Source organism: Lytechinus variegatus, chromosome 10 (assembly GCF_018143015.1).
Source record: "Lytechinus variegatus isolate NC3 chromosome 10, Lvar_3.0, whole genome shotgun sequence".
In the NCBI taxonomy this organism is placed as follows: Eukaryota; Metazoa; Echinodermata; class Echinoidea; order Temnopleuroida; family Toxopneustidae; genus Lytechinus; species Lytechinus variegatus.
In genome coordinates, this window is record NC_054749.1 from 31388320 (window position 1) to 31511892 (window position 123573).

General features: G+C 35.5%; 8 protein-coding genes across 10 annotated transcripts; 4 read left to right on the plus strand and 4 right to left on the minus strand.

Moving 5' to 3' along the window:
- Nucleotides 1–6585: 6585 nt before the first annotated feature.
- LOC121422798 lies at nt 6586–10847 on the minus strand. The gene is made up of 4 exons (XM_041618000.1): nt 10738–10847; nt 8594–8747; nt 8088–8463; nt 6586–7246 (listed from the first exon to the last, which is right to left on the minus strand). Exons 2-4 carry the CDS (start codon nt 8703–8705, stop codon nt 6739–6741), a joined length of 996 nt encoding a protein of 331 aa, XP_041473934.1. The 5' UTR covers nt 8706–8747; nt 10738–10847; the 3' UTR covers nt 6586–6738.
- Nucleotides 10848–12921: 2074 nt separating this feature from the next.
- On the minus strand, nt 12922–15944 carry LOC121423205 (uncharacterized protein DDB_G0290685-like). Its single transcript, XM_041618526.1, has 4 exons — nt 15936–15944; nt 14644–15063; nt 14089–14529; nt 12922–12978 (listed from the first exon to the last, which is right to left on the minus strand). The coding sequence occupies exons 1-4, from the start codon at nt 15942–15944 to the stop codon at nt 12922–12924; spliced, it is 927 nt and encodes a 308-aa protein (XP_041474460.1).
- A 752-nt stretch (nt 15945–16696) lies between these two features.
- On the minus strand, nt 16697–20126 carry LOC121423206. Its single transcript, XM_041618527.1, has 5 exons — nt 20015–20126; nt 19211–19336; nt 18240–18615; nt 17531–17653; nt 16697–17015 (listed from the first exon to the last, which is right to left on the minus strand). The coding sequence occupies exons 2-5, from the start codon at nt 19314–19316 to the stop codon at nt 16697–16699; spliced, it is 924 nt and encodes a 307-aa protein (XP_041474461.1). The 5' UTR covers nt 19317–19336; nt 20015–20126.
- Nucleotides 20127–22604: 2478 nt separating this feature from the next.
- Nucleotides 22605–28944, minus strand: LOC121423094. The gene is made up of 5 exons (XM_041618380.1): nt 28798–28944; nt 28534–28659; nt 27491–27866; nt 26303–26425; nt 22605–24392 (listed from the first exon to the last, which is right to left on the minus strand). The coding sequence occupies exons 2-5, from the start codon at nt 28637–28639 to the stop codon at nt 24074–24076; spliced, it is 924 nt and encodes a 307-aa protein (XP_041474314.1). The 5' UTR covers nt 28640–28659; nt 28798–28944; the 3' UTR covers nt 22605–24073.
- Nucleotides 28945–30613: 1669 nt separating this feature from the next.
- Nucleotides 30614–36145, plus strand: LOC121422918. Its single transcript, XM_041618160.1, has 5 exons — nt 30614–30632; nt 31958–32107; nt 32957–33332; nt 34415–34537; nt 35145–36145. The coding sequence occupies exons 2-5, from the start codon at nt 32002–32004 to the stop codon at nt 35461–35463; spliced, it is 924 nt and encodes a 307-aa protein (XP_041474094.1). The 5' UTR covers nt 30614–30632; nt 31958–32001; the 3' UTR covers nt 35464–36145.
- Nucleotides 36146–37084: 939 nt separating this feature from the next.
- Nucleotides 37085–41717, plus strand: LOC121422972. Its single transcript, XM_041618223.1, has 5 exons — nt 37085–37185; nt 37985–38134; nt 38970–39345; nt 39921–40043; nt 41285–41717. The coding sequence occupies exons 2-5, from the start codon at nt 38029–38031 to the stop codon at nt 41601–41603; spliced, it is 924 nt and encodes a 307-aa protein (XP_041474157.1). The 5' UTR covers nt 37085–37185; nt 37985–38028; the 3' UTR covers nt 41604–41717.
- A 5734-nt stretch (nt 41718–47451) lies between these two features.
- On the plus strand, nt 47452–54945 carry LOC121423035. The gene is made up of 5 exons (XM_041618313.1): nt 47452–47512; nt 51280–51459; nt 52270–52645; nt 53281–53403; nt 54419–54945. The coding sequence occupies exons 2-5, from the start codon at nt 51351–51353 to the stop codon at nt 54726–54728; spliced, it is 918 nt and encodes a 305-aa protein (XP_041474247.1). The 5' UTR covers nt 47452–47512; nt 51280–51350; the 3' UTR covers nt 54729–54945.
- An 8219-nt stretch (nt 54946–63164) lies between these two features.
- Nucleotides 63165–117797, plus strand: LOC121422898 (neurogenic locus notch homolog protein 2-like). 3 transcript variants are annotated; one of them, XM_041618136.1, is made up of 53 exons: nt 63165–63655; nt 69013–69126; nt 70117–70470; nt 74432–74545; nt 75076–75189; nt 76632–76745; nt 77168–77281; nt 77645–77758; nt 78357–78470; nt 78971–79081; nt 79347–79460; nt 80163–80276; nt 80584–80697; nt 81431–81544; nt 82194–82304; nt 82735–82848; nt 83812–83925; nt 84433–84546; nt 87125–87238; nt 87642–87755; nt 88052–88165; nt 88470–88583; nt 89278–89391; nt 89677–89790; nt 90107–90220; nt 90771–90884; nt 91123–91236; nt 91580–91693; nt 92361–92474; nt 93027–93140; nt 93754–93867; nt 94166–94279; nt 94725–94838; nt 95066–95179; nt 95645–95758; nt 96615–96728; nt 104009–104122; nt 104965–105078; nt 105492–105605; nt 105928–106041; nt 106549–106659; nt 107266–107622; nt 108191–108316; nt 109365–109481; nt 111911–112015; nt 112353–112460; nt 113021–113143; nt 113734–113850; nt 114883–114993; nt 115584–115697; nt 116018–116153; nt 116707–116883; nt 117696–117797. In XM_041618136.1, exons 1-53 carry the CDS (start codon nt 63583–63585, stop codon nt 117778–117780), a joined length of 6540 nt encoding a protein of 2179 aa, XP_041474070.1. In that variant the 5' UTR covers nt 63165–63582; the 3' UTR covers nt 117781–117797. The 3 variants fall into 3 exon arrangements, with proteins under 3 accessions (XP_041474070.1, XP_041474071.1, XP_041474072.1); XM_041618137.1 differs by lacking the exon at nt 109365–109481; XM_041618138.1 differs by lacking the exons at nt 81431–81544; nt 82194–82304; nt 82735–82848; nt 83812–83925; nt 84433–84546 and having other exon boundaries at nt 63167–63655.
- The last annotated feature ends 5776 nt before the right edge of the window (nt 117798–123573 follow it).

Here is a 123573-nt window from a genome sequence, read left to right on the forward strand (position 1 = left end):
GTTCATCACGCGTTGACGTCACAAGCTGTGGTCAGAGGTTGCGCGGTGAGGAAGCAACGTTAACTATTCCTATTTTCAGTGATCATGGGAAAATGAAGAGATGGATGAATTCGAAGGATCAAGATCCAGAATCTCCAGATGTCTTCCTCTACGCCCAGTTCCCGCCCTGCCCGTCAGTGACCACAGTCTCGTTCAATACGACTGGATTCTTGGATCAAAGATGGTATTTCCTTTTGGGAGTTGGACGTCAAAACGATGAGGATGTCTTCTCAGCCTCCCTGGACCTCCAGTTCACCAAACGTCAATTAGAAATACAGAATCCGATAGGTAATTGCACGGCTTACACTGACACTTACTGTGAACTTGATGCACCCACAGGAAACGATGTATATCTCGTATTACAGCATTCCATCAACTCAACTTATGCATATCGTTCTTGGACACGCGTGGTTTGTTACAGATATGATCCCTATCTTAGTGTGATGTATTTTCTCGTTCTCCCGTTTGGGATGTCAATATGTTCTCTCCTCCTTTACTGCATTCTTGTGAGTTTGGGATACTGTCCTCCGGGTGAGGAATCGAGCGATCGCGAACCAGACTTACCAGGTGTGATGTACTGTGATGCCGGTACATGGACATACTTAGACAGCCACCGTGAAGGTGATGAACACTCCAGCCAGCCGAATATCTTGCCTCCAGAATACGATCGCGCTCTGGACTTTCCTAATGATCCCACGGACCATTCGCTCGTGGAGAATTTCTCGCCCGAAATAAATCAAGATGATTCTTTTCTTGCCAACATTTTGAATGAGCATTACGACAGACCTACAGAAGATCCCATGGTAACCGACGTAGACAATCCGCCTGACTACGATTCGTTATCCCGATTCGATGGTCAGTCAGAACAAGGTCGGATCACAGTGGAGCCACCTCCTGGATATGACACAGTTCTTGAAGTCAACAGGATGGATGTTTCCAGCAGGGAAAGTGATAGTCCACCTGCCTATGACACTGTACCTGTAAGACATCCTCCTAATCAACTCCCAGACGTAGACTAGGAAGTGTACCAATGTGTAGTATTTTATTAATCCTTTCCAATAATAGTATTTTATGATTATGTACAGTAAGTTGTAATCTAACATACAGTGGGTCTCACAACATGGAAACCCATCTTTAGAGAAAGTTATGTCAATAATTGAATATTTTTCGTTCATGAAATTAACATGAATCGTAAGAATGGAATCTCTTCTTTGATTCTAGACCAAATTGCTAAGTGAACTGTTCACACATTTCCGAGTAAAGACAATATGTATTATGAGGTATAGCAGAAATGATTTGCGCAGGGACATACGTGTAAATCTAAATCTACTCTCTTTTATAGATTAGTTAAAGGTCAAATCCAACTCGAAAAACGTTGACTTGAATCAATAAAGAAAATCAGACAAGCATGCTGAAAATTTCATCAAAATCGGATGTAAAATAAGGAAGTTATGACATTTTGAAGTTTCACTTATGACATAGTTATATGCACAATTTAGTCACATGCAAATGAGAGAATCGGATGATGTCCCTTACTCACTATTTCTTTTGTGTGTTTTTTGTTTGAATAATACAATATTTCAATTTTTACAGGTTTACAAATAAGGACCATCTAAGTGACTGAACTATACCATGTTAAACAATGGTAATTTCACACATTCAGGGAGAAATAAAACTTTGTTTCACAGGATATTGAGGATAAAATTAGAATATTTCATACTTCATATAATAAGATATAAAAGAAGTAGTGAGTGAGTGATGTCATCATGACCAGTCCCCTCATTTGCATAGCGACAAGGATGTGCATATAACAGTTTTGTCAAATTAAGCGAAACTTTAAAATGTGGACTTATCCTTTAAGAAAGTGTGTAAAGAAACTTAACAAATGAAACAAAAAATATGCTAACTAGCTTCCTTAGGTCGTAGCGTCATAACCAAATCTGGACCCACTTTATTATGCAACTTGGTTTTGACATTAAATTTTCAAACTCTTTATTAGTATTAAAATGAATTTGAAAAAAATACTTAAATGACAATGTAATCAAAGACCATAAATCGTTTCGGTATGTTGGAAAATAATTGGGAACCTCGGTCTCCTTTTTGTGGGACACACTGTGTTATAGATTACGGGAGAAGTAGAAGAAATGTGAGGTGACCAAGAGAATATAAAGCTGCTTAATTAGGTCCATCGGAAAAAACTCTAGTACTTGACCCACAAAAACGACATAATTATACCCTAGAAATCCCGAGCCCGTATCTCAAGTAGGTCTACATGTTCAAAGGTGACAATTACATGACATGTCGGAGAAGCCGGGCGGAGAAGATCGATGTTCGGAATTATAAACCCCTCAAAAACAGTTTGGAAATCTGTGTTTGGCCATAAATTTCCCCCAACTCCCAAATTTACACAATGCACATTCTACATCATTCAAAAGATCATTTAATTCTCTTTAAAATGATACCACCATGCTTGTTATTATCATGCCATCACAAAAATATCAGGATTCAAAAGTGTTGGATGAGGTCTGAACTGAAAAGCTGCAAAACGAGCAGTTATAGTCATGAAGGGTCAATACAGAACATGATTCTTTTGTCTGTGTCAATATAGATGAAAATCCATTCAAATCAAGCCCCTGCTTCTGTAGTGATGGTTCTTGTGAAGACACTACAATTTTACAAATTCCCAAAGTTGTCTCAAAAGGGGGGAAGCTAGTTTTGATTTTTGCTGTCCCAAATTATGGAATAGTTTACCAATTCACCTTCGATCATGTACTTCTGTTGAATCTTTTAAAAGAAATTTGAAAACATATTTATGTTGTAGTGTGACTGTAATATTGGAGAGCAATTTGTACAAAGCGCATAGAGCAATTTTAATTGATTATGCGCTATATAAGGACCAATTTATTATTATTATTATTCTGTGAGATAACATGGTTTGAAATACCCATGCATGTTTGTTTGCTTGTTATGTGTTTGCTTGTGCAGAGGTGTGTTTGATTCCACGTTAATGTTGAACTTAACGTGCATGAGAATAAATAATAGAAACCGCTGAGTAACTCACTCATCACATGCACTGAAAAAAGAACAATGACTTTCAATATTGTGTCATTTTGTAACTTTTTAATTTTGACCTTGCCCCACATTTCAAGGTACTGCACCTTCATGTGAACCATAATCACATTATGTAGGGTATCGTGTTAAAGAGAATTAAATACTCTATTCATTGATATTAATTACACAATGATATTTACTAGAACTGATGAGGGATTATCGATCAAAGTCAGATTTCCAAACTTTTTTGAGGAGTTTATTTACTTTGCTTTATGTAGATGTATACCTCCATTCTATACATCCCCTTGACATAATGCGCCCTCTTTTGTAGGTGGCGTCACCGATAATGAAAAAAAAACACGCCCTGCTGGCATCTGCCACTAAATCTGGTAATTCATCATCCAAATTTCTAGCGAAGAAGATGGCATCTTTTTCTTGTTTCTCTACAACCTGACATAGTAATAGCAGTTTTCTGAACCGAGGGAACCCCCTGTATTCTACATTGTTGGTTTTCGGAGGATTGGGAACGAATTTTGAAGAGGAAATGCTGGTTTGGAAACAAAAATATAACGAGCCCCCGCCCCCTTCATAAAAATTCTCACTGTTCCAAAAGGAAAGGGATTGGGGTCAGAAAAATGGTTTTCGTTCCAATTCCACAGAGTAGCATACCAACATGTTTTAATGGGGGTGAAAAATCTTGATGCACCCCCAGTACCTCCACTTCCTAGTGCCATGACTATCTGTTAAGAAAAGTCGATTAACTCGTGGCTTCGTACTTTGTTCAGTATTTATTTTTGTACATTTTAAATATCGACGTTAAGAATTTGGTTATTATGTTCATTTTCCAAGAAAATATAAAAAAACAATTTTTTGTGTGTATATAAAAAAAAGTTTACACTTAGAAAAAATCCTGTAAAATTATACATTTATAATATCCTGAAGATTTTTCCACATTTTAACATCGGTACAGGTCCATTTAAGCAAATGACGATAAAACTGTCGAAAAATATTTCCGCTTGAGTGAGCACTACTTACTTTTGAAAAGTTAGTGAAAAATTATTTGCGCAGAACTTTGAAATAGTTATGTGAATAAAAGTAGACCTTAATCATGAATAACACGTGCAAATTAGCTAGTAAAATTGATTTGAAGATATCTTTTACCTATTTAACTTGTTTCTTTGCCCAAACCACTTCGAGGAGTGCATTGCGCCCCACCCCACTCCCCCACACACCAAGGCCATCGGGACGATATTTGCTTTACACTGAGCTGTGATTTACATGACATGGCTTAGGCTTGATTTTCATTTTGTCAATCATTGTCAAGCTTGGGAAAAGTGTGGAGAAACAAGTATTAAATAAAAAATTAAATGTAAACCCACTTAAAATGACAAAAACTTAGTGAAAAAATGCTAGAGATGTCTGATACAAACTTTGGTTCAGATTCAGTTATGTCCTCAGATCCAGCAGGCACAAAAAGGGTAAAAGTTGTGTATACTAAGTGTTAAAATTGCAATTTGGGTGGCAAAATTGTTAGAAAATGTTTGAATGTATCCGTTTTATTTCAATTGACTAAAAGTGCAAGGGAAATGTATGAGAAATGTTTCGCAGGGTAAGTTTGATTTCACCCTTTCCCCTTGACACAGCGTACAAACGATCATTTCTGCGCAAACAGATTTCTGCGAGCTTTACAAAAATGGACAGTGCTCGCTCAAGTGTAACATTCTGTCAAAACTTTTACTTTCATTGGATAGATGAGACCCAAACCCAGGATTGTATGTGAAAATATTACCCACATGTTGTATATTTTTAAATTCCCAGGGCTTTTTCAAAGTGTAAACTTTTTTTGATACGCACTGTATAGCATAATTTTAAATACATTGGCTTGTGCAATTTGGGAATGCATCGTAGATAAGTGGATGTACTTGCATTGTGTTTTTAACAAAAGCATATATCAGATATCCAAGGTTCATATTCTGTTTATATTTATTTGTTTGAAAGATTTATACTTTATTTTAGATCGACATTCGTCAATTCTGAAAGAAGCACTGTTAATGCACACATGCAAGTATATATTGCTTGAAATTATAACAACATACGACATAGGCCCTGTGATTTTTTTACACAAAAATAAACATGCAGAGTTGATATGTCATTACAGATATGAATAAGCGGATAATGATAAGAGTGATAAAAAAGTGTGATGAACACGCCGATTGTGATGCTAGTGATTAATGACGGCCACAAGTTATGATAATGATGATTTAAATGAAACCAATTAAAGGATTATACAATTATAAATATTGAACTTTACCCTGAAATTATTAAACCAATCGTGTGGTTTTGAACGGTATTTTCTTATTTACATTGCTGTGTGATGAACACGCCGATTGTGATGCTAGTGATTAATGACGGCCACAAGTTATGATAATGATGATTTAAATGAAACCAATTAATGGATTATACAATTATAAATATTGAACTTTACCCTGAAATTATTAAACCAATCGTGTGGTTTTGAACGGTATTTTCTTATTTACATTGCTGTGTGATGAACACGCCGATTGTGATGCTAGTGATTAATGACGGCCACAAGTTATGATAATGATGATTTAAATGAAACCAATTAATGGATTATACAATTATAAATATTGAACTTTACCCTGAAATTATTAAACCAATCGTGTGGTTTTGAACGGTATTTTCTTCTTCGCAATCCTTTCGTAAAAAAATATGAACTGGTGAATATTGAAACTATTGACTTATGCTATAGGAAACCTGATTCACATGCTTTGCCTTTAGATGCTTCCTTCATTATAAGCTATTAGGTGACATAATTATCTTATCATTTAATTTGGATTTATTTCTATTAATGATTTTAAAATGTGAGAAAACTTATTTATTTTGCCGTCATTAATGAAATAAATAAAATGAAAATAACTAAAATGAAAATGGTTTGAATATGACTATTTGTATAAAGTATATGGGACTCATGTATGCCTTCTTGTCTTTTGAAAGATAAAAGGTATTGAACATCGAATTCGTGGTTGATGAGAACGAAATTATGTATGTGGAAAGAGAGAGAGAGGGGGGGACTCATCGTTTCGCATCTAAAAAAATAAAACGAAAATAAAGCAAAACAAATACACAAGTCTTAAAATTCACAATGAATCATTGATTATTTGATATTACATTTATTCTTTTACAGAGGTTGTTTGTTATATAATATTTGACGTTGAGATTCTAGATTGGTGTGACGCTATGTACAAGAGGGCAGAAGCAAACGCCCCTATGACTTTTCTAGTAGTGACAACAAATAAATGAGCAAAAGGAAGAAGAGGGTAGAAAGAAGAAAGAAGATTATCAAAAGAGATGCATGTGTCGTGCAATTCTATATTAACCCACTAATTAAATCTAATATATAGGACCAATAAGTAAATGAAGACACAGATGAGGTTTTCTTCTGTTCCTCCTCCTCCTCTTCTTTTTCTTCTTTTCTTTGTTTTCTTCTTCTTCCTCTTCTTTTCTTTTTATACACTTTTATCTTTCGTAGGGCAACATCATCCCAACTCCTATCCGGTTGCCCTGCATACAACAATGTCCGCTTTGTACAAAGAGAAAAGAGGATTCCTTTCAATTACATATCTCTGTTTAATTAACTGCATTATCGTAAAGCTTCTTATTTGTCATTGTGATACTCGGTATGTCACTTTCCTCGTCATTTAGCATGTACTTATTAACCTTCCCTGATGACTGTGGAAAAGGTTTGGAATCCAATTGGTCCCTAACAAACACCACTAAGACAATCTTAATGACGAAACATAGACATCCTACTGCCAGCAAAACGGCGTTGAAGATCGACGTCTTCGTGTCCGGGTCCCAATTCTCAGACAGGACCCCGGACAGGGCCCAAATGACGGTGGGGTAGACGGTGAATGTATAACGAAGGTATCGGTCCCAGTAGAAGGTATCGACGACGAAATAGACGACGACCTCGGCGGTGAGGATTGAGAGAGAGATGAGACTAGCTGATAGGTTCTTGACGTCAGCAAGGTAGGTGAGGGCGATGGAAAGATTGATCAGTGTTGCGATAGTGGTCCACGTTGCGTATACAGCTAAACCATTCTGAAGAAGGATTCGATTGCACCACAGATCAACCCTGAAATATAAAAAATACAAAATAATTCATAGAATGACTTATAATTCACTTATGATATGGGAACGACTTAGACCTACAGTTTAAACACAATCTCCACTCTGTAGAACATTGTATCAATGAAATGTTAAGTCGCTTAACTAATCTAACAAAGTTAACGTACACATTTTAACGGGTATGTGACAAACACACAAATGACTACGCACACTTTACCAACACATTACACAGTCACACTGTGCCCCCCCCCCACACACACACCATGTAGAACTAATTTCGAGACTCCAATCTTCTGAAGTAACAAACTGGCTTCAGCCATATTTTTCATTATTACATCTTCCCATCTACTGCTGATGTGAGTTGGGCTAAAGCGATATAGTGGTGGATCCAAAGTGGCAAGCCGCACTCGTTCCATCTCCTAAAATGTTTCCTATGGTATCCCATCAGACGATTTGCATTTCTCTTTCTTGAGGATACTTTAGTTTTAAATACTTCTCTCTTCTTTTTTTTTGTGCGCCCCAGAAAATATCGTTCCACACACAAACTCATTGTTATTCCCTAGATATGCCACTATAGCAAGAGGGCGACACACTCAAAAACTTCCACGTTAATGGAGGTGCCGTGGCCGAGTGGTCTAAGGCGCCTGGCTAGACATGAAAAAGTCCGGGGTTCGATCCCCGGTCGCGGCAGCTATGCCCGTGTCGTGAGCAAGGCATTTGATCTACAATGCTCTTTTATCTTGCTTTCAAATAAATGGAAATGCTATGTGCATTATTGTAACTAGGTGTGAACTTGTTTAAAAAGAAAAAATATGTATAAATACACGCCATTATGATGATCATCTTACTTGTGATTAGTTTCCATGACATCACGATATTTCTCCACGTTGCGATGACTGATCCAGAGACAGATATAGGCGGAGAACGCCAACAGGCACGAATCGGCCAACGACCAGGCGAACTCCCTCCTACTGAACAAGAACAGCCAGACGATGTTGAAGGCGAGGTTCAGCGTGAAGAAGGCGAGGAAGTTTGCTGTGATGACGGGTGGGTTCATGTAGACCGGTCCATTCTTGTTCCTTCGACAGATGGTGGTAAGGATGTAGATGACATAGATCAGCATCCAGATGTAGATGATAGCCCAGACTAAGAAGGTCCATCCTGCTGGGGTAACCAAGACCGGGTACGCATCGGACACTTCTTCGGTGGTGTTAGGAAACCAACCTGAAATAAAGAAAACCGTTATTGGTACGAAACTTGATAACTTTATTGAAGAGATTAACAAACCTGTAACATATTTTAAGATAAGCATTGTCATAGATAATGATGATTTATTGTTGCCATGGTTACTTACCAGCTGGATCCCCAGGTACAGTAGCAAGAGCACTGAGGACTTGTGTTAAGACAAACATGACGAGCGTGAAGAGCGCCAAGAATAAGAAGAGGAAATCATGCTCGGACGCCATGGTTGATTATCAAGCCGATTTGTCAATCGTCTAGTCAAAATACTGAAATAAGAAATTGAATAAAAGACCATTATAACATGAGAATGTATTGGATTCTTTGCGTTTTATTTACTCATCAATTGATATTGAAGGCTATGAGCGTTAGAGTATTTGGATATGGTACAAGGGAATCTAAGGGTCGCGTAGCTTTTTCTCTTAAAAAAGGGGTATTCGTTTTATGATACAATACCCTCTTTTCAATATTCTAATTTACCTTCCCCTTTATAATCATATTCTTCTCATTTTATTTTGACGACTTAAATTTCTAAGGGGAGGTCACCCCAGCCATCCTACGGCACTGGCTCTGTTCGTATTTGAAATCGACATCTATTTACAATTATCATGACTGAAGGTGGAGGGTTTATACTATATACTTATTGCTTATACTATATATTTAGTCCTGCTTTTCCATAGATGGTTTATGGATATTTTATATGGACAAAAGACAAATGCTTTCGAAAAGAAAACGTCTTTACAGATAATTGTACCTTGTGTCTTTATGTGCTAATGCATTTCTTGAATCTGCCCGAACTTACGACGAAGATAGAAAACCCCCCACTAAATTTCAATTAATCTTGTATGATGAATTTACAACCATATTGAAGAATAAATGATTGACAGAGAAAAAAATTTTTCGCGTTTTTCCTGACTTTCTTTAATAGGTTCACACTGGAAAAGGGAGGACGAGGTAAAAAATTGTTTAAAAACATAGCATATTTCACACGAAGAATGGGGACAACGACAGATCATTCTATTTAATTGATTTAAGCAAATGGTCTGTTTCACACTAATTCAGGTAACATTTTAGTATCTATTTTAATGACTCATGTACACTTCACTTTCATTGTTTTATTGCTCTGGTTGATAATACAATCTTAAACTTCTTAAACTCAAACGATGAATAATGCATATCGTGTTAAATGAATTGTATCAATCAAACTAGTGGCCTAGTCTGGACCTGTAAAGATCACCGGTCAGTCCACGTGATAGTGTTTATTTAGTTTATGGACGATCGTCCTTAACGATAATTACATTCATGCGCAAGGACACGAGTGCAAACAAATTCAAAGCTGTTCAAGAATTGTATTTGATATAAGGGAGGTATCCTATCAATATAAAAAAATAAAAAATCTTCTAAAAACTCTTTTATTTAACTCTTCGCTCTTTATGTGCATTGAGTACTCTATAGAGAGGATTTGGCTCTTTACAAGCCACATTATTATATTACACATGTATATATAATTTATAAATCGAAATGTGGTAAAGACGTGCAAGTTCCATACCATCTTTGAATATTCATATATTCCAAATTAAATGTACACTTCTCACAAAAATGTTATGTCACTAACAATTCTCTGCTATAATAAACATTGAAAATATATCAAAAAAATCAACGTGTTTCACTATCAATCCATGTCATTTAGGCAAATGGGAAAGGAGTATAGAACACACTAATCAAAGTGACTTGCAGCTGCATAATAAATTCAATAGTAGACCTTAATTGCACATATTTATGCACGCTATGTGCGTTCACTCACTTTAAAAAGGTTTTACCCAATATTTTGTAAAATGGGAACATGCAACTTGGTTGGGTAAAAAGATATTTTGTAAATTTTACGCAATACTGCGATGAAATAGCCCAATATGGGGTTTAAAAAATACCCAGCAAACATGCATGTTCACTTTCTACCCAATATTGGGTAAAATTTTACTCCCTGTTTTAGAGTGCTGGTTCGTTGAACAATTTTACACCTATAAATTTAGCATTCCCCCTTATGTACAACCTCCGAGATTACTCACGAATGCCTGTTTTAGAAAGGAAATGAAAATCTGAAATATCACGAAACGATACACATGTCTTTCATATTTCATACACAAATAACGGAATAAATAATGATCATGCACTACACCATAAACATAAATAAAGACATGATTCTGTTTAAATTTCATAGGAGAAAAAATTATCAAAGCAATTAAAAATACGATCACTCACCTATATCCAATTATTTCTATCCCGTCTGCATCAGATGAATATCAATTCACAACTATTCCCAAAACCCTATTTTTCTAGATCTTCGTTTACCAACTAGCCCTCTCGAATCTGGATCCATAAATGATTAAGCCGATTGATTGGTTGATAAGCATGGAATGGGAGGTAAACTAACTTTAGATAGATAAGGGACCAATGATTCCAAATTCTCCCATCGTGATTATGATTGTTTAAGTAACCAGGCTTTTATTGATTTGTATTATACAGCAAAGTCTTGTTTCATAATTGCAATAATTTTGGATGTGAATTTGCAAATTTGTTTAGGCTACTAGCGGCGATTTGAATGATAAAGTTAGGAATATAAACTCAGTGATAAAACACATGAGAACCCTATTAGATAAGAAGAAAACATTACAACAATACAAATCGTTATCATATCGAATGTGTTGTATTCTATCTACTATAAAAGCACAATAAATTTGCAGTAAATCTTTAAAAATGAAATTGGCAATCAAGATCATTGGTACATTCACAATTTGTTCAAAATTGATAACCAACCTGTAACCATGGCAATCAATCATAATCGCTTTGAATTTTCTAAGTTTTCGCAAAGATTGATGTGATACAGGTCCTTGTATACATTGTAAAAACATTGTTTAAAATTTTACGCAGCTCTGTTTTTGGCCGTCACTATAACATCTGTTGTTTAAACATTTAAATAATTTTTTTTTTAAGTTATGGGAGCGAGGGGCTTAAACAGCATTGTTTAAAATTCCAATCAGTGTATTTATGCAATGCATAAAAAAAGATCAGGAGCACGTCTAAAACAGTTTGGAGACATTAATTTTTATTCAAACATAAACTGCGATTGACCTGAAAGTCCCATCTCTTCACTTCCGAAATTTTAATTAAAGATAATTTGAGTTTATCGCAACGCTTTGTAAGATAGGACCCCGGAATCCCAATTGACAAACCATATGATTTCATCTTATATGTAATACTTGTAATTTCATGAATTTAGAGTTAATTGTTTTTGTCTTTGTAGATAAATTGAGCAAATATTGTCATAAAAACACCCTTTCCCCTATTTGACAATAGGGGAATTATGCAAAACCCGCAATGCTTGGATCTTTTATGAAATAAAGTAGGCCAGTATCGTTTGCCAATATTTGTTTTGGCAAGTGATAAAAGAGCCCCATTGGTGTTTTATTGCTATCATCATAATTATGAAATATTGGGATGATACATAATAGCACTAGTACACTAATGATAAAGGTTATTCAATACCAATGGCTGTAAAAGTTTGTCCACCAAAACAAACAGAAGTATGGTGTTACTTGATGTATGCCAAAAGTAACGTCTCGAAATACATACCACTCAGGGACGTCGATCCATTTTTCAGATGGGGGGGGGGGCAAAATCTTTAACGTTCCAAAGGCGCTGGATCGTACAAGACACCCATACAAACATATACAGTATATATATATATATATATATATATATATATATATATATATATATATATATATATCGAAGCAGGAGTTCTTTTGAGGCTTGAAAGTGAAAAGGAACATTGGCATTCACCTATTTAATCATGAAAAGTATGGGTTTTTGCTACAGAAATGATGCGAGCGCGGAGCGCGAGCTGAAAATTTTATATTCCAATCAGAAAAGCGGGCATTTTGAGCACGATTTTAAATAAAGAACGAGTTGTGTATCTCATTGTCGCTTGCTGAACATTACAATCTTTTTTTTTTGCCATATCCGAAATTATTGGGGGGGGGGAATGATACGTTTGCCCCCCCAATATTTTCATTGGTGGGGTGATCGCCCCCCTGCCCCCCCAGGATCGACGCCTCTGATACCACTTAAATGTACATTACTCAACTTACTCCAACATCCAGCTGTATACAGATATAACGGATACCAACGGACCAAGTAAACATATGCATAATACATACTGAATATTTATTGAAATATTTTGAAATTTAAGCATTTATTTAATATCGGCTGACGTAATTTTTCTCAATTGAATAACAAGGGTAATACAGATAGATAATGGTTTTATGACCCAGATCTCTTTGTTTGATACCCCTCTTATTCTTTATTCTATTTCTTATTTTCTTTACCCCCCCCCTCACAACTGGGAAAACACAGGGGTTCACCCCCCCATCCATGTATCACCTCCTAGAGTTCAGTCCCACGTCCAGTCATGTCATTGTGAAAGCCTTTGCTAACAGAATCCTGTGACATTACGATAGTACCAATTATAGACAAGTGAAAATGAATATTCGCCTATTATGTTGGAAAAAGAATGCTTACACATATCACTCGCGTACAATGGGGCACTTGAGACGTCCCCTAAAAATAGAATGAACAAAACGAAGATGGGGAAGGAGAGGAGAAGAAATTAAAGGGAAAAGAGTAAAATGTGAAAAATTTTGGGGAGTGTTATGTCTCTCTTAAATTCAATTTCTCTAGTCCGATCTCCATGAATAGATTTGATGACGATAACGAGCAGGTTTGCGAATAGAATGTGACGAATGAATGCGTAAAAGTAAGAGAGGTGGATGACGAGTAGAAAATGCAAAAGTGATGACAATGACGTCAGCGAAGTGGGGAGCGAGGGGAATAAGGAGAGAGATAAAACGGGTGACAAAGTAGATACCAAGGATAATAAACAAATAGAATATGAGGTTAAAAGAGTGAATAATAAAGCGGATGAGAAGACGAATAAGATCAATATACTCGTCGTCGTCCTTTTTTGCTCTCTCCCTTATTATCTAAGTTTTCACCTCCCTGCCTTTCTGCTAATGATCATTTTCGCCATCCTTATTGTTTTCGTTCTTATTATCCTCATAATCATCGTCGTCACCCTTATTGTTTCCCGTCTTATTACCCTAAAAAACACATCTTCGTCACCTTTGTTGTTTCCCGTCTTATTAACCTAAAAAACACATCTTCGTCACCCTTGTTGTTTCCCGTCTTATTACCATCATAATCATCTTCGTCACCCTCATTGTTACCCGTCTTATTACCCTCATAACCATCTTCGTCACCCTTGTTGTTTTCCGTCTTATTACCCTCTTAAGAATCTTTGTCACCCTTATTGTTTCCCTTCTTATTACCCTGAAAAAAACACATCTTCGTCACCCTTGTTGTTTCCCGTCTTATTACCATCATAATCATCTTCGTCACCCTCATTGTTTCCCGTCTTATTAGCCTCATAATCATCTTCGTCACCCTTATTGTTACCCGTCTTATTACCCTCATAATCATCTTCGTCACCCTTGTTTACCGTCTTATTACCATCATAATAATCTTCGTCACCCTCATTGTTACCCGTCTTATTACCCTCATACCCATCTTCGTCACCCTTGTTGTTTTCCGTCTTGGTACCCTCTTAATAATCTTTGTCACCCTTATTGTTTCCCTTCTTATTACCCTAAAAAACACATCTTCGTCACCCTTGTTGTTTCCCGTCTTATTACCCTCATAATCATCTTCGTCACCCTCATTGTTTCCCGTCTTATAACCCTCAAGATCATCTTCGTCACCCTTATTGTTTCCCGTCTTATTACCATCATAATCATCTTCGTCACCCTCATTGTTTCCCGTCTTATAACCCTCATGATCATCTTCGTCACCCTTATTGTTACCCGTCTTATTACCCTCATAATCATCTTCGTCACCCTTGTTACCCGTCTTATTACCCTCATAATCATCTTCGTCACCCTCATTGTTACCTGTCTTATTACCCTCATAATCATCTTCGTCACCCTTGTTGTTTTCCGTCTTAGTACCCTCTTAATAATCTTTGTCACCCTTATTGTTTCCCGTCTTATTACCCTAAAAAAACACATCTTCGTCACCTTTGTTGTTTCCCGTCTTATTACCCTAAAAAAACACATCTTCGTCACCCTTGTTGTTTCCCGTCTTATTACCATCATAATCATCTTCGTCACCCTCATTGTTTCCCGTCTTATAACCCTCATGATCATCTTCGTCACCCTTATTGTTACCCTTCTTATTACCCTCATAATCATCTTCGTCACCCTCATTGTTACCCTTCTTATTACCCTCATAATCATCTTCGTCACCCTTATTGTTACCCGTCTTATTACCCTCATAATCATCTTCGTCACCCTTGTTGTTACCCTTCTTATTACCCTCATAATCATCTTCGTCACCCTCATTGTTACCCTTCTTATTACCCTCATAATCATCTTCGTCACCCTTATTGTTACCCTTCTTATTACCCTCATAATCATCTTCGTCACCCTCATTGTTACCCTCATAACCCCCTTCGTCATCCTTGTTGTTACCCGTCTTATCACCCTCTTAATAATCTTCGTCACCCTTATTGTCACCCGTCTTATAACCCTCATTATCATCTTCGTCACCCTCATTGCTGTCCTTATTACCCTCATATTCATCGTCGTCACCCTCGTTGTTGTCCTTATTGCCTCATAACCATCTTCGGCAACCTCGTTGTTTCCCTTCTGAATCCCCTCATAATCACCTTTGTTTTCCTTGTTGCCCTTGTTGTTATCCACGTCGTCATCAACTTGGCGCTCTCCTTACTATTATCGTTTTCCATTTTGTCACTCTTTTGTTAAATCTCACTACGTATCAACCTCATTATCCAAACCGTTACCCTCGAAAAAATAGCTATATGGCATAATTACTGCCAAGTGTGCAATTTGCAAACGTTTCGCTCGTACCATGTTGAACAGCTCATCTGTAGGTTTTCTGTTTGGTTTTAGAAATAGTAATTTATCTCATTACTAGATAAGATTATTTGATATTGATCTAGCATGGTCTTTGGCATTTATCTACACACCTAATCCAAACTTGATTTCAAAATATTGACTATCAATACGGCAATTTAACTGGACCACCACTGTTGTATTTATATATGTTATTGATAGATTTTATCTGACGAAATATATGCATTCTTTATTTCCTTATTTTGCTGATAGAAAACTGGTGGAAAACATGCATAGAAAAATGTATAAAAAGTAATAAAAATAATAATAAAATAATTAAAAAAAATAATATCCTACCACACTGATGCATTGAATATTTATTTGTTTATGGGTTGTGCTATTTCTTCTTGACAGATAAAACAAAACTGTTAGACCTACATGTAGGATCATCACCATCGTCGTCGTCGTCGTCATCATCATCACCATACTCACCACCATCATGTTGTCTGCAAGCACAGATTAAAATTTGACACTTAAAAAAATGTACCTTTCTACAGTTACGACTACGTTCCAAACTCTGTCTGTAATTTGATAGATGCAGCCACAGTACACAATGAATCTAGTCTCACTACACCAGACTCTGCATTGTACACTGTGTGAATTGTGAAAAAAATCAGAAGTTTGTACTTACAAACTATTCATCGTCGTTGTCATTATCATCATCGCCATCATCATGATTAACTACAAAATCATCGTCATCAACAGCAGGAAAGACATTAACATCGTTGCCATCATCATCACCATTACTCTAATCCTCATCATTTCCCGCCTCCTTCTCCTCCTCCTCATCATCGTTGTCGCATCATATTCATTATCGTCATCATTATCATCACCACCACCACAATCAACAAAAACAATACAAAAGACAACGAAAAATATACAGTACGTGAATAAAAATAATTTCCAATTTTTTTGGGGTAAACTTAGTGTTCTCTAAATTGACCAAATGAATTACGAAATTATAATATTCCGGAAAAAAATATTGTGTAATACCGTTGATAAATTATTATCACACAACGCCTTCCTTATTCATTAAATTTATTCAAAAAGACACAGACGTGAGAAGGCAAAATATCATAAACTATATCATTACTCAGAGTAATATTTAATCATTTTTACTATGCCAATGTTCAGAGCAATTAAGCTCTGTTAGTATCTAAAATAATATCTTCAGATCACGAAACATGTTATAACTAAGTGAGTTGCGTGTAAGCGGCCTTATCAGGCTTTCTCTGTTTAGCGATGACGTATACGGGGTCGCGAACGATGACCAAGATGGTTTTGATGACGAAGAAGACGAAGACGAGGGCAAAGAGTGTCGATCCAATGACCGCTTGAGGACTGTTGGGATCACGAATGTTAGCGACAAGGATTCCGCCCAAATTCCACATAACTGTCGGGTAGACGATAAGAATATATCGGAAGTATCGATCGTAAACGAAACAGTCCAGGAAGAAATAAGTGATAAGTTGGGTAGCGAGGACCGCAAAACAAATGTAGGTTGTAGTGTCTCTGTAATAAACACACCAAAAATATATTGATAAAACGAGCGTTTAGCAATGTCAAGAATGACTCGAAAAATATTATGTGGTAGCCTTGTCCCATGGCCCTGGGAAGGGGGAGTGCTGGGGTGCTGAAATTTCCTTGGGGTGCTGCGTGTGTTATTCTCTACAGGGAGGTCCCCCTGGTATTCTGGAACATGTGTACAAATTAAAAAAAAAAATGTAACCAAAATGACCTTATTTTTGTACCTTTTTTTCATATTTATTGGGAACCAATTTCACCTCAATGTTGAAGTAACCCTCTTCCTTTTTTGCCTTTCAAATTGTTCTCGGGGCTAATTTGACTTCCATTTTGAAGTGACAACTTTTTTTTCTTTTCAAGTTTACATCGGCACCCCCACAAATAAAATCGTTCCCAGTGCCATGCCTTATCCCTACATGAATATCATTTAATTATTTTATGTAACCATGGTTACTCCTTTAATATTGCTAAATGTGGGAATACTCCATGTACATTCTACTTACTCGTCTATTCCAAACGTATATATTAGAATAATGGCGAACTGGACTCTTGTTGCTTCTGTTATATAAGTAGCATATATAGCAAGTCCATTCTGTATCAAAATACGGTTGGCCCACAAATCGAATCTAGAATCAATCATAGAAAAAAAGATAATGAGACCATGCTCCACAGTCATTGAAAATCTTTGCAATATCATGCCAGTCTTAATTTTTTTGCCTTATTTCAGACCCTAGAACTTCAAATGTCAGTCTTTTTCAAGCTTTACATTTCCCAGAACTGATGAGGGTCTGATAAATTCTGCCAGGTTTCAGGCCCAGTGCTGACTGGCATCCATGATTTTTAACGGATGATAATTATGATAATGATGATTCTGAAAATGATTATGATAACGCACATAGCGTAGGAGAGTAATAATAATAATAATAATAACAATGATATTGATAATACTGATGATAATAACAATATTATCATCATCATCATCACCACCACCACCAATATCATCATCATCATCATCATCACCATCACCACCACCACCAATATCATCATCATCATCATCTTCATCGTCATCATCATCATCATCATTATTATCATCAATATTATTATTATTAAGTTTGATTATCATTGTTGTTGTCAGTGTTACAAAAATAAACAAATCAAAATGACAATAAAGATTATGTTGCAACAGCAGGAGTAAAAACAAAGAAATCTTACATTCCATATTCCTTGAAGACAAATAGATATTGATAAACTCTGGTCGTTGCTATGGATATTGCTACGTAGAGCGTCGTTGCCATTCCAGACAAGGTCGCTAAGCCCAGAAAAAAGGCCCTTCGATCGATGGCAAATAACCATGTCACACTGAGTGTAAGATTCAGCCATACTGCAATGAGAAACTCAGGAGTGGTTGTAGGAGGGTTAAGATATACAGGACCCTTATCGTTCGTCCTGAAGAGAGTTGTGATGACGTAGATCACCCAAGCACCAAACCAGGAGTAGATCAAACCCCAAATTGCGAAGGTGTAACCGGCCGGAGTTATGGGTGTCGGGACGTTGTTAGAGAGGTTGAAAATTGAGTTTCGAAAGAAACCTGTGATTATAAATTTATATGACAAGAACAATAATTTCACTATAAATTTTAACATATGCCACATCGCAAGATATAAATGGCTTTATATGTTTCTGATTCAACGTATAAATTATAAAACTAAAAAAGTATATATAAACATAGAAAAAAATATAAAATGGGAACAGCCACTTTCGATTGCCATGATTGAGGCATGAATAATTCAGAACATAATTGTCGTAATTGTCTTACGACAACATACTAATGTTGATATTTGTATGAATACAATACTAAACTTCAATATCAAATTTTTTTGCTATGATTGTATCGACCTTTTAAAAGTCGTCAAGGAAAAATCTTTACCAACATTACACCGAAGAAACATGCCATGGTTAAGTTTAAGTTTGAAATTAAAGAGGAAGAAAAAAAAAAGAACATTAACTAGAGAGGTTTGGTCGTGGAAGTATCATATACCTAGTACCCACAATCATTTTAGTGAGATCAAGTGACATAACAGTGAGGACGTCTTGGCCACCAAATGAATGAATAAATAAATAGATAATAAATAGATAAATGAATACACTGGCGCAGCACACGATTCTTTGCTTGAATTTATTACCTAATGAATACTCGGAATCTGGACCAACACCAGCTTGAAAGGTGAAGAAGATACTTAAGATGAATGCAGTAGTTACTAGGAGGGTCAACGGAGGCACGACATCCATCTTACTCGATATGTTAATACCTGGAGGATGAGAAATCGAAGGAGAAGGGGATGGAGAGGAGGAGGGAAGGTGGTGGAGAAAGGTTTGGATAAAGAAGAGAAAATATGAAGAGAAAGGTAGAAAAACAGAGGTATGATAAGACTAAACAGTTAAGTTAAAACGATTTAATCGAATAATTGAGGAGGAAGAGGGATGGGTAGTAAAATTAGAAAAAGGAGATGGAAAAGAAGACAGTGAAGGAAATGTGAAAAAAAGATGTTGAAGGTATGAGAGGGAGGATAACAAAGGAGAATTGAGAAAAAATTTTCGAGAGTGAGAAATGTAAAAAGAATATAAGATTGGTTGGAAAAGAAGTTGGGAAACAAAATAGAGAGAAGATGGGACGTGATGAGGAGAAGAGGAGTAGGAAGAGGAGAATAATGTTGGGATTTTATCAGGAGAAGGGTGAAAAAGAGGAAAGGGAACATCGATCATCCAATAAAACACACACGATATAAATGATATATCCGTACGTGTGTCAATACTATCTAAATTAGTGAGCTAATAATATAGTCTGCATTGTAAGGTAACTCATTTCAATTTGGCTTTATCAGGTGACAACGGTAAAATGGTTACTGGTTTAATGATCTGTGATGACGCAGTTCAATAAATATAACCTGTATGAAGATGAATTTGAGTTTAAAAAAATGAATACTCACGCTAAATATGCACTAGAACTATCCCACAACGTTGTCAGGTATAGGCACACAAACGCTACAAAAGATCGGAGGAAAACTAATTTGTTTCGCAGCGCTCTAATACTGTAAAAGGTAATATCGTCTGAGTTTGAAGATTAACTTTGAGTTAATTCTTTTATCTAATTAAGCTGGGTGTTTAAGATAAAAACACTGTTGAATACAAAGACAGAATTAAGATTAATTACTTTAAAACAATCCATGGTTTTAATGCAGTGACTCGGAGTAACCCGTCTAATTCCAAGTACTTTTATTTCGATTGGGTCATATATAAATCAAAGATGAGGTGTGACTATCGTACTACTTTTGCTATTATTTTGTCGTTGTTTTTGTTTTGTTTCTTCCACTCTTTTATTCATTTCCCCTTCCATAGGGGTCAAGATGAATTTATCAAATATTGCATATAAAAATTGTGGATTGAAAAAAATAGTGAATTAATGATTCTTGACTTAATATTACCTTAAACTAATATATAAGCATTCCAAACATTCAGACATTTATCGTTTTGCTTCAAGGACCATACATTACTGATGATCATGATAAAAAACAATTTAGTTCACTTGTATTGCACATGAAAAGGTGTGCAAATGCATTACCATTGCATCAAAAACAGTTTTCTTGTATTTTAATTGGAATTCCCTCAAGTTGAGAGTAAAATGTTTTACAGGTCAAATGCACCCAACGACATGTAATTTAAATATAAAGAGAAAAAACACACAATTATAATAATGATATTGCTCAACGTTTCTCTTTTTTAGATTTGCAAGTTAAAGAGCTTGTAAATCGAATCATGTGATGTTTCAATTATGGCGCTCACAAAAGCTAAACATTGACATATTTTATATTTCATATTTATAAGGGTTAGAATCCCACCCGCCGCTAATGTCACTTTCTACCCAGATGTAGACGTATATGTGATTAAATTGACATATTTGAGGCCGTCGTCAACATCAAGCAGGTCGCGCATGACGACGGTCTCCTGCGTTCTGAAATTTAGTTGAATAATATTTTTCATATAATTTTTTATATTCAGAAAGAGATTGTAAATGATACGTGTGTCTAAAATGTATATATATGTAAAATCTATGTAATAATTGATTATGTTGTATTATGTTGAACATGTGGAACGCAGAAATAAATTTCAAGCAAACAAAACAAAACAAACAAGCAAACATATCGATAAACGGTTGCCTGCCATGATACTCCCAGGGAGTGGAGATGGCGCATTTTATGTGTGGATCAGTGATGGATCCTTTGACCGGGAAAATAATAATTGCAGTGTAAAACGTTTCAACCAGAATATGAAGTGCCATGTAAGTGTAACTATTATCATAAATAATATAACACGTGTGTTACGTCATCGCCTCCCTAATTTTACATACCGACCATGATTTGCATATCACTGTTTTGTGAAATAACCCGAAATTTTAAGATGGCATTGCTATATCCGGCAATTTGATTAAATTTGCAGTAAAAAAAAAAATTGATTTGAATAAAAAGAGAAAAATCAAACAAGCATACCATAACAGTTTCATCAAAATTTGATTAAAAAAAAGAAGAAAATTTATGACATTTTAAAGTTTCGCTTAATTTCACAAAAATTATATTCATATTATGGTCGTTAGACAAATTAGGAGACTGATGACATCACCCACTCTCTATTAATTTTGCATTTGAATATATCAAACATTATCTCCTTATTGTCATGCGAAAGAAAAACTATTCCTCCCTAAACATATTGAATTATCATTGTTTTAACAATTTATTGTTCAGTCAAGTTGATCCTAATTGTCAAATGTATGAAACTGAACTATTTTATGATTCAAATATATTTAAAAAGAAAGAAAGAAATAGTGTGTGAGGGACATCATCGACTCTCTCATTCGAATATCACTCACTTGTGCATTTAACTGTTTTGTGGAAAATAAGCAAAACCTTTGTTATTTTACATCTGAGGCCTGTTGCATAAAACTTTTTACCTGAGAAAACTCGGGGAAAAACTGAAAACTAAGGTTAGTCTGATTTCTGCCATTCACTTTAACACAGAGCACAAACTCTAGTTTTCTCAGGTAAAAAGTTTTATGCAACGGGCCCCTGACTTTCAACTTTTCAGCATCATAGATTATGATTTTGTTACTGAATCTTTTTTCTTGGGTGGACTTGACCCTAAGTTCGTTTGATGTCGAAATAAACTTTTGTTGGGGTGGATATTGCCTTTAGAGAAAAAAAATCAAATGAACTAATGCTGAGATGGCATTTTTTGAATGATGATTATCATGGTTGTTGAGAGTAAACACATGCTGCATATTCAGAATGATGGTATTTAGGTGTTAAATTATGCATGAGTCGAGATAGATATAACGGGGAAAATACTGTCATTATTCATTATTTATGTATTATATTATTAAAATTACCATCATTGTTTTCACCAGTTTAGCATACATAGATATATTTTTCTAATTACTATCATTGTTATTGTATCACATTGTAACTTGATTTGCTATATCTAAATAGGGACATTGCTTGAAGAAAAGACAAAAAGAACGTGCAAGTATTCCTGAATGGGAATTTAATTTTCATACTTTTTATTCTTCACGAAGAATCAATTCCACTCCAATGTCACGTAATCAATACAAGCGATTTTTCTTTTTATTACAGCAACTTGTTACTTTTAACCATGTAGTACTGACATCTGCTGAATAATTTGATCATTTTAAGGACAGTAACTTGTTATTTAAAAAGAGAGAGAATGGTTATGTTTAAATAAACTTAAGTTAATGATTATTTAAGTTTTGATTTGATATCACATGAATTGTATATTGTTGATTTTCTTCTCCAATTTATTTTTATCTCAAGGGATTTTATAGCCTATAACCATTTGCATGCGGATGGTAGTTTTTATTAAGCCACACTCTCCTATTCATCTTGCCTATTTGTCCTCTTGTTACAAAATTGACCTTTTTTAAGTCAACTTCCCAACTTGATCTCGTCGTTTTCTCGTATCACTCTAGGAAATCATGCCCTACATGTAAATCTAATATGATAATTGAAATCCAAGTTGCTCGAATGTAATGTCAACTCAGATGATGCCACTCATGCGTAAATCTTATTTTAACTCTGAAAGAAAAAAAACCCGGTATAATCAAATTTGTCATTGTTTTTTAAAAACACTAATTTCTATTTTAAGAAGGGTGAGTACCGGTGATAACAGATATGAAATAAAGAAGTCCAGATTTATTTTCTTGAAACTTAGTTTTTTTCAAAATTCTCAAAAATAAAATAAGAAATTATCATTTCCTGGAGCAAAATACATCAGTAATTTATATTGCCGTAAATGAAATAACAAAACAGGTTGCCTCACAGATCTCTTCATAAAATGAATGAACATGCCAAGAAAAATATATCTATATTAAAAAGAAAGAAACAAATGTCAAAAGAATTCTTAGAAACATAATCATTAGTAACAATTTGTTTGATATGCCAAAGTACTAGTAAGAGACCATTGCTAAATGAAATACACTCTAAAAATATTGGGTAAAATGCTCCATGAGGGTAATTATGTGTCCAACCAACATTGGGCATTTCTTTGGGGAATTTTTATTTATCCAGTGTGATGAAAATTTTGCCCATTCTAAAGTAACTGCTGCTTATTTCTTAACCTTAATGGACAATATGCTTGCCCGAATTGGGTAAAATACTGCCCAAAATTGGTTGGACACATATAATTACCCTCGTATTGGTTAAAATTGTACCCAATATTTTTTACAGTGTAAGTAATGAACACTATCTGAAAGGTATCTAAAATAATATTTACAAACCATAAAAATGCTATATATTCAAATGGAAAGTGATTATAAAAACCTAGACATTATCATTGGTTCAAGATAATCTGATATCTAAATCAAAATAACTTCATTGGCAGATATCATTAACCAAAATATGTTGTTATTATTATCCTATATGATGGAGTATTAACAATACAATTATTATCCTTTACAATTTTTTTTTCTTTTTCACTAAACACTAAACCAGTTGCGTGTAAGCGGCCTTATCAGCCTTTCTCTGTTTTGCAATGACGTATACGGGGTCGCGAACGATGACCAAGATGGTTTTGATGACGAAGAAGACGAAGACGAGGGCAAAGAGTGTCGATCCGATAACCGCTGGAGGACTGGTGGGATCACGAACGTTAGCGACAAGGATTCCTCCCAATGACCACATCGCCGCTGGGTAGACGATAAGAATATATCGAAAGTATCGATCATAAACGAAACAGTCCAGGAAGAAATAAGTGATGAGTTGGGAAGCGAGGACAGCAAAGCAAATGTAGGTCGTAGTATCCCTGTAATGGCACAAAAGAATGGAAAATTAATATCCATGTATTTCATGAACTATTGATAATTCGAAGAACATACACTGGCGTACAGATTTTGCTGACCAAGATTTTAAAAAAAGAGAAAAGGAAGTAAAGAGAGGAGGATGAAATATTATATTATTTTATGAATATCATTTCAAAATCTTTTACATAATTGGATTTTGTAATAAAAATATCAAAATTTTGTGCGCTCGCTTCGTTCACTCGCAACTTGTATTTAAAATAAATTTTACGCGATACGCCATATCTAGCCCCTTCAAATTTTTGGCTCATTACGCCACTGAGAACAAATATTATGTAAAATTCTCGTCGCTACATGAAGATCGTTCAATTGTTCCGTTGTACAATATTCGTTCGCAATATCTATGTAGAATTCACTTGTAGAGGGCAGTATTCCCCTAAACATGCAATATTCATGCTTTAGGATTTCAAAGGACAAGTCCACCCCAACAAAAACTTGATTTGAATAAAAAGAGAAAAATTCAACAAGCATAACACTGAAAATTTCATCAAAATCGGATGTAAAATAAGAAAGTTATGGCATTTTAAAGTTTCGCTTCATTTAACAAAACAGTTATATGCACATCTAGGTCAGTATGCAAATGAGGAACTGATGACATCACTCACTCACTATTTCTTTTGTATTTTATTATATGAAATATGAAACATTTTTATTTTCTCGTCATTGTCATGTGAAATGAAGTTTCATTCCTCCCTGAACACGTGGAATTCCATTTTTTTTTACATTTTGTGCTTCAGGCACGGAGGTCCTAATCGTCAAATTTGTAAAAATTAATTCAAATAATAAAAAACAAAAGAAATAGCGACATCATCGACTCTCTCATTTGGATGTAACTGGCTCGTTCATATAACTATTTGAAAAAAAATAAGCGAAACTTTAAAATGTCATAACTTTCTTATTTCACATCCGATTTTGATGAAATTTTCAGCATTGTGCTTGTCTGATTTTTCTCTATTGATTCAAATCAACATTTTTCTGAGGTGGACTTGACCTCAAATGATAGTGTGTAGAGTAATAATAATTTATTGAAGCAAAGAAAGAATAGAGTAATATTGAGCAGCAATCCTACTGAAATCTAAAGGAAAATTGAGGTTTCGGGATAAATCTGAATCGAGCTAGTATAACTATAGATATCGGTACTTTTTCTAACACAGGTAAGTGACAAAGTAAAGTCTAATATTTGATTGAAACATATCTTATTTTTTTTAATGTCAGGGACCGTTTATTAAAAAGTAAATGTAAAACATTACCGTGATCATGTGTTTACTCATATAAATGGAATTTATGTACACTTCGAAAAAGGATTAGCAGGAATAATTATTCTCTTGCCCGACTGAGAAAATTTGTCAAAATCAACCAAATTTTGTTGTTAAAATCTACCAGGAATTGGGTTGATTTTGACCAATTTAATCAGTCGGACAAATGTTAAGATAGAAAATGGTCATTTTGACCAACCTTTTTAAAGGGTCAATAATTCAATAAAGTAAACACTATTTTAATTATACTGTCATTATAGTACATTTTTATTATCATAAAGTGCATTATTCATTTGTTAAACTGAAATCAAAGAAGGCCATGGGGTTTTTTTACAGGATAAAGTATCTTTAAAAAAATGCATGTGTATATACACACTTATAATGTCGGGCAACATAATGTCCACTGTGTTGGGTAATGTATGTTGGTAAAAATGTATTCTGGGCAATTATTATCAAATTGAGCAAATTTATTACCCAATCATTAGTTTTTATTACCCGATTTGGACAGATCCTAACCAATAGTTGTGTGGACAGTATGTTACCTAGTGATGGTTAAAAATTGGGCCTTTTTTGCCCAACCTTTTTAAGAGTGTACTCACTCGTCTAGTCCAAGCCTGTAGAGCAGAACAATAGATAGCTGTACTTTAGTTGCGACCGTAGTCCAAGTAGCGTATAAGGCAAGTCCATTCTGTATAAGAACACGGTTGGCCCACAGATCGAATCTAAAATCAATCAAATTTAGAGGGGAAAAGATGACAGGAATTGCAATAATTACAATGTAAAGCGCTTAGAGACACAAAGTATTAAGCGCTATATTAATGTAACTATATATTTATCATTTTCTTTATCATCATCATCATTAATATCATTATTATTATTATCATATCATTGTAGGAGGAGAGGAGATTGTGTTAGTTAAATCGGCTAATAGCTTATAATAAAACAGAATTGGTCCGTTAATGGAGCATTGAGTCACACCAGAAGTAGCGTACTAATCCTATCCGATTTTACTCTTCCTCAGTGTTACCAATCTGATATGAAATAAAACAGACCCAAAGTGCTGTTTGCCTCAAATTCCACATTTTACTTGTTGATTATAACAATGTCAAATTTTTGCGGGAACAGTCCCAAAAAATTGCATCAACTCTTGGACTGGTCTAAAGCTTTTGCCAAATTGAAAAAAAAAATGGGGAAAACTTTTGTTTTACATGGACCTTGTGAGAAAAACCATGTTGTAACTTTGTAAATATGAGCTCAATCATATTCTACGTTCAGGCACAGAAAAAATTGAAATGGGACAAAAGTTTTCAATGCTCTGAAGATCACCACTCTTGTCAGTTCTGTGGGGTGGAGTCACGGAACTATGGCCTCCAAAACCTGGGTACAGAACTAAGCTTCAGGCTTTGATTGAAACATTTTGTTAGGATCGGAGTGATAGCCGTGCCAGCACTTTTTTAACATGGGGGAGATTCCATCAGAGCCAATGTGCTTATTAACTTTCAATGTCATAACCCACACTCTACATGCTCTAGTCTATCTCTAAATAGTTGAGAAGGGTCATTTCCAACTGGGACAAACAAGACTATTAATCACAATACCCCGCTTCTTACTACTAGTGTGGTGTGGAAATGTTCTATATAAACTGATGATCAAAAGCCTAAGTAGTTATTAAAACAGATTAACCCCTGACAGAAACAATTACTTCGAGCAAACAAACGAACAAACCCCAAAATAACCAATAAAAACATAATGATATTTTAGACGAAACATAATCAAACGAAACTTACACTCCATATTCTTTGAAGACAAAAAGATAATCATAAACCCTGCTAATATGTATGGAGATCGCTATGTAGAGCGTTGTTGTTATGCCAGCCAGGGCCGCCAAACTCAAGATAAAGGTGGTCCTGTCGAATGCGAATAACCAGGTAACATTTAGGGTAAGATTCAGCCATACTGCAATGAGAAACTCAGGACTGGTTGTAGGAGGGTTAAGATATACAGGACCCTTATCGTTCGTCCTGAAGAGAGTTGTGATGACGTAGATCACCCAAGCACCAAACCAGGAGTAGATCAATCCCCAGATTGCGAAGGTGTAACCGGCTGGGGTGACGGGCGTCGGGTACAAGTTGGACAGGTTCCCGATCGAGTTTCGAAAAATTCCTATTTGTAATAAAATTATAATGACAAGGGAAAATTCTTTCATCAACATGATAAAGAATGTAGAATCTTTAAGAAAATATGGTGTTTTATTAAAGGAACAAAATGGGTCACATTTTATCTTTATTTAAGGCTTAATAATCATTATTAGATAGGCCACCCGGGTCGTGTGGTCTAGTGGATAGAGCATTGGACTCATGATAATAAGGTTTTGAATTCGATTCCTCGCTCTGCATTGCCTCCTCTTTGATGAGTTTTTTCGTCTACAATGTCACCCACTATGCCTGATAAACTTTGACAATCATCTTTAATAGAATAAATAATATTGAATTTGATGGCAACATGTTAAACCGATGACTAAGAGATGGTTTCTAGTAAAAAAAAATCAAATTTTGATAGAAATCTTTTTAAGGAAAATGTGGAAAAATAATATTGAAAACAGGGATCTGGTCGTGGAACTAACATGTCTCAGAACGTGTTTTACTTGTAACAAACAGCTCGTTCATTGCATATTCATGAAGATCGAAATGTTTTACCGAAGAAATGCAAACTCGAAAATATCATAACTTTGTTATTCCTTGTCCGATTTGTTAATGTTAAGTCTCTTCCCAGTCCCTCCTAAAACTACCCTTGCATAGCCTCTGACCTATTTTATTGTATAGCTCCTTACCTAATGATAAGTCGGAATTTGGGCCAATACCGGCTTGAAAGTTGAAGAAGAGAGTTAAGAGGAATCCAATAAGTACTAGAACGGTCAACTGTGGTACGACATCCATCTTACTCGATATATTAATACCTGGAGGAAAAGGAAGAGAAATTAAAAATGGTGGCTGATTCATGCATGATAACGCTGATGATGATGTTCAAGAAAAAAATCTTATTTGAAGACGATTTTATTGTATATATTTCAAAAAATCTACATCAATATACTCACGATATAAGATGCACCAGAACTATTCTACAACTTTATCAGGTGGGCAAAGGTATTTACTGCAGACGCTGCAAAGACGGTAGAAAAACTAACTTGTTTAAAATTGTGCTTCGATCTCCTTCTGTACAAGGTAGTGCCTTAACTCCAAGTTAATTCCTTTATCTGATTAAGCCTGGTGCTTAGCTGCGATTAAACATGGAGTTGTATCTACAAAATTAAAGAATTAAGTCTGATTGCCTGGCAATCACTTATGTGTATCAATGACTCAGAATAAACCATCGAAATCCACATAGTATAAGAGAAGTAAAGAAGTAGGGAAAGCAATAAGTATACAAGGAGAGCAGTAATATTTTATATAGTTGTTTAATATTTGCTTAATTGTTGGTTGATGCTGTTTTTTGTTAGAATAACTTTCAAACTTTCCACAAGACAATGAATAAGTCTTTGAGATACTACATCTTATAAAAGAAAGGAAAGAGAGATTTTTAACAAAAATATTTAAAGCGCAGGCGATATTCACCTTTATAATGACCTTGAGGCACAACTATTAACGTTCCAAAGACACTTTGATTCGGATTCAGGGACCACTGTAGTCTGCATAATATTATGGTCGGTCGCTAACCTTCTCGGGACACGAATATGCTTCGCTAATGAAAATATAAAAAAACACTTTATTAAAATATGTGTTTAATGAAATGTTCTAAAAGAAGGCCCTTAACTAGAAAAATACATTCCAATGAAAAAGTGCTCATAATTCTTTTTATTCATTCATATTCTGATTTATCTTATTTCTGAACTGACATTTGTTCTCTATGCAAGGTGAACTTTCCAAAATAGTGTTCAAAACAATGATACTTAGTGATGAGTGGTTCTGAAGTGCTATAATTTACATGCAAAAAGCCTTAGACTGACCCCAAAAAAGTATCGAATTTAATATTTCTGTCCCAAAATGTGACTTTTCGTTTTCCTTTTTAACAACCAGTATATAACATCCATGCGTATTTGTTAAATTGTTTTTTTTTAATAGTACTACAATCATACTTAGTTTGATGTATAATAATAAAAATTAATCCTAAATCAGAAGAGAAAGTTCTTATACTTCTGAAGTTTACTTCGAAGTTTATTTTCGTATATATCAAGTAGGCATACGTAATGAATAAAAGTTCAAAGGAAATTATAATAGACGGGGGCTTTAATACAAAATTTAACTTCGAACCAAAGATGGATTGTAATTTTTTATTTCACTCGTTCATTCAATTTCACAAGTTCATATTATTTAATTCAAGGACTAGGTGCAACGCTAGCGTTTTTTTTTCAAATCGTTATGAAACCAATTTATTAAGACCTTTATTTTAATAGAATATTCGCCGTTACATCCAACACTGTGGTACAGATCGGCGGGATAAGAAGGACCAAAGACAGCGATTGAGGTGTAAAAAAGGGAAATTGGAGGACTTGCCTAAGAAAAATAAAGGTATGGATATGCACTGAAAAACATAGTTTACAGGGAGAGAGAGGGGGGTGGGTGGCAGGAAGGGTGAGAGAAAGTGTTGAATGAGTTTGAGGGTGGGGCACGTATTCACCCATACATCTACATGGGACAATTACAATGCGGGGGGGGGGTCTCCGGAAACATTGTAATTTGGTCTTCGCCCTCTTTCATCAATCTCGATCACTCGATCACTTGAGAGTAAATAATTAGCCACGTTTGTCGACAGTCACGTGCGGTCAATGTCAATTAGCAAACAAAGGATCAAAAATTAGTTCTCGATATATGCATGCACCAAGTCAAAGATTAACGGCATTATAATCCTGTTGTCTGAGTCAATCAATAAAAGGTAAGATTTTTTCTAGTTCTTCGCTGGTACCATCACCATAGTAATCACCACCTTTTGCACACGAAAATACAGTTGTTTGTTCTGTATACAGTGAGTCCCACCCGGTGTCCTAAATAGTTTGATTGAAATGTGAAATATAGAAGTTAGACAAAGTAGTTTTCTTAACTCGATTGCTATCCCTGATACAAAAGCAGTGAGCAATGCACTGCATAGTACCATGCTCTAACTTCGTTCAATATATTGCATGATACAGAGCAAATTCATATAGATACGTACGTCAACGAGAACTCATGGCTGCCATAACTTGGTATTTCTAAAGAGGAACAAACAAATTTCAAAGGGTTATTTGCCTCCCCCAATATTATCATGGGGGCCGTTGTTCCCAAGGATTGACGCCTTTGTCTCCAGGACATATCTCGTGAAAGAAATAATGCAACCGCGAAGCGCAAGATGAAATAAATCTACGATGGCGAGCTATTGACACCGTTAGAAAACTTTCAAGGAAATGACTTTGAAATACAAGCGCTCTTCTAAATTAATATGACCGTATCTTCCATAATACAGGCAACATCACTGTCTCACCCATTTCGTCTTTTAACAACAACTTTGAGTCCACACATCTTTATCACAGTTAATCAATGAAATGCGATTTAAAAGATAATTGAAAACCATAGAAGTACATATAATTCCTTTTGAGGGGGAGGGGGGGGGGGGAGGCTGTTAAGAAAAATGTGTTGCTAATTCTCTCCACAATTATTGTCTCTGAATCGGTGTCTAAACGCATAATTACACATTACTTGATTTGATAATAAATGTCTACAAGGACACATGTATATATGCAACAAACTTAGAATGTTCACTTCATCCACATCCACCCATTTCGCAGACAATTGACGTTCTATTTTGTCCTCTCCGAAAAAGAAGATTACAGAAAGCTATAATGGAACATAAGCACCATCCCGGCTACTATTTCATCCCATTAGCACATCAACTCATGATACCCTTTTCTACCAAGAGAAATATATCTTGCTCGAACGGCATTCAATTGTCAGTAACCATAATTTTAACACTTTGGACATGTTGTGCCCTACCAAAATATGATTGGATGAAATCATGCCTCGCAAATAAAAAAAAATGTCATTGATTTGGTCCAGTGAGACAGGTGGGTATACCCTTTTTAATACTACTACTTTGATTATGGCAAATTTGTTAATTTTCGATAATGATCAATCTACTCAATTTGCCCAATATAACAGTAAGTCATCCATCAGAAGTTGCTCTCCAATAATCGCTTTTCCCTCTTTTGATCTCTTTTTTATGTATAGGACCTTGACTTTTCTTTCTCCTTTTGTAACAAGCTGAATTCAAGATGGAATCAGTGGTGGTAGCATCGGTTTGCACCCTCATTGTCTTCCTGTTTCTTCAGTTTGTCACCTTCCAGGCATCTATTGGACCTGATAGTCCGTTGTCAATTGGTAAGAATCCGTTCGATAGACACTACATATCCGAAAGTTGTGTTTTCAAAGCTTTCTGTCAAATCATAACTGCGCCCAATCGAATTCTTCTCGGTCATAGAAATAAATGTTTTTCGAAAGGTAAATGCGAAACGTTGAAAAGAAAAAGCATTTTGAAAGGCGTTTAACCAATTAGGTTAGTTTAGAATGCAACTGTAAACTTAATCGGGGACTGTTGGTTTCAGGACGCGTCCTTTCCCGAGAACATTAAATATTATGCTAGAAGTTAATTACTATACACATACAAGTAATAAATAAAGTGCTAATTTCCCGCACGCAATCAAGGTAGACTAGATTTGTCTTGCCTCGTTATCTCTATCGAATATGTCTTAAAATTCAACAGGCAGAAAAGGGTATTACATTGCTGCAGCAACTGAGCCTAAGAAAATCAATTGAACGCACACCAAAATCAGCAATACCGTGTTTTCACAAAGAGTTGCAATTGATCAAATCGAACACAACTATGGAAGTGACAGGCGTAATCATGGTTATCTTCAATGTGTATACGCTGACGTTTGTAAGCAATCAGAAGCACGTTGGTTGGCCAAAGCAATTGTAATGATTGTGAAGTTATTGTTTCCAAAGTGATTAATCCATATGCTTATAGACAGAGTTATGGGGATGCATGCTTGCCTAGCTCAGACTGGTTGGGCGAATCAGACTGGACACTCAGGAAAATAATGTGAAGCAAACGCAACCATCATATTTTCGTGTTGTTGATTTACCTAAGCAAATAAGAATTTGTTCCTTTTGACTTTTCTATAACAATCCTGTGTTTCGATATTTTCCTCCTTTATTTTCATCCCTAAGGGTGGTTCAAGAGCACTCATGAGGTAATCTCGGGTAAGTACCCCACCCCGGTCACCCCTGCCGGATACGCCTTCAGCATATGGGGTCTCATCTACCTGTGGAACTTTGCCTGGATCATCTACATCCTGACGACCTTATGTCGATCAAACAGCCGTGGACCAGTCTACCTCAACCCACCTGCGACAACGGTCATGTTCCTCAACAGCTACATGATCAACAATGTTGCCAACATCCTGTGGCTATTCTTGTGGGATCGGGAGTACCTGACGAGATCTACGTTAGCTCTCTTTCTGATCGCACTAACCCTCTACGTAGGGTTGTACGTCAGCCTCACCAATGTCTACCAGTATCTCACCGATTTCAAAGACTTTGCAGAGTAGGTTTGCTATCTCTTCTAAACCATAAATGATGCGGTTCGATAGTCTCTGAGAATAACCTGAGTTTAACTTTAAACTTGTTTTTGTCTGCAAATCGTTTTTATGTTTCTTATTATTTTAGTGAACGTGAAGAAGATTGACAATAATAATCGTAAAGACACAAACAAATTGCCAAAATATCTTATGATCAACAGCACTAACAGGTGGTAATGGGTTGGTGACAGTGACTAACCACGAATTTCAAAACAGGAAGGACCAAGGGAGAAAACCCTGTTCATTTTGTTTGACAAACAATGTTCAATAAGCAATGCATATTCTACAACTTGCAAAAAATGATGTAATGGTCGCCAAAAAAATTGACAATAGAAAATAAATGACTGACTATCACTTCTAAAATGTTCATTTGTTTATTCTTTTTTTAAACAAAACATAAATGAGGAAAATTGCGCCACCTGGTGGTAAAAATAAGAAAAGCAGTTTTAGTAGGATAGGTACCAACCGAAATGTCACAATCTAACAAATCAAATAAAACGCTTTAAGTTAGCCAACGAACTGTAAGAAAAGGGTATTATACCTAACAGAATGGAAAAGTGACGAAACGAGTACTTGAAATAATGAAGCACATATAGTGTCTAAAGTAAACGCCTCTATTGAAAACGAAAAAAAAAAGAAATATGGAACAGAAAATATTAAAGAGGGCACTTTTATCTTTGAATAACTTTAAGACTAATCAACTTTAATCACAACCTCGCGATTCAGGTAGAGAAATTCAATTTACCCAGTTGTATTTTCGGTCGGCAATTTCAATGATTTTCATGCAATATTTCAAAAACTGTTTGGAAGTAAATTAAAGATAATATTAAGTCACATACATTCACAATCATTTGTGATACTTAATGCATATATTATGAGATAATCAGAGCGAAAGACGGCGTTTTCATCTGCTTAAGTGTCCGGAGTCTCTGGACATCGGACCCTCCCCTCCTACTCTTTCCTTTCCATTACAATAAACCACAAAGTTGTTTCCGAAATATGAATATAGTCTTATTTCATTTTCAATTATTTTATTTTTGGTTGTAAGATCTGATCTGTGGGCCTATAGAGTCTTAGTGCATAATGGTCTGGCCATCTATGCTACCTGGGCTACAGCTGCAGCCCTCATCAACCTATCAGTAGCACTCATATACGAAGCCATGCTACCAAGGTAATTATAATTCTTTCAGAGGCGTATCCCGGGGGTGGGGAGATGGGGGTATAAGGGTGCCCCAGGAGCAATTCAAGGGGCGTAACAGGGTAATTGATGGTAGTAGAAAATACAGAAAGATCTTATTTCATGAACAGTTTAAGCAACAAGAAACATTTGGACTGGGTACATTTTCTGCACTAGCCAATTGAGGTGTCATATTTTGAAAAGGCCCAGATTTTCTCATCCCGGGTGACCCCCCCCCCCCAAAAAAAGAAGATATTCCACTGCTACATGTATAAACATTCTTACTTGGGTGTGGTCGAATGTTGGGCTACAATCAATATCCTATGAATGGTCAAAGGTTTTTTGTTTTTTTACATGGAACATTGTTTTGCTGTGATTGGCTCATTGGGGAAAATTTGCCGTGGACTGTGAGATTTTTATCGGGGAGTTTTATATACATGTAGAAATATGTTTGCAAGTATCTTTCAAGAGGCGCAAGTTTGCTAACAATTTTATACCTTGCAAATCAAAATTTCTGTAACAGATTTTTTTCATTAATCTTTTTTTATATTTATTGTAATAGCTGTTCATTTACATCATCGATATATTCTTCTTAAAACAGCGATGTCGCCACCTACATCACCCTTACCACTCTTGCCGTTGTCGCCATCGTCTACTTTGTCTTTGAGTTGTTTGTCTTCGATGCCTATACTCGATACGTCTTCATGGTTTATCCTACCTTGATCTGGGCATTGGCTGGTATCATGGTAGCTAACGGTGATGACACTAACAGCCCAGTGTTTGTCTACAGCGCCATTCTCGTCTCAGTCTGTTTCATCTTCTTCATCGTCAAGACCGTTCTCATGATCATCCGCAGTCCCGTCTACCTGATCGTCAAGATGACCAAGGTCAACTCGACCACGTACAAGCACATGATGTAGAAAAAAACAGACCGACAGAGTACTTGTTGGCTAATTTTTTCCTTTCTATATTCTCTATTTTACCTTCTGCATTTCCTCCTCCTCCTCCTTTTTCTTCTTCTTCTTCTCCTTTTCGAAATACATCAAATGCAACCATTGTTCCACTCTTGTAACTATTCGTTAAATTTCAGGATTTTTTTCCACGAAATTTTTTGGGAATTGAACAATTCCTTATTCCAGGAAATGTGATGATTTTGGAGAATGCTTAGTCCTTTATGAATCATATACACAAAGATTATTTTATAAAGATTTTCGTTAAATTTCCTTGATTATCAAGCAGATTATTCATCTATAAACTTTCTACACGCTGTTTTCACTTTCAAAATAATGTCCAATTTTATGTCAAAAAGTGGGCCCTGATAAACCACAATACTCTATCATTTAACTTATAAAAAAGTAAAGGAATATTTCATAAAATACATCTAATGAAATTACACAATTACAAATGCTCATAATATTGCAGCATAGGATACCCACTTAAAGTGCATGAATGACTTTACAATCCGATTTAAGCACATATAGATATCAAGAGATGAAATAGTTAAATTTCTGAATATCAAAGCAACCAATGTACAAGTTAATATATAAACATGATGGCGATACCGAGATTGATAAATAAAATGTGCAATAATTTCGAATTGTAGATTTCTTTTCAAGAGGTATTCTTTCGACTTTCATTTTGTCTTTCTTAAAGATTCATACCCACGAACAGAAACAAAGATGATATATAGAGTGAGAGTTAGTGAGTGTGTGGGTGTGTATAGGGGTGTGTGCGTGGGGGCATGTGTGTGAATGTGTGAGAGAGAGGGATAGGGAGGGGGAGAAAGAAAAACAGAGAAGGGCATGTAAGGAGTTTCATTTATTTTAACTCATCATTCAAATTTGTAGTATTAAAAAATCCACACATTGGTATTCATAATACATATAGCATTTTCATTTATTTGATGTAGATAAAAGAGCAATGTGGATGAAATGTCTTGCTTAAGGGCATAAAGTGCGGTACCGAGCATCGAACCCCCCATCCTCGGATCTCCAAACAAGCGCCTTCAACCACTCGGCCACGACACCTTTACTATTTATGTTTATATAAGTATTTATCTCGGATCACAAAATATAAACTAACATAACGTCAAATGAATCACAAAGCATGTCATCCATCATAAATCGTAGAAAAAAATGAAAAAATGATAAACTTGAACATAGCTAAGTAGCAGCCACGTTGTCAAAATTAAATTAAAAAAATACAAATAAATTCGATCGAGGATCAAGAATGTTACTTATCATATTTATTATTTCGTTGACTCTTCTATTCTTTCGTGTTCGTCTAGACGCACACTGCATGCAAAAAATATTTTCTATTTCTCTCTTTCGATTCTCCGGACACCCGAGTGTCATATAAGTAATACCTTGGTCACATTTACTCTACGGCGCCCTTACGGCAAGTCGAAAACAGCCGTTTTAATTTTTTTGTACCAGCTCATATAGTGGAGTTTGAATAAAAATGAATAAAACGGCCGTTTTCGACTCGCCGCACGATCGCCGTAAAGCAAATGTGACCGAGGTATAACCTCCATCGAATGTCACGTGCTTGGCATAGCAAACAATAAATCAGGCTCTCAAGATCAAGTCAAAGATTAACAGTATTATAATTCTATTGTCCGCGCACTGAGTCACGCATAAAAGGTAAGATTATATCAGTTATTTTTCCAGTTCTTGTCCTATATTATTAAATTACCGTACGTAGTAATCACCTACTAATGCAAATGATGTAGGCCTACGGCTGTTGTGAATTCCAACATACTGTGGAACATATATTGAAATGTGAAATTTAGGTGAGGGAATTTCCTTTCCTCTGCTCGATTGATTGACCCCGAATACAATAACAATGAACCGTAAAGACACGTCGTAGAGAATTTATATGCGCTCTCGTTTATTTCGTTAATATTTTATAGTATCAAATTCGTATCATACAGGTCAATACCTATATCATAATATAAAACCTCTGAATAAAAAGAGGTTTGGGGCTGTTTTCTTACCACAACATCATAAACATTAATCATAATGGAGGGAATGTAAGACCTAGATAAGTGGTGTCATAACAAAAGTTATCTGGTATCCATGCGTTTGGCTTATTTTTAATTTAGGACTTTTAAAACTTCATGATGGTTATTATTATTATCATCGTTTTTATTAGGCCTATGATTATTTATTATCATTATTATAGTTGTTATGTTGTTATTTTTGTTTTTATGTTATTATTTATGATCAATATGATTATCATCATGATGAAACCAGCATTAATTTTAATGTTAGCATTTTTATTAATATCATTACCATCATAATTCCCATCGCCATTCTCATCACCGTCAGCTATCATCACTGTTTATTACTTGATGTAGTATGTGTCAGTATAGCTTACTCAATTTATAGAATTTACACTTTCTTATATTATTTTTCCCTCTTTTATTTTTTTCTTGTGCAGGATCTTGACTTTTCTTTTTCATTTTCTAACAAGTTGAGTTGAAGATGGAATCCGTGGTGGTAGCATCGTTTTGCACCCTTGCCGTTTTCCTGCTTCTCCAGTTTGTCAACTACCAGGCAGCTATTGGACCTGATAGTCCGTTGTCCATTGGTAAGGCTGTGTTCAATAATGATAAGAATGATAATAATAATAATGATGATAATAACGGTATATTTACCCAGGGTAGCCACTTAAGTCCCGAAAACTGTTCTCCCAGCGGGCCCTGCTATTATTATTCATCGGCTGAGCTAGGCTACCTATTCAGGTGCACACAGCTTTTTGATGAATTACCTGCCGGTACCCATTTACCTCACCTGGGTCGAGTGCAGCACACTGAGGATGAATTCCTTGCTGAAGGAAAGTACGCCATGGCTGGGATTTGAGCCCACTTCCCTCTGTTTCAGAGTCCGGAGAATAATCGACTGGGCCACGACGTTTATGTCAGTGATGACCCCCACCAATTCACATGTGCCACCTTATTATCCTACCATCCCTGCTTGTCATCTGAAGTCCACAATAGCTTACTCCTAATATCCCTCTTTTTCCTTCACAAACTCCATACCTCCCGTTCTAAGTCTCTTGAAATTTCCTAACATCGGATCTATGATTACATACATTTACATTCCATCTGGAACACAGGAATCTCCAAAGAAGTCGAGGGATCAGTTAAGAGAGAGACGCTCAATCGACAATTTATAGGGTAAAAGCGAGAGAGCGTTGTGGTATTGAAATCCAAAGTGGATCTTGTGAAATTTGTAAATGGGCTCTTGAATTTCGATTATCAAAAATATCATGTGAAGTAACTACAACCTCAATGTTTGGCATTATTTATTTTCTTGTCGATTAACCTAGCAAGCAAAGTAGTATTTTATTTTATTCTCTTATTACAAATTTAACTGAATTTGTCTTTTGATCTGTATTTCCCTCCTTTATTCACTTCCCAAAGGATGGTTTAAAAGCACTGTTGGTAACATCTCAAATAAGTACCCCACCCCGGTCACCCCTGCCGGGTACACTTTCAGCATATGGGGTCTCATCTACCTGTGGAACTTTGCCTGGATCATCTACATCCTGACGACCTTATGTCGATCAAACAGCCGCGGACCAGTCTACCTCAACCCACCTGCGACAACGGTCATGTTCCTCAACAGCTACATGATCAACAATGTTGCCAACATCCTGTGGCTATTCTTGTGGGATCGGGAGTACCTGACTAGATCTGCGTTAGGTCTCTTTCTGATCGCACTAACCCTCTACGTAGGGTTGTACATCAGCCTCACCAATGTCTACCAGTATCTCACCGATTTCAAAGACTTTGCAGAGTAGGTTTGACGTTTCTTAGAATTAATGACATGAATGATGCAGTTCAGTAGTGTTTGAGCATAACTCGTGTTAAAATTAAAACTTTTGATTGTCCACAAATCATTTTTCTGTATTTTATTTTCGTGAGGAACATGCAGGTGTTACGTATGATTATTTTTCTTCAACAATGTCAAATGAACTTGGTACTATGTCCGAAGAACATTAAAGGGAAGCATTGTAGCTGTTCTCACTTCTGCAATAATTTTAAAACATGGCTTATCTCAAATGATCAACCCAATAATCCAAACTGAAGTGTGTAAGTTGGAACCTTCAACGTTATATAATTAAAAATAAAAACGGGATCTCTTCGCTCCTACATTTCAATAATGTTCTTGAAACATTTACATATTCTCGTCCCAAGAAGGAAAATCAGGTGTACGTTCATGTAATCATTATATTTATAAATATTATGGCGATTATTTTAGCACATTTATATTCTATCTAATTGTATGTATCTCTCCATGAAAATTATTCAACTAATAAATGTGTTTCCGATTCAACTAAACATTTCAATTATTTTATTTTTGGTTGTTAGATCTGATCTTTGGGCCTATAGAGTCTTAGTGCATAACGGTCTAGCCATCTACGCTACCTGGGCTACAGCTGCATCCCTCATCAATCTCTCAGTAGCACTCATATACGAAGCCATGCTACCAAGGTAATTACAATCTTTAAAGGGGAAGTTCACCCTGACAAAAATTTTATTGTAAAAATAGCAGAAAAAATAATAAAAAATATTGCCGAAGGTTTGAGAAAAATTCATCAAATAATTAAAAAGTTATTAGAATTTCAATTATTTGATTTGTGACGTCATATGCGAGCAGCATTTATACATAGCGAATGGTAAAAAATCAATGAAATGTCATTTTCTCAGAAAATTGAAAATGGTTTTCACTGTAACTTTTGTATATCAATAGACAAATCATTTCACACCCGATCATGAAAAGAAAACAAAATTAAGTCATCAGGAACCATACAAAATTTGAAATTCATACATTTTATATTACATAACACATGGGGCAGCTGCTCGTTTATGACGTCACAAATCCCAAATTTTGAACTCTAATAACTTTTTTACTCTTTAACAGATTTTCCTCAAACCTTCACCAATATTTTTTACTATTTTTTCTGCTATTTTTACAACAAAGTTTTCTTCAGGGTGAACTTCCCCTTTAAAAACATTTATTTTTAGAGGCGTGTCCAGGGGGTGAGAGATGGGGGTAAGGGTTCCCCAATTTCAAAGGGGGCACAATATTCACTGTAAAAAATACTTAATGACTAAAAAGAAACAACCACTTTGGAAAAAACTATTGATATTTCACTTCACGGTGAAAATAATTGCATAGTCATTCTTCAAATTGTTATATCAGGAAATTTCCGGCAATGTAACAGAACAGACCTATTCTCAAAAAAGGAAGAGCACATTTAAGTACAGGAAATGTATAAGATATCACATATAATATACCAATTTCCTGTAATTTTACACGATGTATAAGATTACAGATGTTCTCGAAGCTCTGCCGCGTGATCCTTTCCTATAGGAGAAGAAAAGTATATTTGATAATAAGAAAGTTTAATTGTACAGTCTCAGAAGGAACCAGAAACATTTGAATGGGGTACAATCACTAGCCAATGTGTCACATTGTTGAAGTCCCCAGATTTCCACCTTATTCCTGCATGGGTGCCTCCCCGCTAGATTCTCCATTAGTATTATCTACATCTTCAATTGGGTATACGATCGAATGTTCGTCCTATCAATCCATTATGTACCAGAATCAGTGTAACTCGATTGGGCAAATCACTCCCCCTGATCCCATATATGCACCCTATTTAAAACAACTCTGGCAAATTAAATTTATATTGTTTTTACATAATGGTTATGTCATTCTTTCTAAACAGCGATGTCGCCACGTACGTTTCACTGACCACTCTTGCCGTTATCGTCATCGTCTACTTTGTCTTTGAGTTGTTTGTCTTCGATGCCTATACTCGATACGTCTTCATGGTGTATCCGACCTTGATCTGGGCATTGGCTGGTATCATGGTCGCTAACGGGGATGACACTAACAGCCCAGTGTTTGTCTACAGTGCCATTCTCGTTTCAGTTTGTTTCATCTTCTTCATCGTCAAGACCGTTTTCATGATCATCCGCAGTCCCGTCTACCTAATCGTCAAGATGACCAGGGTTAATTCGACCACGTACAAACACATAATGTAGAAAAAAAGACCGACAGAGTACGTGTATTAACGATTTCTCTTCTCCTCCTCCTCCCTTCTTCTTCTTTCTTGTTAATTCGTCCTCTTCTCTTCCTTCCCTTTCTACTCCTCACCCTTCTTCTCCTCCACCTTTCTTCTTCATCTTCTTCTTTTTTCTTCTTTTTCTTCTGCTTTTTCTTATTGTTCTTTTTCTTCTTCTTTTTCTTCTTCCTCCTCCTCCTCTTCTTTATTTTCTCTTTTAATATGATAATATTGTATTGATGGCGGCTTGATACTAGAATCCCTTATTTCCTAATTGCACGAGTCCTGTATTACATGTACATGTATTTTGAAATTATTATGACGCCTGTTACCGAATGTTATGATGCTGAGTTGTTGTGATTTCCATGTATTATACAGCAGTGGCGGATCCAGAGGGGGGCGCCCCGGGCGCGCGCCCCCCTATTTTCGCCGATTTTTTTTTTTTTTTTTTTTGATGGTTATATTTACTGGATCGGTACAATGTAGTCAATTTCAAGGGCTAGATCTAGTCAAATCCTATATTTTAACTTACGCTCATGGCCTTTGTGTTCGCACAAATGCACCACTGTCATACTGTATTGCAATATGTAAATTCCGGAATTCCAGGGCGCGCAAGTCGATTGGTTGGAAAGTTGCACCACTTGTAATCGGGAGTTGCAGTGCAGTGACCAGTGTGAAGATGTTGGATTGGATATCATTTTTTCCCGAAATTTTGTGTTTTTTGTAACATGCGTTTGTCCGTCTTTATGGCAAATACATGTAAATTGTAAGTAACAGATCGCGAGAGAAAATGTCAACGATGCGAATGATGTCTATCCTTGAGATTATTCTTCACTCAAAGATGAAGCCCTATATCGGGCGCCACGTGCGCAGCATTATCATTCTGCCTTGGTCATGTACGTTTTCACTGAAATGTATAGGTCAGACATATTTGTATTTAATGTAAACTAACTTTTACACTTTCTGGTAGATTCAGAGGCATATTATCCAGGGCGCCCCAACTAAGTTTCGCCGAGCAATCATTCCAACGAATTATCAAGGAGCAAAATTGTATATTCTCAATCACCAGTCGACCCCACTCCGCGTTTGCTGTGTATAGGCAGCTAATGGACTGGATATCAAAGCTCCTTACATGAATTTTCTAGCATTTTATCATTGACCTTATTTAATTATTTGTGGTATATTTTTAACAAGTGCTTCGTAAAAATTGATTATCTTATGTTAAAATAAATATAAATACAATTTCATCCTGGCTGGTCATAAGTTAAGATGGCAACGCGATGAGAGACTTTGAACGTAAACAATAAAAATGATGAGAATCCCCTTAAGAAGCATTATATTACTTCGAGGTTGTGCAGAATAACTGGATTATTGAAGATGATTTGAAAATAATACGAGGGAAAAGATTGATTACCAGAAGATGATGTCGTTTTTTCTGTAGTTTGTAACAATTTACTGTGCATTTTGGGGAAAAAATAACCAAATTTTATGCATGTTGCCATACGACTAAACAATTCTCGTTTAAAACACACAATGTAAATACACAAATGACAATAAACAGAATGGATTATTCGGAACTTATCGATTACAAGTCTCAGTTTCGTATCATTTAAATTTGACGTTTCAATCACACGATGCAAGCAAGTGAAGAGCCTTTGCCAAATGTATGTTTTGAATGACCGCTTATACGGTGTGTGACTGGAAACCAGCTCCTAAATGAGTCAGTATGTGTCTTTTATTCATGAAGTTACAGTGATTTAAGCGTGCATTTTTCTTCTAAAGGTGCTCTCAAAATACGACTTTTGGACATGATTTTTTGAAAAAGTCCTTGCCGTGGGAGGGGGGTATCCCCCCTCCCACACCCTATCCCCGCTCGGTCGCTTCGCTCCCTCGCCGCTGGTGCCCCCCTATTTCAAAATCCTGGATCCGCCCCTGATACATATATTTTATTGTGTAGGAATACGTAATTCGGCATTTGAGCCGCGATTGAATTTGTTTGATTAATTCAATTCATTAATATTATATTTTTTTCTTTTATACATGTATATAAAAACGCAACCATCTCCACACGTCCAGCATTCAGGAAATTCCAGGAAAGATAATGATTTCAGAGAATAAAAAATTTACGAGGATTTTTTAATAATGTTTTTTTTTAACTTTCCTTGAATATCAGGAAGATGATTACTTTAAACATCTACTTTTTTCCTTGCTCGCTTTGCTCTCTTGCAAAATTTCAAAAATGATGTAAATTTCATGTTACACATTATTAATAGAATATTACTTCTGATAGATTTTATGAGACGCAATTACAGTTACTCAATTTCATTTGCAGCAAAGTAAACCCATTTAAAACGCTTGTATGCTTTTATAATCCGATTTAACAAAGCTTAGAAAAATAAATGGATATTCAATGGTATATTATCCCAATGGTAAAGCAACGAATGTACACATTTTTTTCATAATTCAAGATCAAAGAAATCTATTTCATTTCAAATATACATCAAATATAAATATAGATCAAATATAATTAAAAATGACAATAGCTTGTACAAAAATATTGTCAAATGTGTATGGAAATGAGATGATCCACTAAGAAGCACTGCTTACCATGCTTACAGAGCGTATAAACAAGTGTATGTAAAAGGGATAATGATTGAGATACAGCAGAGATTGACGAATAAAAATGTGCAATAATTTCAAATTGTAAATTCGTGTTTAAGATATATTCTTTCTATTTGCCCTTGTCTTTCATGAAAAAAATTCATACCCATGAACAGAAAAGAGGATGATATGGATAAAGATTGACAAAGAGGAGGGAATGGGGATGTAACGAGAAAGAAAAAGATAGGGAGGGGTCCGGAGAGAGATGGTGTAGTGGGAAGGTATACTCTCTTTACACTCGTGAAGCTGGAAATTAGTCCGCAGGCACAGACCCTGATTGAAACTTTGATCAACAAGTGGGTATCCACGCGGAGACTAGCACATACAAAACTTCCTGTTTCAACGAGCAGATAGGCTGCATATTCAGACCTTTAACTCGAGTGAAGGGTTTGCACAGAAGACTGGTATAGTTGGGACTGCTAATTCAAAGGATCTTTAACCGGTCTTAACACAATCATAGCTGAGATGCAGACTCACTGTTTTTCACTTCTCATTAAACACACCTTGGTATTATCAAAGGAAGCCAACAAAACGATTAATCGCATCGTTAAATTTTAAAAGCACATCAATGTATATCACAACACCATAGTACATAATGCCATCGTGATAGAATTTCCATCTACTAAAAAAAAACACGTTTACACGTTTAATACAAATCAATGTATGAATGAATCTTAATTTGAGTTCTACGATAAAAGCTAGAGTTTTTTTTGCATTTGATTTCTGTCAAAAAAGAATCGCAGCACTAAACTTATCAAGGAATTATACAACACGTCTTACACTACTTTGTCTTATCTATCGGACTACGGAAATTTTTGTACAAATCAGCACTAATCAACATTATGGCAAAATAATAATCTTTTCAATGAAATATAAAAAATTTAAGCCACAAAAACATTGCTTTTCAAATTTTGCTGATCATGCTATGATGGGAAGCATGATGGGGACTCACTCACAAAGAGTTGGAAATCGTGTTAATGAACTCGTGCGTAACTTACCAAATGCTTTATGAAACAGTCCATTGGTCTCACATCTAAAATGAATGCAACGATCTGTAATAATATCATCAGATCAATGCTTATTTCAATTTTGGAGTTTTTTATCGTCCTCAAGAATATATCCTACCAACCCCAACCATCCCCTCATCTGGTTGTCGTTATCATCGTTCTTCGCTCTCTCTACATACTCGTCATCATTCGTGGCACACTAAACGTGGTTTATTTTGAATTGGTCTAATGCCAATTCGTCCAATTGCCAACTCGTCTACTATCATTGATCTACCATATCAGTTGTCCAATTTCCACATGGTCTAATTGCCGTTTCAGCCAGTCACAATGTCATCTACTAACCAGTTGGTCCAATAGCCATTTAGTCCATTACCATTTGGTCTAATTAGACTATGCGTTGATTTTGCAGAATGAATGCAAATGAAACAGATATTAGATCAACTGGGTATGAGACGAAATTGTCATAGACAAACTGTTTATTAGACGTGATGGTTGGACCAAATGGCTATTGGGCCAAATGGTTGTTAGACTAAATGTTTATGGACGGAATGGCATTAGACTAAATGAAGGTAGGCTATGTGGCGAGTAGACGATTTGGCAATTTACCTTAAACGTCGTGGCTATACTGTATAAGAAAAAAAACCTTTACGATGTTTACTGATTTTTCACAATGGCGTGTCTGAGAGGGTTCATAATGTAGGTGGTTCCTGCTCATTTATACATACAGTACACAGATACCCTCACTCACACAAATACACCCCCCCCCCACACCAAATCATGCACCTCTCATTCGGCTCGGCCGCCATCCTCTGTCCCCTCCCCTCCACTCTCCTTTCCCTGATACCCCTATCGTCCCCCTCTCTCTCTTTCCCACCCCTCTCTCTCTCTTCAAATACACATTTCATTCTCTATATATGTCCTTTCATTGACAATGCCATTTCAATTTCTTCCGTGTTTGTGTAGACACACACTGCATACAAGCAATAGTGGTTGGGTTGATGCATGCAAACAAAAGGGCCCGTGGCTAAGACTAATGATAAAGTTTGTGTGACCTCGTACCTGGCCTAATTATAACGTTACATCAGAATACATTTATTGTATGATAGTTATGAAATGTTCATGTGTGATGTAAGTTTAATGTAATGGCACAAACTTGATCTGGGATGAAACGAAAAATTCGTTTCTATTAATGGAACTGTCAAAATGTATAAAGGGATGACTGGGATGGGTCAAAAGAAGAGAGAGAGGGAAAGATATTCTAGTTGTAGAGTATTATTCCTATAATGAACAATAAAGATTATACCCCCACTGGCATGAATAATATATGTATATATATATATATTTAGATCATCTCTGCCGATATTTGGCGGGGTAGGGTTGGATACGTACGTGTCCCCCTCGATTTGCAAATTTTGTAATGGGAGAGGGTCGTTTGCCCCCTTGAAAAATCCCGGGCAAAAATCTCACGAATCACCGCCAATTCATGCTGCCGACAAACTTGACACATAACGCATAAAGCCCGCACTAAAGCTATTATTATTATTTCGATATCGTGTAGAACTAAGAGGACGGATAGAGTGGCGTATGTGGCATGTGTTCGCAGAAGTTCTCCCCTATTCCCCCTATTGTCCGTCGACATGTAAACCCTTAATATGCCAATCTGAATGATATGAGTTTTATTGCATAATAAATATTAACATAAAAATTAAGTTTATTAAATACAAATGAATAACTGTTAAAAAAATAACTATACAAATAAATAAATACATGTAGTAATAAAATACAGAATAGCAAAATTCAATTCACATTCCGTAGGGATTTTTTTTGTTCCTTTATCATAATATGAAGGTTAATATACATTTTTAAAAATCGGTGATCGTTCGTTCGTATTCTCCCTTTTTATATATTTTCTGGATCATAACTGCTACTGATTTCAAAAGTTAGCTCTGAACGAATGAGACGAATACACACACACACACACACACATATTTCCAGACAATACGAGAGAAAGGGAGAAAATGCAGCCCCCCCCCCCTTCCCCTGATATGCCTTGGCTTACATGTGACCCGATCCGATCTTTACGCTTCACCGCAGTGCGACACACAGACTGATTGAACTGAGATCACGTAACATTATGATATACGCAAGAAGCTCCTCGATATACGTATTGTTCTCTGCATGCACCATCCGTGTCGGAGCTGTGTAATTTGGAAATTTAATGGTAAGTACTGAAGTAAATCTCATTTTAAAGCTCAATCAGATGATATTTTATATTGTACTTGTCTCTTCCAATATTTCTAAATTTTCTCATTAAATTCTTGGATCATGAATAGTGCCTGCTTTATATCGAAAGTGCTGTACTGATTGTCGTAGTCTTATATTTACATGCTCAATGCTGCAGGTGTACCAAAGGATGAGTATACTATACTACCATGATCTTTTAGCTTTGTGTACAATTATGCGAATGGTCAGACGTATCCCTGGTAATAGTAATAGTAGTAGCAGCCTAGCAGGATCCCTGGTAGTAGTAGTAGCCTGGGTAGTAGTAGTAGTAGTAATAGTAGTAGTAGTAGTAGTAGTAGTAGTAGTAGTAGTAGTAGTAGTAGTAATAGTAGTAGTAGTAGCCCGGGAGGGGCCACTTACATTGACGAGTGGATACCATGCGCGACCCAAAAAACACGTAAAAAGGATGTCTTTTTCACGATAGGGCACGTTACGTACGTAACGTGATAAGGGTGTCAAAAACACAAAAATAATGAAAAAAGGGTATCTATTTCGCTAGGAACATTACGTGTTTAGGGTCGAATTTGCTGGGATGTTAAAACAAAATTAAAATGTTTTATAAAGGATGTCCTTTTTGCCCCAACACTTCGTGTTTAGAGTCCGATTTGCGCGAGTTGTAGAAGTGGGGTCGTACTAAACCAAATAAGGTAAAGCAGACGACCGAAGGACCCGTAACAATAAAATATTCCTGTACTTGTTTAGGGGTTCATTTCAGGGAATATTTGCCAAGAGTATCATTTTGTTTCCAATACTTGTTAAGGGTAGGGTTTCACACGCCAATACTTGTTAAGGGGTGCATTTTTAGAATATGGAAATTACGTGTTTAGGGTGCTTTTTGAGACCCCATGGTCGCGCATGGTATCCACTCGTGAATGGAAGTGGCCCCCCCCCCCCGGGAGTAGTAGTAGTAGTAGTAATAGTAGTAGTAGTAGTAGTAGTAGTAGTAGTAGGAGGACGTAGTAGTAGTAGTAGTAGTAGTAGTAGTAATAGAAGTAGTAGTAGTAGTAGTAGTAGTAGTAGTAGTAGTAGTAGTAGTAGTAGTAGTAGTAGTAGTAGTAGTAGTAGTAGGACGTAGTAGTAGTAGTACACTCTAAAAAAGGTGACTGCACTAGCTTCGAAGTGCTGATTTGTCTAGTTCAATATATTCTAGTCTAGTTCAATATACACGCTCTTTAAGAGCTAAATTAGCTCTTCATTTTTTAGAGTATAGTAGTATAAGAAGTAGTAGTAGTAGAAGTAGTAGAAGTAGTAGTAGTAGTAGTAGTAGTAGTAGTAGTAGTAGTAGTAGTAGTAGGACATATAGTAGTAGTAGTAGTAGTAGTAGTAGGACGTAGTAGTAGCAGTACTTAGTAGTAGTAGTAGTAATAGAAGTAGTAGTAGTTTAGTAGTAATAGTAGTAGTAGTAGTAGTAGTAGTAGTAGTAGTAGTAGTAGCAGCAGTAATATTAGTGGTAGTAGCAGCAGCAGTAGATGTAGTAGGTCGCATTTCATAAATTGGGTATGCAAAAAGGTTGGCGGATGAACAAATTTTCACGTAGTGCTGTGGATGAATTAGCTACATTACAGTCCCATGGCCAAATTTGTTGTGTAAGGTCTCATTTTGAAGCCAGAAATCTAGGCTAAATATATTACTGTAAATTAGATCAATACAATATCAGCAACAAAAATACAGCACATTAAGTTTGAACTTAAAGGGGTGGCAGACCCGGTGGATGCGGAAAAATATGATAAAATGTTGAAATATGATGCCTCATTATTTTTGTTCATTTAAAGCATTTGTTGAGTTAAATGTCACTACTTAAAATAAAGTTCATTTCTAATGTCAAAAACAAACTTTTGGAACTGTTTCAATGTTCCTATACAGTTCAATTATTAATGATCTGCATAATTAATATACTCGATTAAGTAGGAGAAAGTTAGCCAACATATACATTCAAAAACCTTTTTTCCTAATTTCTTTTATTTCCATAAAGATTGGGTCTGATTTCACGTTTGAATTATTTAATGACTCTAGGCATCACTTTCTAAAGTTGATGTACTTTCATAAAAAAAAATATATATATAGGCATACAGGTAAATTATTTTAAGTTAATTAACTTAAATAACAACTAAAACATTTTTTTTAAGCATTTGCTTGTTATATCTGTATATTGTACGTTCTTCATGAAAATTGACAAGATATAGTTCATGTAAATTGATCCTTTCAGCTTGTGCTGCTGGTCAATTTTTATGTGCATATATACCAATAAATAAATAATAATAATAATAAATAAATATTATAATGACATGATATATTCTATTATGTCATAATATGTACATGTATACTGACTGTTAATCTCATATTTTTGAAAGAGCCCTGGTCTATTGGTTCCGACTGTCGCCTTGTAAACAGAGGGTCGTGTGTTCGAATCCCACCGCGGTCTAGCGTCCTTTTGGCAAGGCGTTCAGGGCTGCGATGAATGCAAGGAATGCTCCCCAGGGAGTGGAAATTGTGCACTTTTCGTGCGGAATTAAAATGAATCCAATGACCGGAGTAATAATAAGCTGTAACGCGCTTTGAGCCATTCTGGGAAAAGCGCTAAATAAAAATTGGCTACTACTACTACTATTTCTAGTCAGTTTAAAAGCAAAGAACAACTAAGTTTTATTCAGATAACTACTACTATTTCTAGTCAGTTTAAAAGCAAAGAACAACTAAGTTTTATTCAGATAACAACTTCGTAAAAATATTCAAGAATTAGCAACATGTGCATGTTAGCTCCAATTTGCAACCTATCTTATAAGTAAATTTAAGCAAAAATGGTTAATTATTTAATTTGTACACTTCATTTATACTATTTTGAAGTCTTGTATCATTGTAAAAAAATTATTCATGGTGTTGTGAATTTGCAAGGCATGTATTAAAGGGTGAGTCACTTTTTGGGAACTAAAATGCAAAATTAAACATCATTAAAATTAGATGTAATTAATATGCATACTATAACAGATATTTTTTGTTTATGGATGTAAGCATTGATGTTCAAATATAGCATTAATTTTTCACACCATTTTATGTGCAGAAGGTTCACTTTGAGAAAAACTCATTTGAGAAGTCAAATTTACATTGACGTCAATGTATTAATTAGATATGAATTAGTCGTTTTAAGAAAAAATAAAGGTATTTTAGGATAAAATCCTCCTTTATTTGAAGAATTGTAATTATAACAAGTAAAAAATCCCTTTTTGAAAATTTTTACCTGTTCGCGAAATTGGACCACATGACATGCGACCAGTAGTAGTAACAGCAGCAGCATTAGCAGCAGCAGAAGCAGCAGCAGTAGTAGTAGTAGTAGTAGTAGTAGTAGTAGTAGCAGCAGCAGCAGCAGCAGTAGTAGTAGTAGTAGTAGTAGTAGTAGTAGTAGTAGCATCAGCAGTAGTAGTAGTATTAGTAGCAGTAGTTGTAGTAGCAGTAGTAGTAGAAGTAGTAGTAGTAGTAGTAGTAGTAGTAGCATCAGCAGTAGTAGTAGTAGTAGTAGTAGTAGTAGTAGTAGTAGTAGTAGTGGTGGTGGTGGTGGTGGTGGTTGTGGTGGTGGTGATGGTGGACTGGTGGTGGTGGTGGACTGGTGGTAGTAGTGGTGGCAGGTAAGAAATCGGCGTGAATGTATATGTAGACTTAATGAGTCAAACTGAGTCGGTGACTATGATATTTATCATCTTCTCTTTGCAGTGCTATTAACAAATTTAATCTCATCTGAACACAACTAAATACACACACACCCTCACACACACGAAACAACAATGGATGTGTCGGTCATACTGGGTACGGCTCTGTTAACATTTGGATTTGCGTTCACACTCTTCTGTAACTTCCAGGCTGCTATTGGACCAGACTCTGAATATTCGTTGGGTGAGTGAATACTGTATGTATTGTTTGCTCATTGGAGCGGCAAGTATGTTTCTTTGTCGGCCCCCCCCCCCCTCTCTCTCTCTCTCTCCCTCTCTAATACCATGGTCACATTTGCTCTACGGCGACCGTACGGCGAGTCGAAAACAGCCGTTTTATTAATTTTCATCCAAATCCCTATGTGTAGTTGGTACAAAAATATTCAAACGGCTGTTTTCGACTCGCCGTACGGCCGCCGTAGACCAAATGTGACCATGGTATAACTCTCTCTCTTTCAATTACCAAACATATCCCACCGAGAAGTAAAACATCATTAATCTTTTGCAAAGTACAGAGGAATTCTTCTTTTGGTTTCATGCAGTGACACTCAAATGTCAGTACTCCTTCAGCATTTGAAACTCTGTACGCAAACTTTCCTCGAACATAGTTCAGATCTTGAAGGAAGCCAGGTTTACATGGTTGGGGCACGCTTGCCTCTTTCCTCAACTTTGGTTTGGAAAGGAGCCAGAAGCACCCAGATCTTATTCTTATCATCCCAGTCTTAAAAATCCACAGGGAGAGTACCAAGTGCATACATTGTATGCGGATGCAGGTATAAGCAAGGATCATGTGACCTGGATAAAATTCCGTCTTGGTTGCTTACCTGGGAGTGGAGGAAGTACATTACTTGTTTGGTGGCAAGTCAAACTCCGGTGATCAGTGTAATGATTTAAAGCTGTTAGCCTGAGTCTCAGGTTGTTCCAATGTTTTGAATGTTATTTCACAATGGGATGTTAATATTATCATTATTATTTTCATCATCGTTATTTCCAGGCTGGTTCAACTCGACCATCGGAAACCTTTCCAACAAATATCCCAGCCCCATCACCCCTGCCGGTTATGCTTTCAGTATCTGGAGTCTCATCTACCTGTGGATTGCTGCATTGATTCTCTATATCATCTCAACCATCTTCCGGACCAACTTCCGTGGACCAGTGTACTTGAATCCTCCTGTGATCTCTTTGCCGTTTCTCCTCTCTGTATTCCTTGGTAACTCTGCCAGTGTCGTGTGGTTGTTTGTATGGGACCGAGAGCTGTTGACTGTGTCCGCCATCGTCCTGGTGGCAACTGCTCTTCCTCTCTATGTGGCCTTGATGATCATCCTGACTAGGACCTACAACTTCTTGCAAGAATTTCTTCAAGTATCAAGGTAATCATGCAAAACTGAACATTTAATCATTATGATTTTTATCACACGTATTCAGCTGGTGGCTGAAGCGACAAATAAGAGTATACCAAAGAGGATTTAGTATACAATGAATTAATTTATGTTGGAGCTGATTATATTGGATCATACTTTTTTTGTAATAGATTAAGGATGCTCACTGGGGTGGTATTTCGTGGTGGGCTACATTATAACTTTGGTTTTGATAACCACTATTACTCCTTATGGCCAAAAATTAATCACATACGAATGAGAGTTGACACATACAGTTTAATCATGGGTACACGATCTTCTTACTAGAGTCAATGTCATGATATCTCTTTCTCTTCATGCTTTTCAGGCTAGACCCAATGGGGCAGCTGACTTGCTAAGTACAGGCTACAGATATCAATATTCTTATCTTGTGAAATGTCTTCTGTTTTGGTATTTTGATGTAGGTTTTACCTATTGGACAGTTGAGTACTGATTGGCAATAAAATCTCAACCGATTTTCTTTCATGAGATGTCCTTCTTTCCTAGTTTTGAGTGGATCTACAAATACTTACCAAGTTCTGTTCTGCAATGAAATAAATTTAGATTGTTCCCCAATGAAACAATGTCCATTCTCTTTTGTTGATCAGGTTTGACCTATGGGCTTGTAGAGTACTTGTTGGTAACGGAGTGGCCATCTATTCTGCCTGGGTTACAATTGCTTCTCAAGTTGGTCTCTCAGTTTGCCTTCTCTATGATGGAGGACTTCCCAGGTGAGTTCCAATACTATTATCACTATAGCTATGAAGAGGTTTAATTCATTAGTTGGGTGTTATTAAGATTCTTTTTCTTAATGCAATCAAGACAAATGTAGTAATATAGCAGAAATGTCATTTTCAATGGCAGTATTGTTTGAGAATTTGTTTGCTCATTTATCTGACATACTTCCAAGTAGCAACACCGGTGTGTTTTTCGTTTCAATGTTGCATATTTCATTGCTTTCATTTCTTTCAAGTTCATGAGTTTATATTTTGTTTAGGTTCAAAAGTTACCGATCTGCATGAGAATTAATCTGATTTTATCTATAGATTCTGTCACAACCTCAATATGAATATTTTAGTTTTTATTGTGCCTTTAAAAAGTGCAGTGGGGTCCAATTCAAGTCCTGGCGTTCATTTTCTTGATCCAGAGATCCACCCACATTGTACGGGAATTAAACCTACACAGCAAAAACTGTGGTGTTAACCGGTGCACATAGAGGACCACACCAGTTATTTTACACCGGTGTTAAATTGATGGTGTTAGTTTTACACCTCTAGGTGTTATTACAACACCTATGGTTGTTACATTTACACTCTTTGGTGTTATGTTCAATATCTAGGGTGTTATTTTAACATCTCATGGTGTGGTCCTCTATTAACACCAATTGGTGTCAGTTTTAACACCACAGTTTTTACAGTGTTGGTCCCATTTTATAAAGACTTGTTATTTAATAAGCTTACCATCAGCCAATCAAATTAAATGATTTCAGTAGCTTTTAAATGTTATTGCAAATTAATTATCATAACATTTTTTTTAAAAGAGCCCATGATATTGGTATGCATCAGGATTTATTTTAAATGCACTTGCGCTGGAAGTGGCTTGAGCTGAAACAGGGGTAATGACAGTGTGCCTTGGAAAGGATTATTCCTAGATAGCCAGCGCTATCTAGGATGACTATTATTGCCACTTATCCATCTGGCCGAGTTCTCCCAAATATACACTTCAATTATTCTTTTGTACTTTCAGTGACACTGTTGTGTACATCTGTTTGGGTATCTTGTCGGCTGAGCTGATTGTCTTCTTTGTCTTGGATGTATCCATCCTGTACCCATACACTCGTCCTGTCTTCATGATATACCCCGTCTTCATCTGGGCACTCTCTGCGCTCCTAGTCGCCAATGCCGAGGAAACAGACTCTCCACAGTTCATATTGGGTGCCATACTCCTGGGAATTAGCTGTGTCTTCTTTGTGACCAAGACACTGCTTTCCATCTTCCGACCAGTCCCTGAGGAAGCAGAGAATAGTTCTCCAATCAAGTTTAAACAACTTATTTAAGAATGATAGGTTGATATATTTACCCCAACCCTCCATCTCCTTTCACCTAAGGCTATTTCATTAAGAGGGCCAACGAAGAAAAGGTCTACAATCAAATTTAAACAACTCATTAGCAGAAACATACGTCCCCCTTCACCTTTTGGCCATCCCTTGAAAATTTGAATCTTCACTAAAATAACAGTTATCGGAAAGTGAAATGTTTTCCCTGAAATCGCAAGAAACACACTGCGACGTTTCATTTGCATTTTCTTTCAAATTTCACCCATGCATCTATTGAGACCAAATTCATGACGCCCGGGCAAGCGGTTCTACGTGTATTACCTTTTTTGTACGTACACATTGGACCCGATGTGGCTCATAGGTGATCTACCAACATAACCCGATCTCGTTTGGTAGTAATAGTGACACGCTTTAAGACCTATTTTTTTCATTCAGCTGAAAATAAAACAGTACTGTGTGGTAAAGTTGTCCTACCAAACATATAGAAAGATTTTGCTAAATATTTGTTTACCCTATTCTAGAGTGTTAATGCAAAGTACAATTGTTAAAGAAGAACAAAACCCAACATTATGTACGTTTTATCATAAGCAAAATGAGCTCAATAGTATTTAGTGAAAGATTACTTCAATGGCCAAATAATAAATATGGTGTGATTAAGATTTAAAGACCTAACACTAGAAACAAAAAATGGCAACATATATTGCGATAAATTCAGTGCATTGGCGTTTTTTTTTTCACATTCTACAATTTGATTGTAATGTTAATACATCTATCCGATAATGTATATCACATCATGTCATTGGCATGCGGACATTGCCAATTTTCAATATATCCATGCATGTAGAAATTTTGTAATTTCAAAAACATGCATGTTCAATTTTATCAATTATTGTCCATTTTGTCAAGCTCTCAGTAAGTTGATATTGATAAGCAAAGTAGAAGTTAGAGTTTTATTGTCCATTAATTTTGAAGAATACTATGGAAAGATTATCATGTTGTGTTAAATGAGTGAATGAGATTAGAGAAGTGGGTAGTATATGCATGATGAATACTTGTTGAATAATTTCAGTTAAAAAGTGTTTGAATTTCATTTTCACCATGTTATAATGTATGTGTTATACTTTGTCAAAACATAAATGTTTTCTGGTCTTCCGTTGACGGAAGCTGTATATGGTAGGGCTATATATGCGGATATTTCTATATCCGCATATATATCCGCATTATATGATATGGATTTAAGAAATTCGTTAATTTGTATTTTCACTTTCACTTTCGATATCTGCTTAGCAGGGTATATATAACGGCCTTTTATGTCGTAGTTGTTTTCATGGATATGTGGTGCCTGGCAGGTTGATCTCCTCCAATTCACTGAGCGCTCAAAACTTAGGCTGAGTATACAATCCAGGGTCGTTTTCAAATAAACATCTGTGCCCGTATTCTGAAGTCGGGTTTAACTTCAACTCAGGTTTAAAGTTGTGGTTTAAGTATGGATAGCCAATTGTTACATAAATCACTAACAGTAGAGATATAATATTTCACCTATTTGGCTCTCAAATCATTCATAATTGTGTAGGAAGTATAAATAGATAATTGTTTTCACTATCGATGAATCAGGAAAGAGCACAGTAAACATAAGAAAGATACAACTTAATAAAAAAATTGACACTTTTGGCTTGCCATAACTTTAGCACAAAATTAGACCGTGGTCTAATAAACCCGACTTCGGAATACGGGCCTGGGTGTTTCAATATTTCTAAAACCTTACGTCTTACGCTACACCAACTTGAAGATGGCAAGCCCAAAGTAATTATTATTTATGTACGTTGAGATAATGTACACAACAAGACTTTTTTTTTAATTCGACAGATGTTTTTGCAAAAAAATAAATTGTATGAGTATTTCAAAGTTTAAAACGAGGAAAGGCTTCATATGCATCCGATTTAGCTCTTCATAGTTAAGTTCGTAAAGTCATGCGTAAATGTATTACTAAAGGGAAAGCTTTGAAACACCAACACTTTTGAAGAAAAAAAGTAAGTTATATTTTTGTCTTTCACCAAAAAAAAATGTGTTTATGGCAATGTTGTAAATGTATCATTTGTCAAACATCTATTTCAGATATATTTAAAGTATATTCTTTATTTCCCTAAGAATAAATGTATGCTCTTAATGTGAACTGCAGATTTATATTTTACATAAAAATAAAGATGCTGTAGCATAGTTCATCCTCTTATATGTAGATTATGTCTCCATTGCTAGCTGATACACCCTACTTTTGTTTTGAAGTTAAAGGTGCTCCGGGCTGAAGATATTTCTATATGAATAAATAGAGTAGAATTCAGAGAGAAAAATGCTCTAAAATGTATCAAAATTTGATGACAAATAACAAAGTTATTGAATTTTAAAGATTTGCATTGTTCTGGGAAACAGTTATAGGCATGACTTCATGAATATTCATTAGGTTGACTGACGATGTCACATCCCCACTTTCCTTTTCTTATGTTATTACATGAATTCATAATGTTTCATTTTTTCATAAGTGTCTCAATTATGATGAAATAAGTTGCAGCAAGAAATAACTAATGCACTTAATCACTTGTCAATCCAATTGTTTAAGTTCTTGGTCGAAAAAAGTTGAACAAACCCCGGAATAAACCTAATATCAATACAAAAGAACAAGTGGGGATATGACATCATCAGCCCACCTTATGTATATTTACGAAGACATGCCTAGAACGGTTTTACCGGAATAATGCAAATCTTTAAGTTTCAATAACTTCGTGATTTTTTATCCAATTTTGATAAAATTTTCATCATTGTTGCTCTGTGAATTTTACTCTATTTATGGTGATTAAGAATCTTCAGTCCGGAGCATTCCTTTTTGGTAAAATGACGTGTTACTAATTATCGCCTTATATCTTCAGTACTAAGAGAAGACTCGCGACACTGACGAACTATGATAATAAAGGACCCAATTTGTATCGTTGGAACTGAAATACAAAATGTTGTTAATATTTACTTAAGTCATAGTTTCTACAGTGGTATGATGTAAAACGATGTACATATTAATCAAATTGGAGCACATTAGTGTAAATATATCATTAAAGAGTCTTAACTTGAACTTAGTTGTCTACCGGATACTTTTTGTTGCCGTGTTTTGCCAGTGTAAGGGAGCTATCGGTTAGGCATGTTTGCTGTAATTGTAAAGAACTGTATCATATAATGAAGGTAAAAAGTATGGAGTGAAAACGGAATGCTAAGTGATTCATGTAGCTTCCAATTTCTAAAGAAGTACAAAAGAATACACAGGTGTACTGTAGGGCTCACATGAGTATTACAGACCCCCATTCACTCACGTGTTATATCATAGCTCATCAAAAAAATCATTAAAAATCAATCCCTCGACAGATTTTGCTTTAATTCACTGACATTAGTCACAATTAACAGTACATTAAGACTTGATATGTTAATCAGGTACTTGCCCAGCTCAATCAAAAGTTAAATGGCCTGAAATAAGACTAACCATAATTTCGGCCAGAAAAACCAGAACTGCATTGTAGGTAATAATAATTAAAATGAAACACAAAAATGCAGTCTAGCCTCTCCAAACGCCTTAATTATGAAAGAGTATGAACATAGCATTATCTCTATCGTTTTTCTTTTGATATACAAACATTTGATCTATGTGTAATTAATTATTTTAATCAATAAAGTCATGTGATCTTCACTTACGCCTGTCCGACATGCTTTGTGCGCAGATGAATTACTCTCGTGTGCCCTGTAATCTTTGATGGCCACCTGTAATGGCGCGAGTTTCATGGGAAAACTGGAAAATGATTTGAGTTCAGTATATATATAAATGGGAAGATTTCCAATTTTATTTGATTACGAAATGTGGATATTAAACACATGACGAAATGGCACGACATTTTTCCCAGCGGCAATTGCTCCGGGCTTCATTTCGTCGAAGATATAATGTTAGGTTTGCAGTAGGGTATGTTAGGTTTAGGATAGGGTATAGTGTTAAAGTGATTGGTTAACAATGGTTTGACTTTTAAAAAATCTGAGCTAGAAGGTCACACTTGTCACCTGTGTCTGTGATATGTTACAAAAATGAAGCCCAGAAAAAATTGCGTTCAAAAATAATTATTTAGTGCTTCAAAAATTGAAATATAAAGTGACCAGAAACACCATCTTAATTTCATCCCATACACTTATGTGTACTATTTAGGCGTCTATAAGACACCTATTTACAAAATCAGTGTTTGCCTTGTAGTTTTAGCTTTTCATTCTCAATAATGGTTGTTTTCAGGGTTTATTAGTTCTAATACATGCACTTGTACACATGTTTCATCTTGGTTTGAGAATTTTTTAAATCGGCTGCTCACGAAGTTAAACAATACCTTTAAATCGAGGGTTGGGGTTGGTCATTCCATTTGTGTGTGGAATTTACAGCGGAGCAGTTGACGTCGGAGCAAATGTCATGGAACCGACGAAATACATCCGATAGCCTTATTGGGTCCTGAAATTTAGCGGTATATTATATTATGTTAACAGTTTCAAAATGTGACAAATCCTCTGAAATTTGCCATTTTTAAATCAATATTATGACAATTTTCCATATACTTTCACATTTATACAAAAAAAATAAGATTGTTTTGAGTGAATATATCTATTTATGATGTTACGTGGCACAGTTGCGGCTATTCGAGTGATTTCAAATCATGCTTTAAATCAGTTTTGCAACATTCATTCTTGATTTCCCCCTCTAAAGGTTAGCATTGTGACGGCTCAATATATCCGACAAGAGGGACCGAAAAGTAACTATCATTACAAAAGAATATTTCGTATTGTATCTGGCCAGTAAAATTTCGTCCACACTCTGCAAGAAAAATCGAATGAAACATATGCCTGACATATTTTACCCCAGGCCTGCCGCATCAGACGTGTCTTAAACAGAAGTGAGATGGTACTCCATCACTGTTTACCTCCATGATCGTACTGCTGTATATAATGGGGCATAAGCGCTTGCCCCCCCCCCCCATTCCAAAATTAAAAAAAGTTCTACGTCCAAGTAAAAAAGGTTATGAGGGGTGAGGGGGGGGGGGATAAGGGAAGAAAGAAAGGTGAACTGATGATTCTATTTTCTGAATATATCATCCTACAGTATCACAAATTTTCGCTCGCTTATAATTCCGATATTTTTGGCTCATTGTGCACAGCCATACGCGTGGGCGTTGTGTTATCAGTTCGTTTTGGGGTACAATGTGACTGAGTTGTCAATTTTCTTACTTTTTTGGGGGGTGGATTTTACAGAATTCATGGACTTGGAGGAGACACTCAGTGTCTCACTCCTGACAATGGTTTATTGGTCGTTAAAAAATGTCAAATAATCATGTGTGGTACCTGCATGCAAAATTATGTATAATGTTGCCCTGTTTCTGTATAGCTTAAAGGGAAATATTTCAATAGAGTAAAATTCACAAAGCAAAATGCTGAAAATTTCATCAAGTCGGATAACAAATAACGAAATTACTGAATTTTAAATTTCATCAGTAATTTGGGAAAACAGTTGTATGCACATCATCATGAACTCATTCACATTTCATTGCACATACTGATCCAATATTTCACAACTTAAAAACATTGAAAATTGAAGATATTAACATATCAAACGGCCATATTTATGTTTAAATTTTCATCCAATACTATCCCGATTCCATTTCGCAATTTTTTTGTTTACAACAAAGACATTCACAATTATCCAACACGGCATTCAACAGATCTTCACTTAACCAACCCAAAAATATTACTCGCTCATAAGACGATACGCCACCGTGGCCCAGATATTTGGAATGCATTGCCACATGATATAAAACAATGTACATCTCTCTATTCGTTTAAAGCTTCGTTGAAAAAAATGTCTTATTTCTAAGTATACCTAATTTGATTCACCTGCACTCACCCACATGCACACACTTGCACTTCTTTTTACCTATTTTTTTCTACCAATATATATATATTTAAATCTTATATTTCGTGACGATCAATTTATCAAATATAATTTATGATGGTTTTCATGTAGCCCCCTCTCCTGGCTGCTATTGCTTCAAGCACCTCTGTGCTTATAATAGCTGGCCCCTGTATTTTACCGAATTATATCACATGCTTAGGTATGATTTAATTATCAGTCTTGTTTGTATTTACAATGTATCTTGTCACATTTAATTTGTATTCATTCAATTATGTGAACATGCTAATTTATCATTGATTTCTGAATAAAATGCAGAAACTCCTGCAAAAAAAAAATCATTAGGTGGGCTGGTGCTGTCACATCCCCACTTTCCTTTTTCTTATGTTTTACATGAAATCATAAATGTTTCATTTGTTCATACATGTGTACATGATGTGTCTCCATTATGATGAAATAATTTGCGCAATAATTAACTAATGCACTTAATCAGAAATCAATCCGATTGTTTCAGTTCTTGGTATAACAATTTTTGAATAAACCTAATTTCATATAATGAAATGCAAAAGAAAAAATCATCAGCCAACCTAATGAATATTCATAAAGACATGCCTATAACTTCTGAGGGCTGTGTTCCACCGAAAATTTTAAAGACCAAGAAAACTAGTATAAAGAAAGGGAAAGGAAAAAGTTTTTTAAAAAGGTCATATTTATTAGTATTATGTCTAAATCTGTCACCGAAAAATACGTTTTTGGAATAAAAAGTTAAACGATTGCTCACTGGCTTCGCTTGCTCGCAACTTTTACGATTTTTCTCCATACGTCATGCCTTCCCCAATTTTATTTTTGTATTGCCTTGGCTCATTACGCTACTGTTGTTATATATACATCATAACACTGATTTGATTATAAATCCATACGGATTAGAATTTTTTAAATGTATGTATATTGCATTTATCAATGCCGGTAATTTTAAGAGAGTCATTCCACACCATACTGAATCTCCGACCACTCTATTTCAAGGCATAAAATGAAATGTATTAAACTGACGTTATTATTTTCTTATCATTTTTATCATTCTTATTATTTTCTTATCTTATCTTTGTCACAGAAATAAGATATTTTCCTTCCTTCTTGTCACATCTCTTTATTTCTCCTTTTCCTTTGTAAATCAATCAATGCCATAGATAGAACAATCATACAAAATATTTTATTATCATGAGCCTTTCGCTTTGGCTTTGTCAAGCAAAGTAATTAATAGATAGTTTCATGTCGCGTTATCATTGCTACAATGTTTGAAATAATGTGAGTGTATGTGTATATTTGCTGAGTAGAGCCCTTTATTTCTAGAATAATGAATTAAGTAAATGACAATTAAAATCAATTATCAGTATACTAATGGATTTGGACGAATGTGTGTGATGTCAGATATCTGAGCGCCCATCCATCATTGCGTTCATTGGAAAACAAAAAAATAAGACAGAAACAAAAATGGCTACGCATCAAGTTGTAGATATTATTACCGATGGGATAAACCACCAGAATCTCACTCCTATAAACGTCTTCGGTTTCATTTGTTTTAATGTATATAATTTTTTTAATATGTTTTTCTTCTTAATAACTAAAATAATAATAATATGCAATCATATAGCGCAAAAAATATATCTATATATTCTATTGCGCTGCAAGAGCTTCCTAGGTGCTATGCATACTATAGGAATAGAAAGGTTTTTAATTTTAACTTGATATTATGTAAATTTGTTGAATTCCTAATATTGAGGGGAAGTTTGTTCCAACTGAAAAATTATTTATTATAAAACACACAGAAAGTATTTGGTGATTTCGTTTTGTGATACCACAGTGTATAATTTCTGAGAAATTATTGAGTTTAATAAGAGGAATAAGATAAGATGGGAGGATAAAGCGAAAATCGATTTATGAACCGCTATACAGACTTGGTATTGAGGTCGGAAACAATAAGCAACATGACTAATCGCAAGGGCGTGTGTCGGTGCTTTATGGCTGTTCGTAGCTCGCACACACCTAACGATGAATGCATCAAAACATACCCACCCATCCGCAATTATCTCTACCAATAATCATCTCTATCAACTCAGACATCCATATTTCAACCCCAAAAATAGAACGAACATAATTATCACGGTACCTGTGAGTGGGATAGGTTTAATCAGGGATATCCCTGGTTTAATGTTTTAAGTAATTATTACATTTTAGTTTAAAGCCTTTCCATCCATATGAACATTCCTGTCCTCTGAGCTTGTCTCTTGCCTTAATGACCACAATGGCCTGCATTACCATAAGAATTGATTTCTCTCAGCTGAGTTTTATTTACATCTCCATTAGAATCGATGCAGTCGAATCTATTGGTTGCTTTGTCGCTACGGTTCATGGCGCCTCAATAGCCCCCTACCGTGCTGAATGCTCTATTGGTTCTGCATACACCTAGCTCTGAGTCCCGTTGCTAATGCACGGCCGTTACGGCGTCCTTAGTGAGAGGCTTTTGAATCTCATTACCAGCCCCCTGCGCCACGCTGAATTGAAGCCATCACGCTACAGGTTGTATTATACTATGCAAGTCTCCCACTCGGCATTATCGGGGGACCAATTACTCAACCTATGTTACGAGAGCAGCTAACTGGTGGATTATTACAAAACAGAATGAGCTTGTGAACCATGCGGATTAAGGATCTCTAAAATATTTTGCATTTTGTGATTTTCATCTCGTTTGGAAGTAAAACACTGATTAAAACAAAAGTCGTCTCAATATTTTTATTGTGATTCGGCTTGCCAGCCAATTAATATTCGGATTGTTGTTTTTCCAATCCAAGACTTGTCATCAGCAGATTAAACAATTCGAAGGACAACATGGATTTTAGGATTTTACTTACTCTATGCATATTGGTCGCCATTTATTCTTCTAGCTCAGAAGCAGTAGGAGGTTCGTATTTTCTTGCTGATGTTTATGTTGCATCATTTAAACATCTGTCACTGCTACATGTATAGGTTTACATATGTGTTTTGAATGCACCCTATTGTCGTCCATTTAAATCCCTCTTAAGCTCTCAATACTAAAATGCAGTCCAGTCTACTAGCACACTCGATTAACCTGCTGAGAGCTGCTTTGCTCTCGTAAAACGATCTCTTTTCATATACCAGTCATACTATTTCTTATCTGCAATTACCAATACCCTGATGGATGTTAAATTCAAATGTAAAAAGAAAGTGTATATGATAGTATTGTATTTTGTGAATATACATCATCATCATCCGTGAAAGTACAGTCCACCAGGTTGGTGTATCATCGTACTTTTATCTTGTTCTGTTGTAGGTCATGTAGTTTGATTCAGTTGCCGAATTCACAATGAATGAGATTGTAGAACCTACAGTTCCTAAAATTTATAACACCCTTTAATAACATTCATTATTTTTACAACAAGAATGCCATTCTTAATAAGTGTACCATGGAACATATGACTGAAATTACATGTATCCTTGTGAAAAATATTGCGTTTATTTACTGTTTAATATACGTTACATACTGCGTTTGAAAAGTTTTTTTTTCAAAATAATTTTCATTACTTTTATACAAAGTCAATCAAACCAAGTTATATTTCCAGAGAAAAAGGAACGAGTGTAAAACATTTGGCATTATTCTTTATACAGAAGAAGAAAACTATCTTACATTTATGCGTATTTTTGGGGAAACACATGGGCTTAAACGTATATGACAGTCAAAGTAGAAGTATTAGTTGCAGTAATATAAGTAGAAGTGGTTAGGAGTAAAAGTAGTAGTCATGTTAGTAGTAGTGGAAAGAGTAGTAGTATTAGTGTCAGAAGAAGTAGAAGTAGTAGTAATAATAATAGTAGTAGTAATAGTAGTAGAAGTAGTAGTAGTAATAGAAATAATTAAAGTAATTGTTTAGGTGAAGATGATGATGGCAATGATGAAAAATTATGATAACCATGATAAAAGTGAAATAAAATAATAAAGATAATGATGATAATTACAGTAATATAAAACTTGATAATACAGGGTTAATAATGCTAAAACGATAATAATCAGTAAGGAATATGATGATAATCATCATCATCGGGGGATGATGTCCTCTCCGACATAGCGTTTACGCTTTTTTGAGAGAGGCTCAAGGGGGATAGGGTATATGTATCAAATAATGATGACATTTCATAGGGCGCTCCATAAAAAAAATAAAACTGACAACAGATTCATAACACAGTAAAAAAACAAATAACCGTACATGTATTTTGTACTAGTGGAATTTAAAAAAAAGGATGTCAAAATAACGTGTTTCGAAGTGTATCTCTCACCATTTTTTTTCTTAAGAGAGTAGGAAATGTTATCGAAATTAGTTGATTGAATATACCCGGACATAAAGTATTTTTTCAAAGAGATCAATCAGGTGATTAAAGTGGTATTGTTGAATTAAAACACATAGGCGACTCGCCTGTCCGGGATTGACATACAATGTATCTGAAAGAGAAAAGGTTTGCATAAACCTGAGACGACAATGCCTGGCCGATCGATTTTTTCATCTGGGCGTCGCCCTTTAAATTCTATAAGAGAGACAAAGAGGTTCCGGGTACGATGGGACTCATTAAACCATTCTTCCCAAATGTTAGAAAATACCAAGATGGAAACGCCGTTATTACTACTCTTTTCGCAAAATGAAATTACTAATTGATGATGAAAACTTATGAATGATAGGTAATCCTGGCAATGTTGTATAGGGTATACTCTTATAGTTTATATACTGCATGTATAGAGGTTATAATATACTATTTGTGTTATAATATAACATATTGACAGTACTGTCTGTGGGTTTTGACTGTGAAAAGTCTTTGCGACGAAAAGAGCTATAAACGACTGGTTTAACATGAAACCAAGATCTTACCTGAAAGCAAGAAACAAAAGCAGTTATGCTGTAACCAACAACTTGGCATATTTTATCATTATAAACAGATACAATATTGAAATTAAACATATAAAACTTGAAATTTCAGAGACCTTGTTACATATAAGATCCTGAAGATGAAATGTATATTTATTTTCGTCAATAAGTTGCTTTTGCAACAAGGGTACTGATTAGCAATAATGTAGATATATATACTTTACACACACTCACACCTATATATATATACACATCATTGTATATATAACACAAAATAATGCTGATGATAATGCTTTGATTGCAAATAAAGTTTTTATTATTCACTCGAATTTTCGACGGTCCTCCGTCTTCTTCAGGAGTAATATTATATATATATGTATATATATATATATATATATATATATATATATATATATATGACTGTTCCCCCTTTATATCTTTCCCTTTATAATTCTTGGTTGTTCTTGGCTTAGAAGTTATGTATCTCTTATGTTTCATTTACTAGTAACTTACTCTTTATCATCAAAATATATATTCAATTGATGATTATCTATCATACAGGTTTTTAAATTCCTATTTTCTCGAAAACCGGAATAACGTATATACACGTATTGAAAAAAATAATTAAAATTATTTGAATAAAAATCCATAGCCACTTGCAATGTTCCTCACGGGCACTGATCCTCCCATGGTTAGTTGTCGATAACTCTACACTATCACGACCATGGATTTCACATGACTGACATAATTCTTAACCGCTTGGAAGAGTGACCGAAATGGATACGTTAACTGTCTATGATCATAAAATTCGGGATGGTGTCAGCGTAAGGTGCTTTACTTAAACCATAGATGTAGGAATTCACTAACATTATTGAACCACCATGGACCCTACCTTGAACACTACCATAGACACAAATCACCAAAAGGGGCAGTGGGAAAAGTCCTCCCTCCTTCGAATTTGAATTCCTCCAAATTAGGACCAATAAATACCATCTGTGGATAATGTTTGTCTTGTAATTACAAAACAAATAATATTGTTGGCAAGCTGTGATTTTACCCGCTATTTTAGTGTTTACCGAAAGCTAATATCACTAGCAGATGAACTTGATTGATTTCCGTCGGCTTACGGCTTTTTTTCTCTTTCTCCGTAGAATAACTTTCACTTCTTATTTGTACAGCACTCAACAATTCGAGCATGCATTGTAACACTTGCAGTATACACTGTACATTCTATGTAGTTTATGTAGTAAAATATGGTAGTAAAGTATTTAAAGTAAAAAGATTCAAATTTATACTGCATTATTTGATATTGACTGTCAACAAGACTCTTTTTTAATCTTTCTGTTTGTTCTTTAAACATAATTTGTGTTATAGTCGAGAGAACCGATTAAATTTATTACATCTATGAAATTACTGTAAAAAATTAAGCTTTATTAAGAACTTATCGTAGCTAAATATCAGCGTTTCAGTTGAATTGCTGTAGGACAATGTGCACTGTATAAGCGCAAAGTTTTACTAATGTACAATTTCAAAAAATAGTTTCGTAGGTGAGAACTGATGCACTTGTTTTTCAAATGATAACCAGAGCATAAAAATAGTGAGGAAATGTTTTCATCTATTCATCGATACAGACGTTTTGAAATTTTAACCTTTAATTTCCAACAATAGTGCATAGTGATGTTTTTAACATTTGAAGGATAGTATTTGCATGTTCTCGGGGAGGGGAAGGGGTGGATCATAATACATGTACTGCGTGTTGATTTAAGGCTCTCGTCAAAATTCTGTCTTTACCTTAATGACAAACAATACTGGGTCAATAAAAACATCAATCAAACACGACAATGAAGTACATACAGACTGAATACATCTTTCTTTAAAGAAGTCATAACAATAGTCAAGATCAATATTAAGAATTCCAAGCTTTGTTCTCGTCTTCCCTTTGGCTTCTTCTTGTATGTATAGATTATTTACAATTTCAGAAGAAAAGGTAAATGCTTGCTATCACACAATGGTAATTGGTAATGGTAGGGGTAAATATAATATCAATAATGTAATCAATGTCATAGGTGATAATTATCATGATGGTGATGATAATGATAGTAAATTATTGTGATGGCGCGCTAATAGCCTGCAAAGAACATTTCGCGTAATTGTGAAAGCAAATGCTCCAATTTCTGAGGCAATATATATTTTTTATGCGATTCAGTGTAACTATTGAACAACATTTAATTTAATTCTGTAAATATATACCTGTACGCTTTCGTGTAGTATGTATAAAATCCCTATAGGAATATATTCTGTATTTGACTAATATGACTTGCTCTTCTAAGAACCAGATAATATCGGCCTGTGTCATCACGGCATTTGACTTCTCAATAATTGATTGGCAGACACCGCTTCGTATGCAGTCAAAGCAGCTGTTCGACATTGGCTGACAATGGTCATATTAAAAACCTCGTGTAGGGATGTTCCTTAGCAACGGTTATATTCGTTGCTATGACAGCTAAAGAATGGATGCAGTCATGCATGGGTTATAAATGCAATGCAATGATTGTTCAAAAGTGTGCTAGATTTTGTCTCATTGTGTCGTACATGTAGACCAAACTATGATTTCGTGAGTCATCATAAAAAGTCGTTCGTGCTTGAGTTGAATTAAATCTGTCTTTATTTGGAGGTTTATGATGATTATAATAACAATAATAATAATTGTGATATATTGATAATGTACTTAAAAACTAATAGGTATAATATTGATGATAATATCAGCAACAACAGATTAACCAAGTTGACGACAGTGATTATTATGATGATAATAATAATAATGTTATATATAAGAATTGTAATAGCAATTATTATCACTACTATTATTTATATGACCAAATCATGATACAAACATAGATGACATTATACATGGTAAAAACAAACAATACAGAATGGAGCAGTGCTACATGCTACATGAATTACATTCATTTATTTAGTTATTTTCTCTTTAAGCATATTCATAGCATAAAATGATTAAGAATGTTCCAGAATGTCTCAGTAAAGCTTTGTTAGTCATTTTTTAAATAATAATAATAATTATCATCATCATCGTCATCATTGTTATTATTGTTATTACTGTTATCATTGTTATCATTATTATTATTTACTGACAATAATGCTTTTACCAATACCAATGGTTATGATGAGAGCGTTAGTAGAAGTGAGGTAGCAGTGGCAGAAATAGAAGTTGAAGTAGAAGAAGTATCATCATTATTATCATAAGAAGCAGAAGAAGAATGTACATTTATGCATGATATGATTGCTTTTATTTGCTGATGCTTATTATATACATGTATTCATTATTGAGGAGTAAATTTTTATCTATATTCTTTCGTTCTTTGTACAGAATGTAACAGCTCTCCTTGCAGCAATGGAGCAACTTGTTTGGAGGGCGAAGATCACTTCATCTGCGTTTGTGTTCCGCGCTACATCGGGCCTACCTGCGATACTCTATTGGATGGTAAGGATATCAATATCAATGTTAAAAGGTGTAAAAAGGCAGTATAGGAGTGGTAATACGGATGGGGCGGTGGCTGTTTTTAATGATTTCAAGTGATCCAAAGTAGAAGAGATAAAATAGAAGGTCATAACGAGGACAGGGGAAGAAAACGGGTGTTTTGGGCTGCATAACTGACACCTACACCCTTTATCAAAATACAGTAGCGCCTCGTTGGATAGATAGGGAAATCATTAAATCACTTTATATCAATCGTAAAAACAATCAAAGAAGCTTATGTTAGATCTGTAATGATTATTCATATGGTCATTTGAAGTTTATAATGCACGGTGATTTGTGTACATTTTAAGAAAGCATTTTAACTTTATTGGTCTGGGCACATAATCATAAAAGAGATTGTGGCTTTGAAAGTCAGTATCTTCATTTAATCATGGATCTATGAAGAGATGGACGATTAATGGGAGCATTTCTTTGATCCAATGATAGTCACCGCCACCTGGTTATGTGCATCTTAATGAGAAATACAGGTGTTGTGTCAATAGAAACTACTATGGCTATCAAGACATATCTGTTCACTTATTCCTAGGTCTTGATTTTTGTTGACTGATGCCCTGATTCAGAATATGCCTTCCAATCGACATGCTTCAGATTTGGAGCAGCAAACTTTAGAAGTAGGTGATATTTGTGACATAAAATGTGATATTTTTCGATATCACTTCCGCTCACACATAAGACATTGAGAGATAAACGATCTATACAAGTCATGTGTCACGTATATCTCAGGGGCAGCGAAACCGGGGGTACTGGGAGTGGAGGCTTCAGCCCCACTTTTTTCCAAAATCGTTTACAAACCGTAACAAATTACCATTTAATTGTGATTTTTTTGCACGGTCAGCCCCCACTTAAAAAATCATAATGTCTTGGAAGTCCTTTAAGTTTTGTTTTAAAAAGTTCGTTACACTTTATGTTCTGATTAAACTCTTTCCACTACAGTATCAGTTTATGACGGAACGTGTGGTGGAAGCTTCTTTGGTTCAGCTGGAGTTCTTACCTCTCCTGGTTTCCCGGGGGTATACTCACCCAACGCACGATGTCTTTATCTAATCGGAATCCCCAACGCTCAGAACATCCTGATCACCATTACTGCCTTTAACCTCGAATTCAACAAGGATTACTTAGAAATTGGCAGTGGCGATTTCGGGCCATTATCGGGTCGCCTCCAGCAGCTCACAGGAAATAGCTTATCATTGCCGTACGAAGTAACGGTCAGCAACCGCCAAGCTTGGCTCTACTTCTACAGTGATGTAAACAACGAAGAACAGGGTTTTCAAGTCCAGTACATCGCAGGTAAGAACGAATAAAAAGATTAAAATGCAAAGTTTCATTTGATCTTTTGGCTCCAAACTTTGGTACCCGGTAGGGGAAGGCGGGGTAAGTTGAGCATAGGGGCAAGTTGAGCCACCAGCCCCAGGCCAATAATGAATGAGTCAGAAATTGTGGTGGTGTCATGTATTGAAGACCCATAGCATAACCTCTAACCCCACCACATTGTTTTCAACTTTGAAACAAAAAGTAGTTTTTTAGAGGGAAAAATATGAATTTCGGCCAAAAAAGTAAAAAAGAGTGTGAAATAGATAAGTGCTTTATAAACACACACGTCTTTGAATATAATAAAGACATGATAACAACATTATTAGTCCAGGTATGGATCTTCATTCTTGTCATAGTCTTTTATATGATGGATGCATAATAAATGTGTGGATACAAAATTATCGCACTAAGTTCGGACTGGGGTAAGTTGAGCCAAACAGCATGGGGCAAGTTGAGCCATGGTAATTCTTATGGTAATGTATCTTGAAAAACAAACAAACCATAAAAATCGATTGAAATGCTGGCTGAAAGGAGCAAATTTACATGACTGCTCTTTTCCTTTTAAAGGATGTTAGTATTTATAGAGAATTAGCAAGTGAAAAGACTTTAAACAAAAAATTTACATGCTGGTTCTCCCCTCATACATTTTGTAGGGGAAGGCGGGGTAAGTTGAGCATAGGGGCAAGTTGAGCCACCAGCCCCAGGCCAATAATGAATGAGTCAGACATTGTGGTGGTGTCATGTATTGATGACCCATAGCATAACCCCTAACCCCACCACATTGTTTTAAACTTTGAAACAAAAAGTAGTTTTTTAGAGGGAAAAATATGAATTTCAGCCAAAAAAGTAAAAAAGAGTGTGAAATAGATAAGTGCTTTATAAACACACACATCTTTAAATATAATAAAGACATGATAACAACATTATTAGTCCAGGTATGGATCTTCATTCTTGTCATAGTCTTTTATATGATGGATGCATAATAAATGTGTGGATACAAAATTATCACACTAAGTTCGGACTGGGGTAAGTTGAGCCAAACAGCATGGGGCAAGTTGAGCCATGGTAATTCCTATGGTAATGTATCTTAAAAAACAAACAAACCATAAAAATTGATTGAAATGTTGGCTGAAAGGAGCAAATTTACATGACTGCTCTTTTCCTTTTAAAGGATGTTAGTATGTATAGAGAATTAGCAAGTAAAAAGACTTTAAACAAAAAATTGACATGCTGGTTCTCCTCTCATACATTTTGTACATAGTTTTTGTGGCTCAACTTACCCCAGAAGGTGGCTCAAACTTACCCCATATATGGGGCAAGTTGAGCCATTTGACATCGCTTTTTTCAAAGGTCACGATGACTTTCAGTGTGGGGATAGAAAGTTATATATAGGTGGAAAATATTTCAGAAGAATTAAATTTCAAGGCAAGGTACTTATTTTGACAAGATTATTAATCATATCAATTCTAACATGCAAAAAGCAAAAACTGTCACAACTTACCCCGCCTTCCCCTACATAGTTTTTGTGGCTCAACTTACCCCAGAAGGTGGCTCAAACTTACCCCATATATGGGGCAAGTTGAGCCATTTGACATCGTTTTTTTCAAAGGTCACGATGACTTTCAGTGTGGGGATAGAAAGTTATATATAGGTGGAAAATATTTCAGAAGAATCAAATTTCAAGGCAAGGTACTTATTTCGACAAGATTATTAATCATATCAATTCTAACATGCAAAAAGCAAAAACTGTCACAACTTACCCCGCCTTCCCCTATTCATATCTAAGGAAAGGTTCTAGAATTGCAATGCACGGTGTATATGTACAGCTGTAGACTTGTACGCAAGTCCAAGAGTACGATCACGATGATGTAGCCAATACCTCTTTCGAATTCAAAAAAGTTCATAATTGTTTTTGTATCGTTTTTTTCCGACGGTGTTCTCAACTTCTAATCTTAACACTATTCTTTATACCAACAAATTCAACTTCAAGTAAAAACTCTCTTTTTATACACATTGGTTTATCATGTCTCCAAAGTTTACTTGAATATTTATTGTTATTGGACATTTCTTTGAACAAAGAATTAGACATTTATTTGAAAAAAATATTTGTTTCCTTTCACTCTTGTTGCGGTTATGATTTACATCAAATATATCACTGTTTATGTTTATATATTATGTTTTTACTTTGTAAATCTTCTCAATTCAGCCACTGGCTGCGATGAAATGATAATAAAATCTTTAATTCAATTAATTCAATTAACCAAGGTGAAATATCATATCTTATAAGGACTTACTCATGAAACCTGGTCGTAAAAATGGTCAATTATTAAATGTCATTCGGTGTGGGTTTTAGTTCACACGGTCAAGGTCATGGGTTATTGTACTTTGACCTTGATGTGGTATCATCATAAAAAACATAACCAAGGTTAAACTTTTGAATATTCAATATTGATATAGAACTTACATGAAATTATAATCATTATGAGGAATTATGGTTAGTATGTAATTTCGGGTTACTAGGAGAAGATCAAAGGTTATTTGGGATCGATAAACTTAATCAACAGCAGACTTATCCAAAAGTTAAGATTTTGAATTGAACATGTTGAAGTTATAAGTCTGTACTATGTTAAACTTAAAGAACAAGTCCACCCCAACAAAAAGTTTATTTGAATAAAAAGAGAAAAATCCAACAACCATGACACTGAAAATTTCATCAAAATCGGATGTAAAAAGGAAGGTTATGACATTTTAAAGTTTCGCTTAATTTCACAAAACAGTTACATGCACATCCTGGTCGGTATGCAAATGAGGAGACTGATGATGTCATCCACTCACTATTTCTTTTGTATTTTGTAATATGAAATATCCTATTTTTCTCCTAATCTTTAAGTGAAACAACAATAATTCCTCCCTGAACATATGGAATTAGCATTGTTTAATACTATATGTTTCAGTCAAGTTGGTCCTTATTGTCAAATTTGTAATAAATGAAATATTGTATAATTCAAACAATAAAAAAAACAAAAGAAATAGTGAGTGAGGGACATCATCGACTACCTCATTTGCATGTCACTTAGTTGTGCATATCACTGTTTTTTTTTAAAGCAAAACTTTAAAATGTCATAACTTTCTTATTTTACATCCGATTTTGATAGAATTGTCAGCGTTATGCTAGTTTGATTTTTCTCTATTTATTCAAATCAACATTTTCCTGTGGTGGACTTGACCTTTGAATATAATGGTGTACAGCTATCAGGAATTAAATGAGTATAATTTTGGGTTACTGGGTAAATATATATCGACTTGGATTAGAAATTGTATTTTGTTCATTGTCTTAAAAATATTAAATACAAATGAATAAATCGTGTAAGAGATGGCTGTTGGATATCATAAATGATATATAATGAATAATAGATTTCATAGTTCATTTCAAGGTCAACGAACGTTGGGTTTTAAGATCAAATTCATATTTTTCTATTTTTGTAAAATTATTCTTCTAAGTTGTTTGAATAGCCAGCATTGCTGATATATTGAATTCGGTAATGCAGGTGAGACTACAGGAAGTGTTATAAATACTATTTTATGTTGGCCATTTATATTAATGTAATTTACCCTTTTAAAAAGTGTTTATATGTTTTCTTGATCTTTAACTTCTATATATTTTATTACGCTTGTCGTAGACTTTCTTGAAAATATTAACAGCTATAAGGACGATTCATCCTATGACACGAAGTTTGGAGAATGGAATACTTGAATTTCGTGAACCTCGTTCTTTTTATTCTTATTCAGATGTGTTTTTTTTTAATTCAAGGAAGTTTACGGTACTGAAGTACTGAAGTCTATATCAGATTCTAATGCTGGACATTTGTCTTAGTTTATATGAGATTATTATCATTACTTTTTAATCACAAATTGCTTTTATCTATGTCCTGTATAGATCTGGATGCATGCGCTTCGTCTCCATGTCAAAACTCGGGCACGTGTGTTGATGGAGATTTTTCATTCAACTGTGTATGTACATCTGGTTGGACTGGGGATACATGTAACACGAGTAAGTTCTGCATAAGTACATATCTCTCTATTCGTTAACACCACCATCATCACCAGCACCACCATAAACATCATTAGCATTTGTTTTGTTAGATCATATCAATCGTTATCATAATTACTTTTGTTGTCATAATTATCACCATCATCATCATCATCATTAATGTCATCATTATCATTATATCATCCTCATGATTATTATCATCATTGTCATGAATATTTTTATAACTATTATTAGTAGTAGTATAGTAGTAGTATTATAATCATGATTATGAAAATCATAGCTATCATTTTTACTTCAATTAGTATAGATATTGTGATCAAAATAGTATAAAAAGAATTCTTTCCACCTAGAATGTCTGATATGAATCTCAATAGATATTTAAAAAAATATTAAAGACATCACTTTCATATTGTAAGAGTAGTATATAAGACTTATGAGAATTTTCTAAAGAAGTGACTAATGTTGTTTGTTACAAATAAATTAACCTCCAAAGAATGTATAATATCACTGATATCATTATATTTGTCCAGATATTGATGAGTGTGCCAGTGATCCTTGTCAAAACGGAGCTACTTGCAGTGATCAGATCAATGGATATGTCTGCTCTTGCGATTCTGGCTGGACGGGTACACACTGCGACATTAGTAAGTCCTATCATTGCTGACATACATTTGGGAAGATTTTGCAATTTTAATGTATATTTTTACTATTGCTAGTTAATAATAAGTTGAAAATATGGATTACAAGATTTGCAGTCGGTGAAGATTATATCATTTGAGAGACCGTTGTTAATCGCATTATGCTCAGAATGTTTCTTCCTTTCTCATTTATTCATCATGATTACAATTTTCTAGCTTTTGGTTGGGACAAAAAAAATATATAAATGGGTAATGGTTCCCCAGAAAATTTTAATATATACCTTTAACTGTCAGAATGTATGTGTGTGTGTTTATGTGCAAATTGAAAATATAAGTTGAAGGTTTGTTATTCTTCGATTATAGGGTTATTCTCATATCAGTAATTTGAGTTATTGTTGGAGTTTTACTGTTTCTGGTTAAGGCTCGATCCGTTTATTATTTCCGTGTGTTTATTCCTATTACTCTTAATGAGCTCAAATTGTATTGTATAATGGTATTTTTATTCGTTTGATTTAGTAGATTTGTTACACCATTATGTCGATTGTATCTTTCACGGTCTTGTAATTAGGATTGATTTTGTCGTATGTTGTTTCTTTTCTGTGTTTTCTTTTTTTTAAGTAGACTGGTATTTGCCATGTACATCTAAACATATGGTAGTCACTTAAGTCATGTAAAGCCATATGCACGTGTGTAATTTTCAGTTGGCTGATCAGCAAATTTCTTTAGTTTTCTTTTTTAGGTAAACTGGGCCAAAAATTAAAGTAAACACTTGGACTGTAACATGTTAACCCATTGTTAAGCCATTTTGAAAGTGCGGATTTTAAATTATAGGATTATAGAAAATATTCCTAATGTCTCAAACAAGATAATCGTGAAGTCATTGTGGGTGGCGGTAAATGACTCCAATCATTCTCTTTCTATTGGTTTTTTGTAATCTCTCTATACAAAAGTGATTCAAGAGTTCCAGTCATGTGAGTTAGATTATTTAGACAAGTGTATTCTAGTCGGCTCGGTTCGTAAATCTACCAACGCCGCCTCCCGTGTTCTGTTGTCTGATATTAGTGAGTTAATGGGCAATGTCTGAAAGAGAGTTGGTAGAATGATGGAGCCATGTTTCAGCAAGACCAATTACATGGCTGTTATGTAAATTCGAATGTTCTAGAAGTAGATTTTCTTGTCAAACCTCTTGTCAGGCACTTGATTTATGACTGTACAAAGAAAGTGCTTCAGGCATTTCGTATAGAATATTTGATGTATACTTTGCCATCATGAATTATTTAAAGATACAATATTGTTGCGCTTGATCATTGCCATCAAAACGAAGCCAACCTCTAACGCTTTTTCAACCCGAAAAAAGAGTTGCATTAGAAGTAGTCATCCAAGGTGGTATGTATATCAGTTATTTTGTTACATTTTCAAAGACTGAAGTAATCTCTTATCTTTTTCAGACATTAATGAATGTTCTAGCGACCCATGCGCCAACGGAGGATCTTGTGTTGATGGTGTCAACAGCTTTGCGTGTACATGTCTGTCGGGATACACTGGTACACTTTGCGAAACAGGTGGGATATGAGAGAATTATCAGTAGATTTGAAAACTGACAACTTTCTTTGTAATGCCCATGGCTCTTAGTTTGGAAAATCATTTTGCAGGCTCGATCATAGTTATAAGGCTATATCATCAAAAGTATTAAAAGTGTGTGTGAGAGAGAGAAAGAGGGGTATGTGTATGTGTGTGTGTTTTGTTAGGTTTTCTAGTTCCTATTATATAATCTACGATAAAAGAAGCGACAAATGAAAAAAAAAACGAAATACCTAAGGCATTCAATGATGATGTTCATGACTGCGATGAGGATGACGACGACAATGATGATGATGGTATTGATAATTTAAGCTTATTCATAAGCACTTTTTGTCACTTAATGATCATTTTACTTATCTTAATGCCAAGATTCATCTTCATTTTCAATACATTTTACTAACAGATATTGACGAGTGCGCCAGCAATCCTTGTTTTAATGGAGCGACCTGTGAGGATCAGGTCAACCAATATACATGCTCATGTGCTTCGGGGTGGACAGGTGTACACTGTGAACTCGGTAAGTACCAGTATATAACAGTATTCCCATATTGACGGTTCGTGATGTTGGTGGGGGATTCACTGAATTAGGTCCATGGTCTAGTCAAAAGTGCTGTCCATATTGGAATATTTTTTTTCAAACCGAAGCTTGATTTGGTCAAGGGGTGATAAAAGTGCCCGTATTAAAACAGGAGTGATGGTATCCACCATTCATCTTATCCAAATACTCTACGTCTAGGTTGAAAACTTGACCAGATGGCATTACGAACGAGCCCTCGCTGGTAGCTGATGAATCATCGGTGAGTATGGTTCCTCATGAAATTGCCAACTGTAATTAAATCTACTGATACCTAAAGATACGTGTATAAAATTATCTTCATAGATATCGATGAATGTAACAGCAACCCTTGTAGGAATGGAGCCACTTGTTTTGATAGCAACAATGCATATAACTGCAGATGTGCACCTGGGTATACAGGAACTAATTGCGAATCAGGTAAATATATCATCTTAAGTAGTGACGACATTTGTCATTTTGTGACCAGAAAAGCAAATTATATAAACATGTCATGAAAATCGATCGTAAATGGGACAATAGTGTCACTCCATGTTTCATATTGTTCCATATAAAAGTGTTGTGTGGCGTGTTGGTTAACGGGGAAGGGTCAATAATGTACACTATTCATTATCCGCATGTGATTATTAATTGGGATACTGCTAGTAAAAACTTTGTCTCTGAAATAAGTTTAGATTGGGCTGAGCTATAATGTTGATTTACCTCAAGATTTTGAAGGTAACATGCTCAATCGATTGATTAATAATTTGATTGATTGATTTATGTATTAATAATATTGTTTGGTTAGTTTGATTATTGTTTAATTATATTTATGAAGGCATCGGGAGTATAAGAATAAGGATTAATGGCCGCTTGATCAGAAAAACTCACGAAAGCTGCAATATTAAATATTTTCTCTCCAATGTTGCTGTTGCACGAGCAGCAAGTATTAAATAACAGTCATACTTTTATCATGTGTTTAATCTAATTTCAGAGATTTAAGAAAATAAACCATAATAACGATACAATTGTTTTTCAGATATTAACGAGTGTGCAAGCCAGCCTTGTCTGAATTTGGGTGTATGTCAAGATGCAGTTAATGGATACACCTGCGTCTGTAGCGACGGATACACGGGAACAAACTGTGACCAAAGTTAGTATCAACATTTTTTTTTTAAATTAACACAATTTGATTTTCAACCAATCAGAAGCGTATATTTTGGACTCACGTTTGATTACTTTAGCTCTATTAAAACTTTACTGTTTCTTAAAGGGGCCGAAGATGCTAAATAAACCCCAATAACCCGTTCCAATCTCCAAGTATTGTGTAATATCCGCAAGCTGTAAAGAGAATCGGTCAACTATAGTTTCTGAAGAGTTTTTTCTAAACTTTATTGTTAAAGGCAGTTGTATAAAAATAGTGTGTACTACTTGATTTGTAATTAATTATTACTACCGAAAATATCTCTGATTTTTTATACTCTTTTTTAATTTGTTGCATTGCCTTCGTTGGATATTTATTTTAATGAATTCTTTTTATAGAATATATTGTAGGCCTATCATCGACAATGCTTCAGTAGACAACCCACATTTCTTCGATTTTCTTTAGTTTACCCTTCTCATGAATGACATGAAATGTAATGTCTTTTTCAGATATTGATGAGTGTACAAGTTCACCATGCATAAACGGTAATTGTGTTGATGGGATCAACCGTTACTCCTGTAATTGTGACCCCGGCTGGCATGGAATCAATTGTGATCTGGGTAAGTTGATATGAAAACGTTTGTGCATTAATTGATTTTGATTCGATCTTAAAGATGAGTCCATGGTTGTTAACCAACGAAAGCAGAATTAAGCTTTATGCAACGGATCGATATTCCGTGGTTTCAAATGGAAGGATGTCAGAGTTAATTCCATATTTTGATCAAAGAGATTTACTTATTTACTATATTTCGTATTTTTTAATATGAGAGATGGCTTTTATAATTTGTCTTATTATATTTCTATCAACAACTTTTCCCCTCGTAGATTATGATGAATGTGGAGTTTCGCCGTGTCATAATGGAGGCGGTTGTATCAATGGACTTAACATGTTCACGTGTGTTTGTACTGCTGGCTGGACGGGTACAACATGTCTGGAAGGTATTGTATATACCCCTGTATACGGGGAGAAAGAAGGGTGGTGTGTTTTTATCTACCGATATTTGAAGGTTGTGCAAAAGCATGTGGACAAGTTTTATGGCTTGGCAGATCGTATTAAAATTGAAGGGAGAAATGAAATGAAACAAAATGTAATTAATTAAATGGATCTTTGAAAGGGGGAAAATGAAAATGAATGAATAAAATGATATTAATAATAATAGGTATTTATGTAGCGCCATCTATCTAGAAATATTATATTCATTATTACCCCGGCTTTAGCTCGAGCTGCCTTTCAGCGCTCATGCATTCAAGGAATTAATCCTGCCGGGTTCCCATTCACATCACATGGGTAGAGTGCAGCAAATGTGGATAAATTTCTTGCAGAAGGAAATTACGCCATGCCTGGGATTCGAACCAACGACCCTCAGTTTCAAAGTTAGGAGACTATTCCACTGGGCAAAAACGGTCCACACTGGTATGAAATAAAAAGAAACTTAATTCAATTTCATGAAATGACATGGAATGGAAGAAAAATAATGATATCTAATAGAAGGGAATGTAATGAAATAAAACGAAATTAGATCAACAAAATGATGCAAAAATTAATTAGATTGAAGAAATAATTCAGACGAGTATTCTTACTCCGTGATAATAAAATAAATTTACTGATATCTCACTATTGAACGTCATTTTTTCCATCAGATGTGGACGAATGTGAAAGCAGTCCCTGTGTGAATGCTATTGGATGTACCAACGGTCGGAATTTATATACCTGTACGTGTCGTAATGGATGGACCGGAACAAACTGCGATGTTGGTGGGTATTTTTAATAATGTTCCAGATGACATTGATTGATTTGAGTAATAGTAATGTAATTGGAATGCTGCTTCTGAATTTGATTTCAATGAAGAACTTTTTGGTGAGGGGATTCATGGTGTGTTTTGCAAACATTCGATTTATCTTCACGAGACATGTTTTATTGTCTAACGTTTATACTGAGATAAGAACCTGAAACTACTACAAACGATGAAGGATTGATATCGATTATAAAATGATATAATATAGGCGATTTCCTCTTTATAATTCATTGTGTCTTTTTGTCCTGTTTTTGCCTTTGATTCAGACATCAACGAATGTATCAGCAACCCGTGCAACAATAGTGGTCTATGCATCAATGGAGATAACATGTATACTTGTGATTGTCAAAACGGCTTCGAGGGAGTTCATTGTGAAATAGGTATGAATTACATAAATGTAGCCTAAAACATAAAACGTTTGCTAGATGATTTACTCGTCTAAACGATGTTAGCGAGGCTTAGTTTAAAAAAATGCCACCAGCGTGTTCTGGACCTATTATCTTTGTTTGTAGTTTATAATGAAGTGGATATAATTGCAATAGTATTATAAGCTAATAGCTCCAAATCATTTTCAATGGAATGGTTTCGCATCGCCTATGCAAATATATTTGGATCGATCGACAACGTATCTTGGAGAATCTATTTCCAACATCAGCGATTACCAATGGAGTCTCCAAGAACAAGAAAACTTCAGTAAGGTAAGAAATTACTATCAATTTCATTAGAGAACTAATTCTGTACTACTAACCCAGGGAACAAGGCAAGTGATTTTGAAATGATTCCAAATTGTGAATAAGCTTTATATGGGTGATATATATTTCTTCGCTCAATTATAAATGATGTTATAATAAACTCTGCTACTTTATCGTAAACATATTGCACGAAAGGCCTTTTGTAAAAGAAATTAATGGAAATGACAAACATGCGAAAAGCCGTTTACCTAACACATATCGGACAGGAGAGTTAACTTGTGGGACCTTTAATTTGGTTTCGATGAATTTCCCGTATCAGATATGACTAGTAAACATGGGCAAAACAAAAATCATGTATGCCAAGCTGATTGTTATTTACTTTGAGATGACTATTTTTCATTCTAACAATTATTGATTGCAGAGATTGATGAATGTTTAAGTCGGCCATGTCAGAATAACGGAGAATGCACAGATCAGATCAATGGGTATACATGTAACTGTTTACTTGGATTTGAAGGACCACAATGTCAATTCGGTATATAATCTTCTTTCTTTTACAAGCTTTTCAAAGATTTGAACTCTATCTTATAATTTTTTTTTCTGCAATTTGTACATTCATATATTTTCCTATTGAAAAACATTACATTATTGGTTTTCCCGCTTGATTTATTCAATATTAATGGCAATTTATTTCTGTGTCATATGTTTTGCAATTTAGAAATTTTGTTTACACTACGTATTCAAAAATACGATTAGTAACATATATACATGAAAATGATATGCCACTACAAAGCTATAAGGATAATAAATCACTTTAAACGGTGAGCGCTGAAAAGTAGACGTACAGAAAATCAGAAAACAATTTTTTTCTTTGATATTATTGTATGAAATGTAAACATACAGAAAATCAGAAAACAAAACTATGTTCATTGATATGAGGGTCTATGCTATTATTTAAAAATAATTCAGGTTCCATGACTTAAGATCCGTTCAGTTTTACAAAGATTAGCACTAGCAGTATGTTACATCATAGAAACAACAAAAGAATAACACGAACAAGACCACGTGGTATTACACAATGTATAATTGATTTCTTAAAAATAACCATTTAAACAACTTGAAATGTGTGTTTCCTTTTATATTTTTAATTGTTAATTCCAAACACTATTCCTTGCTTCTAACAGAGATCGACGAATGCGCAAGTAACCCTTGCTTCTTTGGTGATTGTATTGATATGATTGCCCGCTATTCATGTGTCTGTGCGGTCGGCTACACTGGAATAACATGTAGAGAGAGTAAGTTCGAACATTTTCTGACAAATGTTCATGAAGATTGAGAGCTTGTCAAATTTTATAAAACCTTGTGTTATTTGAGATGAGATTTCTTCTCGACTAAATCAAGAAAAGTAGACAATCTCCTTGTTAAACGTTCTCCTACTCCGTTGCTATGTGCCTTTTAATTAAGCCAGAGTTTGCTGCGAAGGTTTTGGTCTTACAATATGTTTTGACAAAACATGAAGCTGCACAGTTCTGTAAAGAATACAAAACATTTTGTCATTTAAGGAAACAATGCAGTCTAGAAATTAGCCGATTGTCCGAATTTCGTTTGATCTAAAAATTTCAATACAGGATAATCGACATTACTTTTTTTTTAATTATTTTAAAGAATGAAATGAGTTGATGATTAATTATTGATATTCCATTGTCATTGTTATTTTCACCTCAGATGTTAATGAATGTGATAGCAACCCCTGTCTCAACGGAGGGAGCTGTGACGATCTGCTGGCGGCGTATCAGTGCGCATGTGCGTCAGGATGGACTGGTGATACATGCCAGCAAAGTGAGTAGACAGCTAACTATTCATTTGTACAAGAGGTTGTCCATCATGAAGCGCTTTATTGTAATAGCTTCAGACCGTTGCACTCGTGATGATGGTAGATTGAGTTCTTATTTAGTTATAAAGAACACGGTGTCATAAAAAAAGGAAAAACATGCTTAAACAGTATACTTTTAGAATGGCTACTTTTCAAAATTGAAAAACCATAGTACAGACCAAAAGTTGAAGGGTAGAAGTGAATTGTTTCAAATGTTAATTAACAAATGAGGATGATAAAGTTTTAAATGTATTATGCTGGATTCAATTTTTTCATTTTCAATTTCTATTTTTATTTATTTATTTATTTATTCTCGAATATTTATACAGAGTGGCCTGATCAGCATTAAAAGACATATAATTTACGAAAAACATAGTAACAGGACATTATGAGATACAGAAAAAGGGAATAAATACAAGGTAAAAATACGAAAATGTGTTACGAGTTACAGATGGCAAGATACATGATATAAATATGCAAAATATTAACATTAAAAGCTGGTCTACCTCAGGGCTCTGTGATTATATATATATATAAGCATTTAAAAAGATGAAAGATTGTTAAAACACAAGGCAATGTATTACACAGTATTAATAAATTTAATTTTGGAATTAAAAAAAACAAGCAGAAGACATATTGCATCATTTGATAATTTTATCACTTATATACATCAAGATAAAAAAGATAAAAACAAAACAAATAAAACACAAAACGTATTAATGTCTAGATAATAAGTGGGAATAACAGAAAGACAAGAGTGTATTGTATAATGATTTGTATAATGATTTTCCCTCTCCCGAAATAGAGAGAGAGAGAGATGAAGTGGAAGAGATTGATACGTGTGCAGTTTCATTTCCATTGGAAGTGATGTAAATCAAAAGTGTTAATTACCTTTATATAACATTCTCTTTGTGTCATCTTGTTCGCAGACATCAATGAATGTGAAAGCTCACCGTGTCAAAATGGTGGAAACTGTGCGGATTCGGTCAATGGTTACATCTGCTCTTGTATGGCAGGCTACACGGGAACATTCTGCCAAACAGGTATAGTGCACTTTCCCCGTCATAATCATGTGTTTCTAAGTTCTGTCTAAATATTCTCAGGGACGGTGCTGCAGAGGCAGGGGCAATCATCATAATCATTTTTTCAAGTATTAGTAGTAAAAGACAGAATTAGGAAGGAAGTGTGAGAAACAATGCGAAAAAGCACAGTTATAATGATAATAATAATAATAATATCACTTTTCAAATTGCAAAGGACAAAGTTAGAAAGGAATCGAATGAAGAGGGAGATTTTTTGAAAAAAATTATGACATTCTGGTGTAATAACCCAGACCCCGATTTTTTTTGTGAATCGAGTTTCTAGGTTCATGTATACCCATATTGTCACTGGAAGGCGAATTAAAATGATTCAAAGTCCACCAGAAGAAAAAAAATAAAATCAGTTCAGGTGCTTCATACCAGTGACACATTTCATGAATTATTTAAGAAAGCTAATTATTCATTGTTTTTTAATTCAAGAACTTTTTTTTCTGTATTTCTTTACAACAGAAATCAACGAATGTGACTCGACTCCTTGCCAGAATGGTGCACAGTGCACGAATTTGATAAATGCTTATTCTTGCATTTGCACCTTCGGGTATACGGGTGCCCAGTGCCAGACAGGTAGATTGGCATTCAGTTGCATGCATGCATCTATTAAAAGATAATCATGATCATTAGTATCGTCATCCATACACGTAGTCAGAAATACATGTACATTCAAAATACCATTCCAATCATCGTATTGTTCACGCTACATATATAGCCTTGGTAGATCCGAAGTTGTTTGTTTGCTGTGTTTCACTCTCTTAGTAGAAGTAAAGTTAAATCAAATTTTAGTTCATCAAAGACATGTAGCCTAGCTTTCATTATGAATAGAAGCAAATATTTTCGCCATGTTTACTCTGCTTGTATATTTATCATTTATTTCATGTGTAAAAGTAGAATAGGCGTAGTATATGCATATCTTCTGCTTATTAGATTTTTGTTTTATAATTCATTATAGAGAAGAAAACATTTGTATTATCAGCAAATTTTCTCACTTTTGCTAAATCAAACACCCCTTATTACTTCGCCATTTTCTTGAAAACATTTTGCAGAATAAAGTATAGTTGCATGTATTTTGTTCCAGTGATAGTTATCATGATCTTATTATTGTTTTCTTCACGCTTTAACTTTGTTTTCCTTGAATGCACGTTTTTGTTGCAATATCTTCTTTCAATGTGATTTGCAGTAAATATGTCGGGCTTTCTTTTGTCGTTTGGGTTGACAACATTGAGGTGAGTTTATCGGAATAAATCCAGGGGCCTGTTGCATAAAACTTTTGCCATAAAGAAACTCTGGGAAATAAACAAAATTATGCCTTTGAAAATTACACTTTAACTCTGGCAAAAGTTTTATACAACGGTCCCAAGGGGTGTTTCATAAATCTATTTGCAATGTTACGCACGACTCTATAAAGAACTGATGTATGGTACGCGAAATGACATGTTCATCTGCTAAAATACACTGTACATTAATAGTCTCTACAACATCAACTTAAAATAAGTTTTCAATATTCTCAAAAATCTCAATACGGTAACTTTCATTAAAAAATGCAATCAAAATCTTTGATTCTTGTCAATACTCTTTTGGTACCGACTTTGGCGTGTTCTATGGTATACGTCTGTAAAATCACACCTGACTTGACATTTACAGACTGCATCATAAAACTTCCCAACTTGTTTTTTCAAGGATAAGTGATGTTTTTGTTTACTGTTATTACACTTTATATTAGGGACGCACCATTAGATACCCAGGGGGTGGAGGTTTGGGTCGTTGCAACAAAAAAAATCCTTCTTTTTGGAATTTTTTTTCTCACTCCATTGAGACAATTTTTTTTTTGGTACATTTCAGATGATTTGTCAGTGGACCATTTTTTTTACTCCGATGACAGTCGATTTTATAAATGGCTCATATACCAAGTCAAGCGTTAAAATAAAATTCCAGCCTCCCCCCCCTGGATATCTAATGGTGCGTCCCCTATGATATGTTACAACCACGTTTTAGAGTGGATGCAATAAAATAAACTTCAAACAATCCATTTAACATGTGTGTCTCTGAGTTATTTCTATTTTTTTTAGCTTTATATTACCATCTAGTTATAGCTAGATTACCGAATCCAGTTCACATTCTATCATTTCTCATGTAAGGTATTTGGTGTGCTTTGAATGTTTTATGGGTGATATGATTTTGACTTGAGGACATATTCTGAATGTTATTCTTTTTCCAAATTTAACAGGACATTTAGTTTCTTACATTTACTTCAATCGTAATCATATACTTTATTCTATGATTTAGTCTTTATTTTTTCCATCATGTATACTATATAAATTTTATGATGATATGCTTGCTGTTTTGTGAAGCTGTTTAGTGCTATATTTCTACGATTTTTTTTAATTCGCTATTTCGCTTAGATTCTATGTTGCTTACTTAGACTACATTGTAAAGCGTTTTATATATTTATCATAGTCTGTTTATCACTACATTTATTTTGTTCAAAATCCAATTTCATTAACTATATTATACCTTGATGCAATAGAAGTTCTTGCGATCTTTCTAATCATATTGCTTTACTCTTATTGTCTGCCTTTTAGAGCTATCGGTCACATGATCAATTTTGGACAGTATACGATACGGACATTTTAAATTTCATACCAAATTATTGTTTGAAAGAGAATATTGCAATGAAAAGAAATACACCAATGTTTACTAATCATGCTAATACTCCCTAAAGAATCGATTGTTGTTCGGTAGGCATAAAAAGTGTAAGGCAGTTTTTGAAATATGAATGATTGCCTTTGTAAAGATTGACTTAAACAAGTCAAGGCCCCAGTGCATTAAAAACGTACTATTATTCTTTCCAAATTCGAACACCACCATTTTAGATGGTTTAAGAGCACGTCATGGAAAAGTTGACTTCCACGCAAGTTTTTTTTATGCAACTAGATCCAAGGTAGGTAGGTAACGGTCTCGGTTCCTTATAAATAATTTTGAGTCAGTATATAGTGAAAGTTATTTCAATCTAAGCAAAGTCATGCATTCGCATGTAGGCAGGTTTTGTTCATAAAGCATCCAACTTCGGACATCGACATTACAGCTATGTGTTGTATTATTATCACTGTTTTTTTAATATTGTTTCAATCATCATAACCTATTGCAGATATCAATGAGTGTGGCAGTAGTCCATGTCAAAACAGTGGGAACTGCATTGACCAAGTCAATGGATATCTGTGTAACTGTCTGGATGGTTTCACTGGAACACATTGCGAAACGAGTAAGTTATTCAGTTTTGGTCGATTCAGTAATTGATAATGATAATGAGTTTTATCATAAAATGGCTGCAAATGTATTCCTCAATCTAAAGACTAAAGTCTGATAGTGATGGCAATATAATGATTATCACATTATTATGATTATTGTTGCTATTATTATTGTCTTTTAAATATATTACTATATTATCACCATCATCGTCATCATCACTGCTACCTCTACTACTACTACTACTACTACTTATACCACTGCGGCTATTACTACTACTACTATACTACTACTACTTCTACTACTACCACTTTTACTTTTTCTTCTACTACTACTACTGCTACCGCTGCTGCTACTTCTACTACAACTACAAACACCAATTTTTATTGGTAATCAACATCTTTCCTCTTCTCCTCCAGACATTTTGGAATGTGCCAGTAACCCTTGTCAGAATGGTGCGTCGTGCGTGGATAGAGTGAATGGCTATCAATGTAACTGTGCCAATGGTTGGGTTGGAACACGCTGTGAAACTAGTAAGTATCAATATTATGTAACAACTACGAAAATAGTCACACATGGATGTGTAATTAAACACGAACATTTGGTTGACCGTCATAGAATAGAGAACATATTTTGAGGTCGAGAGATATAATTGTAAAAAGTCTGTCTTCGACAATGTATTGTAAAAAATCTGTATCTTTAATCTATGTTTTGCTATTTTGATATTCGTAATGACGAATGGAAATTATAAACCTTGTATTCGGTTCATTTATATTAATCATAATTACATGTAAATATTTTTTCTCATTTTCTTTTTGCGTGTGTGTAGACTTCAATGAATGCGCCAGCAACCCTTGTCTTAATGGAGCGTCTTGTGTGGATGGTCTGAATCAGTTCACATGTACATGCCCTGGTGGTTGGACCGGAACAACCTGTGATATAGGTAACGTTGATTTTTTAACAAGAGCTCGTCCCTCAATTCCTTTCTGTGCCCGAAGTATTCCAGTGCTAGTGATCTTTTTTATTTAAGACTCCCATGATTGTTTTTTTTACATATGAATGTCTTCTAAGCAGGCAAATCAATGTATACCTAACAAGTAATACATATATATAATATATATATATTACTTGTTAGGGATACATTCAAAACATTGACATAATTTTGTCATATTGTTATCGTGATAAAAGCTTTATCACTTTAGTAATTCTCAAGCAATTCCAATTCCTGATTTCTCTTATTTTTTCAGATATTGATGAGTGCAACAGTTCACCATGTCGCAATGGTGCTCAGTGTCAAAACTTATTAAATCGCTATCAGTGTGTATGTGCTTCTGGATGGCAATCTACCAATTGTGACGTTGGTAAGCAATCAATTAATGAAACAATGAAATTTATCTCAAATTTTATTCCAGACATGTTGATATTTACAATTCAATTGTTAAAATTAATTTTTCCAACATGTAGGGGGGGGGGGTTATTACCTAAAAAAGTACAGAAGTAAAAAGAAATGTGTATTGATAAGTCCTGGATAAAGGGATTTTTTTAATGTGATCGCAAAAAGACAGTGATAATATCAGTGATAATATAGCCGATGGAAAACAAGTTTACTAACTTACTTGACTTAAAATCATATTGGTCAGCTGCTTGAAGATATTTCAAAACAGATACTCATTATTTATTCGATTCATTCTTTTTTTAAGGGGGTGCAATTTATCTTAAGTGGACTTATAATTCGACATATGTGACCTTGATTTGAATTCTTACTTTGGGGGCATCTTGGCCTGACATATTTGCTGTTTTCTTTTAATTCATAATAATTATACTTCATACACTCAAATTCAACCTAAGACAGATTATCTTTAATTGACTTTACATATATGGTTTAAGTAAGAGTGACTAATTTTTAACTGATTAAGCTGTAGAATTTTGATCTCATTTCAGATTATGATGAGCTTACTTCAAACTCTTCGATTCAACTCATGTCAAGTTGACTTGGATTCGATTGACTTAAGACCTATAATCTTTTTTACTGATAACATTTTCGGTCTATTTCAGATTTTAATGAATGTGCTTCCAACCCTTGTCAAAACGCTGGTACCTGTATCAATCAACAAAACAGATATACATGTACATGCCAACCAGGATGGGACGGGACTAACTGCCAGCTAAGTAAGTAAACTCTCGAAGTGATGCCTCACAAAATAATTTAGTATGATTTTAAGTCATGCTTAAGTGTCAGTGGTATCGTATTTAAACACGTCTGTAGTTTCTAGTCAGCAGAATATATAAACTTTACCTATTCAAATAAGTTGACATTGTTTGAAAAAATCAAACATTTTTTGTTTAAAAAAAGTTCAAACATTTCAAGAATAAAACGATCTCTTTCATGGCTTTTGTTAAATGTGTTACAGAATGTTTTTCATATTTCCCATTCAAATTCAAATCGTTATGCAGATATCGATGAGTGTTTCAGTGGACCCTGTTTTAATGGAGCAACTTGTAACGATCTGATAAACGGATATGAGTGCGAATGTGCACCAGGGTGGAATGGCACTACGTGTGGAGACGGTAAGGATACTCATCTATCTTAAGGCTGTTTCAAATTTACGGCTGATATAAAAGTTTCAAATAATTTATTCTTCTAGTTTGCAGATAGATCATTATTGAATAATTACAGTTTATTTCATGAGCAATTAATTGATTCCTGGAAATGAAGTCGACTTGCAATTGACTTTTGTTTGGGGTAAAGTTATTATTCAAGATTATTTTCATTGAAGACATGAAATATTCACAAATTAAGATGCAACGGTATCAAGATAGCAAATAAAGTTAAGATTTTGAAACTCCTTCAATCTTACGTTTTAACGTTTTATTCCTGGCTTAGACATCGACGAATGTCTTTCGAACCCATGTCAAAACGGTGCACCATGCTCCAACCAAGAAAATAGATTTGTCTGCACCTGTCCCCCAGGGTATGATGGCGATATGTGTGAGAATGGTGAGTACAGTTTGGATGATCTTTATCGTTACAAATAATAATGTCACCGAGAGAGGGCGATTGTGTAACATAACAGTCGTCGAATGATCTCAGTTTGAATATTAGAATACGATTCCAATCATAGTAAGTCAAGTTAAGCTGAATTAAATTAAATACGTTCCATTGTCACACTGCTAGTGTTACTATTCTTCAAAGCGTCATCAGCTTAAAGTAATTAAATATATTTGCCATATGGAAGTGATATTTGTGTCACTCTTGCCATAAAACTTTGATCATAATTGATACTAATACAAATCCGAGAGACATTGACATAATTTCATCACTAAAAAAGACGCACAGTATGTTAAAATCTCCACTTCTCCCTACCTGCTTACATTTACTTGATAATTACTTTTGAAACATAAATATTTCCATTTGTAATTATTAAAATGCTGTGCTGTAACAAAACGTGTCTTGGATTTTTTAGTAACATAATAAAAACAATTTGCAAGGGGTTTCCAGTAATTATTCACTTGTGAATTTCTAAGTTTAATGTTACTTTTCAACTCAGATATCAACGAATGCAACAGTTCTCCCTGTGAGAATGGGGCTACATGTACAAACCTCATCGATGGATTCACTTGTGATTGTCGGAATGGTTACGGAGGAGTCAGATGTGAAATCGGTAAGTTTGAATAAATCAAATTTTTATTCAGTCATCTGTAAGTTATGTCTACTTGATTGCAGATAAAACTTTTTTTATACATTCTTTAGTTGAAATAATATTTAGATGTAATAAGCTCTATGCATTCCCCTGATGTGTTTTGACACGTTCAGACTGCTTGTTAACAAGATTGGCGATATGACTTGATGTCCTTTTGCTTTCTTTCTTGTTTATATCAAACTTTCATTTTTCATTGCAGAAATCAATGAGTGTGAAAGTGACCCATGTTTGAATGGAGCTGATTGTAATAATAACCTTGGTGCCTGGGAGTGTTTCTGCGCCCCTGGATTTACCGGAATCATGTGTCAATCAGGTAAGTATATCATTCCAGAATCTAGAACAAATAGACATTCATACGAGACCTTTTATATTAAGACATGAGAATATAATGATCAAAGTAACATTTACATCCATCTGGGAATTATTAAAAAGGTATAAAATGTGCAATTAAACATTTCTTATTTAAAAGTGAATTTATCTATACACTGTACATCTAAGTCAAATTTGCTATTAGATTTTTGAAAGTTTTGTTCCTGGATATATGGATGTAGAGATCGTATGTGTGTGCAGGTATTTACTGATACAGTGGATCACGTTTGTTTATAGTTTCCACGAATATTTTAAATTGAAATATTATTTTCCATTTTTTCATCCAGATATTGATGAGTGTGTGTCTTCTCCGTGCCAGAATAATGGAACTTGTCTCAATGAAAGGAACCACTACACATGTGAATGCATGGACGGCTACCAGGGCTATAACTGCGAAACAGGTAATAGATGAATTTCAAACATTATTTTATCATTATATTCAATGTCAGATTGTATATGTGTTCAATCCGAAATAACAAATGCAGTGCTTAGAAATATTCATATTAAAGCCCTTTATAAATATTGTCTATAAGATTTATTATCTTAACAATTATTTCATTTCAGATAAAATACCCATAAATCTGAAAAGCAACATATCTATCACTTAGTGTTGAAGTATGAGGTGAAGAGGGTTGAACGGATCATTGAATAATATGTAGTCTGTTACCATAGAGATCCTAGTAGATCCATGTTATCTCTATATTCTATTAACACTCTAATATTCAATTCAAGTAAATAATTAATGGACGACCTCATCTAGTGGAAATTTCATGCGTAAGTTGATTATCATCAATGACCCCAGAATTCTGAAAGAAGTGGGAAACCTGTGTTAGAGTAACATAAGTGGCCCAGAAAAAGACATTCTGCATCTCATTTCGACTACAGAGAATATGCCTTAATCAAAATGAGACGTTGTGTGGAATATACTGTGTATTATATAATGGTTGTTGGTTTCTCGATGGACAAGAGCCCGACGAATATTGCTCAAAATTCGAGGGAGTTACATATGAATTCATATGTCCAACTATATTGATAAAAGAGGTATAATGTTGATTTCTTTCTTCTCAGAAACCAACGAATGCTACAGCAACCCGTGTACCAATGGAGGAACCTGTACCAATCTCATTAATGAGTTTGAGTGTGCTTGTCTTTCTGGTTTTACTGGAGATCGATGCCAAATAGGTGAGTTGTCTTGATAGACCTTATCCCAATTTTCAGCCTGTGTTTAGCGATCACTGACTTATACTTTGATGACAATATAAACCTAAATATACTTTGTATGTCTTTCACATCACCATAAAAACCATCACAACTTTCTATTTTCGAGCATTTTTTGTTTATGCTTTTCCTTTCATTCGTAATTGTTGACAGAATATTATTTAGAAGATTTTCCTCCTTTACAAATATGCCGAATCATTATTGGTTTTATGTATAAAAATATTTTCCCCATATTGACCAACTTCTGATTAGAATTACTACTAAATAGTTTTGTTTATTTGTTTAGTTATTGTGTCAAAACACGCCTCAAGGAATCAAGTAATTCATCACTGATTATGACCTCGCCCATTTATCATAAAGTAACATTACTCATGAATACCTCTATCATTTCATAACAACATACATTCTGGAGCTTCTTTTCCATTACATTCATTTCATGGTTTTAACTACGATTTTGATTAAATCTTGTGTTGTTGCGGGGTTTTTTATCAAACTTACTTTAATCTTTATCTGCAGAAATCGACGAATGCAGTAGTGCACCATGTTTGAATTCTGCCACCTGTGTGGATCTAGTGAACGGATATAGATGTGACTGCCCTCCCGGCTGGACAGGAAACACTTGTAATACGGGTCAGTTATCATACTTTGATCAATGTAGCAATCATTCCAAGGAATTACAATGAGGATATGATGACGAGGAGGAGGATGGCGATTAGGATGATGTTGATGATGAAGATGATGATTACGGTGATGATGATGATAATGGTGGTGATGGTGATGATGATGATAACGACAACGACGATGATAATAGTGAAGATAATGATAATAAAAATAATGATAAGAAAAAAGGGAAGAAGAAGAAGATGACGATGAAGAAGAAAGAGAAGAAGAAAGGTATTAATGATAAATATGATATGTATAATAATGATATAATCAGTGGAAAATTATAAAATCATTATTAATGATGAAAGTAGTGACAACAGTGTTATGTAAAATAACGATGACGAGGATAACGATTTTCAAAATAGATATTCCCTAGTATTGATAATACCTGGTATTTATCATGTTAGCTTGGGTTCTTTAAGAAACAGTTTAGCACTTGAATTTGTGATTTTTATTTTGCCAAGTAGTCAACTGATGTAAGTTACGTAAATTGTATTTTTCTTGCTGTAATATTTTTTTCAAACTATGAGTACTATTCTACGCGTTAAAACTGTTATTTGTACTTTTTATTTTCATTTAGATATTGATGAATGTGCAAGTTCGCCTTGTCAAAATAGTGGTGTTTGCAACAACGGTCAAAATGAATACACTTGTAGGTGCATCAACGGATGGCAAGGAATAAACTGCAATGATGGTGAGTATTAATGTATTATAAGACAATCACATGGGTCCTCGTCATATTTTAGTGGAGCATGCACACTTGACCATGCATTAGTTTTGCCTAACAACAAATTTTGACGAAACAGAGTACTTTAACCAATGAAGGTTTGAGATGCGATGGATTAATCAAGCCAGGATCCACATAATTAAAACACACCAATTTTTTGTGTGAATGATACACTGTTCCTGATGAAGCCATTTTGCTGAACTTAATTCAATTTATTTTTGCAATACAATATCATCTTATGATATCTTCTCTACTTTTTATTTAGATATAAATGAGTGTCTAAGTAACCCGTGCGAGAATGGTGGCGAGTGTATCAACCTTAATGACGCCTTCAATTGCAGATGCCCAACAGGCTACATCGGAAGCACTTGCGGGATAGGTATGTCTTCTGATACGGGCTCTTGGGTTTGTTGCAGGAAGGATTGCTTTCAATGTAAACTACTTTAATAATCTACTTCTGATTATCACTAGGTTCGTTAATTGCACATTACATAAACTTGTGATTTTAACAATAAGAATTAGAAGTGTAGTAGGATTCACGTTACACCATGTATCTTGCACAGGCAAGTGTTGGTCCTGAAAAGGACTACTCAATCTCGACTTTTCGACAAGTGTGTTCTTGTCCTCTTCATTCTCCGTGAAATCTACTACAATTTTCTCATGGAACCTATGGAAACCTTCAGAAGTGGAAACGAACAGTCTTGACCAGAGGAAAAACATCAAACGGCACAAAATGTCAAATAAATTTTGCTCTGCGTTTACCAGAATATTGATACATTTAGTATCGTTAAAATATGATCTCACTTTATATATTTTTCTTCCAGACTACAATGAGTGCAACAGTCAACCGTGTCTCAATGGAGGGACCTGTTATGATCAGATCGGATCGTTTTTATGTGTCTGTGATAGAGGTTGGACTGGAACTAACTGTAACACGGGTAAGTATTTCCGAAAATCAGATAATCAAACATCTTTATTCATGGGTGGCAGAGCGCCTTTCAAAATGGAGGAGGGTTACTCACGGGAGTTATAGTACCACTCCAATTGATTTAATATATTTTCTAAGATTATCTTAATGCATTAATATTATTGCATTGTGTAATGATTATTTTGCTTTTGCTTTTATGATAAAGTTATATTTAACTATCTTTTCTTTCCAATCCAGACATCGATGATTGTGCAAGCGATCCTTGTCAAAATGGTGGTGCATGTAATGATTATCTCAACCGATATGAATGTATATGCGCAAGTGGATATGATGGAACTAATTGTCAAATAGGTAATTATAACGTGTATTCCATTGTGATGCAATTTAGTGGATACACCCCTTTTACACTACTTTACCGCTGCGCCATAAAGGATGATTCCGCCATGATTGGAGCTAAATGGCCTCATGATCCCAGTTTTTGTTTTTTTAAGTGAATTATTGAAATTTAAGGTGATTACCGTAATTTACATCGGTACATCTATACACAAGTTTTATTTGTATAATTGACAACATCAGAATTTAGAAAATATTCTAATGACGTCACAGAGATGATTCTATTCTTAATATTGTGTATATTAGATGAATATAAACACATTCTGTCTTGTATTTTTTTAATAGATTTCTCTAAAAATTATGTGGGTAATCTAATATTAAGATGTTGGTATTCTAATATCATTAAGAACCATTCTTACATATAATCTTTAAATCTAAGTGGGAATGAATGGATTTAATTAATATATATCTTGCCCTATTTAGATCAAGATGAGTGCGCCAGCAACCCTTGTATCAATGGAGGAGTATGTACGGATGGACCAAACATGTTTACTTGCGCATGCCCAAGTGGCTGGACTGGGCAGACATGTCAATTAGGTATATATTTCGATCTATCAATTTCATTCTCTTAACCTGTTGACTATACTGAATTATGTAATTCCCACAGACTTTGAAAAGGATACATCTGGTTCTGATAGGCGATGGGTTAAAGTTGCAGAACCTTTCATTTGCATTTCGTCACCTGTGTCTTCCCTATTTACTACATGATATTGACGTATGTTATCTATTTTAGTTGTATAAACTTCTGCAACATTTTTATTTATATTTCGGTTACTAGTATATGTTCACGACTTGGTTGATATTGACATCCTTGGATTTACAAAATAGTGTCATTTGAACGAGGTAGTTCAAATCGACTCAGCGTCGTTGATTAGTCAACTAGGTATGGGCGATGTACAAAGTTACAGATGAGATTGCAGTGGAAATTGGAATTACCTGAATATAGAAGACATCATTGTTAATTTACACCTTGCAGTATTTTCCCACTTTAACATATGATTTTTTTCTAGAATGTCTGAATTGACCAAGAATATGTGTGATTTATCTTGAATGCAGTTTTAATCAACTGCATGTTACCCGCACTCACACTTTTTTCGTAAGTAACAGAAGAAAGAAAAAAAAAGATTTGTGTGTCAATCTGACTTCACATAAACAAATTTTCTATATACATCTGGGGCCTGTTGCATAAAACTTTTTACCTGAGAAAACTCTGGTAAAAACTGAAAACTAAGGTTAGTCTGATATCTGCCATTGACTTTTACACAGGGTAAAAACTCCGGTAAAAACAACCTAAGTTTTCTCAGGTACGAAGTTTTATGCAACGGCCCCCCTGTACTGTCGTACCGAATAATGCTTACATTGTGTTTTAATTGTCTCTTTCTTTTAAAAACAGATTTTGACGAATGCGCAAGTGTGCCTTGTGGAAACAATGGTGTCTGTCAGAATGAATTTAATCTCTACACTTGTGAATGCCAAGCTGGTTTTACCGGAAGCAACTGTGAAATAAGTAAGTATAGAACCAGTGGCAGACCCATGAGATTTTATAGATAAGTGGGCACAGTAATGTCTGAAAATCATGATGTTGTCTTTATAATCCAGGAATGTTTCTTGTAAACTAAAAAAAGCGGGTCGATTATTTAGGAATGTTTTGTTTTAAATAGGAAAATAAAAATGATAAACTGTCTCTACAAAGAATGTGTTTTTTTTTTAAATAGAATCCAGTGTCAAAAAGGGGCACATAGACACTGTATCCCAGTATTTGGTCACTTTATTTTGTTCTCAACTGATTTATTTACATCAATAACTGGGATATACCCATTTGATTTGCTAGTTCATTACGATGAACCTGCGTGCCGAATATAGAGTACACAACTTTTCCTGCGCGCGCGCTGCATCTCCCTACCAACGCACTATCCCAAGATCGTCGCGCAATTTGGCGTCCATTTCCTCTTTTACTTTCGCCTGCGGTCGAGTGCAGTCGCAAGCTAAGTACACTCTCAAAATTGCATTTCTGTTTTCCGTTTGGATACTTTATTGTGCAATTCTTCCCTTATTTCAATCTTATTTTCTCTCATCTAAGATTGTTATAGGATTATCACGTCGCGCGGAGCTTCCGTGATATTATTTTAACGTTTCTTGTCCCTCTTCGTGAGTTTGTTTTTTTTAAGATACGTTTCTCACAGGCGGGTTGTCTTCACCTCTCCGCCCCATAGCTCCGCGCCTTCCTGCTCGGGCGTTGTCTTCGCTCCTTTTTAATTCTTTTAATTCTTTTTATTCACTGACTTCTTCGTTTATACGACTCGTCGTGAATTTAATTGATTTATTTCTCCACAGATAGGTTCTGTAGGACGTTAGGAGCGTCGTATTCCAGCCTCGTTTCAAGTTCTTTGTCTCTTGTTTCGAGTTAGTTGATTGTCCTTTTGTTTCAATCAATCCTTTGTTCTTGTATTTATTAATTGAATTAATTGGTTAATTGATTAATTAATTAATTGATTGATTCTTTTAATTCTTGACTTGCTCCTTTGCCTCGATTCAAGTTCTTTGTTTCTTGTTTCGAGTTAGTTGATTGTTCTTTTGTTTCAATCAATCCTTTGTTCTTGTGTTTATTAATTGATTAATCATTCAATTAATTTAAAAAAAAAAAAAAAAAATTATTTTCTTTCCTTCACAAGAATACTTAGATTTTTTTTTTAGGAAGCCGTCTCCTGTCAGCGTTCGTCGCCTTTGACTCGGCCTTCCTTCTCGGGAAAGCTATCTTTGTTTTTCCCCCCCCCCTTCCTTTTCAAGTCAGCTACCGGTCTCTGGACTTATACATTTTTTTTCTTAAACTTCTTGTTTATAAAAAAAAAAAAAGAAAGGGAATCTTGCTCCCCTTTTTTCCTTAGCTGATCCTCACCTCAAGAAAAATTATTTTTTCTTTTGATCAGGTGGACACAAAAAAAAAAAAAAAAAAAACTTAGTGTTTTCTTCTTTTTAGATGCTTCCCCCCTTCCTTCTTTTCAGAATTTTGGCGGAAGCAGATTCTTGTTGTGATAATCAAATAATTAATTTTTCTAACGGACTTCAGGGACAGTGTCTCTTAATAATTCTTAATTATTACTGTTTCCTTTGTTCTGGGATTTTACCTTGTATCATCCTTGTGAGATCCGTTTTTGACTCTCAAAAGTCCGCTTTTTGAGGTCCTTGTCTTCTGGGTTGGGGTTTGTTACCCCCCTACCCCCTTTGCTTCTCTGTTTTTTATCTTACTACTAGATCACCCTACGGCAATAATGAGCCTTTCGGACTCTCTTTCTGAAGAGCCTCAGGCGACTGCTGTTCGGGGCCCGACACCGGGGTCTTATCCCCCACCACAGGTAGTATAGATAGCGAGAACAGAGTCAGAGCCCCGTGGGCTCTCAAAGGGGTGGAACCGTGGACGCACGTTCACGTGCCCCGCTTAATAAGGGTGGAACCGTGGATTTGCGACCACGTGCCCGCACGGTGATGGCCAAGGCTTCCGTCCCGGAACCTGAACCTTATTGGGGAGCGTCGCACTAGTACAGAAAACGGCGACTCCTCTAGGGCTGTCAGACCCACCGGCCATCGGGTCACCTAAAGTCCGGGGGGAGAGCACGGGTCTCTCCACCCGGCAAAGACTAGGCTCGATGCCGTGTAAGACCCCTCTAGGGAGCGTCGGCAAAGGGCTACCAGCCCCTAGTCGGAAGAGGCACCTGAGTCCGACCGTGTCGGACTCTCAATTCAATCTGACGCCGTCAGATTCGGCCGACGCCTCCTCTCGCTCGGCTAGCTCTCCCCGTGGGAGAGCTAAGGAGAGGAAGACAGGCGCAGTCCAGTCTCTGGTCCAGCCTCTGGTCCAGCGTCTGGTCCTCGGCTGGCTCTCCCTGTGGGAGAGCTAAGGAGAGGAAGACAGGCGCAGCCCAGCCTCTTGTCCCTTCTTCCGCTCCGGCGCCGGAGCAACCGAAGAAGAAGAAAAGAAGAAGAGGAGAACCACAGACGTAAGCCCCGCTCCGTCGGGCGGTCTGTCCTCTGATTCTTTTGATGGCCAGGCCTCTCAGCTTCACAAGCTAATCTAGAGTGCCCTCCAGCACTGCGGGTTTTTACCCCCCAGGCTTGCCTGCTTCAGCCGACGGTACTACCAACCGAGCGGATCAAGCAGACACCGGCCATCCAACACACCTCGGAGAGTCACCGGCAATATCATGTTTCGCCGGCTCACGCTCCTGCAAGGGAAATTCCCGCTAATACACAGGTGCTATCGACATACGGGCGTCGCCCGCCATTATGTCACCAGACTCCCGATCATTATACCCTCTTCTGCCCCCCGGCGGGGGCCGCATAGAAGAGGAAGAAGAAGAAATTCTAGGTCGCTAACCCCGCTGTGCGGGCAGACCTTCCCCTCTGATTCTTGTGCCGACGGCCAGGCGTCGTAACTTCATGTTACAACAGAACGCCCTCGAGCACCACGGATCTTCATCCTAATGCTCTCTGTCAGCTAAAACCGCCGTGTCGAGCACCAGGCAGGTCAAGCAGACAGTCGCCGTCTCGCACCTCGGAGAGTCACCGGCAATATGATTTGCTGGCCCACGCACCTGCAAGGGAAATCCCCGCTAATACACAGGTGCTATCGACATACGGGCGTCGCCCGCCACTATGTCGCCAGACTCCCGATGATTGTTCCCTCTTCTGCCCCCCGGCGGGGGCCGCACAGAAGAGGAAGAACAAGAAGAAAGTCTAGGTCGCTAATCCCACTTTGCGGGCAGACCTTTCTTTCTGATTCTTGTGCCGATGGCCAGGCGTCGTAACTTCATGTTACAACAGAACGCCCTCGAGCATCACGGATCTTTATCCTCATGCTCCCTGTCAGCTAAAACCGCCGTGTCGAGCACCGGGCAGGTTAAGCAGACATTCGCCATCTTGCACCTCGGAGAGTCACCGGCGATTTCATGATTCGCCGGCTCACGCACCTGCAAGGGAAATCCCCGCTAATACACAGGTGTTATCGACATACGGGCATCGCCCTCCATTATGTCACCAGACTCCCGATATTTGTGGGTCAGGCGTCGCACATACTCCCATGAGCAGTGCGGGTAATTCACCCACGCTTCATATCAGCTTCAGCCGCCTTGCTAAGCACTGTGCGGCTCAAGCAATCACCTGTCCTCTCACACCGGGCATTTATTGAAACGCTTTTCACCTACACGGTGACCCCCGTTTCTATGCAGGTGCTTCCGACATACGGCTTTCAAGCATCAATATGTCGGCAAGCTCTCGGTGACCGACGGCTGGACGTTGCATCCGTTCAGGCTGCATCTATGCGTCCCCGAGCATTACGGTTTCTTATCCTCGTGTTCTCCGTCATTATAAGACCGCCGCGGTCTTATTGCCGGCGTCGGGTATTGAGCGGATTGAGACTTCTCTCGCCAACCCGCACTCCGGGGAGCTATCGGCGAGTTACCTGCATGGGTATTCCCCCTTTTTATGCAGGTACTCCCGAATTCGCCCTCTACGTCAAGCCCACGTACGGCGACGACTCCTTCAGCGGTAACTCTCTCCATTCTACCCCCTAAGCGGGCCCGTAGATTGGAGGTAAGAATCTCTTACATACCGCATGCCGCACTTCTCTCGTGAGAATGTTTGGCTGCTTTGAGGGGGCAACCTATCACGTCCGCGGACCGTCCGCCCAGGCGACGGGACCGTCGGTTTCTGGCCTGAACCTCACTTTCTATTCGAAAGTAAGGGTGCCCTGTCTTACTTAGCTCCTACCCTTGCAAGGCCAGAGTCAGGGCTAGTACAGACACCCGTCCTCCAGCGATCGCCGCTGAAGAGAGGGCGACTCCGATATGAGCACCATCACCGCTCAGCGGTATGTCTCACTACCTCATAGCTCTCCGAACTTATGAGTATGTATATCGGATCTGAATGTCACGGCGATTAAAAGTTCTCCTGTGCTTAGTAATCGCTACGCCTTCACCACCCGGTGCATTATGGTTATGTTAACCTATTGTCTCGTATTCGGGCGGCTCGTTCGAGCCCTGCCCGAGCTGCCATCACCGGTCGTCCAGCCGGACATCGCCGAAAGCACCCGCACCGAATACCTGGAGGGAATCAGCTTTTCATATGCTAGATATCCCTCCTGTTGACATTCACAGTTGTTCCCCGAGTCCTTCCCGGTCGGGTAAGCATCATCTCGGAGGAAAGAAACCGCCGTACATCTCATGAGATTATTGGCTATGTACGTGCGTTCAAGCTTGTTTAAAGCCCCAGACTTCTCTGTCGGCATTCTATGCCTACTTTCTGGGCACACCCACCGTACCGGGTCGGCGAGTTTACACCAAACTGTACGCCTCCAGACCATCGCTCGAGCTCTAACAGTCTATCTTATAGACTGCCCTCTATGTGGGTCAAGCTTGCGGGCGTCTCCGCCATTTCCTCCTTGTGTGGAGTGGTCTACGGTGGATGTCTTACCGTGCCCATTTGTCGAACCGTCTTCTTATTTAGAAGCTTTTTCACTCGGCACACTCGAGTCGCCTCGCATGCTGCTTTCATCCTCCCTCCATGCAATGCATGTGGCCATGGTCACCGCACGACCGAGGATGATGTAACCGTGGATGCATGTATGCTTATGCCTACCTAACCACAATCACTACGACCCGCTTTTTCTCGGGCCGACTGTGGATGAGTCTCTCCATGTAAGTGATTTACTTCACTGGAGTTCTTCTTTTAGAAACTTAGATGCTCATCCCCCACTGCTTAGGGCGTCATTTTTGCCGCCCCCGCAGCTTTTTGGAACTCCTTATTCTCCGATATCGGACTGTTCCACGCTGCCGCAACCGGCGCCGGCGGTGCTTGCTCTTACGATCACCCGAGAGACCAGGCCTTGTGGCTGTTTTCATAAACAACTGGTTCTCACCGCAGACTGATGAAAATTTTTGTGATTATTTTCCTCAAGTCTCCCTCCTCCTTCGCTTGTTTCTTCAAGCGAGGACATCGACACTCTTAGCCAGTTTCCGTCCCTAACTTGATAGGACAGGGCCGTTGCTACCTCATTCGATTCCGTTGGGAACGTAACTGTTGAGGTATCATATCTGGCGATGTCTGTTCGTTAGAACATCTCTTGATTGTCGCCTTCACGTACGATCATGACAGAGACTTTTCGCCAGCTCCCTCTGGCGTACACTTGCTGCTGCTAGGGATTCCCCCGCCCGGCGGTCATCCATCGCAGCCTAGCCTCACGGGCTCTCTCGGCAATGGTGGCTTGAGCCAAGCCACCTCTTCCACCGCGGACACTGCACCCTCAGATGGGTGCTTCAATCAGTACGGGAGAAAGGGGATCCTGAGTTCTCTCTCGATGACTCGGTCTATCACACTTTTTCGTGATGTGTACCGCGCTGTTTCTCTGACACGCCCGGTTGAGCTATTTTAACCAGACTGCTTTATTCTACATAGGCAGCAGGTCCGCGGCATTTCTTATTAAAAGGATGGCACTCAGTCGCTTTCTCGACCCTTGACTGCCTTACGAGTGGTTTTCTTCTTAAATCCCTACTCTCCGTCGTTCCTAGTCCCCTTCGGACCGCTAGTAACTTTCTGCCACAGCTCTCTATCAGAATTCTGCAGATGTTCTGCCCTCACGCATTTGAGACAGATATCGAATTCTGGGCGCTTTCTCCCACGCGGAGGCTTCTGAGATCTCTCGCCTTCTCAGATTGTTCGATTGATCACTTACTGAGCCTTAAAGCTTCAGTTTCCGATCACGATTCTTGTTGAAATTTTCAACAAATTCCGAATTTTACGCTCTAGTCAGCTGGTGATGTTGTTCTCCTGACACTAGGCCGAGGGCCCATGATACTTAGTATCATTCTTCTTGGGCTCTTTCTTGGAATCGTCGTTCACGACTTCTCGAGGTCCGCCTATTGACGCCCCTCTTTCCTTCACTCCTTGCTCTTAAGGACTTCTTCACATGAGGCTTTATCGCCTCCGCTGTCCGTAAGGCAACGGCCTTTGTGTCTTCATCTCCCTATTTTTACGCACTTCTTAGTCTAGACATGCCTCCCTTCACGTTGAATCCGTGTTGGTCTAGCAAATCAAATGGGTATATCCCAGTTATTGATGTAAATTATGAAAATACTTACCATGATTTTCTTATTTACGAGATAACTGGATATACCCATTTGAACCCTCCCTCCTACCCCTCGCCTTGTGTGACAACATGTCTTGCCCGCAGGCTCATGAGAGGAAATGGACGCCAAATTGCGCGACGATCTTGGGATAGTGCGTTGGTAGGGAGATGCAGCGCGCGCGCAGGAAAAGTTGTGTACTCTATATTCGGCACGCAGGTTCATCGTAATGAACTAGCAAATCAAATGGGTATATCCAGTTATCTCGTAAATAAGAAAATCATGGTAAGTATTTTCATATTTTCTTTATTATACTCCTACTCAAGTGTACATATAATGAATGAATTGATTGTAATTACGTGAACATAATGTAATATGTATTTTGATGCATAAACCCATAGCTTTATACTATAATATACTATTTAGACTTATAAGTATATCGTTTAATTTCTGATAAGAAAGCAGCTTGTACTACTGGTTAATCCTCATTTACCAATAAATAACTCAATACAATTAATAGTTACACTTGAAGGAACAAGAATCTGTTGTTTTAAGGTGTTAGAAATTCATCATTAGCCCTAAAATTACACACACAGGTATTCGAAAAGTTATTAGTGATTCACTTTTTGTCAAACTCGTGTCATCTAGCTCTGTTTACTTGTTTCCATTATAGATATTGATGAATGTGCAAGTGCACCGTGTATGTTCCTTGGATCATGTATCGATCAGGCTAATGGATATTCGTGTAACTGCAGACGAGGGTTTTCTGGAACAAATTGCGAAATTGGTAAGTCAGACCATCTACACCATTCTTATCATTAACAAATTATAAAATATCTCATATCTACACTTCTCGTCACAATGTCAGTATTCCAGTCATATCATCAATTAGTTTGGCCCGGATACGTTGTAAGCATATTCTCTACTCTGAGGAGAATTCCTCCAAAAAACGCACGAAGTATGAGAATAAGTTTAAGAAATCTACACCTTTAAAACATATTGCTTTGACTCGATGCACATTGAGGTATTTGAACGCTAGATCTTTGTGGCTTTCGCCATCACACCCTGTTTTCTAAGCTTTGTGATCCATTATTTCTTTCATCGTCTTCGTGCTTTAAGAAAATGGAAACAAATTTAAAAAAGGGGGTCTGAACTTCCTCAAACTTTTTACCTTTCAAATTAAACATTTAACTAAATCTTTGCTTCTGCACAAATGATTGATATTCTCCTGATGACGCCTGCTTGTCCTTTCAAAGTTCTTTGAGCACACAAAGACGTTTTCTTTTCGAAATTGCTTACATCTTCAAATTGACAGTTCGTGAAATAGAAACCTGTGTTTCAATTTATTTTTAGGACAAGTTGGCGCGTTACTGTCAGTCAGTGCGTTTACTTGAATTCTTTGAGAAAATACTGATAAATATCCTGTTGTCAGGTTGTTGTATAACGTTATCTGCTCTTGTTCACAAACTTCATTCTTCTTCATATTCTAATACCTATTTTTCGCTTTCCTCTTTTCAATTTGTTTTAAAGTGTTAAAAAGGTGAATAGTTCTCCCTTGACCCCCTCTTTTCCTATCTGAAGTACTTTTCCATCGCAACTAATATTAATTTATTGCATTTGTTTTTTCAGACGAAAATGAATGTCTCAGCAACCCTTGCCACAACGGAGGAACATGCAGGGATCAGCCGGGTTTCTTTTTCTGTACCTGTCCTCTTGGTTATAGTGGAATATTCTGCCAAATAAGTAATACAACTAGTCTCAATAGATTATTGTATACCATGTTCATGTTCTTTTAACAATGTAATGTGTTTCAGTGAATAAATAAAGGGATAGTTTGATTTGAAAACAGACAAATTAAACGATGACATTTTCATCAAAATTAGACAAGGAATAAAAAGTAATGACAATTCAAAGCTTTGCATTTTTTTTTGGGGGGGGGGCGTTCTATGCATTTCTGCATGAATATTATGGACATGCTGATGACGTCATATCCCCACATATTCTTCTGTATTTCATATACGAATTAGAATTTATCAAAGTTTTGTCATTTATTTAACATTAACAAACTATCAAAAGTAAATTTATATTTGTAGAAAATGTTGTGTGTATCTGGTCTTGTCTAAAGCTTGATGTTTTGATGATTCTCTCAATTTTAGATGATGATGATTGCGACTCCTCTCCTTGTTTGAATGGGGGTTCGTGTTTTGATCGAGTAAACGAATTCCTTTGTGTGTGTACATCCGGATGGACGGGAAACCAATGCCAGTCAGGTAGGTTATCAATCACTGATATGATGAATGTTTGTTTAACATAATTGTGGATGTGTCTTCGAATGTATTGCTTGTTCGGGTATGGCCACATCTCGTTTTTATCTTCATATTCCCAATTTATTTTCATTTTGCAGGTGAAAATGAAAAAAAGGTCGACGTTTCTTTAGCCAAATAAAAATTCAAGTACAAAGAAATATCTGGGCTAGGGTGCTATACCATATCACAATGAATGTCACAGTTAATTCATGCAATATTTATTACTATTAATTGCTAATGACTATTTCACTCTCACTCGCTATTACTATCTCATGCTCGCTCATAGGTGTCGATGAATGTTCCAGCGATCCGTGTCTCAATGGAGCCGCCTGTTTGGATGGGATCAATTCATATACATGCATATGTCCCCAAGGATTTGAAGGCAATATATGCCAAACCAGTAAGAAACCATCTTTTATTTAAAAAAAATCACTTGAATATGTAGTATTGTTAATAAAGCTCTGCTCAAAAAGTACATATATGATTAGAATATCAAATATTTACGCAATCATAATCACATTTCCCAGCTGTAGGATATACCAGGGAAGTTTAACACCAGAGTATAAATTGGAGATAAATTATTTTTTTTACTTTATTGGGTTCGTTGAAGTTTTCTACTTCTTTGGTGAGAGCCGAAACAAATGATACATTATATTAATTATGAATATGAAAATAGAAAGATAAAATACATTTCATTAAAGCATATTCTTGTTCCGTTTTGACTTCGATTAAATTAAGAGAATAAGACTACCCAATATGAGTAACTGGGTGTAGGAGTAAACCCCGGATAATGATTTATAGAATTACAAGCGTTCCTTTGGGAACCACAAAAACAAACGATTTTTTTGCTGAAGGGCCGTTTCTTCTAATCGGTGATTGATTTTTAGGGGTACTAACTTTTCTGCAGATATCAATGAGTGCACTCCGGATTCCTGTGTAAATGGCGTCTGTCAAGATGGAATAAACTCTGTCACATGCCTATGTCCAGAGGGATATACAGGCGCACAATGTGAAACATGTGAGTATACAATGTGATCCATGACATTATGTTAACTAACATGGTAAGGCTTGGAAGATGCTGTACATGTATGGTTGGGTAATGACAATGACCGTGTTGGCAATTGTGGTAATGATGATGATGGTGGTGGTGGTGATGAAGGTAATGATGATCATGGTGATGGCAGTGATGATAATGCCGATGGTGGTGGTGGTGATGATGATGATGATGATGATGATGGTGATGGTGGTGATAATGATGATGGTGAGGATGGTGATGAAGATGGTGCAATTGATGATGTTGACACTATTTTTAATGCAATAATTGTGAACGACGACAACAATCATCTGGATATACGCAAGGGGTGTTGGGGGAAGACTACGTTCCATACTGATAATTGTATTCATACCAACGAATTTATCTATTCTTCAAAATTCAATCTACATTCTTAAAAAGAATGCATTGGCGAACTTACACAACATTTTTAAGAACCTTAAGGGCAGTATTGAGGCATTCCTTGTTGGGGGTATTCTACTGTCCCCAAAGAAATGTATCTCCCTTTCCAAAGTTAAAAATAAAATACCAGTATTCCATCGCCTTTGATATTGTTATTTCTCATCATCTTAGACATCGCAACATCATGCGAAGATATCGTGACTGTGTCGTCATGTCGGTTTGTCGAGATACAATCACCTGGTTATCCATCTCCGTACGAAAACAACGCAGACTGTTTTTGGTTTTTGAAGTCTCCTGAAAGCACCAGGATGCGAATCGTCTTCATCGCATTCTCCCTGGAAGGGGAGTACGACTACGTTCAGATCGGGGATGGAACGGACTTCGACAATCCTGTTTGGCAGTTTTCGGGCGATGAGCGTCCAAACCCGCCGGTGTACACACAATCGAATCGGGCTTGGATTCGCTTCACGACTGACGATTCCAAAGGTGATATCGGATTTTCCCTGGAAGTTCAAGACGAATGCTACCGTGAGTTTCAAACTATTCATCATATATCCTTGTCTTTTTCTCGTCTTATATATTTCTATATTAATTTTTTGTAAGAGTACAAAGTATAACAATAACTTTGAATTGTACATTGAAATTTAGTTTTAAAAAGGGAAGATATTCCCATCTAACATTTTGACGATGTATGATTCTGACGATGGATTTCCTATGATTTTAGATGGCCCCATTTTAATTAGTAATATTAACATGAAATAGAAACATATTAATATTGATCAATTGAACTCATGATAAACATATCTCTTCAATTTGTTTATCTTTTAGATTGTTTTTATGTTCTGATACATTTCCCTTATATTGCAATACTGCTTAGAAGGATTAGATTATCGCATGCTGTATGCTAATCTTGCATTGAAAATAACTTCCTCTAATAATGAAGAGAAATAAACTCTACATTTAAAGTACACGTAATTACATTTTATATATTCATACAGAACTCCCACGTTTCGTTGAAATAATAAAGTTTACTTTTTTGGTAAAAATAATATGCAAATAAACATTTTAATTTTTAAATATTTTAATGGACTTTCAGCGGGTAGCCAGTACGCCTGTCTTAGTAACCCCTGTATGAATGGAGGACAGTGTATGGACCAAGGAGCCGACTACGACTGCACATGCGCATCGGGATTCACTGGAACAAACTGTGAAATCGCTATTGGTAAATATGAGAAAATATACACAATCATTTGAATCACGCTTCATAAACGTTTTCATCAATAACAAATAATGACAGTTGTGAGAGGTACTGATCTCGTAAAATGAAACGTTTAATAATAATATTACAAATAACACCAGTCTGTGTGTGAGAGGAGTACATCCTAAGGTGTCGAACATGTGCCGCGCAGTTTGAATATAACACTAACAGTGCCGTTGAACAAATTAAATGTGTTTAGATGTATAACAAACACCAATAGGAATTGATCTAACACCAAATATTCTACACCGATGTGAAATATTTGGTGTAGTCCTCTCACAAATGTTTTTTGCAGTATATTGAAATTATTGTTATTGAGGTTTTATGAAGTGTATGCCAGTTGTGTTCCGACTTCCAAGAATTTAAAAATTTGTTTGCAGAGTTTACTGACAAGTTTGCTGTTTTGTTTGCTTCAAGTATTTGCTTAATGGAATGTGCACTTTATCATTAAAATGAAAAAGTCCTCTCTCAAGACTAAGATACAAGAGATGACATCTATCAATTCATTGTAATTCCAATGAAGCTGGATTTCAATAATTTTTCCTACTTGGATAAGAGAGGCATTTTAAATTACTCGAGTTTGCATATCAGGAACCTTTTTTATAATTACGTTATCTCTTGTTGATAGCAGTCGTTACCTATCCTTTTTAGCACCTACTCTATATATTTCAATATTATTTTATGATGAATTTTGCTGAAATTAAAAGTTTCTCTGCATAGCTAGTGTTCTGCTTTAAGAGACCAAGCGGATATTTGCACCATTAATCTTTAACACTATTTTCATTTTGTCACAAATTGGACATTTATAAAATGACTATTTTTATATTTTTATAAATGACAATATTGCTATGAAACCCGTTCTTTTGCATCTTTAAAGAAGTTAGGCTGCCTTCCACCCCCTGTTTTCAATTTCATGTGAAGTTTGTTGCCTAATTGCTTTAATAAGTTTTTGAAGCACATGTAGTTATTCCCACCTTTCGTCTGCTTTCTCAAATGAATTTCATATCTCTAGCCAACGTACCATGTATCAGCAACCCGTGTTATAATAATGGTGTGTGCAGTAATCTCGTAAATGGTTTTTCGTGCACATGTATGCTCGCCTGGACTGGTCGACAGTGTCTTACACCTGGTATGTGATACCGACGAGGCGTAATAAAATCAGACATACCAAGCGTTTACTAAACTAAGCATTTTTATTTCATTTTTGCACTAAAATGTATTATACGTAATCATCTGCATGTATTTCATTGGGTTTAAATTACTAAATTAGCCATTCTTAACTGTTCTTGAGTCTTCTTTTTTATTTCTTGCTGTATACAGTATGTATTTTTGTTCTCTCATTAATTTCACCCTTCTTTTCCATGAACGTAGTGGGATTTTTTTTTCTATGCTTGATAGCGCAAAGTTTTAATTATCCATTCAATTAATTTAATTTGTACTTGATCTTATAATAAAAAATAGTCACACATTCTAAGCATGCTTTCATACAAGAACTTTTGCTTTAAGTATTCCATTACTTTCGATTTATGTGCATCACCACAATGTAGTTATATTGATTCTTTTATCAAAAAGTGCTATTATAATTGTTATGATCATAACCCCATCAAATACGATCAAAGGTGATTTAATTAACATTACTAGTATTTCTATCATTGTCCTAATCTTTGTCATCATCTTCATAATAAATGTTCTTCTTTTTGGTGATTATGGGAATTGGGTAACAAGTAGTTAAAGAAAGAGTAAGAGAGAATAAAAAGTTTTCAAAAGTAGGATCTGAGTGGGCTAAATTTCTCTAAAATCCCTACCTTTGGTCTTTAATTGAAGGAAAATGATGTCACATTTAGATCAACTCGCCTTCAATTAAAATATCGTCGCTCCTTATGTTGTTGGTGGTGGTGATGGTGGTGGTTTTGGTGTTAACATTTGATTAGATCAGCTCTAAAGACATTCAAATCTTACATTGAATACAATACGCTTTTTATTTGAATAAAACCGTGGTAAGATTATTTTTTTACACTGAATCTTATACATACTAATTTTTATACATACCCCTGTCGAAATTGAAGTAGCATAAAATTTTGCAATATCCAGGTCAAACGGATATATTTCCATATACAGTGTTTATCAATAAAAAGTTTACACTTTGAAAAAGCACTGGGAAGTAAAAATATACAACATGGGGATAATTGATTTTCACATAATATACTCTTTAATTAGGGTCTCATCTGTCACATGAAAGTAAAAATTTTGACAAAATGTTATACTTGAGTGAGCACTGTTCATTTTTGTAAAGCTCGCAGAAATCGGCTTGATTCTTCGACAGATACATCGACATTTGCTTAAAGAGATCTGTACCAATGTTTAAATGTGGAAAAAGCTTCAAGACATTACAAATATATAATTCTACAGGATTATTTCTAGGTGTGAAATTTTGTTGATACGCACTGTATAAAGGGGATAGAGTAGAGGCTGTGATGTATGATTGACGAGGATGTTCCCGCTGGAGAATACTTTCTAGAGTAGACTTTTTAAGAGTGACTAGGCCCAAGGGTAATGCCTGCAAAATCTAAATTAAGTTCTGGTCTCGACCCGATCCCTTCTGTTCTAACACTACATGTATAATCACATCTTTTTATGCCTCGGTCTGTCATCAATGACGTGAAGAAAATTGTATTTCTTTTCTATTTGTATGTTTCCAAATTATATGCATGGTAATCATTCACAAAAGATCTTTAACACTAACCTCAACGCTATTATGGGTTACTTGTAAACCTGGTTATCACACTAGTTATAAGGGGCTTATGATATATAATACATATTAATAATTTATGACATCCAAGATAATGGCGGATCTGGGGGCGGGGGGGGGGGGCTGAGCCGGCTACCCCCCCCCCCCCCCCCTGAGAGGCACAATTAAACTTGTAATGTAAAAATGCAGTTAAATTGAAGAGTGCCCCCATTTTGGAAGTGAAGACCTTTTTGGGTTTTTTTTTTGCTTGTCAATTTCTTTTCGTAGACTAAATTCCCTTAATTTTTGGTTTAAATATTTTGACTAAGTTTTTTTGCTTGTCAAATTTTTCCGCGGGAAAATATGCCCACCCTATCGACAAATTCTAGATCCGCCCCTGATCCCAAAAGTTACTTCCTATTAGACTTGATCAACTTTATATTAAATCTTGATCACAACCCATTACATTTGGAACGCTTTAAAATTCAAATTTTGAGCAATATATTCTATTTTTATAAAGCAAATATTATGTTGCACTGTATTATGATTACTCATTTCTATATAGTCAACAACGAAATAACATTAATTCAAATTGTCACGTTTTAGATAACGACTTTAAGTTTATAAAACGTAAAAAGCAACAGTAATAATTGTGATCTATCAACAATAATAATTGTGATCATGTTAATATGTCACTCTCTCCAGAGGAAACAGCATCGTGGAATCTACCTGGGAGTATTTGACAACTGATTAAATCATTCCATAAGTATTCTATGTATATTTTCATCTTTACAGTTAAATAAATGATATTTTTTCACTTTGTGTTGTAGTTAACCCATGCGACCCGTTCCCTTGTGTGAATGGAGGGACTTGCCTGGCAGATGGATCATGTAATTGCCCACCAGGATTTGTTGGAGACAACTGTGGGATTATAGGTATGAATTCCATTCAATTTAATTTAATTCTAGTGAGAGTAATTTTAAATTTAGAATGTTCTAGTCAATTTTGTATGGCATCAGGGCTCAGACTTAAGAATACTCCAACTTTCCGCATAGTATGTAGTCCTAGATATCTATATTTGAGTTTCATTATCTACAGCGTATCGTCAGATGGAGAATTGATAAAGAAAGAGGACGTTTGTTAATTGTTACTGGTTCATTCATGCCATTAAAGTAAGCATGCATTAAAAAGCTGATTGGATCATTGGTTGAATATTGTCTTGATTAAATGAGTATTATGTGTGCTCGTATACACCCTTATTTTATCCACCAGATGCTTGCAATTCAAACCCATGTTTGAATAACGGAGGCTGCGAGACTACCTCAACTGGATTCAACTGCACATGCGCAGCAGGGTTTTCAGGTGACCGATGTGACAGACGTAAGTATCCTTGGCAGGATTCATAATATGACAACCAATAGAAAATTGAAGCTACAGTTCTCAACTCCAGATGTCGTCCAATTACATCATAGCCTTCCTGAAGACATAAAAAATGTACCTCTGTCGAAACTTTCAAAAATCTTCAAAAAACTTTGCTATTTAACTCTTAGCTCTTTATGCGCCTTGAGCACTCTACAGAGTGGATTTGGCGCTTTACAAGTCTCATTATTATTATTATTATTTATCATCTGAAAGCAAATTTTGCTGTAAGAATTTAAGCATGAATTATGTTCTGTAAGAATTTAAGCATGAATTATGTTCTGAATCACCAAGTCTTGTGAAACAAGGTCATGACATGAAGTGTTTTATCCATGACCACTGCCCCTGACTTTCAAACTACATGCAATGAGAAGTAGGGAGATACTAGAAATTAACACACAAGCAGAGTTTCAGATTTGTTCCTAGAATCGATTTCATAGAACAACCAATTATCAACCTCAAATCATATTTTGATGATAAGTTAATGTTTTATTTTCCTCTGATTTTCTGCAATTTTACAGGATCATGTAGTGTTCCTCCAGAGAAGGATTGTTTCAATGGTGGCACATGCTATGTAAACACAGTAACTACTGAAGCTTTTTGTGATTGCCCACCAACTTGGACCGGTGATATATGCCAAACAGGTAACCCTCTTGAGTTTCGTTGTCACTTTTTTTTTTATTGAACACTAATTCATAAAGCCATGAGATATTCTTTGGAAATATTTATATTTTTCATTTTAATTTGATAGAATCCCATACCTCATAAATTAAAACACTTTTCATCTTCATATGATACTATCATGAGATATAACAGTTTTGTTTTTTTTTTCATTTTATTTTCGATATCATCATTAGATGAAAATTCCAACTTTACCATTGTTTTTTTTTCATAAGACTGTTGACAACAGCCAGTCAAATTGAAGGGTTCCATAAAAGTTATAATCACATAAAGTTACCAACCCTTAATCAATATGACCTTCAAAAGAATATTTTTTTTTCGTACACAGTATTCTTGATAAAATACAACTACTTTGAATCTGTCATTAATTTTGTTAATCAGGTACCAATTTCTTTTTTACATTAACAATTTAGACGTACCAATAAAGATTGACATGAAAACAAACTTTTCTTTTATAGCCCATAATGCCATAAAATAAAGTTTCTATCCAGATCAGAGAAAAGGCTAGAATTGAATAAAGAATTTCTGCATTTTTTATGTTTATTTTGTACAGATACAGATGAATGCCTTACAAGCAACCCATGTCAATCCTTCCAGGAGTGTACAAATACGGTCGGTGGTTTCACTTGTGCATGCCGCAGTGGAAGGACTGGTCTTCAATGCTTAGACGGTATGGCATTTTCTTTTCACGAATTGCTGCTGTTGCGATCACTGCCGTTACGTCTACTACTACTTCTAATATTACTTCTATTATTATTGTTACTACTACCGTTATCGTTGTTTCTGCTTCTACTACTACAACAACTACAGCTGCTACTACTACTACTACTGCTACTACTACTACTACTACTACTACTACTACTACTGCTACTACTACTACTACTACTACTACTGCTACTGCTACTACTACTACTACTACTACTACTACTACTACTACTACTACTGCTACTACTACTTCTACTACTACTACTACTACTGCTACTACTACTACTACTGCTACTATTACTACTACTACTACTACTACTACTATTACTATACTTCTTCTACCAGGGGCGGATCCGGGATTTTCCAAAAGGGGGGCACATTTTTCCAAGGATAAATTTCACAAGCAAAAAAAAGGGTTTTAACCTAAAATGTATGATATTTCGACCTCAAAATATTTTGAAAAGCAAAAAAAAGGAGGGCACGGGCCAGCTGTGTCACTCTGGATCCGCCAGTGCCTCCTACTACTACTCTTACTACTACTTTTACTACTACTACTACTACTACTACTACTACTTCTACTACTACTACTACTACTTCTACTACTATATACTATTACTATTACTACTACTCTTACTACTACTTTTACTACTACTACTACTCCTACTTCTACTACTACTACTACTACTTCTACTACTATATACTACTATTACTGTAACCACTATTACTACTACTACCACTGCTACTTCTACTGCTATTTATACTACTACTACTACTATTACCATTATCATGATTATTGCTGCTGATGCTTCTTTCTCTCTCTTTCTTGTTTACTAGTACATTTGTTTTCATTGTGTGGTTTGAATACTAGGTCAACGTGTTGTTGTTAACTGTCCATGCTCTTTTTCTTCGTAGAAAAGAAAATGATACATCAGTAATTAATTCCTACAAGCTAAAGAAAATTAATATACATTCGAAATTGATTTTGTTTCCTTTCCAGATATTGATGAGTGTGCAAGCAGCCCTTGTCAGAATAGCAGACCGTGTATTAATGGTGACAATCAATATACATGCGTTTGTGCACCAGACTATTTAGGCACTAATTGCGAAGGTAAGATGACAATACCAATATTACAAGGGTACACAAATGCAAATCGTGTGTATTTAGGATAGAATTTAAGTGTGAAATAATGAAATTAATTTATGTTACAAAAATCATATTCTAAAGATAGGCCTACATATATTTTGTGCATAACTTATTCAAGTCCATTGTATTTCTTATCTAAAAAAATAGGAAAAGGGTAGAGAATAAAGGGAAGAGGTAATATTGGAAAAGTGTTTAGGAATTAGGGACTTGGATGTATTAAGGATCTGGATGTGTGAGTAGGGGTAATGATTATATACAGTGCAATATTCAGGGAATTGTCATAGGGTACATAAAAAAAACTATTGGCATGTTAAATGATTAATTCACATGAACCAAGGAAAAGGGTTAGAATTAAGGAATTTTGAGTCGGGTTGTATTTGAAGAAGTAAAAATTAGAGGTTTAGAAAAAAAGATAAAGGGTTATGGCTAAACATTTGGTTTAACAGGTAGGGTGAGGCTCTGAATTAGGAGCAGATATAATATCTATGTGGAGGGAAGGAGTCCCTATCAGCCATTACTAACTATTAGATTTTTCTTCTTTTCCACCCTACCAGTACAAGCTGGTTGTACAAGTAATCCTTGTCTGAATGGAGCAGCTTGTATCCCTAATGGAGCAGCTTATACCTGTCAGTGTGAGACTGGCTTCGAGGGAGATAATTGTCAAACAGGTATGTAGTCCAAACTGTCATGACGATGTGGTTTCGGGTGAATGTTTTTTTTACTTGAATGCTTAGAAAGCACAAGTCTGAACATACATTCTGTATTTTATTAAAAATTCTCTAAAACAGATGAGTTACATTTGATGTAATGAGATGATTTTTGCCATTATCTTGTCTGGAACACTGCTTTTGACAGAGCACATTTTGTTGACGCAATTGAAAGTTAACAACAGTAGATTTCCTGTCATTTTTTTGATATTTTGTGCAATTAGACAAACAAATCGATGTATAAATCCCTCATTAAATCATATTGTCCATATCCATTTTAGTTGCAGGCTCATCATCGAGCAGTGTCCTGGAAGTCTTACAAGAGCCTAAGTGGATCGCAACTATCGTTGGTGCTGTTTTGGGTATCATATTTATTATCGTCGTCTGCACTGTCCTCGTCAAGACTTGCCAATCAAAGTAAGATCGTTAGCACAAAAATTTATGATGCTTATTAATGTACTGACTACTATAACAATATTGCAAAGTATGAAAACTAGATTGAAGACGTGTTATTATAATTTGCAAAATGTATGGCCACACATTAAAAGTGAAAGAACAATCGAGGTCAAATTTATCAGTTCCCTCTCCATATCAAAGATGTAAGCTTCTTTCATGCAGTGTTTCTGCTATATTTTGATGTGTAAAAACAACCGGGATCGATCAGAAAAAGTGGGAAAATGACTTGCTGGAGCCTGATCTAGTTTATAAATCACAATGGAAACCTTGCATGTATAAGAAGAAAACTTGCATAATTATATAACAAGAATTATAGAGATCTCTAATCCATATTCATGAGCTTTATTCCCTAGATTTAAATTCAACCTACTGTTTTGATGATATTCTTATCAGCTTTAATTTCTCATGTATAAAAAAAATTTAAGTTCATTTACCTGTATATGCAAATCAATATTCTCTCAATCTTGCTTCCTTATTTTGTAATGTACTGATCTCTCCATCTCCTTAACTGCAGTAAAAATCGTCGAATCCGTTATGATGCTGAGCAGGCGGCTCGTCACCATGGCGACGGTGCTTTAGATGACGGGAGATTATCAGCAATGTCTCGTCAGCATGGTATTCCCTCATCAGCTAGCAAGAATCATGCTGATGATAATCTCTATGGCTTTCTTCCTCCAGATAATGGCGCTCAGTAAGTTACTTAATACATATGGTTATTTTATGTCAATATATATACTCATCAATTATGTATGAATGTATTTGTTTCTGAATGATACCATTGGGCATAACATATTTCTTTGTCCAGTTTGAATCATTTATTTTACATACTTACACAGATAATATCCCTTTATGTGAATATATTCTTCAATATTTTCTTTAACATGAACGATATAAGAGTATATTACTTCCAAATGGATTTACGTGACTCAATTCCTTCAAATTTCATAAGAATATTCCTTTCTTATGAATTCAATTATGCAACATATGAACATAATGCTTTTCATTATTACATGTGATTGTTTCATAAGGATGGAGAAAATCTATTGCATTACCTTATAGATTAACCCTCTCCCTTATGTTGATACATGAACTTGTAATCCTAATTACTTTATAATTCATGTTTTTATGAGGCATAGTTGAAATTTGAATATTTGATTAAAATCTCAATCAAATAACCAAAAAGTCTAAGCCATGTTACTTTGTTCATGACATGAAATCCTCTCAGTGTCTTTCAAACCACATATATATTGTGTGTATAATTAATTATGATGGGAATTAAACGATGATAGGAAAAAAAGTTGAAGGTCGGGTAGTCTTATGGAAATCAATACACTTGTGATGGCAATATATTATTATTATGATGATGATAATGATGATGGTGACGATCATGAGGATGGTGATGATGATGATAATGATGATGACGATGATGATAATGATTATAAGTGATCTGAATGAAACCATGTTTAACTGGACAATGTTTATTCTCGTTTTTTCATTCAACAGCGCAACGGTTGCTGAGGTGAATAGTTATGAAGCACCTTGGCCAATCACAACAGACGAATTTGAGCCACCAAGGACGGTATTATAGACTACTCAAGCAATGTATATCGTAAAAAAAAATAAAAATGAAAAGTGATATATATGTGTGCGTGTGTATTTCAGTTGTGTGTTATTTCATTTTGTTTGTGTTTACTTCTGAAATTGTAAATATGATAGATGCATCAGATTGCGTTTGATGACATGGTTATTTTAATTTGGTGATCACATGGTGATGAAAAATCAGAATAATCACACAGAAAACAGTCAGGACTTCATAAATGAAAATAGTGTGCATACAATACAACAATGATTTGTGTATTTTTTGTTCAAAGTAAACCATTCGGTTAGCATTGTTACAGGATTGCTTAAATTAATCTTGGGTTAACTGAAACCGCAATTTTTATATCGAATGCTCGTTGCAAATTAATCAATAAATTCAACGAAAGTGTGAAATAAATTAATTCTGCAAAGAAATACAACGAAAAGAGAAGTGTAGAGAATGGACTTTGATTTTGCATATTTTAGGGGTATTATCTTTCATGTGAGCAATGAGTCAGGAAAATGAAATCGAGCATGCAATTGTGGAATTCTTGTTACTGAACAATTACACTTATGATCTTTGTAAAACATTCACTAAATAATCTAGATGATTTAAACAACCTCATTTCGATAGTACTATATATACACAATTATCATTTTTTATAGACAGTGTGCATTTTATACTTACTATTTCTTTAAAAAAATTGTTGAAACATGATGATAATCCGGTATTTAAAATGGCGCCTTGGACCTGTATATCTTTGCGCTCGATGTGAATGGGTTTTTCGAAATTTCAACATTTTTTTTTTCAGTGAAATACTTGATTTTTGATATTTTTTTAAATTGTGTATCACCTTGAATTTATATCAGTATCTAACCATTGTGCTCAAAATTTTAATGAAAGTATTAAGTTCTTTAAGGTCACTGTGATATGGGCTTTCAGATTAACCACCCACGTCTTTCGTACTGAATCCCTAGGGAGCTTTCGGATTTATAAACACCAATCTGCGCATGCTCCAAACCCTTTGTAAGTCTAAGCATGCGCATATAAGTTAATCTGAATCTTCCACCATCCTGTCATTCAGTTCTATTTGCGGAAGCTTCTTATTAAAGCGATAGTATATCCTACAGTATTATATTCTTTACAGGGTTTCTTGTAACTAAGATATCATTGTGCACCATTTCTCTGCCTCATTTGATTAGTTATTGTCTTTCATGTATTATAGAATTACAAACTGATTTACAAACATCTGCCATATATTATCTACAATACTTAACAGCACATTAAGACAAATAATTCATAACCATATGTTTGACACGAAGATTCGGTAAATTTTATAATGACATTATCAACTTCATTTTTCTAAAGGGCAACAGTTGTTGAATATCATATTATGAAGTAGGAGAAAATGTATAAGGTTAAAAGACATATAAACATATCAATTGTGAGTGAAACTAAATTACATGCAAAAATATCGGGGACTTTTTTAAACCAAAAGTTATGAGTATTGTTTGATAAAACAGCATCGAATGTTAAAACAATGTTTAAAAAATGACGATAAGCATTACATTTTTGCTTTATGAAATTAAAAAAAAAGATAAACCTTGGTTTCCTGATAAAATTCAGATTAATTCTCCCTTCAATTCAATATTCATTTACCTATTGTTTTTCTCCTTTATTGAAAAAAATCCGATATATTTCCTTTAAAGGTAGGTAATTACCTGTGTTAACTTTTATTAATGTAACGATTGATTTGTTTATCCCTTGCGTGCTGGCACGCATTTAGATAACAGATAGAAACTTAGTTTGTATATTTAGTGTGTGAGAGAGTAAAATATATTTGTATATTTCGATATGATTGCAAGTATATTCCAATAATATTTTTTTCTGTTGTATATATTGTGAATATATTGAATGATTGAACTTATTGTTAAATCGATAATTATGATGACGCAATAATGACAGATAAAAATTTAAAAAGATGCTATTCGATTCTAATAGTTATGTTATACATGTTTCTATAACATCTTGTTACCTTCTCAAATCAGTGGTTATGACAAAAAGAAAATGTAAGTAGTCAAATCAAAAATACGAAATTCAAGTGAAATTAAGTAAGACATAATTTAATCGTGTGCAACTAGTTCCTTTAATTATACCGGTAGAATAATATATTTTCGGATGCTCGTATTCTGTTTTCAATCTGTCGTCGTGCATTTTTATGTTTCGGATATGTTATCCAAGTTTCACTAATGCCTTCTCTCGTTTTTAAGGAACAATAAGCCTACTAATTCTTTATAGTCAACAGGAATAAAAACGTTGAAACCAAGTCAAGTACTTTGTAAATTATATTTTACATTTGATAAACCGCCAATTTTCTATAAAAAAAGAAATGTGTACTCATATAATACTTGTGTAATTGGAAGCAAATCGCCATAATTGATGATGACTATTCACCATGTCCATAAGAGCTTTAATATTTAATGTAACGTCGTATTTTTAAACTTCATTGATTTTAAAAGACCAATCTATAATTGTTGATTATTGGTTTTAAAACTAGGAACATTGCTTTTTAAAAACGGTGTACTTTTGTATCGACGATAATGCTGCTTCCATTTTTTGTCAATTTCTTAATCGTTTTTTTTATCAATCTTCATGAAGAACCTTAATTTTTGGAAATAATTCTTGCTCATGTATGCTATATCACTTAATTATATAAGGTAAAGATTAGCCTCGAAATCTTGTTAAAGGGATGCTCCGGGTTGAAAATAATATCATACAAAACACAAATAATAAGGAGAAATCAGACAAACAAAACACTAAAAATTTGATCAAAATCGGACAAGATATAACAAAGTTATGGCCTTTTAAAGATTTGCATTATTCCGGTGAAACAGTTCTAGGCATGTCTTCATGAATATTCATTGAGCAAATTGATGATGGCATATCCCCACATGTTATTTTGTATTCTATTGTATAAAATTAGGTTTTTTTTCAAATTTGGTATACCAATTCCCAAGAAATTGGATTGACAACTGATTCAATGCATTAGATTATTGTTGCAACTTCTTTCATAATAAAAAGAGGCACATTGTTCACACATGTATGAAACAATGAACGATCATGATTTTATGTAATAACATTGTAATAACATTATGAGAAAAAGGATAGTGGTGGATGTTACATCATCAGACCACCTTTGTGAATATTCATGATGATGTGCATATAACTATTTTTACAAAATATTGCTGAACTTAAAAATGCAATAACTTTGTCATTTGCTATCTGAATTTGATGAAATTTTCAGCATTTTGCTCAGTGAATTTTACTCTATTTATTAAGATATAAATATTTTCAGCCCGGAGAAACCCTTTAAATGCATACTTGATTATAGATCAGGCAAAATGAAAAAAATATTAACATGAATCTTTAAGATCAGTTAAAAACCTTAAAAGAGTTAAGCACTCTGGGCTTCTAATGAATAATGATAAAAAAGTAATTTATGGTGACATGACCAACTATAATTTTGCTGCTTTTTTAGCCATTAAGGATTATTAACTATGTTTTAATAACAGAATTATTATGATATGCATATGTGTATGTGAATAAATAAATGATTTTGCAATGTCCTCATAACGGTTTCGGTCTGTTTGTTTTTAATTCGTTGTGGATAAAGGTCGAGTTGATTTCGATCTTTAAAGGAATGGGTTGCTTTTTATGCAGAGGCGGTACCAGTTTGGGCACGGGAGGGGGCATTTCAACCCACCCCCCCCCCCCCCTCACCCCATCTGGATCGTTGCCCCCTCCCAAAATAGTTTTAAAAACTAAACACAAAATGTATTGTTGTCAGAAACATCTTAAGCTGTAAAGTGCTCCAAAACTTTTAGCATACTTTTCATTATTTTTCAAATTTTGAATATTTTCTCATTATTCCAGTCACTGTCAGCTCCCAACAATATTACCTCTCGCTGACATAAATCTTTCAGGTCCTTATCAAAATAAAATTCAAAATTTTGCCAGCTCTTCGCGCTCGCAATGGCTGTTGCTTGAAAAAAATACATGACCTATATATGATATGATAACATAGGGCTAAAAATCCAATTATTTATTCACTTTCTTTATTTTGTACTGCAGGGTAGGCCTGTTAGTTATGCAAGTATTGTCATTTGACCAATTGGAAATAAACCTATGGCGCATGTGCCAAAAGCTGCGTAATACAAGTCCCGAGTGAGCGAAGCGAGCGAGAGAAAAATAAACCCTTTTATGAGAAAATAACTTTGAGACATTTTTGTTCTTGGTTGTGCTCTGGTAGTTTTGGACATGTTGGAGATTTAGCCCAAGTAAACATTAAGAGACTTTTTGGCGGTAACTCTTGCCAGCGTAAAGCTTTGCCTATAGGTCGGGTATACAGTGCGTATCAAAAAAAAGATTACACTTTGAAAAAGCCCTGGGAATTAAAAAATATGTATCATGTGTGTAATTTTTTCACGTATAATCTTGGGTTTGGGTCTCATCTATCCAATGAAAGTAAAAGTTTTGACAGAATGTTCCACTTGAGTGAGCACTGTCCATTTTTGTAAAGCTCGCAGAAATCTGTTTGCGCAGAAATGCTCGTTTTCACGCTGTGTAAAGGGGAAAGGGCAAAATCAAACTTACCCTGCGAAACATTTCTCATACATTTCCCTTGAACTTTGAGTCAATTGAAATAAAACGGATACATTCAAGCATTTTGCAACAATTTTGCCACCCAAATTGAAATTTCAACACTTAGTAAGTACAACCTTTACCTTTTTTGTGCCATCTGGATCTGAGGACATAACTGAATCTGAACAAAAGTTTATATCAGACATCTCCAGCATTTTTTCACCAAGTTTTTATCATTTAAAGTGGGTTTACATTTCATTTTTAATTAAATACTTGTTATGCACACTTTTTCCGAGCTTGATATTGATTAACAAAATGAAAATCAAGCTATGCCATTTCATGTAAATCACAGCTCAGTGTAAAGCAATGATATCGTCACGGTGACCTTGGTGTGTGGGGGAGTGGGGTGGGGGCGCAATGCTCTCTTCGAAGTGTTTTGGATAAGGAAACAAGTTTAAAAATGTAAAAGATATCTTCAAATCAATTTTACTAGCTAAATTCCACATGTTCTTCATGATTAAGGTTTACTTTTATTCGCATAACTATTTCATAGTTCTGCGCAAATCATTTTTCACTAACTTTTCAAAAGTGAATGGTGCTCACTCAAGCGGAAATATTTTTAGACAGTTATATCGTCAATAGTTTAAACGGATCTGTACCAATGTTAAAATGTGGAAAAATCTTCAGGATATTAAAAATGTATAATTTGACAAGGATTTTTCAAAGTGTAAACTTTTTTTGATACGCACTGTATAAGGAATAACAGAAGGATTTGGCTAGGGACATTTTTTTGTCCTGATTGCGACCATTATTGCATTAAATAATTTTTGCTATTCCTTATTTTCAATCCTCGGCATCCCGGTCGTGTTATTATTCTTTTTTCTCTTGCCTCATTCCATTCTACCTTAATATTCCGCTTTCGTTTGCTATTTTGTCAGCTTTTAATATGTATTTCCTTTCTTACTAATCATGCTAAGGTATTAGTAGGCCTATTTCGAAATGATTTGTTCTTTCTCACACGTTCTTTCGTTCACTTCCCTTTCCCATTTCCCTTCCGTTTTCCATTTTTATGTCTTCTTTCTTAATAATTCTTTTCACTTTTCCCTTTTCCTTCTCCTCCTTTCCTCTTTTTCTCCTTTCCATCCCTTTCCCTATAGCTTC

Bases quoted from the DNA above. Each gene is read 5' to 3' on its own strand.
- LOC121422798 (XM_041618000.1), bottom strand. From the start codon at position 8,705: ATGGCGTCCGAGCATGATTTCCTCTTCTTATTCTTGGCGCTCTTCACG. The intron at 8,464-8,593 runs GTAAGTAACCAT...TCTTTATTTCAG, and splicing joins TGTACCTGGGGATCCAGCTG to GTTGGTTTCCTAACACCACC. The intron at 7,247-8,087 runs GTAAGATGATCA...TTTATATTTCAG, and splicing joins GTCATGGAAACTAATCACAA to GGTTGATCTGTGGTGCAATC.
- LOC121423205 (XM_041618526.1), bottom strand. The intron at 14,530-14,643 runs GTGTTTTTTTAG...GAGGGTACTAAG, and splicing joins ACAACAAGGGTGACGAAGAT to ACGGAAAACAACAAGGGTGA. The intron at 12,979-14,088 runs GTAATAAGACGG...GTAATGTCACAG, and splicing joins TGACGAAGATGGGTATGAGG to GATTCTGTTAGCAAAGGCTT.
- LOC121423206 (XM_041618527.1), bottom strand. From the start codon at position 19,316: ATGGATGTCGTGCCTCCGTTGACCCTCCTAGTAACTACTGCATTCATC. The intron at 17,654-18,239 runs GTAAGATTTCTT...GATTGATTCTAG, and splicing joins GTCTTCAAGGAATATGGAAT to ATTCGATTTGTGGGCCAACC. The intron at 17,016-17,530 runs GTAAGTAGAATG...TGTTTATTACAG, and splicing joins TATACGTTTGGAATAGACGA to AGACACTACAACCTACATTT.
- LOC121423094 (XM_041618380.1), bottom strand. From the start codon at position 28,639: ATGGATGTCGTACCACAGTTGACCGTTCTAGTACTTATTGGATTCCTC. The intron at 27,867-28,533 runs GTAAGGAGCTAT...TATTACAAATAG, and splicing joins AAATTCCGACTTATCATTAG to GAATTTTTCGAAACTCGATC. The intron at 26,426-27,490 runs GTAAGTTTCGTT...GATTGATTTTAG, and splicing joins GTCTTCAAAGAATATGGAGT to ATTCGATCTGTGGGCCAACC.
- LOC121422918 (XM_041618160.1), top strand. From the start codon at position 32,002: ATGGAATCAGTGGTGGTAGCATCGGTTTGCACCCTCATTGTCTTCCTG. The intron at 33,333-34,414 runs GTAGGTTTGCTA...TTTGGTTGTAAG, and splicing joins GATTTCAAAGACTTTGCAGA to ATCTGATCTGTGGGCCTATA. The intron at 34,538-35,144 runs GTAATTATAATT...TTCTTAAAACAG, and splicing joins TACGAAGCCATGCTACCAAG to CGATGTCGCCACCTACATCA.
- LOC121422972 (XM_041618223.1), top strand. From the start codon at position 38,029: ATGGAATCCGTGGTGGTAGCATCGTTTTGCACCCTTGCCGTTTTCCTG. The intron at 38,135-38,969 runs GTAAGGCTGTGT...CACTTCCCAAAG, and splicing joins TGATAGTCCGTTGTCCATTG to GATGGTTTAAAAGCACTGTT. The intron at 39,346-39,920 runs GTAGGTTTGACG...TTTGGTTGTTAG, and splicing joins GATTTCAAAGACTTTGCAGA to ATCTGATCTTTGGGCCTATA.
- LOC121423035 (XM_041618313.1), top strand. From the start codon at position 51,351: ATGGATGTGTCGGTCATACTGGGTACGGCTCTGTTAACATTTGGATTT. The intron at 51,460-52,269 runs GTGAGTGAATAC...CGTTATTTCCAG, and splicing joins AGACTCTGAATATTCGTTGG to GCTGGTTCAACTCGACCATC. The intron at 53,404-54,418 runs GTGAGTTCCAAT...TTGTACTTTCAG, and splicing joins TATGATGGAGGACTTCCCAG to TGACACTGTTGTGTACATCT.
- LOC121422898 (XM_041618136.1), top strand. From the start codon at position 63,583: ATGGATTTTAGGATTTTACTTACTCTATGCATATTGGTCGCCATTTAT. The intron at 88,584-89,277 runs GTAAGCAATCAA...GGTCTATTTCAG, and splicing joins ATCTACCAATTGTGACGTTG to ATTTTAATGAATGTGCTTCC. The intron at 96,729-104,008 runs GTAAGTATAGAA...TTTCCATTATAG, and splicing joins CGGAAGCAACTGTGAAATAA to ATATTGATGAATGTGCAAGT.